Below are 110,263 nucleotides of genomic sequence, written 5' to 3' on the forward strand. Positions count from 1 at the left end.
GAGATTTGTTGTTGTAATATAAACCGCCATTTTTCTTGAAAAACTTATGTTTTAGTCGGATTTGCTGTCTTTTCACAAATTGGGTGTACAACCAGAGACCGATAGCAATCAGAGTTATCAAAGTCAATGCTATACCAATACCTGAAACATGAATCACAAAAACCACCCAAGTATTCATAGAAGGCAATTAGTGTGTCTTCCTGATCTCATAAGCACAATCAATCTTTGATCGATGCCTGTAATGTATATATAATTCGATCTGCAATTTTTTTTAGAGAAACAAAAATACTAGAACCATACCTGAAATTAGCATCACAAAGACGGAAGTCCTTGGTTTATTTCCTTTGCATCCACGATGCAGGTAAGGATTCCCTTGGAAGCCTTCTAAGCAACGACAATGGTATCCTGGGCCATCAACGGAGTCAACACAGTATGCGTTCTTGCCGCATGTATACTCCACAGATTTTCCTTTGCGAGCTTCTTCACATGTGAAGTTTTCTACCACCCAATCGAGCACTACTGGAATACGGTAGCGAGCAGAATTGAGCTCTTCCTGACTACTGGATACGTTAAACTGGTTGAACTAAGAGAAGTCTCTATCTGCAAGGAAAGCTACGCCGCAGGAATTGGATGCTCCAGAGGTGTCCAAGTGTGAGACCTTCACATCAAACAGATTAATAGGTCTGCTTGGAATGGGTTTTTTGCAGCAACTTTCACCTGGACAAGAAGAAATGATAGGATTCATAGTGGCCAAGGTATTGTTGCAAAGCGACCCACACCCGTCTTTGTCCTTGTTGCTATCACGGCTAACAAAGGAGGAGTAGATATCACATCCGACGGCAGTGAAATTGTTGTATGCGGTGGAGAAGCTGAAGGGGAAATCTGCTTTTGTTGATAAATAATCTGTGTTACTACTATGCCCACGGCATTTTGAAGCCACTGAATGATAGGCCACATGCACACTGTAATCAGGCAAGAATTCCAGAACTTCGAGATCTGCTTTTTGCAGGAAGGGCGCCCAAGAATTAGAATTAGAATTGTTGCATACGATCTTGAACATCTTGTTATAGTAACATTCATCTCCGATGCCAAATGGGTAGGGTATGCTGATGTTCCCACATCTCTCCGGGCAACCTTGTTTTGCAATTGATGATGTCGTTGCTATGCCTGGACCTTAATCCAAGAACAACAATGGATCCTAATTAAACATCATTTTCTTAACTAATTTATGATATAATATACTAAACTACAAACACAAGTATCTTAGTGTATAATCTACAACATAGAATGCAAGAGAAACTACTTAGATTTGAAACTCTCATTCTGCAATTTTAAAGGATTACCTCTATTAGCAGGGACAGAGGATGATTTCGGAGACTGCGGTGGTGGTGGTGGTGTTGGTGTTGGTGTTGGAAGAATTTTACTTTTTGTCTCAGTTTTAAGCGGAACCAAAATGGGTGTAAAGGGGAACATCGTTTCGCCAGTTGACAAGTCGTTCGCCTCAATTATGCTCTGTTTATCGATGCCGAACATCTCACCAATGGAAGAAAAAGAGTCACCCCATGTAATCAAATAAGTGAGCAAGAACCTCACACCACTGGAAGTCTGATTCCTCGTGGGACAAGCACATCTCAATGGTACTGACAGTGACAATCCCACCGAAAGGTTTTGACTGTCGTAAGGATTCTTATTCATCAGGGCTTGGCAAGTGGTGAGGCCGTAGAAAGTGTTGTTGGCCACGGAAAAATATGTCTCGACACCATCTTTCAAGATGTAAGAAGTGTTATGCTGATAGAATTCACCTGAACATGAACAAGTTACAGGAACTATGACGAGGGTATCTGTGGGGATCTTGTCGACCTCAGTGATGTTGTTAATTTGAGCGATCTGTGATGCTTCCGCACGCAAGAGGTAGCCGATGGAGATTGAAGTATCGTAGGGAGAGAGTGACCGGAAAGTGAGATAAGAGCTGCAAGATCTTTGAGGCCCGTTACAGAGATTCCCATTTGTTACGGAGTCGTTGGTGTAGTTGTTGCAGTACAACTGTTTGTTATTAAGGTAACTTTGTTGAGCTCCAGAGAAAAGAGCTAGTGACAACAATAACAAGAACAAGTACAAGAAACTAGAGAGTAAAGGGAGTTCCATGGATTTGGAACTTGAGTTTCTGCTGATGGACGAGAATCACGTACTCCGTCTATTGGTTTTAATCTGGGTATATAGAAGAGGATAGCGTTAAGATCTTGAAGTTCTCTCCCAATCATCTGAAATTAAGGAGAAAAGAGAAGAAAGAAAAATCTTCATTTGGCATGCTAACTCAGAACACGTTTTCTTGATTCCTGTGACCCTGTCCGAACCGGACTTTCTATGACATCCAGAACTGAGAAGGGTCGTGGAAGGAAGAAAGGCTGCGATGAGCCGATGAGTCATCTGCATTCATTGTCCGGTCAATGTCATTGTTAGACGTTAAGGGTGTGAAACGGTCCGTTTTCAATTAAACCGTCTTAATTTTAAAATTATAATCGAATCATTTACCAAATAGTTTCATAATTTTGATTTAAACGATTCAATTTGCTTTTTATAAATGGTTTCTATTTAATTTTGACACGGTTGTGTACATATAAGAATGTTAAATGGTCTCAATTTTAAAATCATAATCGAATCATTTATTAAACAATTTCACGATTTTGATTAAACGGTTGATTCGATTTGGTTTTGACGCCTTTATTGTTAGACTATCAAGAGAAACAAAATTGTGTTTTGCTAAGGTCACAAAAGTTCCACCGACACTCTGGATTTTGACGAGTTAGTTGATTCAACACATTTGATTCCAATTTTTTAAAACTTGATCATAACTTTTCAATGTTGAAGTAGCTAAGTCGACAAGAATGGAAGATGTAAGACATCTCAATGTCTTCCTAGTGAGTGAACGCTATTAGGAAATTTTACACATACCTCCCCTGAGACATCATGTAATTACAAAAATATTCATCAATTTTGGATAATTACTCGTGCCCTCTTACTTTTGAAAAAATTAACAAATACACCCATGTCGTTAACTTTGGACTAAAAACGTTAGAATTAAGTAAATGTTGACCAATTTACGCTTGTTGGTAGGATAGAATGAGCATTCAACCATTTAGGGTTTGGAAAAAAAAAACCAATTCATCTCCTCTATGCAAGAACATCTCTAGATGAGATACCTGCAACTCATTTTCCCAATCGTGACCTAGTGGTAAGCTTATCTATAGAAGTTAGTCATCCTCTCGCTTGCCGTAAATTGGTACACTCCTCCACCCTCTTTGATTGCAACTTGGAGCAAGTGGATTGAAGATTTAGCGGCAACGCCTGCCTTTAATCTCAGCTTGCAACTCTTCAATTGAAGCCTCTTTATAAGTGAAAACCCCTAACAATGGCATATTATTTGGTTATGCATTTTTCATTTTTCTACTTATTCTAGACTAGGGAAGGGATGAGTTGTAGGTCGAACAAAGCTTAAAGCCAAGCTTTGAGGAGATGAGTTGCAGGTCGAACAGAGCTTCAAGGAGAAAAGTTATAGGTTGAATAGAGCTGGGAGGAGAGGAGTTGCAAATCTCAGTAGCAAGCTTTACCTTCCAAGTCGCTAGAAGCCATTGGTGGGTTGTTTGAGCTCAGTGGGAATAATGGTGGTCGCCTTTGAGGTTTAGGGTTTCTCATCGTTTTGTTCTACTCAACAATGGTTTGTTCTTGCTAAACAGACGAAGTAAAGGAATATCCCATCAGCAAGGGTAAATTGGTCAACATTTACTTAATTCTAACGTCTTTTTGTCTCAAGTTAACGACATGGGTGCATTTGACGTCTTTTTAAAAAAATAGGGGGCATGAGTAATTATCCAAAGCTGACTGGTGTTTTTTGTAATCACATGATGCCTTAGGGGAGGTACATGTAAATTTCCCATGTTATTATGTTTTTCCAACTGGCACCCCAAAGAAACTTATGATTATTGCTGATGTCTTCTTAATTATTATCCTAACAAAGTTTTTTAGGTCCTATTTTACATATATGCTTTCTTTGTTCCACAAAATAGTCTTGTTTGAGGCTTTTTATTTTTCCAAATGTTTTTTTTTTTAATGGAAAAAGAAAAGTATATAATTAAGAACTGGAAGTTTGTACAAAAGATGAAGTATCACTCCTGTCTCTAATGGCTTGGAGAGCCATTCCTTTTTTCACCCAACAAAAAAAATTTGTAAGATTTTTCAATTATTGTCTGCTATTTATTTTATACGGATATATTTTTTAAATAATTATATAAAATACCTTTATAATCAAAGTTTCAAATATATAACTTCTATCATACGGTTGTGAGAACTATGGATGGACTACATGGAATCTACAATTATATTATATCTGTTGCGTCAAGTACTAGGAGGGAACGTGCCGTTCCTGTAAAGAAGAAGACAACAATAGAGGATCGGGCCGAGCCGATTTGGTCGCTTCGATGCCTAAGTCAGAACTCTCTAGCAACAGATGATAGTAATTGAAATAAGAAGATCATAGAAGGAGGTTATCAAGTTATTTATAGGTGATTGAGAGAGTCCTGCAGGCGGTGACGTGACTTAATAGGAAAGAGAATCGTCCCAGTGTGAGTTTAGGCGATTAGGAGCCTTTTTAGGGCTAGGGAAGCTTTCCAACCCACAGGCTAGAGTGGCGCGTTGATTTAGGGCCGTTAGGGCCATTCTGCGCTATTTTCGGGGCATGATTCCACCTCCTTATCCAGATTTGGCGTCAGGGCGAGGTCGGCCTCTCTTAAGATCGGGTCACTATTTACTCCAGGTTGGTTCTTTCTCGCCTCGTCCTCAGTGGTCAGCCCCCTCTCAGGATTGGGTCACTATCTACTCCAGGTCGGTTCTTCCTTGTCTTGTCCTCGGTGGGACGACCTGATCGCGGGCATGCACCGTCCTCACCCACATGGGGGGGGGGGGGGTTACATGTGTCAGAACCCTATTGGGTGCTGATTTTTATGATGTATCAATACCATGTATGATCTATCCATGGCAACAAATGATGCCCCAAAAATATTCAAAATTTTGTTAAAAAAAAAAAACTAAAAATTTTCAAAGGTAAGATTTTATGCTAAAAGAAATTTGTCAAAACAAAATCCGAAAAATGTGTGATCCCCTCATAAAAATATGGGAAAAAATTGCTACGCTGCTTCCCTTTATGTATTTATTTATACCTTTCTCACATAAAAAAATAGTGGGACCCACACTGACAGCCTTTCTTCTATTTTGATCATGTGAATCCCTGATAAATGATACCAGTTTCTAAATCGTTATTCGTGTAGTGTGCAGATCCGTTCTTACTATGACCTTATAGGATACGCTTACCCTAAAAATATTTACAAATATAGAAACAAACAATATTGCCTAAATTTTTACGAGCATTTGGAAACTTTTATCTTGGAACAATTTCCTAGATATACTCATATACTAGATTAAAACAATAATTACAAATCAACTAGATTTAAAAAATAAAAGAGTAAAACAAAATGAACCCTATATGTTTTGTAATTTATTTTGATCTAAAATTTTGTTTTTTTGGGAGGTGTGGGGGACCTTGGACTTTGGAGGACCCGTTTTTGGGCTGGGCCACCCGCCACCGTACCCACTTCTCATCAGAATAGCGCGTTCGAGAAAAACCAAATTCAAGCAGACCCTGGAAATAGCCTTCGGGTAGCGACTTCTGCATTAGGTCGTGTTCGACGTAGCTCTAAGCGCCAAATCTACATTCATTCTCTATTTCAGCGGTGGTAGGGTCAGTTACTGGAAAAATCGAGCTGCCAAGGTCCTTGAGGGCTTGCGGGTGGGTTTCTTCTTGTCTTCTCAGCAACAGCGACGATGTCTACCCTCGAAATCGAAGCTCGAGAGTACGCTTTCTGCTTAAACCCTGTACCCTATACCCTAGAGTCGTTTCCCATTTTACTTAATTTTTTCATACATAATGTTTATTGCCTTGGAACGTTTATACTAACGAGCCAAATCAATTTTATTTGGTATCATCAAATCGATTGGGAAATACTTTTTTCTCCCCCGTTTAATGAGATATCAGTTACACCCGTGGCTAATGCGTTGGGAAGTTGTTCAGAATTGCATTAAGTTACAGAGCTTTTGCTTGTTATACTAGCGTACTATATTGCAATTGGTTTAATTTCTGCTTGAAGTGAATTGGATTTTGCCAAGTTGCAATAATTGAATCATGGCTATCGTGAATGACATGGATTCAATTCTAAAGAAAACAGAATGAGGAAGAAAAATGCTCTCTTACGCTACCTGTGTTGGTTATATTGTTAGGATTACGATGAATTACATGTTTAGGCTAACATCAAGTTTAAACTCAAAGTGCATATATACACCAAGTTGAAAGTAATGGTGAAACAAAACAGATGTGGGGTGGAGATGTGGTGTCCAGCGGGTCATATCCCCAGCTTTGGTTAACAAGTACTTTCAAGTTACCGGAGAGGATCCATGGCCCGCTAAATCTTCAGTAAGCATATGGTATTGGATGTTTTCTGGTGACATTGAGGTATTATGCATGAAACCAATATTTCTGCGGATAAAAAAAATTCAAAGAAGAAAAGAGAGGTTCTTAAATATTTAAAGAGGCTTGGTTCATTCAGCTGTTGTTGGTTATGCTTCATTGTTTACTATTTCTTTTTGTTTCTGAATTTGCTTATGTGTTCACACATTCAATGAATTCAACTACTCATTGAACCTCTATTTTCATTTCATTGCATCAGACCTTATAACATGGCTTTACAATTCCCCGTATCTAATAATGACTCTGATTATAAATGGTAGTTCTAAGTACTTAGTCATAAACACGCTTTTAGTGTAAGATAATATTTTTACTCTTCTAATGATTGGTTGAGCCCATAGTTGGTTAAAACACAGATAAAACGGTCGTGACGTATTTTTTTTTTCTTTCTCATTTTAAATGTGAAACTCCTGAACTCTTGCCAAACGAATGCTAAAAATTGGGGTTCGACATGGCTTAACGTATAAAACACAAATATGCTTTTTGAGGGAAAAAAGGCCATCTAAATTATGAGATGCAGAGAGCTTCGAGTTTTTCGTTCTCTCGCTGTCGCTCCTTCCCTTCTGAAGTCCGACCTCTTGCTGAAGGCTTGCAACACAGGTGCTTCATCTTCCATTTCTAGCTTGGTTCACTGCTCTATATTTATGGTCTCTATCTTATCAAGTTTCAACCCCTGACAACCTGCAATCAGTTTCCTATAAGAATCAGAAATGAGGAAGTCCCCTTCAATCCCTTTTGATAGTTCCTCATCACATTTGAAGATACAACTACACTGCAGTGACTCTAGGAAGTTTTTGATGGGATAAAAAGCAGAAGCGATCCCCATGGAGAATTGAAGCTCCTCGCTGCTCTGAACGACCTCGGCGGTGTTGACCTAAAAGAGGAGCATTTAACACTGACCAGAGATATATAAGAGTATAAGTGTTTTTCCCCCTTTTTTGGGTCCCATATTTGAAAAATCTAAACTTTTAAAGCGCATACTGTCTGTTTTTGGAATGTTTCACCGTATTTTGGACTGTCCCATTTAATTTCTAAGCCGTTTTTAATGTGCCGTCCTGAACAAAGTTTTTTTTGCCAGTTCCAATTTTAACTAACTATGGTTGAGCTTGGAGCAACAGCAACAACAACATAGCCTTATCCCAACTAATGAGATCTGCTACATGGATCCTTGCTTTCCAATCAGCTCTATTTGAAGTCATACACGATATGATGCCTAAGCTGTGCATGTTTTTCCACACCACTTCTCCTAGGGTTATTTTAGGCCTGCCCTTGGTTCTTTTGGTGCCTTCCATCTGTATCAAATCACTCCTCCGTACTATAGCATCCCAAGATCTCCGTTGAACATGGCCATGCCACCTCAAACGACTTTCCCGAAGCTTATCATGTATCGGAGCTACTCCCAACTCAACTCTAATATGGTCATTCCTCACTTTATCCCTCCTACTTTTGCCACACATCCATCTCAACATCCTCATCTCCGCTACGCTTAGTTTATATATGTGACGTTTCTTAACTGCCCAACATTTCACACCATATATCATAGCCGGTCAAGAATGACAGTCCTATAAAATTTTCCTTTATGCTGTAACGGGATACGCCAATCACATAGTACTCCGAAGGCACCTCTCGACTTCATCCATCCTATTTTAATTTTCTAAGCAACATCATCGTCTATATCACCTTCATTATTTATGATTGAGCCTAGATACCTAAAATAATCGCTTTATGGGATATCCCTCTTATCGATATTCACATCATTAACCATCCTAGTGTAACTAAAGTTACACACCATATACTCTGTCTTTGATTCGCTTATCTTAAAACCTTTTGATTTCAAAGTTGATCTCCATAACTCCAACTTGGCGTTAATCCATGCTTTTGTTTCATCCACCAAGACAATATCATCAGCAAAAAGCATACACCAAAGAACGTCATCTTGTATGTCTCTTGTTATATCATCCATGATAAGCACAAAATAAGGGCTTAAGGCTGATCTTTGTTGTAACCCAATTGTAATTGGGAATTCACTACCTTAATCCCCCACAGTTCTTGCGCTTGTCACCGCACCAACATACATATCTTTAATTATGTCCACTTATTTACTTGAAACCCTTCTCTTCTCTAGTATATGTCAGATTAACTCTCTAGAGACTCCGTCGTAGGCTTTTTCTAGGTCAATAAAGACCATATGGAGATCCTTCTTGTCCTCTCTTTATCTTTCCATGAGCCACCTAAGTAAGAAAATAGCTTCCATCGTGGATCTTGCTGGCATAAAACCAATTTGGTTCTCTGAAATAGTAGTTTCCATTCTCAGGTGGGTTTCAATAACCTTCTCCCAACTCCCATAACTTCATCGTATGACTTATTAAAGTTGAGCCCGTAGCCCATTTTAAAAATTTACATGCTCGTTTAGTTATGAATCATGACTAGGAGCATATACAAGCCTTGATGTTATTAGAGTGATGATAGACATACATTCACTGCCAAGTGGTAAGACATACTTTTTGACTAACCTTGCTCTTATGTTTTCGTGTAGTTGGTCATACACTGCTCGTATATTTTCTTTATAGTAATGTGCCTCCCACTTGCTTTTTAAAAGAAACAGAAATGACAAAGGGTGGTCAATTTTTTGACATCATTGAGTTGGCTTCGTTTATGAATTCTTGTGGGTGGGCGCTGATAGATTTGATGTCCTACCACATATTCTTTATTTATACTGCTGCTAAAATTTAGATGTCTAGATTCACTATGAACTGTATTGATATAGCCATCTGGGAGAAAAAAAAGGTGTCACTTCGAGCGAAATGCTGTTATGAAGAAGCTTATTGTTACTCAATTCGTTTCATCTGCGGATCATCTAGCTGATATATTTACCAAGTCTCTCTTTGGTCTTGCTGTTCGGAAATGTTGGTTCAAGCTAGGCACGGGAGACTTATATGCTCTAGCTTGAGGGAGTGTTGAGATGTGGTCTATAGGGTGTCGTGTGCACTGTGCACCTCTATTGGACCTGATGCTAGCGTTAGTATGGGGCTATCATGTAATCACGATAGGAGTTACCGTGAGGGTGTTTGGATTGCTTTGTGAGTCTCTTAGAAAGGTAGTTTCCTTGTTTGATTGTACTTCTAACATAGGTAGTTCTTAGTTCTATAGGTAAAGTATCTAGGACAAGCAATAGATGACTCCCAAGTCTATCACTGGCTTAGTTCTTCTCTCTCTCTCAGTTGTTCTTCAACCTCTTGGTTGCTGATTATTCTGTTCTCTGAAGTTTCAAAAAGTATCCCCCCCCCCCAACACACACAGAGAGAAAGAGAGAGATTTTTCCCAGTTGCTTTTCTCTTCACTTGAAAACTTTGGAATGATTTATTTACTTCGCTCCAGTGGCACTGATTTCCATAGATTCAACATTCAGCTGGTCATGCATGTAGGAGTTCCTAATTTTCTCTTTATTTTGGGTTGGGGGGGGGGGGGGAAGGGGGGAGGGTTGACCGCTGACAAAATAATTGTAGAGAGTCTTGCTAATCATCATTACGAAGTCAGTTTATTAGCAGTTGATTAACACATGACTATTGATTGTGACCTCATTACGAATACGAACTTCAATAATGGTCGTGAGATTTGTTTTTTCCTTCTCTATACAGTTGACTGTGTTTTACTTCATTCACTTCTGTGGTGTGATTATCTTGTCGATTTGTATCTAAGTTCAACACTGTTGAGATGGCAAAAACATCTTGTCTGATCCATAATATTTTGTTGCAGTGTGATTAAGATTGTGCTTCAGTTTTGCAAAGAAAACTCTCTACACCAAACTTTTCAGACATTACAGAATGAATGCCAGGTTTCTTTGAATACAGTTGACAGCCTAGAAACATTTGTTGCTGACATCAATAGTGGAAGATGGGATGCAATATTGCCTCAAGTGGCACAGCTTAAGCTTCCTAGGAAGAAGCTTGAGGACTTGTATGAGCAGGTACTAACTTTATTGCTCATCAAAATAAAGTAAAATGTTTTGCTGCCATTGAGCGGTTGTTACTTAATCGTTAATGTCCTAATCAGTGTGTCTAGCAGGCAGTATTTTTAATTGCCCAACACATAAATTTGTTGAAAGTAGAAGTATTCGACAGGATATGGCACCATTTTGGAGTTCCCAAATATTGAATTGTTCAAGTCTTTAATTTTTATGATATAGTCTAATTTCTGCAAAGGATTTCGTTGGGATCAATAATTCCATAACTTATATTCCTCTTATTGATTGAACCCCCTTTTTTTTTGGCTTGTTTTGGGCATGTGTACAAATCACATGATTAGAGTAGCAGGAGAGGTGCTTACCCTATCCATGCTTTGGTTGATTTGGACCAAGCATGCAACCATATTTGAATGGTAGCTCGTTTTCATTGTTCTTCATATCTGTTTGTGTGACTGTGTCTATGTGGTGGCTTTGGTACTGTTCATTTCCATGCCTAGAAAAATTAATGGAATCTAAAGTATTTGCAGTCCATAAAACATTATTTTGATAAAATAGACATGATCACCATTTGTGATTTTTGGTCTAAAATTATGCTGCTTCAATCTGTAGAAACTGTTTTGCTTTTGTCCATATATTTGCCTTGATTGGTTCAAAACTTGAGATTCATTTCCACCTTCCTCCATACTTGTATTATATGAATTTTGGTACACTAAAACTCTGAGCTCATTAACCTATCCTGCATAACAATTTTATTTTTTTCCTTGAAGAATTCTGATTGACTACTCAAATAAGAGAAATCTAATTGACTGTAACAAAAACTGAGCAGCTTCGGTCATGTCAAGTTTTAATATTTCAAGCCTTTTTAATTGATCTAGATAATTATAAGTGGTTTACATTGTTCTCATTTCTTAATTATATTTTAAGGATCTTATTAAGTATTTGTAACTCTCCTAACTATCATGGTTAGTTTGGGACCATGTTGATGTTTAGATTGAACACAATTTGAATTCTGACAAAGTTAATTGGGTGCTTGAAAAGCTTGTTGAGTTATGTAATAGATTTTATGCTTTCATATTGGTGGATTTTGAATGATTTATGCTTAAATTTAGAAATTAGTATTACAGAAAATGCCTCTTTGTTCACAAAATGAATTAAATTCCACCCATCCAAAATTTATTATTTTTATTACTTTATAAGTTTTAGAGAAATTATTTGTAGGAATAGGGACATGCATCCTGAATTGATTTTAATGGCTTGTCAGCCTTAAGAATTTCCGGCAAAGGATTATTCTTTTATGTGTGAATCTATATGCCTTCGATTTTCTCCCTTTCTCTTTCCAAGTTCTGTTATTTGGAAAATGAAAAAAGAAAAAAGAAAAGTATAAAAACAAGAAAGTTTTATGGATAGAGTTTTATTTCCTGTGATATTTATCTGGGACGGTCTTTATTTCAACCCTTCTGTTCTGCAGATTGTTTTGGAAATGATTGAGCTTCGGGAGTTGGATACTGCTCGTGCAATATTGAGACAAACTCAGGCAATGGGTGTAATGAAACAGGAGCAGCCTGAAAGATATTTGAGACTTGAGCATCTCTTAGCTCGTACATATTTTGATCCACATGAGGTTGGCGAGCTTATTTCAATTATAAACTGTTTGTATAGTCCATTATTTTAATATATGTTCTTTTTCTTATGAATAACAAAATACTTTTGCTAAAAAAGAAACATTTATGCACGATCCTATGTTTGCAAGTGGGGCACTCACAACTGTGTCTGAAAACAAAAAGAAATACAATGAAGAGAAATAAAAACTAGACTATTGGCAGTCTACAAGGGCATGGAAGTCCCATAATATATTCTCTGTCAAACTGTCATTTTCTATTGAGATTGTTGGCCAACTACTAACTGACCAAGCCATCGAATAACATATTCAAGTTAGAACCCATGGTTGTAATATCCTGTTGAGATATGAGAATTTTCAAGGTTCATTGACCTACCTTTTGATTTATCCAAATACACGGGATGCCTCCCTGTCAACCATTGACCTGATCAAAGCCTCTAGTGGGATTGGGTATCCCACTTGATGATGATAAAAGCTTGGCTCTAGTAGAATCCTCTTTCCTTCTATGCATGAGTGTGCATTCTAATACTTATCCATTTAATTCTCTGTGTCTGTGACTCTGTGCTGCTTGTCTCCAATGACCCTGGGTTACTCAATGAGCATCCATCAAATTGTAACCGTATAAACTAAGGGCCATCTCTTGTGGCAATAGTAAAAACTTGGGCTGTCAACATGAAAATACAGGTTTTGAGTCTGTGGGCAGTCACTTTGTGTACAAAATGTTGAAAAGATTATGAGTGACTCCGGTCCAACCCTCCTGAGTCTGGGAAACTGGGACTTTTACTGGGTTGCAGCCCATCAAGTGGGGGTGGACATAAAATCTTCTGAGCTGTAGGTCATGAGAGACTGGTGCTGGCACTGTGAGTCTTGGATATTTCTTTTGCCATAGTTTTATTAAGGTAAAAACAAAGCATAGCAGAATGCATATTGTGCCAGGCTTAGCGCAATGTGCCTCTTTTTTTTGCCATGTCAAGGGGTCATGTGGCTGATTTGAACAGTTGGTTAGATGAGGCACAACCCCATTTGGTGGTGCTATTCGACCATATGAGCCAATTACTTTTAATTCACCCTTTAGAATTGCATCTAGGGTTAAGGAGTATGTGCTTCCTATTGAAACATATACATTTTGTGACAGGCTTATCAAGATTCAAACAAGGAGAAGCGCCGTGCACAAATTGCTCAAGGTATTCTTACCAGGTCTCTCTGTCGCATTTGCCATTTTCTTTGTCCATGATTGTTGTTTGATGATATGAAATTGTGATAGATTTATTATATTCATAAGGACATGTTTTTGACTGTTGGAATCCGCCACGACTTGCCACATCAGCAAATACTAGTGAGTCCATGTGATAGAGGAACCCATACCCCTCTCATCGGTCAAGTCCCTGCCCAAAACAGGTAGAGGGGCTACCTAAAATGGCAGTTTTGTAATTTTACACTTTGAACTCACATATTAATTATTCCCAGCACCTGTGTTTGTTTCAGGATGAAATTTGACCAGTTAGATGGGTGTGAGCCTCATTTAAATGGACCCTCCCACGTGCATCCAAGTCTGTCACTTGGCAATAAATCATAATCTCGTGACAAAATCAAATGTCACTGATAGGTTTACATTTATATTTAGCCGTTTCTTAAAGTATTAATTCCTAGCATAGATTCCCCCCTTGGAGTTCTAGGTTTAATAGTTAATTTATAATGAGAAGTGCATTTTCTATTCTTATTTTAAAGTTGCAACCAGGTTTTTCTCCCCTCCAGTGGCTCATCTTTACTTTACTTTGTTGAGAACTTTTCCAAACTTTTAGGGTTGTTGCCTATATATATTTTTTTGTTAGTGATAATACAGTGATGAAATTTGTTTTCTGTTCTCTTCTATTTGTTTCCCCTTCTCTCCCCCCCCCCGTTTCTAACTGCAAGATTTCTGTATTAGTTGACATCACTGTGTGTTCTTCACACTGTTGCAAATGCAATGTGGTTGGCCCAAAAGGTTCCACCACTAGATCCCTCATGCCAAATGTTGGCCTGCTTAGATGATGGTAACTGTCTGTTCTGTTGTATATTTTAATAGTCACAAAATGTTTGATAAATAGTAGAGAAAAATATATTTAATTGGATGATTGCAATGACCTCAACTGGTCTACTTATGGTCTGGTACCTGTATCGTGGGGAATCCTAATGATTCACAACACTATTGGACCATGTATTATGTTACTGGATTCAGGGGTCATTTAGGGGATGTGTCTCTCGTAATTTTAGAAATATTTGTCATTTTTTCTTGTACCACTAACCTTAGGGTTGGTGCATTGTTTCAGAGACTGTAAATAATTAAGCATTTAAGCTTAATGATTCTGTTGTATATTGATCATGTCTGATGTTTTTCTATTTATTTTTTTTGTAAATGAATTGTGCTCTTTTGCATTTTCCAGCTCTTGCAGCTGAAGTTACTGTTGTGCCACCTTCCCGATTAATGGCTCTAACCGGTCAGGCTCTCAAGTGGCAGCAGCACCAAGGTTACTGCTTTTTAAGTGGACAGAATATCTGTGGCTGATAGGTGGACAAACACTCTGACACATTTGCTTATATTGATGTATCTTATTATGGTTTTTTCAGGTCTGCTGCCCCCAGGAACGCAGTTTGATTTGTTTCGAGGAACAGCTGCAATGAAACAAGATGAGGATGATATGTACCCAACAACTCTTGGGCACACTATCAAGGCATGTTCTAGATATATCTTGCTTCGACATGAACTTTTATCCTTTTGCATTGCTTCAAAACCATTGCAACTGTCTACCTTGGCATACTAACCCATCAAATGGATGGACTATGTGATCCAAATGTGTTTTCCTATGAAATTTGTTTTTCATTGACCTGATTAGCCAATTTAGATGGTTCCATTCTGGTCCTTGTAATTATATCAGGTAATTTCTTTATTTCAGATTAAACTATTGGTTGGGTGTGTAAAAAAGGATTAAAGGACTGGCAGGAAAGGACAAATTCTTTGGCGCAGTTCCTCATATGAAAACGAAAAAAAAAAAATCAATTTGCATATCTGTCAACTGCAGCTTGCATAGAGTCTTAACATGCACGTTCTCTCTACTTTGTTCATGATATGTGAACCTTGATCTTATATATCTTTGCACTTTTGGATCATATATACTTGGTGATGCTGAGCTTTAATTATATTACATTTTTTTTAATATTTGTTTCCTTTGCAGTTTGGAAAGAAAAGTCATCCAGAATGTGCGCGTTTCTCTCCTGATGGGCAGTGTCTTGTTTCTTGCTCAGTTGATGGATTTATTGAGGTATTGTTGATGGAGCTTATACTCTCCTTTTCTTTGGTTTGGGGATTTGGATTTGGAATTGGGAATTAAAATTCAGAATCAGGTGTTGAAGTTGGAGTTGGAAATTGAAATAAGTGTTTTGAATGCTCCCTTCTTCAGCATGCTTGGAAAGTTTTTGTCTGTTCAGGGCTGATTTATTTGTTTAGACTGTTGGATTGATATGCGTAGGCGCCTTGACGCCTTGACTACTATGGTTACATGGACAATGTGTCCACAAATTTTGAATGCCAACCAAAATAAAGGCAGTTATTCCCACTTGACAAGAAAAAATTCTCAAGTAGTAGTAATAGTAAATAACAGTAATAATTATAATTCAGTTCAAGGTTCTAGAAGGATTCTAGAAGCAAAAACTACTAAGAGTCCAGGATCGATGTGGAATTGATAAGACACATTAGTTGGACGGAATAGAGTTATAATAAGCACTAGAGAAGAAACACAATGATGCATTAGTATCTTAATTCTGTAGTTTGTAATAGTAGTGGGGGCGCATTAGCTATTAGTTAGGAAGTTTTCTTGTTAAATAAAGTTTATCCTATTTGTGGTGCCCAGTTTGGTGGAAATGAGGTTAGTTTTGAGTTAGCTTAGGACTCTTTCCAAAGCATCTGTGTATGAAAGGGTTTCTTGTTCAGTTGGGTCTTTTATTTCTTATGTATAACCTTTAGAAATTCCTAACTAGATACACAAAAATACTCATAATCTCTTTCTTGTTTATGTTGTATTGGGCCTTCATTATAAGCCTATAAAGAGGGGTGAAGTCAGTTCACCCATCCATGGCCCAAAATAAAGTCTTCATTGGCCCAAGTGGGTAGTCTTGACTGCACCAAATAATTAATACTATTAATATAATAATAATAGTAACTTTTTATATGATATTATTATTATTATTATTTTCTTATTATGCTTTTACTAGTTTATAATGTTATTATTAGCTTATACATTTCATTATCGTTATTTGTATCGTTTGCATTTTCAAGCTAAGGAATTCTATAAATGCCTCCCTACATGTTTTTCCTTTTTTGTAATTCGTCATTTTTTTCTTACAATTCAATTCTTGGTATTCTGAAGGAAGTCCAAATCTATTCCATGAATGGCAAACAGAGGAATCTGGGACATGGAATTGCATCTCCCAATTCCATTCCGTAGTTTCACTGAAGCAATTACAGCTTCTTGTCAATTTATTGTTTATTGATTATTATCATTTTATGGCCATTGGTTTTTGTATACATTCCAGGTTTGGGACCCTATTAGTGGGAAGCTCAAGAAGGATCTTCAATACCAGGCTGATGTGAGTCTTCCTTTAAGCTTGCAGTATCCTAGATCAAGATCCCTCACAAGTTAACGTTCTAGAAATTCTCTTTATTGTCAAATTAATGATATCATCACTCATAGTTTTCCTATGCAAACAATTTTACCACTCTGGGCATGAACCCTTTGGATTTTTTGTTTGAAGATAAATTATTATGTAACATTGGAATGTTGCAAAATTGTATGCTTAGTGATGATTTGTTGCTTTATTCATCAGATTGGGAGGATGCTATAATTTCTTTGGGGTTGTGTGTTTTAAGCATTGTCATACCTCTTGGCCAAATTTGATTTGGTGTTCTAAAATCTCCTGTAGTTCTAGTGAAGGAACTTTCCAACCTCATAAACTTGCTAATAGATGTGTATTGTTCTATTTTTATTGAAGTCTACTTTCTCTGGTTTATCTGGTATTTCCCCCTTTTTCAGTTTAGCTAAAAGATTTTCTTCCATATTTGTAATGGTAACTAAGTGACCTAAGGCGTTGGAGGGGCGTCTAGGCAACAAGGCATGTACATATGCCCCTCCCCAGACCCTGCAGTAGGGGGATCCTCGTGCACTGGGTACACCTTTTTTCTATGCTTATCTGCAACATAGAAGCCATATTAATGCAATATTATATAATTTATGTTAGTAATGGCCAAATATGAGAAAACCAATATATAATAAATACACAAAGCATAGGATATAAAATAAGCGTATTCATAAAAAAATAAAGCAATAACATAACTCAATATAAGCTTGTGAAGTGTCAACACGGCGTGCTGTTGCCTTGGGCAGTTGGACCAAGAAAGAGCCTAGACGTCTAGGTGGCACCTAGGCGACGCCTAGACAACTCTTTTATTCTAACATGTATCTCTCATCCCTCTCAATCCAAATGCCTCAAGAGGCTGCCACGTGCATGAGATACAATAGTATCTGATTCCTGTTGAATTTGTGCTCTTTCCAATTCCATGATAACTGGTCACCTGAAGCAGGCATCACCAAATCCAACCCCCCACTAGCAAAAAACCTCAAACTTCGAATGGAAAAGGGCATTGAACCAATAAGTGTTGCCCTGGTTTTGCTACCCCTGATTATAACAGACATTGGAAAGACGCAACCAATTGATATCAAGTGACTTATAGCCAAAATGTTGCCCTTTCTATTGGCCAAGAAAAAGAGCTGATTTCTAATAGGAACTGCATATATATCCATATGCACTTTGAAGGGCAAGTCAGCACACCTGGGCTTTCTAACACCTCAATCATTGGTTTTACATAGAACTTGCCATTAGAAGACTGGTTTGAACCTATTTTCAACACTTTCTAATTTCATTCTCCCTCTCTCCTGCCCTATCCAGCCATCACTTTTCCTCCATCTTTTGAGCACCTTTCCCCTCATCCTAGAGCTCCACTCGATCCCTCTTTCAGCCCTTTCTGACCTATTGATTGGCCTTCACAAGAAACCTCCCCAAAACCCATTAAAGCCCTATTTCCTAGCCTGCTACTCAAATCGGCAGAGAGAAAAAAACCTGCTGCAGATTTGTTTGCTTAACCCCTTGGTTCCTACTGTCCCAGGCGTATCCCTCCAACCTAACCTCACCCTTGAACTGAACCCTACCCTATCAAACCATCCCAGCCTTAACCCATCGAAATTAACCAATCAAGCTGCACTTCCTATGCAACCCAAGGTTTTGCAGTCCTGGAATTGAGTTTGTTTCATACTCTCTTATCCCTGTTTAGAGTATGAATAGGAATATTTTCTGTTTTAACATCATATATGTAACCTCCATCGATGGGATGAGATAGGTTGAGATCGAATAGAAAATTAAGTTTATTTGAGAGTGCTGCTGCGTTTTGGTGCATCGTGTGGATTGGTGGCTGAACCACAATCTTCTTTTCTTCTCACGATGCTGCTCCTGATCCTTCATCTTCCCGGTATGTTCTCTTCCTTTTAATCTTCGTACAAACTACTCTATTCTTTTTCCTTCTTGTTTTTCTGCTATTATTTCCTATTTTCTGGGCTGTACTTGCCATAGTTTTCAGTATCTAGGCAACCCAAGGTGTTGGAGGGGGCCTGGATGCAAGGCGACACTGGCTAGGCAACCAAGGTGCCTGGATGTCTGGGCGACGCCTTGACAACTATGACTACTTGCAGCCCCTAGAGTTTGAGTTCGAGACTTCTCAGATCTAAACCTTTGGATTTGAAATTTTGTAGTTTGAATCACACCCAAGTGCTGAATGGTGCAGTAGGAGGAAATAGAATCAAACGCTTACAGCACCTTATTTCTTTCCCGTTGATTCCCTCCACCAATCAAGCTGCAGTTCCTATGCAACACAAAACCAATAAACTACTAATTAACTACTTCCAACCCTTAGTGGACCAAAAATCCGGGTTGGACCAGTTCTGTCTGGGTTTAGGTTTCCAAAGCCTGTCATGCTGGTCCAACCAGTCAAGTGCTACTGCATCACTAAACCTAACTGGTCAGTTTGGGATCAAACAAACCTCTCTGCTGCGAGATTCAAGTTGCTGAAATTACATCTGGTTCTTTCTTCCACCAGTATCAACATGCAGAGGTTTTTACTGTTTTAATCCTTGATATATGGGTCTGTTATTGGCTACTTCTAAGAGACCTGGGAGTGTAGAATCCAAGTTTGAAATCTCTGGTTGATCAGAGCTCATCTGAGTGAGTTCTCTCACCTGCGATATGGCTGGGTTTATGTTTGTCGTGGCTCGGTTCTGTTTCTAACTTAAGGTAGAAGAAGACCTCAATTTTCTTATTTGCACATCAAGACAAGTTTTCTGAAATTTATGAAAAGGACCTCCTTTCTAATTTCTATTTCAAATTTATTCCCATTCTTGTTTGAAATTCCTGAAAGCCCTTCGCTTCAAATTTTTTTCTTCATTAGCCCCTAAGTCTGGTTATCACCCACAAAGGGTGCTGAACTGTCCAGAATTTTATAAAATCTTCACTATTCCTTTGATTTGAGTTTTTTTTTAATCAGTTAGTGGACCCATAGTGACCTGAATCAGGGTTTGGTCACCCTAGATTGCATTAAGCCCCTCTTTCTCTTCTCCTCTATATAGCTGTCAATATCATCATCATCTTATTCCTTTAGCCAAATGCATCCTTGTATCTTTCCTATACTCGAAGCATTACCCCTATTTCTCATTATCAATATTTCTTGTTTGGAAACCCTCTTCTTTCTTATGATCTGTTATGCTACTGGGAAATCTATCTACTGGATATTCTTGGGTAATTCCTAGGTCGTCCTGCATTTGGTGGCTGAGTTGTGGTATGCTGGACCAAATCAGCTGGTCTATCTGGATCAGACGATCTGCTAGCCTTTTTGGTGGTTCATTATCCTGGTTTAGCTCACAATGGTGGAATACACCCTATTTTAACAGCTTCTACGGTCCACCAACTGTGCCTGTGGAAGAACGTGTTCAATTTCTAGTAGAACGTTTCTTTGGTGCCACAGAAATGCATCCTTGCAATGTTCTTTGCCAGGCACCATTAAATTGTATTCAAATGCTACTCCCCATCCATGGTACCAATGGAAAGGAAAACCAAAAATAAAAAGAAAGGAAACATATTACTGGCACATGACCAAACAGGCTATATGCTATTTATTATTGTAGACCTGGGGAATGAAATGCTTTAAGCCTTTAACTATTTCTTTTGTCAACAATATATAAGCACAAGAACAAGTGAACACCTACAAAAAAATGTCTCATAATTAAGTCCATTTTGTGAATTTTGCTGTCTTATTAGGATTGACTTCTTATGCATGTACTTACATACTACAAACTTATGCAGGATGCTTTTATGATGCATGATGAAGCTGTCCTTTGTGTTGACTTTAGTAGGGATTCGGAAATGCTTGCATCTGGATCACAAGATGGAAAGATAAAGGTAAGTTTTAATTACACAATCTTGATTGTAAAGTAGGTCTTTATCTGTATTTATGCATTAAACCATGATTTTTTTATTGTTGTTATAATACATCCACTTGCCGTTGTCAGAAGTAAATGGTGTGCTAAACTTTCGCATTCTCTCTGTATATCTATCTGAGTGTTTCATGGTGCTCTGTTATCTAATTGTTCACTTGCAGTTCCTATTTTTTAGTCAAATTATCTGATTGTGCGTGTTATGGCTTCCTCATGATGATAATTATCTAGAACAGTGTTGCCAAGTGCCTAGTGACTCTAGTTGATGGATGCTACTCGCTTAGGCTCCTTATTGATCACTGAATGGTCTGTTTATGCTAAAAATTTAAGCGCATAGACATTTTTGGTTCTTTTAAAAGTACTTCAAACTTCACAATTTGATGCTTCTTTCTGGCATAAGCCACAAGTTTGGTGCTTTGAATATTTGCAACATTATATTGGTAGTGATTTATAGAAGAACAAAGGAAAATAAGTAAAGACAATGATGACTATAACATTTTGATCTGGAATTTTTCGGGCCAGCAGAATCATGGACTGGGCTTTGTTAATGTGGTCGACCCCCTGACCAGTTGAAGAGTCAAACTGTGTATAAGTCAGCACGATATTTGAGCCACCTTTTTAGTTGAGGTTGAGAGAGTACATATGTCAACTTAAATAATCCTTATCCCTACCACTTAGGGTGTTTTTTTTTTGTTGAATGAGTCAACCACCTGGGGTATTACTATTATAATACCATAGTTGTCATGGCGTCGCCATGGCACTGCCATGGCATCCTGGCGCTGGAGGTCTGTGCATATCGACCTACGCCATGGCGTCCTGTCCCTCTTTCCCTCTTCGATTTCTTCTTCCTGCCTCTCTTTCCCTCTTCCATTTCTTCTTCTTTAATTTTTTGTTTCTTTCCCAACCTTAGACCCACTCCCTTCTTCCCAAAATCTCCTATTTTAGCCTTGGTTTGGTAACCTGTAACTAAGACATCCGCCAGATCTGATTTCAGATCTCACCATTCGGTTGCCAGTAGAATTTTGGGGCTATTTCTTGTTGGGATCGGCAGACCTTGGTGCTGCGATTTTGTTCCAGAAATTGCAGGGAGAATCATCTTCATAAGGAGTTTCCTCTGCTGGAACTACTCCAGTACACCGCCTCTCTGCCTCTCTTTCTATCGTGTTATTGCAAGGTTGAAGAAGACATAAAGTCTTTCAAATTGCAAGTAAGGACAACTTATATTATTTATATAAAACCCCTTATATTCTCTATTGCTATTCTGTTTAACCCATTCAGTTTTCTCTTTAACTCCATTAAATTACAGTTCTGCCACTCCTTTACAACTTCAGATGAATAACAATTCTGCCATTGCTCTTATCAATCTTGATTTATCTACTAGTTTGCCATTCAACTTTGCCATTCAGCTTTGGATTTAATTACAATTCTGCCATGGTCGACATGGACGTGTCGGTATATCGATTAGACACCCCTCCACCGACTTGGATCGCCACGACGCCGTGACAACTATGTATAATACATATCTTAACTCGTAAGTTCTTATCAATTAAAAGACATAGATCCTGATATTTTTATGTAAACATATTTCATGACTATTATTACAACTAGTGGTTTATAATCAACCAGAGATTCTAAGTCTATGTAAATGATTTTCTCCTCTTTGTATAATGGTATAATGCAAAATTTGGTGCTGTCTAGTTGCTTAGGTATTGTCCTGAAACTCATGCAGATGCCGTAGTTTAATATCACTTGGAATTTGCCTGGTTTGATGCTATACATGTGCAGATCGTAAACAACAACAACAGCAACAAAAAACACAGCCTTATCCCAACTTAATGGGGTCGGCTACGTGGATCCAAATAAAACAAAGAAGGGAAAAGTGAGGTCTAAACAAAGAAGGGGGATGAACAGATGGGGGATGAGATGAGAAATGCAAAAATGGAAAATGACAAATGAAAGATGAAAAATAAAAAGAAATATAAAGAAAAATGGAAGATGTAATCATGTAAGTAAGAGGAATGAGTCATAGCCCAGTACGTCAGGAGAATTTCAACTAAATGGGGTCTGCTACATAGATCGTAAATAAAGGAAATTTGTGTTGTTTTAGTAATTATAAAAAAATTGGAAATTTATGTTGTTCGTGATGCCTAACTTTAATTAAGATTGAAATTTCATGTGTCTAAGCTTTTAATAACTCCAGAGTTGGCTAACTGGAGGATTGTTTATACATATACTAATCTGTGAACATGGCTTGCTGTTAAAACAATGCTAAGATCTTGTCCCTTTTTCTGTTGTACGGCATACCTACTGACCTTCCTTCCCCTCGGGTTTCCTGATAAAATTCCTAAAAGTTCCATTTTGTTTCCGGGTAAAACCCAGTAGAAGGGTAGTTTTTGGGTAAAATCTTAGTTTCTTTATGTGAATTTCACCCCAAAATTTTCCTTTTACATAATTTTTACCTCAAAACAAATGGAGCCTAGTGAAAAAATAAAAAGAAATTATACATGGAATTCAAAACATTTAATTCCTCCTGATCCAAAACTTGTTATTATCCAGGAATAACTAGGTCACTCTGTTACATTCATGCAACTCTGGTCCAACAGACTGCAACTTTCATGGGATAACTGGGTGGCTTTTGTTTTTGCATTCTATTGTGAGCTTAAAATTTTCAGTTTTATTTGAAGGTGCTCTGGCGGTCTGGCCTCTTAAAAAAACCAGTTTCGTTTTGACCAATTCTGAGTTAGTAAGTTTAATGTAATTGGACATTTTGACTGTAACAGGTAGATGTTTTGTAAATCGTGTATGTTGTGTACTCATCTTATAGTAAATAACTAAATATATGTTTGATGTTTCAGGTTTGGCGTTTAAGGACTGGGCAATGCTTGCGCCGCCTAGAACGAGCACATTCTCAGGGTGTAACAAGTCTTGTCTTTTCTCGAGATGGAAGCCAGCTATTAAGTACTTCCTTTGATAGTACTGCAAGGTTTTCGTTGAATCCTTGGGCAATTCTCATCCCACAAATTTTTATTCTTGAAACATAGGCTATAGCGTTCCAAATTGTGGGATACACAATGAGACATTATTTGGTTATTAACTGCTTTCCCTTTCCTGCCTTTTCATCCATTGAACATGATAATCTTATTTGCAGCACATAATTTATGTTGTCTTGATTGCAACAATTTCCACTTAATGTTAATGCTATTGGTAACTGGAAAAACATATACTTCTTATCGAGTGCTAAAATTGAACATAATTATTTGCTGTATTTGATGCAGAATTCATGGCCTCAAGTCTGGGAAGTTGTTGAAAGAATTTCGTGGCCACACGTCTTACGTGAATGATGCGATTTTTACGAGTGATGGAAGCCGTGTTATTACTGCCTCTAGTGATTGCACAGTCAAGGTAACTAGTGCTTCCATTATAAGTTGGGTTATTATATGAGCAGTCGCTTTTTTTTTTTAAAAACAAAAATGAGCTGCCATTTTGTTACTGACTCATTGTCATGAGGTCATGTTTTCTTGTTGTGGTAGACCCAAATGGGCATGGGGGGGGTGTTGTCCATGTGATAGAGGACCCTATGCCCATGTCAGAGGTCAAATTCCAGCCTAAAATGAGCATGGTAAGTGGTTCAAAATTTGGGTGCATGTTTGGCCCAGCAAGCCTGAGTCCGACAGGGCTTGGGCTGGGCTGAAATTTCAGGCACAGTGCCGGGCAGGGGACTGGGCCTGAACCTGAGCTGAGTCCTCGGTCTCCCGGCCCTGTATATATAAATATAAATATAATATATATATAATTATACATAATTACATCATATATGGGGGCTGCCGGGGTCAATTAGGGTCAACCTGGCCCAGTTTGGCCAACCATGATCATTTTTGAATAAGGGGTGAAACTGGGCTTGAGCTGAGTTAAGGGGACCTAGGGTTGGTCTGGGTTTTTAAAAAACTAGACCCAGCCTGGCCCAGTTACACTCCTATTCAAAATTCAGTTTAAAGTTTAGATTACGGAAAAGCCATTTTTTGTAGTGGAATGGACTGGCATTTATGTAATTTTTTTCCACTTTGAACTATCACTTCAAGGTTCTTTCGTACTTGTTTTGGGGTGGGACTTGACCGTTGAGATGGGTGTGTGGTGCTCTATCACATGGATACATCCACGGTTCTGATGGATACAAAATGTCACGAATAATCTTCTCTCATAGAACGACCCTTGTAAACTGCTTGTCCTCTTACTTTGAATGTTTCCAAGGTTTTTTCCTTTCTATGTGTACAATAAATAATCACATTGTGCTTGTTGCAGGTCTGGGACGTGAAGACCTCAGACTGTTTACAGACGTTCAAACCACCACCTCCTTTACGGGTATTTTTCATTTTCTCCATCTGTTCCTTAAAAACTATCCACTTTGGGCTTTCTAACTGTTCCAAAATAATAGTCCACTTCAGGCATTTATTGTATTAATTTGATTGCTTTTCCATTTTCCCCTTTGGCACACTACTCCAAGTAGTTTTACTTCCCACGTAAATGAAGGTCAGCTAGGAAAATAAATTAAGAAAAGTTGGAAGTTAGAGTATCAATTACTATCCCTTCAAATGTGTAATTTTCTGAAATTGAACTAATTTTTTTAGGAATAGGAGTGTAAAGTATGCATTTCCTTGAATTGCTTTTCCTGCCAGATTGCTTGTATTCAATTCTGTCTTGATTGGTTTCTTGCAGCTAACTGTCGTACTTTTTTTTTGATTGTTAGGGAGGTGACGCATCCGTGAATTCTATCCATCTTTTCCCAAAAAATACAGATCACATTATAGTCTGTAACAAGACATCATCAATATACCTCATGACACTACAGGGGCAGGTACCTACTCTCTATTGATAGAATTTAAGGCACTTTGGGCTTCTTCTTCTCTCTCTGTTTTTTTTTCATAAATGTGTTATATTTTACACGGCTTATGTTGCTATGTGCAACATGTGCATGTACACTCCAGATTGTTTAAAGGCCCTTAGTTACATTATCACAATAACTTGCACTTCTAAGGTCCTCATGTTTCTTAAACACATACAATGACAAATAGTATTCTTGCCAGTTGGCGCATAAATTCTGATCTTACATTTATAATAGTTTTCATCTGCATCCTACAGAAGCTGCAGAGGATTTTGTACAATTAACTGATGTCTATGTTTTATGGGTTTTAAATTAATAAATTAATCTATGTACCAAGGATCCGTCGTAAAATTTGTATTTAACTGTTTGGAATTTGATGTAGAGGACCATTTTGTCGACAATACGCCCTTTTTATTGTTAATAGAATTGGGAATGAGTTATCATAGCTTTTGACTAGGAGCAAAATCGAGTTAGGAATTTGATGGAGAGGACCATTTTATTGACAATACACCCTTTTTATTGTTGGTAGAATTGGGAGTTATCTTAGCTTTTGACTAGGAGCAAAATCGAGTTAGCATGACTCTTGGGAGGAGGAAAATTTTATCCTTATGCCTAAACGCAGCATGTTGCTGACAAGATACAGAAAAGATTACTATCATACAGCTTTTGGAAACTTGTGGTACACTGTTTGTTAAGTAGAGTTGTCATCAATTTATACATGGAAGGATGGAAACTTTCATCCTCCCATCCTAGCATATTTTGCATTGGTAATTATTTTGGTTGTGTTATGTTTCACTAGTTAACACTCAACGGTATAATTTTCCTTTTCATCAACCTTTTTATTTCTGTTTTTGGCATGTCCAATCCTCATGATGGTTTTGTGGATGCTTTGGTGCAGGTTGTGAAGAGCTTCTCATCTGGTAAGAGAGAAGGTGGAGATTTTGTTGCAGCCTGTGTTTCACCAAAAGCGGAATGGATTTACTGTGTCGGTGAAGACAGGTATTAACTAGGAAATGCAACTTTTAGACTTTTGTATTACATTTTGTATTTCCTATTTTGTTCAAGGCTTGTGGCAAAATGTCATTGTTACCTTGAGATTGTCAAGATTTGTGCTATACTTGAGGAAATATTTGCAGTGTGGATGCATCACCTTGGATGGTCTAATCCGTCATTGAAGTGGAGCAATATCTGCCACATGCTAGGTCAATTGGGGCTTAAATTTCATTCAGAGTAGGCCGCAGCCTCCCTTGTTCATGTGTAAAATTTGGGACCAGACAGACTTTGTGACATGCTAATGCAGGCCCAATCCAAAAATTGGTCCTATTTTAATATCTATGGGGTATGGGATTTTAATTCTTTGGGAATTATTTGTAATGGGCTGAATTAGAAGGCCCAAAAATAAGAGTTTAAGGGGGTGTACGAAAATAAATATTTAATTAGTAGTTGGTGCATTAGGTAATATATTGGGCTTTACTTTAGTCATTCAAGAGTCCTATTTTGTTTAGTTGTGTGGGGTGCAAGTTATCTAGAAGATTTAGGCTTCATCAGTTTTAATTAGTTAAACATTTTATAGTACTTGTTAGTTAAGTTAGCCTAGTTTCCCAAGAGTTTTAGATTTATGAGTCTTTTTTTTTACCCATAAATGTGTAATTGTCCCCCATTATGATTTTTTAATGTAATAGAATACAGAATTTGGATTTGAACAACCTCCTATTGATGTAGATCCAAGCCTCCATGAGCTGAAGAAGCCCCCCTGATCATAGGGTTTTAGTAGCAGCCTTAGACTAGTTTATACTTAGTTTATTTCAGTTCTATACTTAGTTTTATTTTTATGTCTTTAATTGAACTGGTTCAAATTGGTTGCATCCAATTGGTTCAATTTAAGTTGGTTCAGTTTAAGTGAAGAACTCCTATTGGCTAGTAAGATCTTATATCCTATTGGTTGATGAGGAATCTTCTTAATGTAAGTGTTTTAAAGTGTCTTTAAGTGTTAGGGTTAAATAGGTCTTTTCCCTTTAAGTTGTTTTAAGTTATTTTAAGTTAGTTATACCTTCCACAATTTAGGAAGGAGGAATTTAAATTGTAATAGGATTTTGGCTGGCCGCCCTTAGGCCTTTATTAATAGAAAATGTGGGAGGCTCCCCCACATAATTCAGAGTTTAAAAATTTCGTTTGTTGCTGCCTTTGCTGCTGCTGCCATGGCTCCCCTTGTGTGAGTGTTGCCTTATGGATCTCAAGGTGAAGGACTGGTGGACTCCGGTGACTCCTTGCATTTGTTTATGATAGGGAGGTTCTTCTTTTCTGCTATCAAGCTACATCAAGCTGCTGCTGCCTTTGAAGGAGATCAAACCAGTGAGTTATTTTTAATTCCCTGCAAGTTTCCTTCTTCTATCTCTGTGATCTCTGTGGTTTCTGGAAGGTTCTCTATAACCTTGGGATCTATCTCTGTGGTTTCTGTTTCTGCCCAAGGTTCCATGCACTTCAGATTGGACTTGATACCTTTCCTCTTCAAAGGGAATTTTGCTGTCCCTAAGAACAGTTTGCCTTTGTTCCATAGTCAGTAATCGACCACCAAGTGTCTTCTGATCTGCCAACAGCTTGTGGAGCATCTCCATGATTGCAGTTATAGGATCAGGTGGAGGTGGCAGATTTGTGTTCACCACTGGATTGCCATGTTCGTCCATGGCTTTGATACCACTTAATGTAGTTCTAGATAGGGTAAAGCCCTACTAGAAGCCAATTAAACCAGAACCAATAACAAGGAATTAAGGGGGCTGCTGGTTTAGCAGTAACAATAAGACAGAAGTGTAGTTTTAGGTCAAAATTCTAGGGTTAGGGTAAGGTAATGGAAATATAGTTTATAGGATTAAACTAGGCAGGTGATGTGTTGCATTGATTTTTGCTCTGTATACATCTACATTTTTATTTCCCTTCATAGAGTAGGAAAAATTTGCCATAATTTTCAATATCTGAGACACTAAGTTCGTGGAAAATTCGAGCACTTGCCAAATTATAGTGTGCTTATACTCACCCCTTGATTCGAGGTTATTGTTTTATTGTTTGATTGATAGTACATGATCTAAATGATGTCAAATAATCTTATACATGCTCCTTGTGGACTCATTTGTATATTATTTTGGAAATGTTTAAAACAATTTCGCCATTCTTTTCTGTCACACATGGCTATTGTTTCTTATATGCTGCAGCAGAATCACATATCCTTTCGTATATTACAGGAATATGTATTGCTTCAGCCATCAATCTGGTAAACTGGAGCATCTAATGAAGGTAAGCATCAATAATTAGAGGCAGTGTTATTTTCAAGAGAGAGAAAAATTTAATGAGGCAAGTAGAATGGGATTGATTTTACATCTGATCTTAGCATGATTATACTTGGTCACGAGTTTTCACCAACGAGATCACTATGATTTGATGTTTAAATAGAATATGCAGGGGATTTCCTTGACTGATATCGTTATCATTTCTCAATGAATAAGAGTTGTGTAATATACTTTCAATTTTCGTTATGGCTGTGACTGCCATTACCTTTTGAGTCTTATGATCAGCTTGAGTCATATCTGGTAGATATTAAGCTGTTGCAAAGCTTGTACTTTCTTTTGAGATAGTGTGTGTGGTGTTCTGAGCTGCTTCTCCTATGCCACACATAGAGATAATATTGAAGTAGTTTTGGTATTTAATTTTTTTCTCTCATATCTTGCTATATGTAAAATTTCTGTCACACTTGTCTACATGCTAATGTCACCGTCGATCCTTGTTAAGAACAAGTTATTGAGAAGAATCCTTCTCGTTGTTACAGTGGATGCTCCATTTATCTGCCCTTATGCATGTATACATGGATTTATGAACTTCCCTTTGTCACTAGCCAAGAGAAAGAAATCCCATTAGAAAGACCAAAACCATTTTTTCTTTTTGTTATTTTTTATTTATTTCTGCAGGAAAAAGAGGGGGGGGGGTCTATAAGCTAAAACCATGATCATCAAGCGCTACTTTGTGCACCACAATTGCATCAGCATGTGTGAGCGCATGCATATTGAATGCATGGATCATAACCACTTTGTGCATGACTGATTACATTTGATTCTATTGATTTTTGAGCACAAACCTATTGATTTCATTAAGTTATTGTCTGATTTATTAAAAGGTACACGAAAAGGATGTGATCGGCGTCTCTCACCATCCTCACCGCAATGCTGTTGTTACATACAGTGAAGACTGCTCCATGAAGATGTGGAAACCTTGAATCATTCTTTGCTCACCATTTATGTGTAATCAATCTGTAAAACAGATTCAGTTCTTTGTACTCTTGTCAATTATTAGTATTTAGCTTATCATTCCCGTCATGGATTGAGCTATTTGTTGGTCATCAGTACTGAGTGTGTATCATTGATTTACCCCAATGAGCAGACTGTATCCTTGCTTTTCAATATTCTAGGGAGGGAATTTCATTCCCCAAGTGCAAATATGTCATAACTCATAACAACTGTAACTGTTTTTTTGACCTTCTCTTAAAGAGAAGGATTTGGTCGTGACTCAATCATGACTACAACCAAGCAGAAGGGGGGGGTTGGGACTCGATTGATTCAAAATACCATGATTTGATTAGGTTGCACCAGACAAAGGTGTTATGCAATTTTTTAGGTGTAATGTAGAGTTATTCCGTATTCGTAGAAGGGCTCAACTATGTTTTTGTCCTTCGACGCCTTTTCGAGTCTTCGGATATGAATGCCCAAGAAATCCCTAAGATCTCTCTTTCTGATTTAATTTAAATCAGATGAGCTTGCTCAGGCATGCTATAAATTACGACCCACTGTAACGCTACGAGGCAAATATGTGACAATGACTAGTTCTCACTTCTAACTTCAGTTTGTTACTCATATGGTAGTAGTTGTAGGGCACCAGCTCTAGTGGATTTGGGGATTTCTCTTGTGACAATGTGTTGTGTCTAATGGGGCTCGATCTCTAATAAAAAAAAAATGGGACTTGATTTAGTGTATGTGTGTTACATTGGACCAGCCTAGTATAGAATAGGTCCAATGATTTGATGTAACACATTTCATCATCTTTAGAGCTTTTGGCACATTGATAAAGTACTTAACACAACTTCGGTTTTGAAAGGCTCTAGGTTGAATGATTCACCTGATACCATAAATAATCCACTTGAGTTGGGACTTGGGACACATAGTTATCCCTTATGTAATTTTACTTAATAAAAGCATAACTAATTATAAATATGGTGAAGGGTAAGATTTTTTGATTGGTCTACACTTGGAGATGTGAGGAGATCTATCTCAGGATATTTTTCTATGGTTCTTGAAAGAATATGAAGCAATTGAGACAATCTTCTACTATAGAAGCAGAAGTGGTTGCATACTACAAGTCTCTCTCGGGCATTTTGGTTAAGCTAGTTTGTCCTAGATCAATAACAAACCCCTTCCCTGGGTTTTGAATAACGATAGTGCCCTCTCCTACTTTTGAAATATTCTATCAATCGTATCTTAAGTGAGTAACGGTGTTAAAATAGCAATTCAAAAGACGATATTACCTTTTAATTGGAGTTGATCCCTTGCAATAGGGGAAAGAGAAGGCGGCGGAGAAAGAAAGGTGCCATTGATGACTTGCTAGCATCCTCCGCCATTGACGACCTGCAAGCATCCTCCGCGAATCAAAAGAATTAGTAACTGAGAAGAACATACTTACCTCCTATAGCCGGTGTAGCAGAAGTTGCAGGAACGTTTGCACTCGCCGGAGGTGTCGTGGTTGGGGGAATAGTAACCGTAGCGGCGATAGGAGATGGCAGAGGAACAGCTGGAGAGAAGGCCGGTGGAGGTGGTGTTGCTGATGGAGAGAGACTAGGCGGAGGAGAGATAATTGGTAGTAATTGAGTAGGGCATAAAGGGGTGAGGATTTGTTAATTTAGGTGTTAAAAGCTTTTGGTTTTAAGATCTGGCCACACACTATCCCCTTCCGGTTTCCAATCCAAGAGCCCAAAGTGGAATTCAGGTGGTAAATCATACATGAAAACCTTGACTATCTTACTTGGATTGCATTTCATCAATTCCATAGAAACTGACATGTTGGGTACTGAAGGTTGGATGTTATCCTAATTTTGAGGTTTTGTATTTCCATTGTCAATCACCGCAAAGAGCTTGAAATTGGGTAAGATGCTCTGGTCAATGAAGTGAGGACGGCTAGTGCAATGCAAGACAGAGAACCATGAGAAGATGAAGAGAAAAGAAAGAGGCAATTGCGAACACAAAAAACAGAGATGATCGACAAGTAACGCCACGGCTGTGAGGATTCCTCTCGGCCATTGCAATACTAATACAGAGGAGTCACAAATTGTTGTTAACTGTAACAGTATTCCTAAAAGAAGATAAAATACAGAAGGCACACATGGGGAGAAGAAAAAAACTCATTTACCAGTGATTTGGATGGTTAGTTTCAATTTTCAAAACAGAAATCACCCCTGTTAATGTTTTCCTTTTAAGAGAATAAAAAAGTAATCCATGAACAGAAAGGACAGAGAAACGAAGTTTGAATGAAACACAGAGAAGGTTCTATGCTTTTCCCTTAGCCCCGTTCATCCTGCCTCATTTAATTAGAAGTGAAGAAAAATTAAGAACAAAAATTTACCCACATTCTCTATGGTGTGCAAAAGTAAAATTATAACAGTTCTTTGACCTCCTATCTTGTTTATAATATGGGTCCCATATATTTTTTGTCACTTCACTTCAACTCTACTTCTAACTAATCTTTTCCTTAAAAATTTATTTTTAAAATATTTTTTATATTATTTTATTTTAACATGTTATTTCTTTCACCTCAATCCTAAACATACAAATGAGGCTTAAATTATAATTAATGTTCAATCCCATTCAATTTTAAATATCAATATTTCATTTGAAAAAATAAATTATATTTGAAAAAAAAAAGGTTTAAGGACAAGAAAACTTTCTATAATGCTATGTTAGAGAAAAAGAAAAGAAAAAAATATATAAGAAGACAAAAGCATGACGCTAATTTTTTTTTGGTAAAGAAAGTATGACATTAATTAAGTAGCTATCAAAGGGAAGGTCATAAATATGTTGGTATTTTCTAAGGAAGTATATAATAATATATAAAAAAAAAAAATCGCTATCTAGGTTTCTAGAGGTTGTAGGCGCGTAAGCATCGCCCTTGGTGGGATTTCTAACTTTCCAAGAGGTAGAGCGACTCTATGTTTAGGTGCAAGAGCCACGTAGGCCATACAACCAGATAATGTCCTTTTCTCCATAAAAAAGAAGAAAAAAAATAGAAATAATGAATACAATCTTGAAGGTAGAACCAAGATTTTTAAGCTTGGATTCGTGATCTAGATTGGATCTAGCTGATTATGATTTTGATTCACTCAAAATTAGTTGAAATCGATCATCAATTAGTTGGAATTGATTGAAATCGACATGAACTCTAGAAACCTAACATCGATGGATCACTCCAGAGTAGCCGGAATAGGAATTGAGCTTGGTCGATTCCGATTTAAATTGACTAATTTGATTGATTTATTTTCGATTTTTGGAAATCCCGGGAAGAACACATGAAATGAACATATCAACTAATTCTAACATACATTTATTCTGCTCCCAAAAAGGAAAAAAAAAATCCAATAAAGATTTGAAGGAATCTTTGCTTTATTTTTGGGTAATAAAAGGAATCTTAGGTAAACATTTATTTTTTGGGTGGAATCTTAGCTAAACACAGAACATATGGAACATGCACTCTGTCTTAATCTCAAGTATCCTGCTTTTGATTTCCATAAAAAAAAAAAAAGAAGTATCCTGCTTTTGAAGGTGCACCTGTGACCCTGTGAGTCAACTCATGTATACGCTATAACTGAACCATGGTTTAAAAAATGGGAATCGGATCCGGCGATTGATTTGGATTGGAATTGGCTATGATCGATTTGGTCAATTTTAATCAATTCCAGTCAATTTTGGTCAATTCCAACCAATTTAAACTGATTTGAAACATGGATCGTAATCTCAAGGTTGGATGATCCTAAATATTGACCAATCTGATACCAATCCACTAATAGTCTACTAAGACTCAAGGGCAAAAAAGTAATACAAATAAATTTTTATTAAAAATCAAGGGCAATTCCGTCCAATCAAACCGATTAAAGGAGATCTGAATCGGTATTGAATCAGCATCCGCCGAGACCGATTCCGATTTGGTTTCCGATTCCCATAAACAATGACACGGAAAAGAGGGTTAGGGGGTTTGGAAAAACCGCCGCCAAAGATTATTCTTGTTTTAAACGTTTTAACCCTTTTAGGTGATCCATCAAGAATCGAGATTCTTACTCACCATATTTGTTTTATGTTTAAGTCTTGCCGCCAACTGCGAGCTCACAAAATATTTTTACTTTTTTGGTAAAAGCGAGCTCACAACTGTCCATGACTTTCAAGGCTTCTTAGTAATACAAAATCCAAATTGGCGGGTCCCTTGTGACCCCTCGAATGCGATTCCAACAGCAAGAAAACGAGCTGTCTCCTCCTTCCCTCCATTACCATTCCTCTCCATTACCCTTCTCATCCACACTTTACATTCCCGGCTCCTCCTTAGAGCGAAAACTTTGGGTCGATCCAAAGCATTCCTGTGATGGGTACTTGTCTTATCTTTGGTTCTCCAATCCTTGATTAAAAAAAATTTCGATTCATCGAAGGAAAATTTTTTTTTTTGATAGGTAGAGTTGAACTGAAGACCTCTTAATTGTGAGGTGTGATCCTTACCAGTGTCGAAGAATTTTGATCTGGGTTATTGTTATATCGAAGAATTTTGATATGGATTGTTGTTATGGTGTGTTTCTCTCCTCCTTGAATCCTTTCCTTGGGTTGGATGGTTGGATTTGCGTTTAGGCTTAGCGATGCTGGGTTCAGGTATGAATCTGACTACTATTGTGATCGGGTTTGGGATGAGCGCGACTTTTATTGTGTTTATCTGCACGAGACTGATGTGTGGGAGGATCCGTGCGATGGAGTCCAGACCAGTGTTCGAGCTGGACGCCGTGACTGATCTTGAACAGGTATTTTGGATTCTGCGTCTTGGGTTCGCTTACTTATGGTTGTAATTTTGGTCTCTGATCTGGGTATCTTCTTTTTTAGATGTTAATTTTGTATTTTAGATTCATGTTGTGTGTTCTGTCGGGTTGTGCTTGAGGGAATCCGTTCGATGTGGGTGATTGCGGTGGAGTGGTTTCTTCCGCATACCATGTGTTTGTTAGAGGGATCCAGTGGGAACTTCGGCCCATCTTAATTCTTTTCTTTCAGATTACTTAGCAACTTGAGCTACCAGAGGCGCCTAGCTCCTCTTTAGGTTCTGATGCTTCACTGAAACTTTTTTATGTTTGCCAGAGTTCAAATGTTGTGTTAGTAACTTGAAACAAACTGATGGAATATTGGTACAAACGAAAAGAAAAAGCCAATAAAGTTGAATTGGGACATATACAAATCGAGCGTCCCAACTAAAAAGTGTCCTCAGTCTAATTTTTTTTCTCTGTTTAGAGAATTTTGTTTGCATGCTTTCTTTCTTATACATTTCATTTTATTTGTCACCGAAACGTTTTAATCTACAATGATGACATTGCCTTACCTGAGATAAGCCAACAACCCAAATCCGTCTTGATATTGGTGGAATTTGCTAGAACACCCTCACTGGGGCACTTTAAATGTTTATGTCATGTTGAAATCTTATTGATAGTGGTTGTTATCCCATTACTGTCAGTTTGAGTTTTGCACTATTCTTACTACATTACAGTGAAAGAAGTCATTTGTCATCCAGTATGCAGATATATAGTCAATCGTTGTAAGAATTAAGTTACCATTATTGTTTCCCTGGGTCTCACCAGATTACTAAATCACATCGTTCTCTGTTGTTCTCCTATTGAAATTGTTTATGTTTTGAGGTCCAAGGGTTTTATATTTTGGAATTTGGTGACAGTCGGAACATAGGATGAATGGTCTTGAACCAGTTGTAGTTGCAGCAATTCCCACAATGAAGTTTAATAGTGAGGCTTTCCGCTCAGTTGAAGATGCACAGTAAGTCTAGTTTGTCATCCTCTCTTCCCTCTACCCCCCTCCCCCTGTTCTTTTCTAATCAGAATGTATTAATTATTGCTCCATGGCACTGGGCTGGATGTGCTCATATTTTCTCTCGATCATATCTCAAGCAGCATAGTGAATGAGTTATGATTACATTAGACAATTTCAGTTAAGGTTGGAAAATTTGAAAGTGAAAAAGAGTAATAAAGCTGCAGACATCAATTTTAGCATGTAGCATTGTAGCTAGTGTCCCTTCCATATCCCACCCCCCCCCCCTCTCTTTTCCTGCAAGTTTAAGTGAAGTAACTATACATGCAAGTTTGTCTATGAGAAAACTACAAAAATAAACTTCTGAAAACCATGTTGATCATCATTCATCATGAAGATATAGTAAGGGTATACAACCTAGGCGTTCATTTCATTTTTCTTTTCTAAATTTCCTTTCTAGCCTCTATGAAAATCATTGTCTTTTGGCTTCTGCAGGTGCTCAATATGTTTATGCGAGTACCAAGAAAAAGAAATTCTGCGAATTATGCCCAAATGCAACCACAATTTTCACCTCTCCTGCATTGATGTGTGGCTACAAAAACAATCAACCTGTCCAGTTTGCCGTGTCCCATTACGAGACTCTATTGGAACGAAAAATGTGAGACCACCAATGTTTGGTACTGTCCTACACTCCGTGGATGGCCCAGAGATTGCGAGTGACCAATGGCAGCTATCTGGCACCGTAAGTTCAGAGGGGAATGGAAGTAACCAAGGCCACCATGAATCTGTACCTGGAAACTCAGAAAGTACCATAGCAGAAGAAACAGAAAGGAGTTAATGCAAAACAAGAAGAAAGAGGAAATTAGGCTGGACTTTTTTCAGGAAGCAAAATATACCTTTGCTTCTTGTTAAAAGGTGCTCATGTACAAAAATAGACCATAGCCAGGGTTGTTTTCTGGAGCCTGATCTGTAGGGGACTTGTAGGGACATATGACAGATCTGGGTCTGGAAGTGTGGAAAATTTCCATAGAGAATGTGTGGGTGGTTGAGATCTCTCATGCCCTGTGGGTGCTGTCATCTCCATTCCTTCTGCATTCAGCATTATTTGGAATTCTGAATGTGGTATGTAGCGTTTGTACAAGATATTCTTTTACAATCAAATAGTAATTTACATTGTTGTTTGAAAAACATGGCAAAAGGTTTTTATTCTACACTGTGAACTGGTAGCAGATGTTCACGTTGAAACTCATAGATTTAAAAAATCAAATAAAATCAGCAAAATCGTTTAATGACCCCAAAACCCATTTTGGGATTGGCCATGAACGTATTTGGATTTTTGTTTATGTCCAATATTTTCTTTTAGCCAATAAAATTGCAGAAAATCAATGAAACTTCTCTCTAGTAGCTAGATCTACCAGATTTTTGAATCAAATTAAATAAAAAAAGATTTTTGGAAAAATTTGCTTTTTCCCAGTTCCATTTTCTAAGGTTTTGGTCTATACCTATCAATCTTGTGTCCAATTCCAGATTTTCAAACATTGATTCAATTGTATCGCAGGGTTTTCTCTATTTTCTTAGGCAGAATTTGATTCTTAATTTTTCATGGCTTCATCCCAGTGGCAGATTTTAACATGGAGATTTGATAATTGTGGGGTTCCCAGACCAGATCCGCACCGACAAGTCCGATCGAACCCAATCTAATGAAATAAAAATGATACTGTTTATTTAACATTCGATTCGATTTCCATTATAAAAAAGGAAAGTAGTTCTCATGTGTCTATCTCTCTCCTCCTTAAAACAAAGGGGCAGGGATGTCTTTTCACATGGGGAGGAGAGATAGACTCATGGGAGTGTTGGTGTAGGCCACACTCCCGGACAGAGATCTTTTTCCCAATTAGTAATTTTTAGATTAACTGATTGATCTCTCTCGGTCCAACCGGATTGATCAAATAGACAACATCTAAAGTCTTGAGCTGTGCATGTCTTTCCTCATCACTTCTCTTATGGTTAATTTAGGCCTGTCTACCCCTGATTCTTTCAGTTTCTTGAATATGAATCAAATCACTCATCTGTATTGATGCATTCCCAGGCTTTCAGCTACTCCCAATTCAACTCTACTCTAATATGATCATTCGATATCTTATCCTTCCTAGTTTTGCTATACATCTATCTCAACATCCTCATCTCTAGATGACCTTATCCGAATTCTCAACCTGGGTGAAGATTTTCCGATCGTAATGAAGATCACCCGATTCGGAGAAAATAAGTAAGGAGAGGAGCTTGCTGACAGGCAGGATTTCGTGGAAGAGGCAGAGTCGGAGAAAGTGAGTGCGCTTGCTTGGTTTTCTTCACTGTGGTGCAGTGATTCTTAAGCCAGTCCATTGACAGATGCTTGATCCATTTCGAGGAAGAAGAGACCATCACGCCATTAATACTGAATCATGAACATAGGCTCTCCTTTTATCCTATGATTCTGTAACTGAGGATCCCTATCAGTGCTGTGGCTCCTGCTCATGTTTTTTAAGTTTTAAGGAATTGTGACTAGACTTAACCGAAAGTCGCACACGTGAGGTACGACTTCTGCGAATTTTGGAGGAAAAAAAAAGGCTAAAATAATTGCCAGCTGTTTGGTGTCGTGGAACGCTCAGGAACAATTGCGTCATCAGAGGCAAAGAGCTTGGACTTGGGTGAGGCTGACGGGAGGCGTGGAGGTAGAGAGATAATGGTGCCGCAGGTGGGAGCCCTCTCCTTCTCTTGTTGTTTCCCTTCGATTCATCTTCTTCGTCTCCCTTCCAGCAGACGCCACCCCAATAAACCTTTTACCAGTAAGTAGTAGCGAATTTCACTTGCGAGTCACGTTTCACTTTTTCTTGGCCCCCAATGCTCTTTCTCCTTCCCCCCCTCCCTCTTTCTTTCTTTTTCGAATTGTAAGTCTGCAAAGGAAGCAATTGAAGAGCCCATAAGATGATATCTTTGATGAAATAGAATAATGTTTTGATTTTGTTGACAGTGGCAGCAAAAAGTGATGATCCAGTCCGTGAATGGATTCTTACAGAAGGAAAAGCAATGGAGATTAAAAGGATCAGTCCTATCGGCGGTGGATGCATCAATGTCGCCACCCGTTATGATACTGATGCTGGTTCCTTTTTTGTTAAGACAAACAGGTACTAGCGAGCGTAGTGTACCTAAATGTTCTGAAAGTTGGATACTCGAATTATGTGTTACCGCAAGTTGTTTATGACATCTGATTATTTATTCAGATTTCACTTGTAATGTGTGTTTTGCTTTGTTCCAAATTCCATTAAGATGGACTGAAGTAATAAGAACCGAAAATTGTCATCCTTTGTCATCCTTTGTCATCCTTTGTCATCCAACACTACCAGCATTTAGTTTAGTCTCTACTTACTAGTATGAAACCTAAACAACCTCCTGGATGCATAAAGAACTTGACATGGTTAGTGTGGAATAAGATCTGAAGAGTTTAATCTAATGCACAAGCTTATGGTGTGACAACTTTCCAATAAGTGTTCCAGCTCCCATTTATGTGCGAATGTGTATTTGTTTTATGCTACTATATAGCCTGTGCAGATTGACCCTTTTCATGTAAGCTATATTGTGTTGTTTTCATGCTGCTGAATAATTACAAAAAAAATCATATGGGTTAATAATGCAACTCTTTACAAAATTAATAACCCTTTGTGTTATGACAATGATCCAGGAGTATTGGGCCATCAATGTTTGAAGGAGAAGCTCTTGGTTTAAGGGCTATGTATGAAACCAAAACAATCCGTGTGCCTCAGCCATTTAAGGTTCGGAGCTCCCTAATTCATACCTGCTCTTCCTCTCATTGATAGTAACAATTTGTCCAAGATGACAGCAAATGTAAACTAATATGTTTTCAAGTTTTGTAGGTCGGAGCATTACCACAAGGGGGTTCCTATATCATTATGGAATTCATTGAATTTGGTTCATCCAGAGGCAATCAGGTGATGCTGATGAATTGTCCTCCCCTGGTATAGGTAGTAATGATATGCCATTTAATTTATTCAGACTATCTTTTCTCAGTCACCTTTAGGAAGAAAGCTCGCTGAAATGCATAAAGCTGGGAAACCTGCTACGGGCTTTGGTTTTCCTGTGGATAATACCATTGGCAGGTGATCTTATTGCATCAACCTCAAATTTCTTTTTTCATTTCTCTCTCTCTCTCTCTCTCTCTCTCTCTCTCTCTCTTTGTGTGTGTGTGTTGCTGTTTCCTTCGGCATATTCTCTGCTATAAAAAATTATATGTTACTCAAATCTATTACCCATGACCATCCATTCTATGGAGTTCATTGCAAGGAATGCCAGTAGATGGTCAAAGAGTATCTGTTATTGTTGGTTTTTTTCGGGCGAGGTTTTAAGCATATGATCTTGGCTCCACAGTGCTAATGATTTCAAATGTCTTTCTGAGGCAGTACTCCACAGATAAACACTTGGTCGTCGGATTGGATTGAATTTTATGCAGAGCATAGATTGGGTTATCAGCTAAACTTGGCACTGAAACAATATGGTGACTCCACCATTCATGAAAAAGGTATGCAGGTTCTTGAATGTTTTTTATCCGATGAATTTTCATAATTACTTGTCCATATTCAAGGGGGAAGAAATTATTGAACAAAATTAATGTCAAGAATTCACTGACAAATAGAAATGTGACTGCTTAGGTTTCTTTTGGTTTTTAAATTTTGAACTCATGAATTCATGATGTTATCCACTCTCATTTTTATTGCCTATGAACAATCATAAGGGATAAATGGTTTGTGCATAGTTATGTAAGTGATTTTCCTCGAAGATGGCTTCTATTTCTCCATGGTACATCGAGAGTAAATGTACTTATCTAAGGACCGAATTATCAATGTTGAGCTGGTTATGGTTGTTGATGCATACAAGAAGTGGCAATCATGACAAGCCTGGAAGAAAGGATAAGACACTGATTTTTTGAAGAGTGGACTGATCTTATTGAACTGCTGAACTTTATTCTTTACATATGATGATATGAGTTCATTTTCCTTTTATAATTTATAAAATGATGAACATCCAAATATGTAGAGACAATGATTTATGTCTTGTTGTAAACCATGCCAACATATAGGCAGCAGCACGAAGGTTACATAACATTAAGTTGGAGATTTATTGTTAAGTACGTTGCTCTCCTTTTCAACATGTTGGGAGTTCCTCCAATTTCATAAATCATCTTGCGCCTGCAAAGTAAAGGATTTTGCTTGAAAATATGTTTCTTCAAAATGATATTCTTTTGCTTAATCTCTGGATCTTCTTATTTAACAGGTCAAAGACTGATGAAGAATATGGGACAGTTGTTTGAAGGTGTTGTAATTGAACCTTGCTTGCTACATGGCGACTTATGGAGTGGGAATATCAGCTCTGACAAGAATGGCGAGCCTGTTATACTAGACCCAGCATGTTATTGTATGTTTAAGTTGGTTCAGATTCCTGCATCATTTGGCATTTAGATACATCATCTCAAGTATTTATGTCTTCTAATGTTTTGAGATCTCCCTATGTTTATTAGGGTCACAAGTCTGCTGGTTTTTCTTTGTGATGCAATGCATAAAAAAAAAATTGAGATTCAGGGTGTCTTAGTTCTTTAGTTTCAAAGGGTCAAAGTGGGAATTTTTTAGTTTATTTTGTGGGCATTTTAGTAATGCTGCTCATCTTTACTAGGGAGCATTGATGTTGGGAGCCTTTTATTTAGCCTAGTGTTGGTAATTTTTAACCTTTTGCCCTGGCGTCATTTCTGTGAGAATATTGTAAAAGAAATTCGCTAAGGCCCTGTTTAGTTAGATTTAAAATAAAATAAATTTTTGTAAGGATTACCGAGAAGAATTGTATAACAAAGTCAAAAACATAATATGGAAACTAACGCTGCGTTTGGTATGCATTCTTGGAATACATTCTAGGTCGATAAGGCATTCCAAGAATGCATACCAAACATAGCATAAGTTTTATCATGTCACTAAAAATATTGCAGTGACATTTTGAATGAAAATGAAGTACAATTTAGTTACTATATTTAGTACATTGTTGGGTTACTTTTACAATTATTTTTGGTAATGATTGCAAACTCTTATTTTGGTTTGTTCTAATTTTACTTCACTTCACTATTCACTTCCATTCTAACTGAACTGGACCTAATGGGAGTTAATGTCTTGAGAGGGAAGACATTTTCTGTAGTTCTCTACACAAAACATGGAGAGAAAATTAACTCTTTGCTGGAAATTCTTCTCTGGCAGCTCTAATTAGAATGGGTGGCTAATTTTCAGTTAAATCTAAGAACTAAAATACGAGATTAGAAAAGTTAATATAGCACTTGATGTGCTGAAAATACTTTGATTGTGACGATGGACATAGCATGGAAGTCTCCCAATGGAATATGGAGAACCCCTTCCATCTTTGTGCTTTGCAAGAACTGCCAGAAGAGGGGACTTGGAGACTGAGTGATTAAGTTCTTGAATATGATTGAGACCATAGAATAAGGATCAATGTAGCGAAGTTCCATGGAAACATCTAACTGGCTATCCTATGTTCTGAAGTATGTGGTTCTCTCAAAGATTTTCATCTATCAGGTAAGCAGGGATGGAAAACCGTGACCTCATATTGGCAGAGACAAATTCTTGTTATAGATTCTTGAGTGCATAAATGGGGTTATCTTGAAGCATGCACTTGCAGTACCAATGTATCAAAATGGAAGAAAGGGTAAAGGTGTCGGTTTACAGTTGAGGCATATCTTTAGGATTATAGTTCCAAAGAACACTGTAGTATTGTAAGTAACAATTGATATTGTCTACTGAGATATCTACGTACGAAAAAATGGCAAAGAATGAGATGTTTGATGGAATGACTGGTTTTCGCTTAAATCTGAATCTTGTAACTGGCATTCTTTTGTAATTGGTGGTGGATAACTCAAAGGGTCTTCAGGTTAAATGAACTGTTCTTTGGAATCCATTGGTGAAAAGATCTTTCAAAGCATAATCTTCCTGTTAAAGACTGAAATATTATGTTGTTGTCCCTCCTGTATCCTTGTTACTATTTATTCATTTTAATATTTCAATCACTGAAAAGGCTTAGCTGAGTTGAGTTGTGTTATGCTCTTTATTTGGGAAAACTGGCTTATCCAGATATAGTCGGCCTTGTATCCATTATTGGACATGGGAATTGAGATTATGGTTTGAATGTTTGATTGAATAAAGTGATACTTCTTGTTGGGAGAAAAAGTAGGAGAGTTCTCAGGGTTGGTTTCTGAAATCTGGAAAAGAACTAATGAGGCAACAGAGGAAAGTGATTCTGAGGGGAATATATGGGTAGAGACAACAGGGAGGAGTAGTGAAACATAAGGGGAGTTGCAGATGTATTAATATAAAACTAGTGGAGTTGGCTAGGGATTTGGTACATTCAAGTTTTTTAAGAGATATGTGATAGAGGGAAGCTGAAGACATGCTGGATTTGGGATGTTTATAGGTTGCACACAAAACACATTGTTACTAGGAATTGTTTCTAAACATTTTATTTTGAAGAAACAAAAAGAAGGAATTAATCTAATTACTTTATTACTCCTATTATTTGTCCCCCCTCCCTCCCTAGATGGACATAACGAGGCAGAATTCGGAATGTCATGGTGTGCTGGGTTTGGAGCATCATTCTATAATTCCTATTTTGAGGTATCCTCATTTCTACTTTTCTCTGCTAGTAGAAACTAATGTTAAATGAAGGGAAAACAGGAAGGTGCTCCTTGCTTCCATCTATATTGGTTATCAGTTTATTCCTTGTATGGTCATTTCTTTTTATGCTCTTGTACTTTTAAGTTAAAATTTTCATACATCTTAAGTCAGGAGAGAAAAGTCATAATAGATCTTTTCTAAAGCTTAGGTGATAAACTGCACTTCTTAATTCAGTATTATTTTAGAATTCTAAATTGAATTTCTAGTTAATGCACATGATCAATACAAACCTTGTCCATTGGTTGAATAATTCAGATGAAGGTCATAATCCTCTTCTACTTTCTTCACAGAATGATAAATCTCTTAAAAACGATATTTAAAATAAAAATACTGAAAAGTTAAAAAAGAAAAATTTGAGAACTGATGGAAGTGAGGAGAAGAATCTGAACATGGACTGACAAACCCTAGTAGCAGGTTTTTCTTTCCTACTCTGCATTTTAGTTCTGAGAGCTCCCATTTTTAACTTGTTACTTCTTTCCTCTCACTGTTTTGCAGGTGATGCCAAAGCAACCAGGATTTGAGAAAAGGAGAGACCTTTATATGTTGTATCATTATTTGAACCATTACAATTTATTTGGTTCTGGTTACAGATCATCTGCCATGTCTATAATAGATGACTATTTACGGATTTTAAAATCATAAACGTTGGCATAATATCTGTAGCCTTCTTGTATATGTAAGGTCTCCACAAGCTAAATTTATCCACGTTTGTTTGTGAAGCCTCTGTTTTTTTTTTCTTTTTGGTAAGAGTGAAGCCTCTGTTCAGTATGATCATTTTATGTCTCATGCAGAAACCCAAAAAGAATAAAAAGATATTTTTCTTCTATATTTAATTTCCTGATTGGTTTGTTTTGTAGCTTGAAAGATCCTCCTCTAACTCTTTCCTGATTGGTGGCAACTTGATGAAAATTTAATACTGCTCTGTGACCAATGAAAATCTACATGTTAAATCTGAAAATTTAATATTGCTGAACCAAATAACATTTCAAAACCAGACCAAACCGCTAAAAATTGGGAAAAACGATAAAAACTTGTTTGTCTCCCCTATTACTTTAGATATATATATATATGGGAAACTGAAAACCAGTACCAACCCGATAACGGACTAATAAGAGCTCGTCAAGTCAACCCGATAAAAACAGATAATTGAATCGAATCAAAACTGAATCTCCTTCAGTTTGAGCCGGTGCATGTCAAAAAACCAATTTGGACCAACCCAAACCGACCTCTTGATGGATCTGGCTCCTGTCCAGCCGTGGCGGGAGCTGGACCATCCAGCACCCACCTAAGATTCTTACACCTGGACAGGTTTTCATCAAACGGTCCTAAATTTGAAAGGAAAGTTTTAACCCATATTCACCCATCTTTCTCTCTCACCCTCTCCTTTGACGAAACCCGACCCGACTACTGAACATATTCCATCTTCCTCTCTTGAAAAACCGTTCGTTTCTCTTCATCTTCCCCTATATACCACTCATCTTCTTCAAAGTTGATTTCGGCGATGGCGAGGCTAACCAGGTATTCTTCTCTCTCGTTTTCTATATTCCACTCATCTTCTCCAAGTGCTGTACAGCTTAAAAAGAGTAGTTCCACTGAGATAACATCAATAAAAGTAACTCAAAATAGAAGATAATGAGTCTTGATAAATAGATGTAAGAAGGAAGGAACATTGAGTACAAAATTTCCGACCAATTCTAACTTAACCAGATATTCAGAAGTAAAGAGGCAGTGTGGCAACTTAAGGAACTGTTTCACAGAAATCGAGAGAGAGCTGGTGAACCAAACAAGTAATAGCAGTACATATCCAAGCATTAATGTGATCTAAATCACAGGAGCTACCACATTTGAGACGGAAAGACCGATCAGATACATCAATTCGATCAGCATCGCAGAACAAAATAACGAAAAGAACAAGAAGCAATACCATGGAGCATAGAACTCAACGACAACGAAGTTGTGCTTGTTAACAACATCAGTGAAGTTGGAGTTATCAAGGGTGACCATAAACTCCCCAGCGTTGCCTTCTTCTTCGGCAGCAGAGACTAATCTATGAAACGAAATGAAAAGACAGAAAACAAAAATGCAGAAGCAGATCGGAACCCTTGACGCCATGGCTAGAGCGCTCTCTCTCTCTTGTCTGCAGAAAATGGACTGTTCGCGCCTGTCTCGTCTCTTTCTTCTCTGAAGATGCCTATCCACAAAATTCATGAAATCTGCCACTTTTGCTCTAACTCGCTTCTTCCCTGGTTCAGCATTATACAACCCATCATCACAGTCAAGACTGGTAACAGAACTCCAGATGTACTTCCACCTTATTCTATTCTCTTCCTCATGAGACATAATTCTTTTAGGAAAAGGGTATAAACCAATTGTTTCCATGATTCCAGAGAAGATGAGTAGAAAATGGGGGAAGATGAAGAGAAACGAACGGTTTTTCAGGAGAGGAAGATGGAATATGTTTTGAAGTCGGATCGGGTTTCGTCAAAGGAGAGGCTGAGAGAGGAAGATGGGTGAATATGGGTTAAAACTTTCCTTTCAAATTTAGGACCGTTTGATGTAAACCTGTCCAGGTGTAAGAATCTTAGGTGGGTGCTGGACGGTCCAGCTCCTGCCACGGCTGGACAGGAGCCAGATCCCCTTTTGACACCCCTAGAATAAAACCTCTGTTTCAATGCCAGAATCTATTGTTTGTGAAAAAGGAAATACTGTATAGGACCCAGTTTCCCTCCTCCCATTCGCAGTGGGGTGAGAGAGGACCGGAGTGGGTACCAGAAGGGTATTTTGGAACATACAAAAACTCTAGGAGAGTTTTGTGAACCGTAAGATGGTGGGTGGGTGAACCATCTAAGGTGAGAGTCCCTAACATAATAAGACCCTTATTTCCAACATTCTTTGCTAGAGAGTGAGCTGGATATACTAAAAGTCTCTGCTCACGTAACACAGCATATAATCCTTAATACATCTCAGCAAATTAAAATTATCAAATAAAGATGCAAACTCTGCCCAAGACTAATCATGGTAGTCATCCTTGAGGTTTTCATTTTTATTTTTTGTGAAATCCTTTTTTGAGTACTTGTACAACTTGTACCACTTCCTTACAATATAATGCTAACAAAGAATTCTCCGTGCAAATAAAATTACACTATTACCCCACGCCCCTTTAATCCCTATTTTGGGCTCTTTTCAATTTTACTCTCTACCGACTGCTCGGCTTCGACTGTTTGACGTCAAGGCCAACATAGTGAAGCCGCCTGCCGCCCTCCGCCCTCCGCCCTCCGCCCTCCGCCCTCCGCCCTCGACCCTTCCTTCTGACGACGTTTCAGACTTGCTGCACCGGCGCCGGAGGAGGTAAAACTTCCTCCCTCTTTCTCTGCTTCCTGTCTGCTCTATTTTACTTTACTTGACCAACAAAATTGGGTAACCGCAAAGGCTAAATATATGAACAATGAATGGACAATGAGGATGATCCTCTGTCAGGCTGTTTTGGGGGACAGGTTTATGATACGATCTACACAACTCTAGTGTTATTGGATGGAGATCATAAGCGAATCAAGGAGGGACATAGCAGCAAAAGAAGAGTTGAAGATATTGAAGCTGTAACAGAGACATCAGCAGAATCAACAACACCGGCCAGATCAATTCCACGAGACAAGAGGGCAGAAAGGGTTAGAAAAAGTCCAGACAAAGGATTATTGTATAGCTTAATAAACCATACAATAATCCTTGGTTGTGCAACTTGGTTGTAGAAATAACTCATTCAGTTAGGGTTACCTAGCAAGCTATAAAATAGCTACAAAATTGTATGGTTAGAGGCATTAAAAGAAATAACAATTGTCTCTTCTTCTTCTTTTGGAGCTTTTATAGCTTGTCAAGTAAACCTAACTGAATGATAAGTGGATTAGTTATTTCTACAACCAAGTTGCACAATCAAGTTGCTTCCATAGCTATCAATCATAACCAATTCCTAACTCATCTTTTATTAAACCATACAATAACCTTTTGTTCGCATTGGACTCTTTCTAACCCTCCGGTGTTGTTGAGTTTGCCCCAATTCCTAACTCATCCTTCGTTAAACCATACAATAATCCTTTGTTCATATTGATGCTGTTTTCGCGATCCCTTGTTACGTCGCTCTCTACCATCTCCTCCACCTTCACCTTGATTGCTTCTTCCTTTTCCTACAACCCTCCTATGCTCATTTCCTTCTCTTTTCCAACCATGGTTCTAAGTATTGGTATCGTGTATCGATATCGTTGGTTTCCGATGTTGATCAATATGATATCGATATAGCTCAGACGTATCGTAAAAAATAACTCTTTTTTTTTTTGAATTTATGTTTGGTATGGCCCAATCTGTATTGTATCGGTATCCATATCGACGGTTTCAGATACTACCATTGTTATAATTGATACCTATAACTGTGTTTCCAATTGCTACTGTCGATCAATGAATTGAGACAGATAGGTAGTGTGTCACTAGTTCTATTCCTTTCTTTGTTCAGATGAGACGGCAGTGAGTAATCAATAGAGAGCAAGGGATGCTAGCGCTTTGATCCTAGTATTCCTCACTTTAGTTGGTTCAAGAAGCTTTGGCATTGGGAAGCATTAAGCAAGAGCGACGCAATGGCTTCGTGTTGTGTTTTTTAGAAACACCTACTTTTGCTTGCCCTAAGATCTAAACCAGAGGCGGTCTTGCCTACGCTCCAAGGTTTCAAAATACGGAACTGCGATCGAATCGGTTAATGCCATTTCTGATCCGAATCGGCCGAAACAAAATAGAATTGTGGGGAATTGGTGGACCGGTCATGGCTTATTCACCAATCTGATTTCCGATTTTTGAAAACGCTTCTGTTACTACCACCACCACCTCGTCGTCTTCTTGATTGGGCTTCATGATGATTGGATATAGATTACTTTTTGTCCTCACTTAAATTTGTCTTCATTTAACTGGAATTTCAAAAGAATTATTAAATTATGGGAGAAGGATTTATTCACTAGTCTCATATATTAACATCATATATGTTAGAGAGGAAGACACCCCCCTTTCAATGGGTGTCGAGGTGTACAACAGGGGGACCACGGTATTAATGATGAGAGAAGAGAGAGATTATATGAGAGAGCGTATATTTTGGTGCCCACTTGCCTTTTTTTTCCCTCTTAAATTATTCATAGGAAAAAGATATGCGCCTGCACAATATATGCCCCCTCATAGTTTCTCCCTCCTCCCTCCTCGTTAATAATGTGGGGCCCTTATTGACGAACCGACACCCATCGACTGTCTGTCTCCCTCTCTAGTGTATATGATGCCATTGTATTGCTTGCCCATCCCTCTCCCATTATTCATTTACCCCGTCACTTTTAGAATCAATATTCTTACTTGCATGGGAAAGTAAAAGTGGGTTACAAAGCCTTTTGACATTCTTGAGGTGTCATGGAGATTTTTGAAAAAAGAAAAGGGAAAAGGTTCTCTGAGCCGCTAGGGGAGGTTATGTTAGCATCTTCTCTCTCATATGAAATGACTTCGCTGACCTCCTTTGTGAGAACCTGTTCCATTACAATCCGTTGGTGTGCTCCTCTATGCCGCTTGTTTAGAGAAACCCTTTCTTAAGAAAAAAAATAGAGAAAATCTTCACCTCAACTCAAGGGGTGTCATCACCCACGTCCAGTTTTTCATTCCAAGTAAATTCCATAAGTGACAGGGTAAAATAGTAATTTAATATCTCGTCTGAAATACATGCTAAAAAGTAATCCTCGTCTTGCATCATGAAGCCCAATAGGAGGTGGAGAAGGAGGAAGTTGGTTAGGTGGCAGCGCTGTACTCGTGATATGAAAGAGAGAGAGAGAGAGAGAGAGAGAGAGAGAGAGAGACTGCTTGCTCAGAGAAACTTCTTCTATCTAATAGAAGAGCCGAGGTTCTCTTGTTGGTGGAGCAAAAAGTAGTCCACTGGACTCTTGGGCAGAGACACTTTGGGCACTACAAACAAGAGGGGGAGATTAATGACCCTTGATTACTACCAACCACCTCTACTTTGCCGAGCAAAAAAACTTTTGTTCTTTTGCTTTTTTGTTTTTTTTTTTTTTTTTGACTGGGATACTTCCTAATGATATCTCTTTGTGCTAATGATATTGATGAAGCTTGTTTAGAAACCTTGAGGGTTTCTTTGTTGGCTTGAGATTGAGGAGATGGTAGAGACGAAAATCTCTTTGGGCTTTGATGACTTCATTTGAGAATCTTGTTTCTGTGGGATCCATCGAGATAAAGTCTCATAGACAGACTGTAGTCTACTTGTTCAAACTCTTCCGAGGTGGAGGAATCATCTGAGTCTGATGATGGGTTTTGATCAGAAATTTCAAAGCAATGGCTCGCAGTGCTAAGTTATAGCTTGGTTCTTGTGTGTGAATGATGATGGTGGTGTGTGCCCATTTTTTTTTTTTTCTTTCAAAATGAACCTTCTGAGGAAAATGTGATCCTATAGTAGTCATCTTCATTGCTTTTTGGGTAGTTGGTGGGTTCTTCATTGTCTTTCATTTGCTCTGTATGAGTGCTTTTGCCACTTGTAATTGGTTCATCATCTTTGTCCTCTTCTTTCTCCATTCTCATGAGTGTTTCTTGAAGTTACTGGCGATATTATGACTGTCATTGTTTTTGCAATATTTGCCATGTCTAGAGACGACTTCTTAGCAAGAAAGGTCTTTGACATCATCATTGATTCCTTTGGGGTTCTTGCCTGGATAGTGCTTGAACCAACTCAGGATGGATTTTTTTGTGAGGGTATCTAGCATGAAACAATGCCACCATTTAATTTGAAACCTTCGTACTACTAATGTTGGTGGTAGAGGAGGAATTTTATGAACAAATCCATAATCCTAACATAGGATCCAGGCTATGGAGAGATTGGAAAAAAGAAATGGGGAAAAAGCAGAATCTTGGTCCGAATATTTGAAATAGGTTCTGAAAGTTTGATATCTTTTTCTGAACTATTCCCAAGTGCATAAGTGATTGCATGATGCTTGTGTGTGGGTGGTTTTCCTGCAAGTTCTTTTGATGCAGTGGAAGCACAATTCTTCATATTTTTTGCTAGTTTCAAATTATAAACAGGTTCATCTTACGCCATCTCCGAACCAGATTTTAGTTTTCTGCTTCGCTGATAGACTCTTAAGAGGTTTTCCTTTGTTTTTGTGTTTAATCAGCATTTAGCAAGAAAAATATTGAGATGTTCTACATTCTGTTTAATTAGTTCCAGAGATAATATAGGCCAGTAGACAACTAGTGTCTGATCATTTATACTGGATGTCGTTTCTGCTGTAAATCAGCTCCTGATAATGGCTTATGGAACAATCCATAGTTCAGGGAGAGTAGTAATAAGCTCATCCGAAAATTAAAAGCAAAACAGAGCACATTAACTGAACCTTAGGGTTTCGAGCTGAGCTAACAACTAGTATTAACAGTTTCTGAAATCGTTGTGTCAACCAAAAAAAAAAAAAAAAAAAAAAAAAAAACTCTCTGAAGTGTTAACTGAACCTTGATCCAACCCACAAGCTCAAATGTCAATGTGTAATATCGCTGGTCAGTGGAGCGAATTCCTTTTAAATGGTTCATATGAACAACCACATAATATGTATTTGTAACACAATAACAGCTTCCAAAACTCCAATGTCGTACATAATATCTGAGGAGGAAGTACAATGTATGCAGCCAAGAATTTATTCTCAACTTCTAAAATGAAAAACAGTAAAATTAAAAAAGACGTCGAAATTGTATCTCATTGTTTGAAGTAACCTGAATCTGGGGTACCTGGCTCCGTTCCTAACCTTCATAAAGTTGAGCTGTCTTGCAAACTAAGAAAATTGTATCATGTTTAATTAATTAAAATGGGAAAAATTCTTGTCTGATTTGCTCTTCGTTGTATATTCTAATCCATCCATAGTATCTGGTAACTTTTTGCATCAAATCTTTTTTTTATATGCAATGGTAATGGGAAAATTTTGTCTTATAAAGCATAGCTAGATATGCCAATTAATGTCTCACATGAATGAAAATAAAGACCAATGAAATCCATTGGGTCGACAGAATTGCTGGTTCATCTACTAGTTATTCTAGGATTAAACAATGGGTTTATTTCCTAGATCTACAAGATAAAAAAAGAATTACAAAACAAGAAAGGAAACAAATATTCCAAAATGCCAATTACAAATTAATACAATTACTCTGTCCTACTTGCAAAGCATAAATGTATTTGTTCAAGTGTCAGTCTACATAAAAGGACTTTATGGAAGCCAACTTCAACTAATAAGAATAGAATCTGAATCATGGCGGAGTCTGTACTGGTGGATTATCATTGTCCACTTGATAGTCATTGATATTGAAGTCAAGATCCATTGCTTCTCCACAAACTTCTTGCTGCAAATGAAGATCAATCTTTTAAAATGGTACCATCTTAATCTATACACTCATAATACACAAGATAATTTTTGGAATGAAGTGAGCATTAGAGAGTTACCTGATTAGGTGATTGACCTACTGGCATGAACTCATCAAATGATTGCTCAAATGAGAAGTTTGTGAATGAGGAATTGTTGTTCATTAGCTCTATGTCATTTTGTTGTTGTTGTTGTTGTTGTTTTTGTGGTGGTGGAGGTGGTGGTGGTGGTGGTGACAACAAAGATAGTTGTTGACTTACATTAGTGAGGATAGGTGAAAATGGATTCATGCTTGTGAATCCACTAGAATAAATTGATCCTTGAGGCCCCAACCCACCAGGAGGAGCTAACCCTTGAGGCAATGGATTAGTGCTTGCAAACCCACTCGAAAAAATTGATCCTTGAGGCCCTAACCCATCAGGAGGAGCTAACATTTGAGGCAAATGATTAGTGCTTGCGAATATTGCACTAGAATAAATTGATCCTTGAGGCACCAACCCACCAAGAGGAGCTACTAACCCTTGAGGCATTAAACCAGTAGAAGAAGCTAACCCTTGAGATGAAGTGATTCCAGGAACAAAAGGAGATTTCCCAGTGTCTACTATAGGCCTTTTTCCATTTCTGATCTCATCTATGCCATATGAAGGCCCATGATCAAGTGAGCCACGGGCAAAGTATTGCTCCCTTCTTGCACGAGGTCTCAATGACCTAAGAGCCCTTGGTTCACTCGATCGGCTTGCTTCCTTGGTTCGTGTCAAAATTTTGCGATATTTCTGCACCATATATATACAGATCAATAAAAAAAAATCATTAATTCATATTATGTATAGAAAGCTTCACAGATATATGCAATGGACAGGATTTTAAATATATCAAATTCCAAGTTAATTATTATTAGATTTTTTTTTTCTTTCTAAAGGACAAGGTGGTAATGGAATCCCAAGAACACACACATTCTCTCTCTCTCTAGGGGAGATTGTAGTATGGTCGATAATCCTTTATTTTTTACTAAAAAAAGTAAGATAATATAACTATATATGGCCTTGGTTAGAAATAACCGCAACTATATATGTATCTATTGTCAGGGTTTATAATATCCGCAATCATAGATAGTTATATGGCTGTGGTTATACGTAACCGCGATTATAAATAGCCTTTTCCATATTATAATTTATATGTATATAACCGCGGTTGTTAATAACCGCCGCTAAATATGTTTCCGCTGTTACGTGGGACCTTTGCAGGGGGGAGGGTCTTGGGGTATTCAGTGGTGGTTTTTAATAACCGTGGTTATATAGATATATATACAACGTTGGATCGTAGTAACCACAGTTATATGGTTATTAATGACCATGGTTATAAAAACTATATGCACCCGTAAGCACAATTGGGCGCGATTTTAAATAACCGCGGTTATAGAGCATCTTTCATGGTGCTCTCCCTCTCTCTCTCTCTCTCACACACACAAACACACACACACACACACACACACACACACGCAATTCTTTTGATGTTACATAATGAATCTTGCAATTGGAATAACAATGAGTAGTATACCTGTAAATGGCTGGCAACATTTTCTCTAGTTAATCCAGGGACATTCATTACCTCAAGTATGTTGCTTGGAATAGCCCCTAGAAAAGAAAAACATCACCCCAAAAAAAAGATTAGTGAAAACAAATCCAAAAGCAATATTATATACAACAATGAGTGAGATGCTTTGAACTCTTAAGAAAGAAATTTCTTACTTTGAAGACCTATTTGGTCGATGGCATCCAAGAACCTTTGGTGGAGTCCATTTTTCCAATTCACCCTTGACATCTTTTTTGTAACATTATCTTCTTTATTTCCCCTCTTGTTTTGATTCTTCTTTTTGGAAGGTTTTTTCCTTGATTCTTGTCTCCACTTACTTTCATTATCAAAGGATGAACATTCAATATCTCCCTCTAATACCTTTTCAGGTGTTGGTAATTCCGAATCATTATCTATTTGATCAATTACCATGCTTTCATTCCGTTTCTTCAGGTATACATATTGCCAAAGGTCACTAAGATCACTTCTAGTTAATGGCTTTGCAAGATAAAATGAAGCACCACTTTCCAAATATCTTAATGCAACAACCTCTTTATCATTAGTAGACGTCACTGGATTAAAAGTTAGATATCTTAGTCCTTAAATTAAAAATAATATTAATAATGCAAGTAGAAGATGGTATATGGAAGAAAAAATAACTTACAAACAACGGGTATATTAAATTCAACCTCCAATTGCTCAAGGAAGGCAATTCCATCCATTTCAAGCATGTCAAGATCCGTTAGAATGATATCAAATCCTCCTTGTCTTTCCCGAAGAATGGCGAAAGCATCAGACACACATTCAACAGAGACAACTACAATGGGAATACAATGTGAAATCATTGAGGAGGGAGTTCACAAGAAAGAAAATAAGCATTAATTGTTTCAACTAAAAGGACTACTATTTGTATCATTTCTAATATTGCGCAACTATTTTCAAAACTTGAAGAGAAGATATGTACTTGTTCTTCATGGCAGTTCCTTTTAGCTACCTTAAGATGAAAACTTTACAATCAACATGAAACAATGGAAAACCAACACATGAAAGATATAGAGCTATTTAATCTTTGGGAAAAAGAACTCTGTCTGGGAGTGTGGCCTACGCCAACATTCCCATGAGTCTATCTCTCTCCTCCCCATATGAAAAGACACATCTGTCCCCTTGTTTTTAGGAGGAGAGAGAGACACATGGGAGTGGACAAAAAACTACTTCCTTTAAACTTTACAATCAATTATTTCTTTTTTTTGGGGAAGTAGTTTTCTGTCTGGAGTGTGGCCTACGCCAGCACTCCCATATGTCTATATCTCTCCTCCTTAAAACAGGGGGGCATATGTGTCTTTCCATATGGGGACTGGGGAGGAGAGATATAGACACATGAGAGTGCTGGCGTAGGCTACACTCCTAGACAAAGTTTTTTTTCTCTTCTTTTTTTTGGCGGGGGGGGGGGGGGTGGGTTTAAGCTTAGATCATATGGAAGCTTTGGGTATTTGCTTCTGGGATTCACAAAGAAAAAATTGGGGTGGGGGAGAGAAAAAAACATAGAGGAGGAGGTGTTTCTTTCAAGAATAAAATAGATGTGAAAGCATAGAACACAACTTTGATGACCTTCCACTATTACCTCCCACAATGAAAAAGAAACAGATATATCAAAAAATTAAACAAGGCACTATATTAGGGGGGAAAAAGCATCAAAACTTCACATAATACCTTCATATTGGAGAGATAGTAGCATTTCTTCAACCATCTTAAGACATGTTGGATCATCATCCATAGCCAAGATCCGCATACCAGTAGTAATGGGTTTAGTGCTACTTGATTGGTCTATCAAGGCTCTTTGATCATCCATGTTTGATCTTGAGAGCTACAAGGCTGTGGTGAGGAAGATATCCTTGAACAAACAATGGGGGAGAAATAGAAAGATAACAATACAACACGTAAACTACAAAACTTTTAGAAAGAGAGAGAGAACACTGTTTTTATAGAGAGAGGAAAGGAGAACAGATATGGCTTTTTTGGAGAGAGAGATAGGAAAAGGAGAGCGGGTATGACTTTTTTGGGGAGAGAGAGAGAGTGAGAGCACTGTTTTTATAGAGAGGGGAGGAGGAGAGAGAGAATATGGCTTTTATGGAGAGAGCACATGGTTTTTGTTTGCTTGTTTTATAATTTAATGTCTTACATTTTTGGACAACAGTTACAATTTTTAAGAAGATTCTGGAAAACATAAAATATTGAACACGTGTGTAGAGAGATAAGGATAGTACCCTAAATTTTAGGATGTTATTAATGGAAAGAAAAATTGACAGTTTTTATTTTTAGAAAGTTGGAATATCTTTTATGTCCTTAATTTATTTCCTTTCTTGGTCATGTTCTTTTTCTTGGAAAGTGGTTTACTACTTGGCACAATTATTCAATTTTAATCCAAGTATTATTTTTATTGTTAATTATGTAACTAAACTAATCAGATATTGTTAATTATGATTAGATCAAACTTCATTTAGTGTTAGATTGTGTGTATCTCTAAACCGTGGGAACAAGGGAGTGTAAATTTGGGTTTAGTCTACGGTACTCAAGATTTTCTTTCCCATTGTAACTAGTATTAGTTTAGTTTTTAGTTTACTATTATGTTCCTGTTTTAAGAATTTACGTGGACTATATAATCTTCAACAATTATTATTATAAATAATCAGGCTATGATGATAGTAGAAATATGTTCTATCGCATAACCATTCTTCTTCTAGCTCTCGATTTCTCCCATGTCTCGCTTCTCACTTCTTTTCTTTGGTTTTGGTTTCTCAAGTTCTTAAATAACTACATGGTATCAGAGCTCTTTCATTAAGCAATTTCGACTATCGTTCCTGGTTTTGAAAGTCTGAAAAAGTTCTTATTTCAAAAGTTGCAGCAACCTATGCTGCTTGGTACTTATCATAGGTCCTAGTTGATGGTTATGATGATAAATGAGGTCCCCTTCTTCCTATGGATCCCATTTGGATTCAAATTTTTGCATATTGAAGCTTGCGGCAAGGTCTACTCATGATGGTCTTCTATTTTTTTTATTAAATTTGAGATCTGGTCTGATGTTACATCCATTTGAAAGTTAGAGTTCCAGTTTGGTGTTTGATAAGCCCGTATGCAAAGTATCTTCGATTTTAAGCCAATCCCAGATTTTATTAGGTGTTATTTATCTTATCCAAATAACCTAACAATACTCTGTTTTATTCATTTTCTAGGCAAGTTTGATTCCTCCTTATAAAGAGACCTATCATTCAGAATACAATAGGTTTTTTGGGAGATTAATAGGTCAGCCATATAGGTTTTTTGGATAGCAATTACTATAGGTCAGCCATGCATATAAATCTTCAACTACTATAGGTTTTTTGGAGATCTATCCTTCAGTAGCGGATGCATGAGAATAATAACATCCTTATATGGCTGTGGAACAACATGGATCATGCTTGTTACACCCGTGCCAAAAAAATCCGGGCTAGTTTGAACTTTGGTTGTAAGTCCGAAACCCGAACACTGACCCAAATCCGATTATAGATCTGGAACCCGAAGTCATAGCATCAGGTACGTTATGGAATTTTAGTTGGGTGTTCGATCGGGTAGATGATGAAGAAAGAACTTTTATGGCAATGCGTCACATACCAGTAAAATGACAGATACCTCCCCTGTGTAGTTGCAAGACCCATTGACAGATGTACGCATCGTGGTAGGTTCCACTAACTGACAAGCATAAACCGTGTTTGATATTTTAAACTTAAATATTTTAAGTGAGAATTTGTAAGAGAAAGTGGGAAAGATCCCCAAAGAAGAATCCTAGGATTTCATAAGCAAAAAGCCATAAATAAGGCATCGGATGCAAGAAAGGATGCAAGCAGAGTCTTGGGTCTAGCCTTGAGTCCGGTGTGAGCTGAACAAAGGGGTACGTCGGAGTCACGCACGGATTCACACCCAGGCTTGGATCCGGCTTGTATCCGATGCGGGTCGGATACGAAATTTTAAGAATTGTGTGTAGTACATTATTATATGTTATTTAAATAGAATTATATAATAATAATGTTACTATATATTAAGATGTATTATAATATTATTTTAATATAAGTTTTATACAATATAATAATGTGATGTTTATATATATATATGATTATATATAGTACATGGGTTATGTTGTCTTAATTAAATAGAGAAGTAGGAGGTGGCTTGTTGGACAAATGGAGAAGTAGGAAGTGGCTAGGAAGTATGAGGTGGTTTATTGGTAAAGTAGGAGGTGGTTGAGGGAGAAATAATGGGTTAGTGGACAAAGCCACCTTGCACATGCAAGGTGGAGGTGTCCTTAATGAGATTTGGGTCAATTCTCCTATCTAGACAAAAGACTCAAACGATTGAATCATTCTATACTACTTAAAAAAAATTAAGAAAAGAAAAAGAAAGAAGAAGAAGAAGAAGAAGAAGAAGAGCAAGAACTTGGGAGCTTAATTTCGGTTTTGTAGGTAAGAACCTCACTTTCTCTTCCATTTTTATGTAAAGCCCCATGGCTGATTTGTCAAACTTATTCTCTCATCCAATATTAATCCTTGATAGTTCCTTTAGAAATCTATGGAAATTAAAGCTAAATCATCTCTATGACCACTCTTGATCTTCCATTTAACCTCTCACTTAAATCTAGGAATTTTAATGGCAAACCCTACATTTGAATATTTTTGAATGATTTATTCATTGAACCCAACAAATCCTTTGATAAGAGTAGGGTATTATGACCCTAGATGGTTTAGTGACATTTTTTCCCAAGCCCTTATGACTTAAAATCCAAGTGAAATCAAGTTGGGAGGCTCAAATCTTAGAAATTCAGATTCAGCAGAGGTGGACCCAGAGATGGACTCAGGCCAGAATCCATAATAAGAGCCCGCATCTATTCTATTTTCAGGTGGACTCAGGCCATAATCCATAATAAGAGTCCGCACCTATTCTGTTTCCAGGTGGACTCAAAGGTGGACTCAGACCATAATCCATAATAAGAGTCTATACCTATTCTGTTTTCAGGTAGACCCAGACCAGAATCCAATATAAGAGTCCACACCTATGCTGTTTTCAGGTGGACCCAGAGGTGGACTCAGACCAAAATCCACCCAAGAGTCCAGTTCAGGTTTTTGGGGCATTTTACCCCGGTTGGACTCAAGCACTGTGCCTCCACATAAATGGGCTAAAATACCACTTCAAGTTAGGTAACATGTTCTGTTTTCTATTCTGAGAGATTGATCCCTGTTTAGTAAAATGGTATAACTCCACCATCCAAACTTCATTGGCTTTGATTCTAATTTTGTTAAAAACTAGATTCATAGGGCTTCTTTTGTTAAAATAAACCATTACCCAATTTTGCCCTTATGTGATCCGAAATTTTCATATAAAATTTTCCATTTTTCCTTTAAATTCTTGTAACTACCGTTAAGCCTAAATGTGATTCTAAACCTAATCTAAACTAATCCTAAAGCTACCCTAGGATCCCACCAACACTCAAACATATCCTAATACTTGTGTATAACTTAATAATTATAGAGAATAATCATTTGGTCATCAAAACCTATCGGCAACTATTTCAATCTCGTAAACGCAAGCATAACAAGGTAAGTGGGGGTAGGCTTTGATTTCTTTTGGGAGTGTTTAATTCATTCTTAGTACTATTTGTTAATGAATCATATGCATATTTAAATTCCTGTTTTGCTTATGATACGTATTGATTTCATTATTTATGACTCATGGACGTGAACAATGTAATGTGGAATGATATGCAACATGAATCTTTGTGTTATAATAGATGCTGTAGTCGGCTTGAAAACGAGTGATATGGTGTGCCGTAGTATGGGATGCAGGAGCACTGTACACCTTGTACTATGCCATTTAGACTGCATATGGTTAGGAATGCCATTCCTTGATGCTACAACCCTTACCAGCAAGGGTTCAGGTGTTGGGTGATCATAGCTCCCTGTCACTGAGGAGTGTGAAGGACGCCGGGATGGGGTCCTGGCTATGATTATCAGGGTCTACCCATGGGAAGGTATAAAATACCAACGACCACTGTGGACTCCATACAACAGTTGAGGTTACATCTCGGGGCGGTTAAGAAGGAACCGAGAACGTTTCCCGAGTTATTGTCGTAGCACCGACTTGACTTAAGCATTTGTGCGTTAGGTGGATTTAATATTAAAATTGAACCCATGCATTTAGGATGCATGCTTGTGTGTGTGGTCTATCCTTTACTTGCTGGGCTCAGTGGAGCTCACCCCTGTGAAATTTTCTCTTTTTAGATGATCCTGCAGGTGAATGCGTTTGTGGCAGAAAGGATTATTTGGAGAACAAGAATTGATGATGTGGGGTTACTTTTATTTATTTATTTTCTTTTGTTTAGTACTATCATTTTTTGTGGAAGAATTTCCATTGTTTATATTTTAGAATAGTGGTGTGTTGGTTCGATGGTCGTGAACTCGGGAACATCGAGCTGTTGGAACTTTCAGTGTAAATAATATGTATAAAACTTATAGCACTTTACTTTCCCTGCGCTCTGATCAATGTAACACGTGTTATCTTGAAATTGTGTTGTGCTTGTGACGTGTATTTACTGCATCTGGATCCTGGTGGTCTCCGAATACATCGCGTATTCGGGTCAGCCGTCGAATCCTCCCAGGAGGTGGTTTCGGGGTGTGACAATATTATTGTTGCAAGTGTTATATTCCACCCCACTAGCAAAGGAGTGGATGCGTGAGGATAATACCCACTTTAAGAGAAGAAAGGAAAAATAGTAAACTCAACGATCTAATCAAGCATACACGAGACATAAGATTCTAATTAGTATGAGAGACTAATTAAGAACAAAAAACAAACATAATAAATTTACTAAATAACACTAGAGATGCACAAAGAAGGCTAAAATATATACAAATACAAAACAAAGAATAACACTTATATAAATAAATAAATAAATAAATAAATATATATATATATATATATATATATAGATATATATATTTACTTATTTATGAGAGAAGCATTAGCACTTTTTGCTCTTCAAGGACATGTAATTATTCCTCATAAGAATCCTCAAATGGATTCTTCTCCTCCGCCTCATCTTAGAACCTATTCGGCACGCGAGGCCCAAAGGTTTCTTGGCACCCCATTGTTTGGTTTAAAGATCATACCCCCAATCCTAGCTTTATTGTCTGGCGTTATCTAACTCATTCCCTTCCTACCTGTGCCCTGCCTATCCAAAGACACATCCATGTCCCTCTCCTTTGTTGCCTTCGAGTCATCTTTATGTTTGCGAAAGAATCAGGTTGATCGGAATTTTGGTGAGAGAGACATGGTCAGTTAAGCGAGTTAGTGTGGACGACAAACAATTTTGTATAAAAACAACAAAAAAACAGAAATGTGTTTTAAACATATTTAAAACGAAAAAGGAGGCCGGTTGCCATTTTTTACTGTATGTTTGGGAAACAAACGGGAATACACATTTAAATGGTAAAAAATGGCAACATCGTTTTAAACACGTTTTTGCTAACTAGGATCTGGAGTACCAGTCTCCGTTCCGAACCTTTATAAAGTTGAGTTGTCTTGCAAAACTAAGAAAAATTTATCATATTTAATTAAAATAGAAAAAAATCTTTTCTGATATCTCCTTCATTGCATATTCTAATCCATCTACAATATATGATAATTTATTGCATCAAATCTTTCCTTTTTATTTAGTGAAAATGGAAAAAAAAAAATCTTTTAAACCATAGATTTGCCAATAATATCTACATGTTCGCCATAACCAGAATCTAGAGTGCCCTAGCCTTTATAAAGTTGAGTTGTCTTGCAAAACTAAGAATATTCTATCACGTTTAATTAGAATAGAAAAAAAAAATCTTTTCTAATATCCTCTTCATTGCATATTCTAATCCATCCACAGTATCTCGTAACTTATTGTATAAAATCTTTCCTTTTTATTCAATGAAATTGGAAAATAATCTATCTTTAAAAGCATAGACATGCCAATAATGGCACACATGAATAAAGAAAAGACCAATGGGTCAGGTGAATGCCCCCTCCTCTATGTAGCATGGTGGGGTGGATTGCTCTAGGCCTCCTCACGCCGTGCATCCCTTCATTGGAGTGACACACCCCCCGCCCCCCTCTCCCTCCTCCTCGGCTCTGGTTGCTGTAGGAGTGGATTTTTATTCTCAATCCACTCGTAGGTGGCCTTAGTGCCTGGCGGTTTTTAATTGTCACGACCCCAACCCGGATGGTGGGTAATTGGTCACACCTTGCGATGCCAGTCTTGATATTACAATTTCTTTTACTAATTAAGTGGTGCCAACACTCAAATGTGATTCTAAGTTGTAGCTGGAGTAGAGGGGGATTTTAATCCTGTCCAATTCCTAATGGTGTGCAGTGCGGCAGTGCTAGGTGGAGATGTTAACATCTAGCAACTCAAACATCCAACGGTCCGAGCTCAATAGAAGTCAATGAGCACGGACCGTTGGATGTCCGAGCTCAACAGAAGTCAATGAGCTTGGATCGTTGGATGTCCGAGCTGCCAAGTGTCGACATCCCCACCTAGCACTGTTGCAATGCACACTTTTAGGGAATTTGAGAGGATTATTTTCTAGTCAAGGGTCAAATTTTTTTTCTATTTTTTTGATGAAAGTGTAATCACACAAATGACAAACCACACACCAATACCAAAAGGTAAACTGACTTTTAGGAATTTTTTTTAACTATTTTGAAAGCAGAGAAGCAGATACCAGTAGGAAGTGGCAACTACGCTGATGACAATTATAAAACAACAAAATTAAAGTTATTACATCCCAAATTTTTTATCGTCACAAATTACACATTAAAATCCATTATATTGCAAACCAAAATACTCCTTATCAAATTTACATGCTAAGACAATGGAAACTAGCATAAACATCTATCACTCAAAGTCTAGGATCCCGTTCCTATCTCCAAACACGCACTCGGCGCAATGACACTGCACGTGTGCGGGCATTATAAATGGGGAAGGGTAAAGAGAGGTGAGCTACATAGCACAGTGAGGGAATAAATGATTATGAGGAAAACATACATGTATGCAATTTCAATTTAAATAATCTTTCATATTTTTTTATGAGCATAATCATAACCATAATTTGCATGCATGATTTTCAACCCAAGTATAAATTAATTATTGAGGTTTATCTAAATATAAAATAGGCCCATATAGGAGCCCATGAGATTAAACTCAGCGTTCCCCCCCCCCCCCCCTTTTGCTTCTCTTCTCCTTTCTTTTTTCTTTTTTTTTGGTGTAAAAATATCAGTAGTAAGGAGTTAGTACGTGAACAAAAGGGACTACACTACTAAATCACAAGCCAAGCAATTTATGAGGTGACAATAAATATGAAGGTATATCACCTTATATGTTGAGGATATACGGACATAATCTTAATGAGAATGACAAATATAAAGACTCAAATAATAAGATAATTAAATACGAAGAACTTTGTACCTTAGGAAACTAATAGAAGGACCATAGACATAAGAGGATTTACAAAACTGGAATGAAATCCTTAACTAAAGGGTACGCCTATGTAGGTGGCGTGGACGAAAATTCAAGAAGAATAGCAGGAGGGAATTCTTTTAGTTTCTTTCAGACAAACTGTATTGTGAGTGAAATATTAGTTTACCTATGTTTTACAGATTATTATCATATTTGTTGATGTCGTTGCATATTGTTTATCATCCATTTTTCTGAACGATATGAATGATGTTTGTGTGCAGACTCCGTGCTTCCACAATGCTATTTTTGCACAAGGACAGAAGGGTACCTGAAGTAGGGGTGAGAAATTTCCATGATAGCTACATTTGATGGGAATACATACATGTTTAAATAACCAAAGTTTCATCTGTTCCTACTTCTCACAAAATTTCATTCAAGATCGCTATCCAATGACTACAATCTGTAGACTATAGTCAAGTCAGCTGTTCATATAGTTCCCACAGCAAGATCCCAAATACAGTGTCTCTAACCAAATTCTTGAGAAGGATGCTGACCCAACCATTAGAATTGTTACCATATGCCCTCTTACCAACAAGGTCACGGAACCGCAAGTCCCCCAGATCTGATATTAGTGCATATACGACCCCATTCATGTGGCTCTTACCGATCACTCCAACAACTTGCCTACTGTTTTTCACGGCTTTGCTCCTCTTCAGAGACCATGCCAGATACTGAAAGTACAATGATGCAATCTAGTTGAGTTTGTATGCATGGCTGAAGGTGAGATATCAGGAATAAAGTTAAGAAAGCAGGATGCAGCCATAGGTAGACCCCAAGAAGAGTTGAACTCATGACTAAGTTGCTAAGTAATTTACCATTACTTCTACATGGTTTACACAACTCAACTCAGCCTTATCCCTAATAAATGGGGTTGGCACGTGGACCTTTTTCTCCAATCAACTCTATTCAAAGCCATACTTGTTCAGGAGCAAAAGTTAAAACCTGAAAAGTTTTCTTATATCTGATGACCAGATGACTGATTTTTTCAGTGAAGAACAAAACTATTTTAAGAACTAGTTCTAAGGGTGGGGGGGAAATGAGTGAGTAGTTACTGTGTCACGCTCGTGTATAAGAGGCTGTAGGAGCGATGGGTATGAAACACTCAGCTGCTCATATAGCTGGAAGAAGCTATTTTCTGTTTCTGAGTCCTATAATAGAAAACAAAAGATAAAAGGAACATTAGAATCGAGCAGAAGATTTGTTTAAATGTGATCAGACAATATTTCGATCAATTAAGCAAGTTCTATCTAGTGCAGGAAACACAGGTTATTGTCAAAGTGACTACCTTCCTACTTTATTGATTAAAGAAAAGCAGAACCTAGAAATTGTATTCAATATGTTGCTGCTATTATACATTTCACATGCAGGGTAAGCTATCTTATATTCATTAGCAGTTTGTAGCTTATAATGAAATAGATAAATTTCCAACACCACCACCAACCCCCCCCCCCCAAAAAAAAATTTTAAAAAACATAATAATAATAAAAACACACACAGATAACAATAAAAGAACAAGCACTGGAAATAAATGGCTGGCATACAACCTACATTTCTTGGAACAGATTCCTCAAAATTCATGGCAAGTTACTATTCCCCACATTGGTTTAGAAGTCTCTACCACAGATTTTTGCACCTTTGGAATTGGATTTGCAACTGAAATACAAAAGAGAAGATACGGATTTTTTTTTTTTTTGGGGGTAAACTGAGATTATAAAGAAACCAGGGGATAATATAACAATTTGGATTGGGGATCTATCAGATAAGTTTTTGGCATAGAAGTTTCATTAACTAAATGGCTAATGACTATTTGACAGGAAAACTAATATCTGATCAGGAATCCAATAAAGTGGTTGAACTTCTTGGAAAATATTAATCGTGCGTATACACTTCTCTCAAAAATTGAATGCAAGCCATGACAGTTGTAAGAGAATAACCTTCGAATCGATCCCAGACATATCAGTTGATGAAGTAATTCCACGAAGAACTGAGATTACCAAGTTTAGTTTCTCATTCCATTTGAGAGAATTCCAAGCCCTTTCAAGCTGCAGTAATAAAGCAGCTATAGCTCAATAATTAATCCTACGGAGATCAGAGATAAGGAACAACAACCAACATATAATCTGGTATTGCTCAAGAAAAAGCAAATCAAAGTGACTTGAGAAACGAGCTATTCTGGATGTCCATTTCCAATGGATTGCTAGGCTTCATATTACTCAAGTAAGTAAGAACATACGGTAATTTCAATTGGGCGATCCCCCAATACTATCTGAGCTCCAACTTCTTCAGAGGCTTTTCGAGCAGCACGAAACTGCAAGAGAAAAACAAATGCAGTAAATGTAAACAAGGTATAATAATGCATCTCTTGTTTAATTAAAAAGTAAGCCTACTCCAGTTTTCTTTCTTTCTTCTTTTTCGTTATTTATTTTCCCACTTTCCCCCCTCTAATCTCTACCTCATCACCAAAAGGCCGGTTTGCATCTGAGGAGACTTTTGAAGAGAAAACTGCCAGAAGCAACCGTAATGCAAGAGCAGTTTGACCCCCTGCCAGTTTGAAGACAAAGCACTAGTAACAATGGTACTAACTACTGAGAGGTATTGCATTTTTCTAGCACTCCATTCTAGATACACAAGGGATAAGAAGGATATGGAAAACAGAATCAGATCTATAGACATACCCAAGTTTAGGCTACGGCCAACAGCTCCAAAAAATCCAGCCCCACTCAATGAGAACATATTTGACTTTAACTGAGGGCCAGACTCATCCTCATTGGAAGTGTACATAATTCCAGCTCTGAAAATGAGCTCTGCTACATTTGAAGTTAGGATGTGCAATATAATCCATTGAAAATTTCCAAAAGAGATCCATAGTCTTCACACTAATTATGATCAATACTAAAAGCTAACACAATTACAAATGAGTTCCTTCTGACAAAGATGATTAATCTTTACACAAAATATTGCAGAGTTGTGTTTAAATTTTTTTAAACTTGTTTTTCTTTACATATATGACAACAGACCGGACCAATAATAGTCCAATAGAGATTGTTAAAGAAACAGATAATGGACCAAACCAATCGGACTGATAGCCCTATCAGATTCAATTAAATTTTTGTATACCAAACATCTTATCGGTCCGGTTTGGTTGACATGGTATATGCCCACCCCCACCCCCCCCCCCCCACCCCCACAAAAAAAAAAAAAAGACTGATTAAAAGCGGACCAAACCAACAATTTGATACTCCTAGTCACATTGTTCAAACTTCAAGGTTAATGACAAGCGTTGCCTAATCACCATTCCAAGCATGTTAGTCATGCTAGTGTAGACCTTTGTGACAATAATAATTCACTTTATATATATAAATGTCTTATTATTTTTTCTTGTCTCAGACCGTTGAGACTGTTGGATCAGACAGTTGAACCGTTTCGAATCACCAACCCAACAGGCCAGAACAGTTCGGTATCTGGTTCTTTTTTTTTTCAAAACATTGGTTCAGAGAACATGAGAACTATGAAAGCAAACATAAAATTCTCCGAGCTACACCAGTGCAAGGATGAAATAGTTAAAATGTGTAATATCAGCAACATAATTGTCAAACGAGGGCTTCTTTTTTTTTTTTTTTTTGCCCTTTTTCTATTTTCGGAAGAATACTATAAATAACCCTAATTCTGAAATTAGGGTTTCAATTTTGCATAAATGTTCATGGAATCATCTGATCCTTTCATTGATATCTGCAAGTTAAAAGAGGAAATATAGCTAACTACTCACGAATCACGAGTAAATGGAAAAATTCTTTTGGAGTCGAATTAAGAATCTTGCCTGCTTCTGCAGAGTTCCACCACGACATTGTCCGGTTTCACAGCTCTAACGACGCGCTGGACGTCCATGGCGGATGCTTGCGAGATATGTGTCGTTCCGATCAGCCAAATCCCGTCCGGCTCCACAAACTCTGTTCTCCACATGGGTACAGGACCGAAATTTCTCTTCTGAACGAGGACTAAGCTCCCGTTGTCAACCAAATCCAGCAATTGGGGATACATTTTAGCGACTGTGGATCTCGAATCCTTGAAAAATTCTTCTCTGAAATTGAAATCTGGTGGAGGAGGTTTGATAGAAACCCTAGGGAGGTAGGGGTTACGTAATGTTATGGTTCTGGGAAGATTGAATTTGCAGGGTTGTTGAGAATTGAGGAATGAGAAACTGAAAAGAGAGAAAGGAAGGGTTAGAGTTTCCATGAGGATGAATGAGACTGAGATTTCTTGGTTTTCTGAATTATTGCAATTCGATCACCTTCTGTTAAAGGAAAGAAGACCCACCATTACGTTACGTGCAGAGCGTGTAGGTAAAGTGTCAGTTCGAAGGCTTATGGTCCAGAGTCCAGAGTCCAAAGGGGTAGAGAGAGTGATCAGTTAATGGTCCAGTGATGGACAGAAGAAGCACAACCACTCCACTTACGGCGGGAGGATGGAGTGTGTGTGGTGTGAGGTCAGTGAGTGTGACTTTACGAGGAGTCTCCATGCGCTACTGCGCCCGCGTCTTAGAACAATATCTTCCAACCGTCGCAAATATCGACTGGTCAATGACCGTTACTAAGCCACGACAACGGTTTTAAGGGGAAGAGTGACCCATGTGCATTGTGGTTTTAGTAAAGTTTCTAAACGTCACTTGGTCGAATGATTTTTTAACGCTTCACTAACCTAGCATATTTCAAGACGTGGCTGGATGTGGATCATATATATATATATATATATATATATATATATATATATATATATAATAAAGGTCTTTTGTTGGTATGGATCTTCCCACGTGGGCAAAAATGCATATGTTTTAGTTGAGAAAAGAGAACGCTACTTGTTACCCAAAAAAAAAATAAAAAAAAAAAAAAAAGAAAAAAAGAAAAGAAAAGAGAATGCTGCCTACCTAATCAGGTTGTTCCTACGCCCAGACATAGGAAGTTGTGAACTTTTTTTTGGTAAGAGGAAGATATGAAATTACCAACACATCTTTCTATGAATCGAAAATCTCTTCCATGTTGATGTTTTTGCCTACGTTTTTATTTGCCCCACACTGTTGCAGGAGCTACATGACCAAATCCCTCTCCCACCCACCCCTATTTGAAAATTGTGGATGGAATGAGGTTTCGTGCATGAATCCCCTCTCTGTTTGTTAAATGAAAAAAAAGGTTTAGTTTTTCTGTAGAAACAAAGAAGATGGTTTACTATGATGCCCGAATGATTATCCAAAAAAAAAACTATGATGCCAGAATATAGTTTCTCATTAATGACGGTATGAGAATTGAATTTACTAGGATCCTCTGCAGTACCGGCGGGGCGGCGGTGCACATCCGACAGCACAATAGAGGTTAGGTGGCACACATGGCCTCTGCTGTGCCACCGGATGTACACGGTCGCCCCGTCAGTATTGCAGAGGATTTTAATACAAATTGAATAGTTCAGTAGGGGATTTTAATGAAGAAAGAAAAGGTGGGTCTAGTGTGTCTCCTCTGCTCGATTTTCTAGTTTTGGTTGATGGGAGTCCGACGGGGTTTTTCGGTAGTAGTGTTTGTCTTAGAGAGAGTGTCCTCTATTTCCTATTTGTTCATGCTTTGAAAATTAATGTCATTTTTCCTATACTCGCTACTCAACTTTGTGTTACAATTTACACTTCTCTGTTGGTTTTGGATCCGGTTTCTCTCCAAGAAGCCCAATGCCCAAGGGGCATCCAACGGTTAGGCTTGCTGTACACATCCCAGTGAACGTCAATCAACCTTCAAGATGTGTGCAGCATAACCCAACCATTGGATGCCCCTAGGCACTCCATGGGCACTGGGTTCCCTCTAGCTCGATGTTATGTATTATTTAATTACTGTTTAATTGTAATATGTTACATACATTAATATAGTTATTTAGAAAAGTTATGAAATTGTTTGTACGTGAGAAGTCGGAGATGTTGGAGAAGTTTTAGGAGTTTGTAAGTACTTCTTTTGCTTTGCTTATTTAATAGGCCAATATGAAATTGAAGGAAAAAGATTGAATCTCCTAATTTATCTCTTAGAGCAATAGAAACATCATCAAGCAAGATAAGGAGATCGAAGAAAGAAAAGGTAGCCATAATGGTTTACCCAGCACAGCCAACAAAAAAGATGAAGAAGATATAGGATATTTCATATTAAGATATAGGATTTTGGTGGAATTATTATTTTCTTAATTTCTTAATTTCTTTGTCTTGAGGACAAGGACATTTTCAAGGGAGAAAGAATATTACATATTATTTAATTATTTTTTATCTGTAATATGTTACATACATTAATATAGTTATTTAGGCAAATTATGAAGTTGTACCTGAGGAATGATGAGGTAGGCTTCCTCACTCAAGCCACTCTTGCTTTGTCTGTATAGCATATTCTCTGTCTCTCCCTATTATTTCTCTCTTTTTTATTTGATTTTTTAGATTACTTTGCACGTAACACTTGATGTGATGGGAAAATTATCTCTTCCAGTTCTCTGCCCGGCCCAATTTTCCAATTCTTCTACTAGGGGGGTGGATCCCACCTAAGCAGAGTGTTCAAGCTAGGGTAGGTTGATCATTCCAGCCCCCCATGCTAGAGGAATTGGAGAACTAGGCCAGTCAAGGAATCATAGGAGATAAAGATCCTGATGCGATGGGTTTCCACTAGACATGGGTCCCATACTTTTTATGAGAGCAATTTGACTCCTCTACTCCTGCCTGCCCCTACTACTGTGTGCGCCTCACACCCAAGCAAGGTAGAATGTACTGCCTTACCCTTGTTTGAGCGCCTTGCCTTAGAGGGGTAAGATGGTATTTTTCACCACACTTGTGTGCGAGGACACACAACAGTACCGGGCAAGTGGAAGTAGAGGAGTCGGCACCTTATGAGACCCCACGTAAGGTAAAAACTAAAAACCCACACAAAATTGAATAAAAAAAAGGGACCCTGGACAGGTTTCGACTGTATTTATGCGTGTGGGTAGCAAGCAACGTACAGAGTAAGGACGATGGCGTATGACGGGACCGCATGGGTGTGGTCCATTACTCCCCCACATTAGATTAGATCTACTGAGTACTGACCACTAACTACGCTTCTCGATGGGGATGGAGCCCGTTGTAGACAAAGAAATTAAGAAAAAGGGAATTGGTCTGAAAAGTTGGTTTTTAACCCCACCTATACAGTAAACGATTTGTCTGGGTATTGAAGTGATTGTTGAGTGGAGCAGTGAATGACCTCTACTAATACCCATATTCTATTGAACATTTGAACCACCCCCCTTTGGTTTTGGTATGAAACCTCGTGCCCCTGCCTGCCTTCCTTATTTGTTGTATAAATAGATCAAAGCTTGGTGGGAGAGAGAGAGAGAGTGTGTGAGAGAGTTGAACCACTTTTTAGCAGATTTCGTAATCATGAACACCTTTTCTCTTTTCTCCATCATTCCATGGGTGTTTCTCTTAGTCCAGTAGTCCTCTTTATCTCAGTCCAGTGGGCCGGGGGGAGTTTTTGAAGATCCTAGACTAGCTCCGATCTCGATATATAATTAAAAGTAGAAACTGAGAGAGAGAGATGAAAGCACCCACCACATTAAAATTCAGGGGAGACAAAAAGATAAAGTGGTAGAGTCAGTCACCGATACATAGCAGTGTGTTTGTATGTTATAACCACATTTCTCATCAATGGTGGGGTGGGTGGGTTACCTCTCAACCATAATAAATAATACGTACGTGGTTGTAGGCTTGACCTCGTTGGGCAACTCTTTCTTTTCCTAACAAAACATACCTAAGCAAAGGCAAGCAATGTTTCACTGTTTGCCCCCTTTTTTTTCTGTGTAGGTAATGAAAGTCCTAATTGGATTTTCCTTTTTTCCCCCCTTTGGAAAATCTCTTTCCTCTTATGTCCAAATTCCCTTCATTTATTAGACAACATTTCAACTTGATAGTTAATTTCCTTAACAATAGTCTAGGTGTTGGACTTCTCCTTTTTGAATGGGAAAGGTGGGAGGGAGGGATAAGCTTTTGAACGATCTATATAGGGAAAGATTAAGAAGAATTTTTTTTTTAAAATTTTTTGGCCTATCTTACTCAAGGGCCCATAGGCCAACTACAAGCAATCTACAATTAACGCGAGAGGGGGGGGGGGGAGAGAGGGGTGCCTTTTTGGCACAATATGCAAACCAAGAGAATTGATCCCTTGACTTCCTGAAGGGCATGCACTCAACTTGTAATGCCTCCAACCAACCAACCAACCGAGCTAACGACTATTTGCCAATAGATCAGAATTGGATATAGTCACACTGTTCAAACCATCAACTATAGGGCTCAGAGATAAACCTAGCTAGGTTAACTAGCTATTCTAAATTGCATCTAACTTAAAAACAAAAAATCGAAGTCATAACACTCGGACTTGCATTTTTATTGTTTGTTGATGGAAACTAAGGTAAATAGTTAAGAAGATTAAAAAAAGAGGGAGTTCTACATTCATATTCACAATGAGTGAGAGCCTACTACACACTCAAAACGCGCGCATTATATATAAACGGTTAAACATCATAAAGCAGATTAAAAATATCACAAGGCCATCCCTTGACACTTCCTTGCCTGAGCCAGTTGATCACATCTTGACAGTTCGTCTAGAGTCTAGACTAGTACGTGCGTCCACTCCTACTCCTTTGCTCTTTCTTGTCCCTAGTAAATTCCTCGTAACTCTGCTTCTAATTGCAAACATCTTAAAACCTGTTATTTTTATATACTACAGTAAAACATGAACGGAGATAAACATATTGCAGACCATACTGCGCACATATTACTTTTCCTCTAATAAGGTTTATTATCACTCACCTTATGATCATCAACCTCCATCATAAGGATTATGGATTCAATATTTCCTAAGTTTCATCTAAATATTGATCAAATTTTACCATTTCAAAATGCCACATGGTTTAATGGTTCTGCCCTAAACCATTCCATATGAATCGAGGGTCATATATGAAAGAAATGTCTAAAAAATAAGAGCTTTAAAAGAAGCTACCACTTGATAGATATTATTATTATTATTATTGGTATTAGGTGAGGGGATTCACGCATGGTAGGACACTCATTCTTCAAAGGGGGGCCGGTGGGGTGGAGTTTGGTCATTTCGACCCATGTTGATCTCCATCTAACGGTTATGTGTTCAATTGCGCACATGCACAAACGTGCACAGAATCTTTGGCATTAGTATTATTATTATTAATTATCTGATCACATGGCTCTAGCGTCCATACATAAAAGCACATGAAAGTACCGTACTACCCCCATGAAATAAAACTTTACATCTATGTTAATGATGACCAGACAATGATATCTTGACCTATAAAATTATTTATGAAGATGGAGAAAGAATGCTACTTAATTGTGTGTGATTCACAATTCTTACGTCCAGACATAGGGCTGTGCAAAATGACTACGACATTCCTTTGAAACAACTAAAATCACTTATTAAGGCAGCCCAGTGTGGGCGTCCCACCACACGCGGCCAAGTAGCCTTTTGCTTCCCTTAAAAAAAATTTATTTAAGAAGCATCACGGGCATTGTGACTTGACTTCACGTTCATTCGACACTGGAAGCATACTTGAAAGTTACAACAGAAAAAGCGCGTCTTATATAATTCATGGAGACAGAGGAGAGGGTTCGGTTGTGGTAGACTGAGTAAAATTGCCCGATACTTACTTAGTAGGCCTTCCGCCTTTGATTGTGATAACAGCTATCGCTCACTCACTCGCGCGCCTGATGCGTGTGTGTCCATCTTCCTCATCCTCTTCCTCCACCACTGCCACTACCAAGCCGCCATATTCGTCTTCCTTACTCCAAAAAATCTATTCTTGTTCTGCGCCCCAACTCAGACAATGCAGGAGTCCGCGAATTGCCCACGCTTTCACGTTTTAAACCCTAGTTTCTTCTTCCTCTTCTTCTTCTTCTTCTTATATTTGTTCCAACTTCTCCAACCCTCCTTAAGATACCCCACATGACAGTTTAATGGTACTTCTCTCCTTAATCCCCTTATCCTTAACACTCTTCTTCTTCTCCTTCTTCGATCTTTCACTTCTAATCCTACATGGCCGACCACTCTCCCTCTAACGTGCACCAGGGAGACCAACCCCCTCCTCCTTCTCCCCCCTCTACTCTGCACCTGGGAAGCCAACAACCGTCTCCTTCAATTCCTCAGCAACCTTCCCCTCGTGGATCATCCACCAGTAGGCACCCAATCTACAGAGGAATCCGAAGCCGGAGCGGCAAGTGGGTTTCTGAAATCCGAGAGCCACGTAAGAGCACTCGCATATGGCTTGGTACCTTCCCCACCCCTGAAATGGCAGCTGCCGCCTACGATGTCGCAGCTCTCGCTCTTAAGGGTGCTGATGCCGTTCTCAATTTCCCAGACTCTGTACCCTCTTACCCAATTCCTGCTTCTGCTGCTCCATCTGATATACGTGCAGCGGCAGCAGCAGCTTCCAAGTTGCCAACAGCAATGAGCACGAGTACGCCTGAGACTAAGATCGATTCAACTGCAACTCCTTCTTCGGCTATTCCACCACCGGGAGAAGAAGAATTCATAGATGAGGAAGCACTGTATCACATGCCCAAATTGCTTGTCAATATGGCTGAAGGAATGCTAATGAGCCCGCCAAGAATAAACTCTCCGTCTTCTGATGATGACTCGCCGCCGCCCGGAAGTACTGGTGCAGATAGCCTCTGGAACTACTAATCTTAATTACAAGAGTCAGTTCCTTCTTCACCACCATATCAATCCTAGAAAGAAAAAAAACATAAAATTAAGTTATAATAGTAAAGCATTTTGACATTGGCGTGATCTTTTTCCAACCTTTTTTTTCTTTCTTAGTTGTGGTTTTAAGTAGTCCAATTGGGAGTTACTGATTTATTATGTATGACTGCATGTAAAAATGCTATCCCTTCTTCTGTTTTCTGTCTGTATGGCTCCAATTTTATCTCTTTCTTCTTGTTCTTGATTTTCGCTTTTCTTTTCCCTCAACCCCTTCTGGTTTATGTGGTAAGTTGGATGGCAAAGGACACCAGAGCCATCTGGTCACATTTTGGTACGTACCTCAAAGCTCTCTCTCTCTCTCTCTCTCTCTCTCAAAAAATGATAATAATAATAATAATAATAATAATAATTTGCTGCTGCCGAGGTTTGCAGGATTTTTCCTGGTACTCGGACTCGCAGTCAAAGAAATGGAATAATTCATATCCTTTTTTAGATGAAATTTTACTGCTACTCGAGTTGTAGAAACTTTTCTGAAAGATACTCTCTCATTTTACTATTTTAAGACTTAAGAACTTTGATGGAACTTGGGGAATTGATCCAAATTTTGAGACTTAAGGACTATGATGCCCAAATTGTTTTAACTAACAAATTGATCACAGATACAAGTTTAGTCTTTAGTTACTATTTTTAGACTTACAAGGATTATGAGATAGAATGAACTAAGGGAATGATTGTCAAAGTTTCAACATTCTTCGGATTTGAATTTTTTTCAACTGTAAACACTACAGAAAAAGGATAAATGATTAAGATCTTTCGGCAATTCCCTTCTTTCCCAAAATCATATGTTGTGTTCTTTCTAGGTTTTTGAATTTTGGAGTCTGGTAGGTCCCACAGCACTGGCTTATCTTCCAGTGCACTAATGATTTTGGGAATAAAATACATTCTCTAACTAGATTATACAGTTCAACTACCGCTGATTGGATTTTCATCCTCTCAAAGTGTGGTGGAATGCATTCCATCACACTTGAGAATCCAATCAAAAAATCATGGGCAGCGGAATCGTTTTATCCTTTCAAGTGTTGAGTGGATGATTGAATTCTTGCACCGCAATTAAGAAGATAAATTTCCCCGCTGATCACGATGAGTCTCCCAGTACTACTATGCATTTTCCATTTCACTTGAATCTTAAAAGTTAAAAAGTAGCAGGGAATATGGAATTATGGATGGTCATATATAGAGAAGCTCAGACCCCCTGATTCCTGCTATGTGGTAAACAAAGCTGAATGAGATGTTGAGGGCACCTTATATCTATCAGTCAGATGTCAAATTTTGAGCCCTAATTCAATCATATGACTCAATAGTACTAGAAAGTTTTTCAAATTTAGAGCCCTAATTCAACCGGTTGGAATCTGTTTTTGGTCAGATATTGGGATGTGCATGTGGTGTGGCTCCTCCTTCTTCTTCTTCTTCTCCTTGAGGTATTGGTGCAGGTTTTCTTGGGGTGCCTTTTGTGAGTTGTTTTTGGCTGCCTCAGTGCCATCCAAGTTTAGTTTATATTCCCCCTTCTCTTTTAACCTTTCTAATAAAGTGATTATGTATAAAAAAATAGTGAAAGGTATTTTGGACTCCAAAGTAATAATGACAGTAAACAATTAGAGGTTATCATGCATTATGCCAAAAAACAATGTAGTTAAAAATGGATTATAGAGAAAGGAGAAAGTTTTCCTTCATTAGGTGGTGAAGGTTCATAACACCATCTGAATCTAACTCCTCCCAGGTTCCCTGTCCGGTCAGGTTCGTAGGTTCCTCTCATAGGGGGCCGGAAATGACGGCCTCACTCCCTGCCCAAACACACTGCTCAGGTGGGGTGCGGTCGTCATTTCTGCCCTCCCTATGAGAAGAACCTGCGAACCTGACTGAGTAGGGAGCCTGAGAGGAGAAAAATTCACACCATCCTAGGGTTCACAAACCTCTTTAGGGTTTTAGTATGTTCTCTCTCTTGATATTTACCTTCCCACGTGCATCTAAAGCCCCACAGTGAATAGAGAAAGTTTTCCTTCACCACACCATCTTAGGGTTTACAAACCTCTATAGTGTTTTAGTTTGTTTCCCAAAATACCCTCCTGATACCCCCTCTGACATAAATTTGAACCCCCCTGCAATGAATGGAGAAAGTTTTTGTTCACCAGTGGTGAAGGTTCACCACACTATCATAGGGTTCACAAACCCTATAGGGTTTTAGAATGTTTTCTTAAATACCCTCCCAATACCTTCCTTCACATATCTGAAGCCCTGCGGTCGCATTCACCGTGGCTCAAGAAAAACTCGGTCCGAGAAAACAAAGCATTAAACTTTTTTCATAGAATGATATATATGATCATACCCTATCCTAAGTGAAGCCAAACAGCACTCATTATTGGAATCTCTTCATCATCATAAACTTCAATGTTATATGGTGCCAAAAGGGTATCAAATTGAAGTAACTTCCAATTCATAGTGGAAGCTCTTTAATCATTTTTAGCAAGTTAGCTAAGCAGTCCCTTTACATAATTAGAGAATTAGTCTGTGAGGAGCATTTACAAAATGACCCTTAATTATGTCAAGTCATTAACATCAACTAAAATCACTTTTTTGAGTTTGAAACTTGAAACTTAATGAAGTATTTTTGCAAGAGAACAGGACCCATGCATGCATCATAAAAGGAATGAGCCATAGTTTCAAAGTTGCATTGAGTGAATGATCCAAAATGAAATTGGGTGACAGAAATGAAGGAAGCTAGGGGAAGCTCTTGTAATTATTATCTTATTATCAAGATTCAGGCAATTTGGGCTTTATTTAGGTAAAAGATCACACTCGATCATGAACTGATCAGGTGGAGAGACAAAGTCACAAAAGGTTAAATATATCATATTTGTTTTGAATAGAAGATCGAAAGTGGTTGCCGATGAGATGAAGTCGGCCATGAAAGCCGAAAGGTGTGTTGCAGTTTTTTCTTCGTGGAAAAGAAGTTACAGACAGTGGGAAGGGTCAGAGAGGGAGGCGGTCAGGAGTCAGGGCCACACACACACACAAGGTCAGATTTCGATCTGGAGAAGCCGAAAAGGCAAAATCCTGAAAGTTTGAATGAGAAAAGAGAGAGAGAGAGAGAGAGAGAGAGAGTAAGAAGAGAAAGGTTGACTGCGGTTAGACACAGCATGGCCGACAATGCCCCCACCCCTCTCCCTCTTCCTTCCATTGCCACAGTCGGTAGGTGATACGTCTGCCTCTCTCTTTCTCTCCCTCTGATAGTATGTGTGTTCAGTTTGAAGACTCCATTAAAAGTGGTGAAAAAATGGTTCTTGTGGTTTAGAATACCCCTGAATTTAAGGTCAATGACAGAGAAAGAGGGTGGGGGCCGGGTGAGTGAACCTCTCTGTCCAATGAAACTTAGCTTTTGTTACCCAATTTTATTTTTTAAGACGACGAGGCCAAAGAAAATGGCGACTCTACACACCATACATCTATCTAAGGATGTCAAATTGGAATTTGAATAAAAAAATCGAAATCGGTTTCAGATTGAATAACTGGAATTGAACTGAACTGAATAGATTTTGATTTCATTTCACCAGTTCCTCTATCTGGACACAGGGGTAGTGCACCGCATATGCCTAGATAATGTTCTTTTATCTTTATTAATATATTATAGTTAAAAAGAATGTTACTTGATCACGTGCGGTACACGGTTCCTATGCCCAAACACAGAGCCACGGGGAATGACCGTTGTGCACCCTAGGGATTTTGTTTTCCGTGGGTGTTTAGAGATCATTTCGCATGACACTATGTCTGAACACAGGTCCGCTGGTTATAAACGTTACCTGGAGCTGAACGCGGCATGCGACCAGGTAACGTTCATTCTCCTATATTATAAACTGAATACCAGATTCCAGACCAAATTAGACCCTTACATCCATCTGCATCATCGTCCACACGGTTTTGGATTGAGGTTTTAAACCGCCACCAGTTTCCCTGAATCCAAGTGGTTTATTTGGATACACACGTTCATGGGCAGGGTCATTTTCATTTGCCAGAAGATGGAGAAACTAGGAAGAAATGGTTCGTAACTAATGAAAACCACCCAAACACCTTTATTTATTCTGGTACAAACCGGAATTACCTACGTTTTAATAGCCAGACGAAATCCCACTCCAAACGCTTAAAGATGATTTCAGAGATTTTTCAAAAGCCCTTTCAAGAGGTGTTTCAAACAGTTTATTAATTAGAAGGGAAAAAAAGTCTAGTTTTTTTTCTTTCTTTTTGTATTCCTCTCCAATTCTAGTTTGGCACTTCAGAAATTTGGTGTTCTATTATCACTTTATAAGGTCCATCAACATGGTACCTGACACCTCCTAAAACATTTTAAGAGGTGCAAATATTTGCATGCATATCATTTTATCAATCATCTTTTATAAATTAAAATTTTTATAATTTACTTTAAATTTTAAATATTTTTAAATAACCATGAATTTATAATTTGATGTATTTTATACTTTTAGTACTCGTAAAAAGTAGATCCTTCATTTGTGGCGAACGAAGAATCTCCTCACAATTGATGGTTTGACTTTGTTATTAGACTCATGTGTGATCATAAACACCGACTTTCTATTGTCAAGGGTTGAAAACAACCCTCACTAATCCAATCAGATGGACCCACTGGTATTGGTATAGGGATTCCTCCTTCACCCACAGACCACGGTGAATGAAAACTCTATGCTACTAAAAATGAGTTATTTGATGGCTTTGTTGTTGTCACTAAAATAGTGTAACGAAAAATTGTTGCCTTATTTCGATTGCCCCTTATTGTATGTTCAAAAGTTATTTAAGGTAGGGATAAATAAAAGGATTGAAAGCGCCTTATGATTATGTCATATAAAAAACTATTATTTTCTTGCACTTTTTAGAGTACACATGTCAAACGAAAATATTGATTAACATTGAAGAAAAGTGTGTTATACTAAAAAAGGGACGAAAAAAAAAGTAACATTACAATTTTTTTTTTCACCAATCTTGTTTGCAATAAGATTTCCATTATAAATTAGTAACAGATTCTAATCTACTATTGTCGCTTTTTTTTTTTTTTTAATTATTTAGGGAAATAGTAATTGCGTATTTTTATTTAAATACTAATACTTTTCTTTCATTATTAATAAGAGGTGGTCAATTTTTCTATACCCACAGTGAACCAAAAATCTCTTCATCCGCCACCTTTAGTAATGTTTTTCTTTAATTAAACTTTTTGAGCAATGTCCGTCTTACCCCCTGTTTGGGCAAGGCGCTCAAACAGGGGTACATAAGGTGAAGATTGCGCGCGGCAATATGTCTGGACCGCTATGGCCGCTATAGACAACGTACCGTAGACAATCACAATCCTTGAGGCCGACTCAAGTTCAAGTACAAAAATGTTCTTATACACCTACAAGCCATCCAAATGGATCCAGTATTTTTTTTGTACATGAACCTGAGCTGAGCCGAGTCCTCACAGAGGATGGAGGGAGGCCTTCGCATGGAATTTTAAAATTTACATCAGGGAAAGCCGACAATTCCATGCATTAGTGAGCCTAAGTGAGACCCACCATTCCACCAACACAGTTTAATTAGTTCACTAACCAAAGCTCTATATATAGTCAAAACAAGCTAATTAAGTCCAAGGTACATAGCTCACTAGCTTTGGTTCATTGAGAGCTTTAATTGAACTCTTTCTAGTTAATTAATAGGGTGAATTTTAATATCTACACTTTAACCATTAAGAATCTATATATACCAAACCCTACACTCCAAATGCTTCTGTTTTTAACTGGTCTCTGGAATGCACCTGAGCTAACTGGTGAGGAGGAAAACTTTCGTTTCTTTAACAAAAGTTAAACGAAAAGGCTTGAGACAACTTTGACCTGTCAATTAAGCTTGGAATTCTTCCTGAACCTGCTGGTTCCTTGGGGAGGGAGAGGGGCTGGGAGAATTGCTTTAAGAACTATACCTAGAAGAAGATGAGTCATTGAACGCCCATTGCTTTGTGTACTTAAAGAGGAAATAAAAAACCAAAAGGCAGTGAAAAGGAGGGGACAAGCATCCAATGTGGGAGACACAGACACACAGTATCTACCCCTTTTTTGTCTAAGAATAGTGAAAGTGTGTATTTGTGTGGGTCTTACACAGATTAAGAAAATCTTATCCCCTTTCTTCGAACAATTATCATTCTCTTTAGACAATATTTAATGATGCCATTGCAGATGAGATGATGAATCCAACCGTACACCATTGATGATGAACCTAATCCTTTAATTCATTATGTTTTTTGTTAGCGACTTGGGTAGAACTCATTCTCAAAAGTTAGTCGTCAAGGAAAGAGTATTGGTAGGGATTTGGGCAAAACTCATTCTCGTCATTGAATAGCTTGACCTGACGACTTATAGGTACTTGGGCACCTTCTCCTTAACGGCCAGCTTTTGAAAATGAGTTATACCAAGTCCCCAACGTTTCTTTCATAACGTTATTGATTACAAACCATTCATTTTTTATTGAGTAAATGACTCCCCCCTCCCCTTGATTATACTCGAATGACAAACCCCTCCCCTGGGTATTGCGTAATGACTCTCCCCTCCCCTGCATTAACAAGATTCTATCAACCGTACCCATTCCGTTAAAAATGGTTGTTAAGTGATGACATTACCTTAAATATATTCATTTAAACCCATAAATACCCATATGATTGTGATATCCCAAGATTACCCTCCCTAATGCCCTTCTTCTTCTTCTACCTGCAACGCCATTTGCCCCCAACCCAGATGAACTATACGAATAAGAAACCTAAAAACAAAATGATTTGAATAATCAAACAACACCAACTGGTTTCCACCCAAGCTTTTGTTTTTTACATCGACACCATACTTGATCGCCACGCCTGTAAGGGTATCAAATTTAGAAACATGATGTTCAATATAATTAAAGCCACCGTCGGAGAAGAAGATGACATAGGGAAAAAAAGCAAATTATTGGACATTGTCGTCTGATTGTTCTCCCTGCTATCACACATTCGATCTAACGCAAACTGGTGATTTCCATTTCCACTGCCCCCACTTTTATCTAACTACATCACTAATAATTTTCCTCAATCCAAGAAAACCCTAAATCCTTCCAATCCTAAAGAACTCTCATCATACCCTCACCTGTAACCCTTCGAAAACCAAGGATTCTCAAAAGGCCCACAAAATTTTCTCTCATTTTGCACAGATCAGGAAATGCCGCACCAAAATCTTAACAGAATTCACAAAACAAATAAAAAAAAACCACTGTTAAAATCGCAGGAAATAAGGAATTTACAGTTATTCGTAACCTTTTGGTACGACAAATCATGAGGAAAGGGATTAAAAGAACGAAAACCCATAAAAGACCAGAGATGGAGCGAAATGGGTTTCTTAGATATCGGCGCACCGTTATCAGATTTGGATTTAGTCTTGTGTTCCAGTGTAGAATTTTGCTTTGACGATTCTTCCTCTGTTCCAGCCTTTAGGATGCTATTAGGAGGGTCTTTGGCATTTTCTGCATCCAGCAGTAGCCAATTTTGCCGTTGTTCATGGTGGTTTTGGGTTTTCAAATCGGGTTGACAAAGGGACAAAGGGATTATTCAGGTCGTTTTTACCGACAATGATGGCCTGCATTTGGATCACCGTCAATAGGCCGTCTTTTGCCAGGATTGCTCTGATTCATCAAGGGCGATACCGGTCCAAGCCGAGATGGGAGTTGCAGGTCCAAGAGATTTGAGTTGCAGGCGGTTTCAACTCCTCATCTTCGAGTTTCTCCTTTCCAATGGTTGAAGACGATAGGGAAAGGAGAAAGAAGTAGAATGTCTTAAGACACTAGGGTAATATGCTCTTTTTGCAAGACTTAACTCTCAGAGGGTAATATGGTCTCTTTCTAACACTTGATTTTCAAAGGGTAATATGGTCTTTTACTAACAAGTAACAACCATTTTTAACGGAATAGGTATGGTTGATAGAATCTTATTAATGCAGGGGAGGGGAGAGTCATTACGCAATACCCAAGAGAGGGGTTTGTCATTTGACCATAATCGAGGGGAGGGGGGAGTAATTTACTCTTTTTTAATTTTTTTTACTAATGAATGCAAACCAATCATTTTGTATATATTGACTCATCAACAACAAAGGAAACCTAAAGTTGCATCTATGTACGCAAAGATTTTCTTTGCCAACAGCAAGATTTTATGAGAAAGACACAACACTATAAAGCAAACTATGTTGTGTTTTCAATTGATATATAATACTTCTACAACAGTAGATGTCATCATCGTCTCTATCATACTGCCCAAACCTGTTACTACAAGGACCAACCACATCTTTTCCGCCATCCTATCACTCACCCGCCTACCCCATCTCATCGGCCATATGTCCCCACCAACCAGCCTGCTCTGCCTATATTACCCAACCACCCCTTCCATTGTTTTAACCTGGTATCCAGATACTGGTGCTACCCATCACGTTGGTTCTCTTTCTACTTATGATGGCTATATTGGCACCGATCAACTTCATTTTGGCAATGATAAGGGTTTACTCTATTGTTTATATTGGTGATGCTTCTCTTCCCTCTCCCCATAAAGAGCTTTTTTTTTCGTCTCTCTGACACCATATTAGATTTCAATATTCTTCATTACTTTACTCGGCTATTACATTGGTTTATATATAAAAGAAGTGGTGAGGAGATTCTCACGCTAGGGTATATAATAACTCTAGAGTTAAAATCTCTCTAGAAGTCTCACTTGCGATAATGCTCTTACTCATACAAGGTAAGTGGTGAAGATACAATAGGTAATAGGTGATTGAATCCGAGTAGGACTCAATATGGGTTGATAGAGGCTATGCCATACATCATTTTTTTTTCTTTCTTTTTAGAATTCTGTTGCGGGGTAGAGTAGGGGTGTCAATCCGTTACTTTGGACCCGTTTTCATTCCGCTTCACAGGTTTAAGCGTGAGAATGAGTGACTCCGAAACATGATCCAATAAGGGTGCACTGGATTCATTTCAATTTGGTTTCATTTCATATCGGTTTGCTATCGGTTCAAGTTCATTTTTTCCAATATAAATCTATTCACGAGTTTGGAAAAAATTTATTAATTGCGTAGTAGCTAGTATCTGTTTCTTATCGGGTTATATTAGTTTGAGTTTCATTTCGTTTCGTTTTCTAAGATCAGTTTGGTGTCTTATCGGTTTCTGTGCAACCCGCTTTGAATAAACATGATTCAATAAGCTCATATCGGTTTCGATTTGGACCAACTTTTGACACCCCTAGGTAGAGGGGTAGTTCAGTTCCAACTTCCAATAACATCCGATGACTGCTCCACTTGAAAGCTATAATATTGAATATCTAATTTGATAAAATAATGACAACTAACCCACAACTAAAAACCTTCAAAAATAATCTGCAGATTTAATAGTCATAATATTTAATTCTTTGTTTGGAAAGCAATGATACACCCCACAAATTAAAGTGGTTACATTACTTAAGAACTCATTTACTGTTTAAGTGGAGCTGGGGCTGGAAACAATTAACTAAGAAAATCTGAAATAAGTGAAGAAGAGAAGAGAGAATAGGAGATAGATTTTTCTTGGAAGAGTGAGGAATTTAAGAAAAATTAGAGTGGAGAAGAGATCATTCATGCGTAAGTTTTTCTTCTCTTATTTCTTTACGGACCAAGTTTCCTTCGACCCACAGTGAAATTCATTGAGGGGATTGGAGAGGACGGGAATAGATATCGGGAGGGTATTTTGGAACATACTAAAATCCTAGGAGGGGTTTGTGAACCCTAAGATGATGGATGAACCATCCTCTATTGATGGAGAAAAACTTTGCCCTTTTTTTATTATCTGAGTGAGAGAGAGAGAGAGAGAGAGGCTTTGCCGTGAGTTTACCTACAGGAAACTAATTAAGTTTGAATTGAAGTCTTTAACTCATATAAATTAAAGGGATACAATTAGGAGTTATAATTTCTTACATGACCTTGCAATTTAAATCAGTTCATTTAAATTTTGTGAAAAACTACTTTCATCGGTCTAAAAAATAAGTGTCCAACTCAGCTTTTTGTAACTTAAAAAAATGGGAAAATTTTTTAGATCTACTAGATAAAAAAATTAATTACAAGATAAGTAGATCTAAATTTTATTTTACATCCTTTAGTTTCCATTTTGAAAAGATTTACTTAATCCCCAAAGTTAGTTATTGCTTATGAAAAACAAAATTGTACTTCCTAAAATACCCCCACATCATTTCATCTTCTCTCCATGTATTTTTTTTTATATTTTTATTCAATAATTTCATTTTTAATCATATTATGTGGGACCCATCACCTCCTCTCATCTTCCTCCTCAGAAGCCACATCATCCCTCACCATAAATCCTCTCACATTGCCCTACACCGCCTCCCTCTCCCTTCCCCTGCAACCCCATCCCATCGCGCTCTCATCAACTCCATCTCCATCGTCGGCTTCTTTGCCCTCCCCAACCCTACCCCATGTGTTCAATCCCTTTCCCCTCCATCCGAGTCCCCATCACCCCCACCTCAACCACTCTTCTCTACCCTCCCCCGCTACTTGTCATCCCAACAATTGCTACAACCTTCTCATAATTTAGCTTATCTTTCTCATTTAGTTCTGATTGTACGCTCATATAACATAGAGAAGTGATAGAAACACCAAATTCTCTTTGACCTCCTCCTTCCTCTCTCTCTTTTCAGTTTTCGTGTTCTTTTGGTTGATGAAAATCATTTTTTGAACAAATTTCATCTTTGTTAACACTGGCGGATCACTTCCGGTAATGGGTCTCAAACGATGTATAAATTTCTAAGCTCTTTCAATTTTGATACATTTAGTTGTTGTTCTTTTTCTCTTCGTCGCATCGGTTAGGTAGATAGTCGCTTGTGTCTCACAGGTTTGTCTCATCAATGAAGATCCAATGAATGGCAATTCGATTCCTGTTGGTCGTCAGAGTCAAGATGGAATCCACAATGTTGAAATTGGTGTGGGTTTCAAAGTTTCCGTTTTCTGTTGTTTCACGGTTCTGATTCAATAAGTTGTGGTTTTAGGGTTTGATGGCACCAACTAATTAGAGATAGAGCAAATGGGAAGAATAGGGATTGGTCCCTTCTTTATTTTCTTGCAGTTCAAGCTTTAGCTTGGTTCGTATTGAGCTCTTCAGTTTTTTATTCTGTGTAAATTCAAGGCTCTGGAGAAATTCTCTTTCTTGTTGGGGATATGGTGATTTGCGTCCTTTTCATTTGCTGTTTGGAGGAAGAGGAGGAGGTGGTGGGTCCCATATAATGTAATAAAAAAAAAATAAAAAAAAGATGAGAGAAGAAATAATGTTGGGGTATTTTAGGAAATGCAGTTTTGTTTTGAAGGAGCAATAACTAACTTTGGGGATTATGTAAATCTTTTTAAAATAGAAACCAATGGATGTAAAATAAATTTTAAACCTACTTATCTTGTAATTAATTTTCTTATCTAGTGGATCTAGGAAATTTCCCCTAAAAAAATTAGAGTGATATGGTTGACATAGGCTGTATTTGGTTATGTTTGTATAATTCAAATATAAATCAACCCTAATATGATCTAATTTTTATTTTTTTGTGGGTACAACCCTAATATGACCTATTCAGTCGTGTATGATTTGAGTGATGTTGTGTGGAAGTTGTGAACGTCCACCTCTTGTAAAGTCTCTTTCGCTATTATTGAAACCAACCCACTGGCCATGAAATTATGTAAAATTAAAATTCTTTAATTAAAATGGAAAACAACAACCCAAAAGGGTCACAAATTAAGGAAAATTAAGATGAGGAAAGAATTTATAGAGAATTACTCAAAACAAGCACCAATTAACATCAAGTACTCACACACTTCATTAATGTTAAAAAAAGATATACGTTGATCCAGGGCTTGCCCTGTTGATTCGCCATTCTCTTGGGAGACTTGCATCAAAAGCTTGATTAGTGGTTCAAGTTTCTTTAACAATACTTAATACATATTTATTTGTTTCTCAAAAAACGGAGCTTATGGGTCCCATATTTGATTCCCTTTGTGGGTCCTCTTCTTGTCACCTTGTGGGGTCAAGTTGATAACCGGTTGACCCTTTAATTACAACAACAAAAAATAAAATAAAATAAAATAAAATTTAATTTAATTTGAGATGTAGCTGAAACAATTGATGTCATGTCATGTCAGCTTTTGGGTTGGGGCGGGTCTTAATAATATCAATATCCCCGAAATCCCCAATCCAAACAAAGTATGTTGTCAATTTCGCGGTATTTTCGTGTCATACAGTTCCTTTCATGTTGGAAATCACCAGCTCCACTTGGATTATTTAAAAAGAGTAGGAATTTCCTGGCCACACTTTTAGGTATGGTCGTGGTATTCAGGATTTCAGGTTGAGCTAGCCTAGCTAGCTAGCTAGCTAGCTCTAGCTAGGCTGAAACTTGAAGTTGATTGGAAACAACCGCAGCACTTTACGCGCGCGGCCCATTACAACGTGCACTCTTTCGGTTATCGATCGTTGGTTACAAACTGTTCTTTTGTCGTGTCTATCAATCACGTGCCCATATAAATTATGGACCAAACAGGGGTGTGCTTCCTTATCTTTTTGTCCCTCCAAATTAATAATTAATGTTCATTTTAAGAATGTATGTAAATTTTGCATTTAACAGACCTTTAGGGAGCCTTGGGCAGTCTCAACTCTCAAGTATTTTAAGAAACACAAATAGAGGAGAGGGATGCTAGCCCACAAGCCCAGTGAAGAAGGAGCCGGGTCCTGGGTTGAGATATAGGCCCACTTATGTACCAAACAAAAAAAAAAAAACACAAAAGATATAGGCCCACTTAGCAAGACTCTTTGTTGGTTCATTCTTTTTGGCCCCGATGGCAGAACCCAAAAATAAAATTCTCAAACTACTCTTTTAGAAAGAAAAAAAAATGGGAAAAGGTTTTTTGAGCTGCCAGGTAAAGGTGTAAATTTGGCCCTGTCAGTCCGAACAGGACTTGGTCTGGATGTTTCAACCCCTTAGGGCTGGTTAGGATTGAAATTTTCAGGTCCTGGGTCAGGGTTGAGGCCTCAAGCTAAACCCAGCCAAGCCTTGTATTTGATTATGCTTTACAAATTATTGTTTACATTTTACAACTTTTGTTTAGTATCTAATTATCTATTGATTTACCGAAAATATATATATATATATTAATTATCTATTGAACGAAAGTATTTACAATTTTAAGATTGGGCTAAGTTTTTTAAGCCAAAGAAAAGTCTTGGGGCTGTTATGTAACTCAAAATATATCCACCCGCAAGTATTAAAAGGGTTAACTTAACGTGTTCCATCAGCTCTAGAGTTTTTGACGTATCGGTCAAGTAACTAACATTAAATATCAAAGCCGAACACCATGTCACAGATTCGAGTCAAAGAAAGGGTTACTCAGAAAATCGAAGATTACCTACCGCCAGAGTGAGAGTCATTGAGGACGACGGATGCGGAAGTATGGTGATTTGTAATGTGCCTAATAAGGCTCCATCTATTGTATGAGCACTAAATTGAGCCAACCTAGTATGAAATATGTTAGGGTTTAATTTAACGCGTTTGCTTTTGATGTATCAGTCAAATACCTAACATCGGCCATTCGGCCTTATATGGATCCACTCACGAAGAAGGAACCCTCTTTTTTTTTTTTTTAATGAGAAAAATATCTCACATCCAGAAGTGGCCGTGGGGATGCTTTCTCACATCCTAATAATGTGGAATCTCTCTCCTTCCTAATCATGTGAACCCCTTATTGACGAAATCATTTTTTTGCACTGTAATTGCTATAACGTGGGAGATTCTCTTAATACCAACCTTATCTTTTTTTTATTTAATAAGAAAAACACTTTAAAAACATGTTTTAATAAACTGGATCAAATAACAAACAAGCCATAAAGCTGGTTGAGTGGCTGGTGTGATCCAATTTCTAAAACCCAGGTTTAAGGAAACCAAATTAAAAAAGAGCACATGTCAATTTTTTGCGGCTCAAATGAACTATTCATTCATATGAGCTGGATCTAGTCTAATTGATCATCAACATGGACCACATAAAAATTTGTGTTTTTCTTTAAAAAAGGAAGTAGACCTTGAAACTTCATTAATCCTTCAAGAGTCCAAGAGTAGGCCCACATACCCAACCCAACCCTGATTAAACTAAGGCAGTCTTATCAGGGTCTGAACTGGGGACTCTCATGTCAAGCTGATTCCCAACAGAGTCCATGGGCCATTGAACCCATTGAAGACTAAAGAAGTAAGAAAAGAGGAGGTGTAGATTTTTTGACATTTGACATTTGACATTTGACATTTTATGGCTCATTCGTCCATGGTTATAATACACGGATCCGCTGCATCGCACAAATTTGCTCCTCAATTTCCTTTTTTTGATCATTTTACTTTTTGTCTTTATCGACATGGTATTGAGATCAGTTACTTGCGAAACCAATACGGAAGATATGATATTGATACCTCAAGCACTTGTGAACATGAGTTGAGTGTATGTATTGGATTGGATATCGGTGTTTTGGAATCAACATGGTTCAGCCTGTATTAGACAATTTTACCCTTGATTATTTTTAAAAAAATTAAGTTTTTTACAAGTTTATCCTTGATTGTACCATTCCACCGATATAGAATCAATCGTATTTCAATATCAATACGAATCGATCACCTGATCAATATTGATACAACTGATCCCTATCCGATAAAACCACGTTTGCGATTGTAACCACTAACTGGTGTTTATTTCCTTCCGACCATTGAAAGACAAACACTCACTATATGGAGAATTGACGATTGACGATTGACGATTGACGATTGACGAAGACATCTGAAGAAATGTTAAGTTTTTTGAGTTTCCTTTCCTTTCCTGTGGAATTTGATGGTATTTAATTTGTCAAAGTTTCGGAGTTGGGGAAAGATAACTTGGAAGGAATTAGAGCACGTGGAGAACGCGTTTACGCGTAAATACAGAGTCAGCCAGCCACACCACACCCACAAGTATTGGTGACTGGGTAGATTATCAACTGTCATAACCGTGATTTGGGATTAGGTTGAACGGCCTAAAACATATTCTTTGGAAAGATTCCAAGGTGAAAGGGCGGCGTAATCTCCTCATTGGCTGAATCATTCACCGCCCCAAAAAGTTGTTTCTTGTCTGTATATGCCACGTCATATCTTGTGCCTGTCATCATCATTAAGTTTATCCATTTCGTACAAGTGGCAGTGGAAAGTGGACAGTGGACTTTCCTGGGACTTTCTTCGCTCTCTCTTCCTTCTTGCCTTTATTTTCCAGTTTTGGTCTTCTACTTTGAATTTTTTTTGCTTAGGGCTGTTATGACGGTGGACAGGTGCGGAGCATTGTATTACTCGGCGATTAATCGTATAAAACGTACCTTTTGGATTCTAAAAGGTTGGTTTAATTAAATAAGGAGACAAGACTCGTGCACACAAGATTCCCCCATTGTAGAGTAGATTCCTTCTAATTATATTCAATCCAGGCCGTGCATGTGCACCGTTGTACTTAAAATACGTTGCCATTAAATAATAATAATAAATTAATGTTAAAATACCTAATTTGAGCTTTTCTTGTAATCAAGCATGGCTAAATGGGTTTTATTTATGTGGAGCATGGTAGGCTAGTAGGTTTTCCTAAGCTTGGGGACAGGCCCTTTTTTTTTAAGAAGTAAAAATGTTATAGTGGTGATTATGTAATTGTTTTAAATTCTTATTAGATATGGTAATCATGCTTTTCAAATTTAATATTTATTTTATTTCCTAAAACCAAGGTATTAAATTTCATTAAAGAGGGATTTGGAATATTTTGGAGTTCGTTACACAATAGTTAAGGTATTGATTTTATTTTATTTTCTTTCTCTTTATTTTCCTTGCAATCAAATAACAATAAAAATCCTCCGTCGTATTGGAGGGTTTGTGGATGCACCAAATAAAGTCTATGTGTAAAGCTCGTACAAAAAGAGGGGAAAAAAAAAGTAATGGTAACCCAATGCAAGGAATCCGGCTCAGCTACCCACATGGGGACTGGTGGGGATAGATCTGACCCCTCCATGGGGCATGGGTCCCACACCCCCATGGAGGGTTCATATTTGTCCCCACCCGTCCCTATGTGGGTAGCAGATCTGAACTCCAATGCAAAGGATGGACTCCTTTACTCCATGGGATCCATCGTTTGAAATGGCGTAATCAATAGTCATAAGTTGCATTGCCAGTATTGTTGGTATTTTAATTTATTTATTTTTAATAAAATGAGAAAATTTTCAAATTCAATAAATAGAATACACTATTTTTCTAGTAGAAAAATGAAACACATCATCTGGCGCAATAGATCCTTATACCATATGACATAATAGATATAATTATATCATGCTAAAATTACGATATGTTGGCCTTGATAGTCATATGTTGCATTGACGTAGTGTTGGTTTTTATCTTTTTCACTTCTTTCTGAATAGATGTATTGGTATTTTTTTTACTAAAAATAAATAATATGATCATTTTAAATTCAATAAATAGAATATATCGTTTTCCATAATTGAATTTTACATCATGTGACAAATGGATATAATAAATCATTATACAAAAATCTAATAATTATTTTAATTAAAAAATAATGTGAAATTTTTCATTTTTTTTTTTTTTTTTTGGTGAAAAAAAAATTCTCAAATCCAATAGATAGAATACAACATGTGCCACAACAAGAATACAACAAAAAAATAAGTGACAATTTTCAATTCAAATAAATGGAATACATCATGTGGCACAATTGAATTTTACGTCATGTGACAAAATGGATATAATAAATCATTAAACTAAAAATATAATAATTTGTTTACATCACGTGACAAAATAGATAATAGTACATCAACAACAAAACAACAAACTCAACCTTATCCCAACTTATTGGGGTCAACTACATGGATCTAAGCAGACAATATAGATATAATACATCAATATAATAAAAATAAAATATGTGGTATTTTATGCAATTAAGTTGGAGGATCACCATCAAAACTAGACAAGTGCCCAACCCAAAAGATAATTTTATCCCATTGGATGATTGGAATGATCAAGAGTATATGAACATAGTCAAATTTGATTGCACTGATCATCGGAAAAAACAAAAAACTTAAAAAAGAATTTAATATTTTGGTCGGATATCCTTCTCATGGCTTCACGATGTCGGTTCTTAGCATAGCAAAAACAAAAAAGAGACAAATCCAAAACTAGAATATATACATATGTTGCATTGGCGTAATGTTGGTATTTTCAATTAAAAAAAATAAGATAATATTACATTATGCTAAAATTGCAATATATGATGGCCGCCATGGTCATATGTTGTTGCACTGACATAGTGTTGGTAGTTCCATTGAAACAAATGGGCAAATATGTGTTAAGTTTAAATTTGAATAAATAAAATAAACCATGTGTAACAATTAGATTTTTCGTCATGTGACAAAATAGATATAATACATCATTATATTATAAAATAAAATATGTGGTATATTATGCAATTAATTTGGAGGATCTCTATCAATCAAATTAGACATGTGACACAAGAAAAAATAGATACAATACAACATTATACTAAAAAATTAATATATTATGCAATTACGTACATTAAAGTACTACCACCAAATTAGACATGTGATCAACCCAAAAAGATTATTTTATCTACTGAATGATTGGAATGATCAGGATTAGATGAACTTGTTCAAATTTGAATGTGTTGACCATCTAAAAAATAGACTTAAACGAATAGAATCATTTCGTGAAGAGAACATCCTCATCATTGCTTCACGATGTTCGTTCTCCGCATAGGAAAAAAAAAACACCAAAATACATATGTTGCATTGACTTAGCAATAATATTTTCATAAAAATAGATTGTAATAAATTTCAAATCCAATAAATAAAATATATCAAGTGGGGTAAAAAAAATTAACAAAGATCAAATTAAATCAATAAAATACATCATATGATAGAATTGAATTTTACGTCACGTGACAAAATTGATATAATACATCATTATTATTATACTAAAAATACAATATACATTCTATATTATGCAATTAAGTTGGAGCAGCTCCATCAAAATTAGACATCTAGCCAACCCAAAAACTCATTTTTATCCATTGGACGGTCCCAAATGGTCAAAATTTTATTGCATTGACCATTAAAAAACATTTTAAAAAAATTGGAATCTTTCGACACAAGTAAATCTTCTGATCCACCTCCATATGACCTTAAGGCATCAACGACGTCAATTCTCCGCATAGTCTAAAAAGAGACAAAATCGGCGAGGAGGAATTATATAAAACTCGGTCAGAGACTCAGAAATCAAGAATCGTCCACTTTTAAAAAAGACCTTAAACGTTCTGGGAACTGAAAAGTCACTCATCAGTTGTTCCTTTCCTGTTAAGTTATAGGAATTACAAAATCCCACTACTAACCTTCCTTTTAATGACTTATTAAAGCTGTCGCACTTGCCCACGTCACGTCATATCCATCTTAAGACACGCGTTGCGAATCCAAGCCTTTCTGTACCTGGGTAAGGAAACAGCTGGCTGTTTAAATATCTTCCCTCTCTCACTTCCCATGGAAACACAGCTCACTCAATTCCGTGTTCGCGTCACAGTCTCCCTCTCTCTCCCCTCCTTAAATACTCTTTCACAACCCTCGAAGAATAACTTCAAAGCAAGCTAAGCAATCAAAGCGAAGCAAGTTCAGTAATTGAACACTCTCCAATTTCACTTTCAATGGCTATCATGTCATGTAGTTCATATTCTCGATCACTGGAATTGAAAAGCGGCGCCACCACAGTCTCCGACGAAGAGGTTTTATTAGCTTCACATCGACCCAAAAGACGTGCTGGGAGGAAGAAGTTTCGGGAGACAAGACACCCTGTTTACAGAGGTGTTCGACAGAGGAACTCTGATAAATGGGTTTGTGAAGTGAGAGAGCCTAATAAGAAATCTAGAATTTGGCTTGGTACTTTTCCTACTGCGGAAATGGCTGCAAGGGCTCATGATGTTGCAGCAATGACACTCAGGGGTCGATCTGCTTGTCTCAATTTTGCTGATTCTTCGTGGAGGTTACGGTTGCCGGAATCTGCTGATGCTAAGGATATACAGAGAGCTGCCGCTGAAGCTGCGGAAGCGTTTAGACCTTCGGAAACTGAGGAAATGTGTAGAAATGAAATGAGAGCAGAGGAGAAAGCGTTTAGACCTTCGGAAACTGAGGAAATGTGTAGAAATGAAATGAGAGCAGAGGAGAATGAGATTGTCTTGACTTCACCAGACACTACTACTACTACTACTCCAATTTTTTTCATGGATGAAGTAGAAGAAGAAGCAGAAGCAGAGTCGGCGTATGGAATGCCTACTAGACTTAAAGAAATGGCATTACTCTCTCCAACTCATCTGGGTGGTGGCTTCCATTGGGATGACGTAGAATCTGATGCTGACATGGCTTTATGGAGTCACTCCTTTTAAATTTTTTTTTCCCAATTCTTTAATTCTTGTCAAAGTAAGAGAGAGAAAAAAAAAAAAAAAAAACAGAGTCAAAATTTTTTTTTTCTTCTTTTTGGTGAGGGGATCCAATTTTTGCTACAGATCCCATCACCGAATTAGTTCGATTAGTTCATTTGATTCAGGATTTATTTATTTACTGTCAATAGATTAATAGTGTTTGACGATAAACCCTTTTGTTTGAGCAGCTTTGTACATATGTTATATATAGTCGATTAATACAATTTTTTTGCTTCCAACAATTTCTGTGAATTCTGTCTCTGATGGTTTGTTTAAGTTTTTTCTGCAACTTATCTCCCTAATTGTGATCACTTGTTGCACCCAAACACATTATCTGCAGTTGAATTTGTATAAAAAACACAGGTTAAAAAGGAAAGATACATTGTCTGAGTTAGAATTGGAGTGTGAATAATGCTGTTTTATACGTTTAATGGAAACTGTATCACAAGAACCTTGTGTCATCAAACAGATAGGTCAGTAACTCGATAGATTGTGGTTTGCCCAATCTCTAGTGAGTGGACGATGGAGTGGGTTGATCAATCAAGAACAATACCCAACAACCATGTTTGAGTCTTTTTAAGTACTCCAATCTAAAAAGGGCGTACCCAGTGCACAAGGCTCCCGCTATTGCAGTATCTAGAAAGGGTCATAATGTATGCAGCTTTACCCGTACTTTCGCAAAGAGACTGTTTCCAAACTTGAACCCGTGACCACTTGGTCACAATGGAGCAACCTTTACTGTTTCACCAAGGTCCACCCTCTTAAGTACTCCAATATCCAAGCAAAATATATATTTATACCTTGCAAATGATAAACAGCAGAAACACCACAGAGCTAACTCCATTCGACAAAATGGATTAAACAGTGTCTTCTGCATCTGGTAGATTCCTTCTCAGTTAATTACAAAACAACCCATCTCATAAATTCTCATAAACTTACCCTTCATTAATTACAAAACATTCCCTCCAATGTAAACTAGGATTCTAGGCCAGAAAAATATACACTTTACATTCAATACTATCCCCCTAACATTCTCGATTACAAAAGGGACGGAGATGTGAAAAAATGTTGGCTACATATATTAAGGGTCATGACCTATAAGAGCAGGCGACGCCTTACTGCCTTCGATAAGTTAGGGCTACGCATATTTCTCTTCCCTTCAAAAATTTCTGCCCTGTTTTCGGAATTCTTCGATGGATCTTCCCCTTGTTTTGATTGGACTTGCACTTTTGCTGAACGGTAAAACTCAGTAATACTGAGCTGAACACCACTTGCTTTTGATTCACCTTTTCCCTTAGTTCCACCAGAATTCAAGCTGGATTTCTTCTTCTGTGATTTTGACTCTTTCACTGCCTATAAAAGTAATAAAGGAAAACACCAAAAACAAAAAAATCACTATGTAATACATTAGTCATGGTTAGAAAACATCCACATCATGACAACATTAGCAATAGGACAACATTAGCAATAGCACTGGAAATACTCCAATAGTGTGAATACTGCTACTTTAACACTATTAAAGGTTACTCACAATAGGGGGACTGTCCCTATCTTGAGTTATGTTGAGTTGTAGAGTCTAGATATACTTATGTTTCTGTTTTAGTTTCCTCATTGATTTATGACTTGAGTTGTACTCTAAATAGGAGTTCTACTTGGACTCTATTTGTTATAACTAAACATTCTAAATAAAGGTTGCTTGTCCAAGATAGAGAAAATTTGAATCTATTGTAGTTCAACAAATCTCTCCTTTCTCTTCTACTTGGCAGGTACTGGTTTCAGATCCTTGTTTGTCACAAACACTAGAGCATATGTTAATGGCAATGAAGATAAGGATCCATTAGCTAAAAGTAGACTTTATCTCTTTTCAAGCCAAAGACATGGAACCTGTGCACAACTGAGAAACATCTAGCATATCTCAAACTAGGACGAAGTTGCAAAATCAAATACTCATGACACTGGAACTTTCTCCACATCAGAGAAACAAACATACAGATTGATAAAAAAAAAAACATGGTCAAATGCTTTGGTAAATTTCTGTGAATTGTGAGCTAATTTAATAAATTAAGTCGTCAAATTAAGTTAACTTCCCTTATTTTCATTAAAGAGATGTACCAGTGGTGGGCCACTTGGTTTGAAGTTGGACCAAACTCTGCAACAGGTAAGTAGTAATCACACTTCTCCGCGTACCACAATCCCAAAGATGGACCCAGCCAGAAACTTGAATTTCTTTTAGTGCTCTTTGACTAAATGGTAAAATATGAACACTTAAAATGGTCCAAAAATACATAAACCACCAGTACCCAACATCAGATGGCTCGGATAATTGGTAAATTTTTGAGTTGCTACGCATATAAGGACTAATAAATGCTGGTACAGTACTACAGTGACTATACATGTGTACAGTCCTAATGTTCCAGAGTAATACTTCCTGGAAATGGTTCTATTAATTTTTCAGAATAGGTTAATCCTTTCGTGAGTTGGTTTTTACTGAGTAGAAAACAGAGTGATGGCTCAAAATGAAGGGCACTATATCTTAGCCTGGCCTGTTCAATCCACCGGCCATAGTTGTCAGCGTGTCTAGGCAACCCAAGTCGTTGGAGCCTCTAAGCCAGAAGGAGCACTACATAAGACAGACCAACAGAAGGACCAGAGCCTCTAAGCCAGAAGGAGCACTACATAATCAGGAACTGCACTACATAAATAGACCAGGTTTTTTCGGTCAACAGGATGAGGAAATACTGACTTGCGAAGTTAGCACAAGAATGAACCAGTGGCAGGACAAGGAGGTCAACATGACATGTTTAATTTACAGTGACTACTAACCAAAAGTAGAAAGCAGTAAAGAAGATTGAGTAGCATTACCTTTTCCAGCAAAAAATTATCAACTTTTTCTGGAAATGCTGCCTGAACAAGCTCCATATTTTCATCAGTCAACAGAAACCAGCAGTCATCAGCAACCAGGATCTCTGGGACATCAGGCTCATCCTCAACAGACTCACTCACTCCAACCAACTCTCTTGTCTGTAGAAAAGACTGTTCAGTTGGGACCATATGGATACCACTACCCACATCAGTGTTGGCTTTCTTCCATTTGACCACATAAAATAGTTGGCCATATCTTCTCTTCTCACGTTGAATAGAATTGAATTCATATTGTCCATACAACAAGCAGCCTTCTGTTGGATTTGATGCCATTTCTCTCAAGAAAATAGTGGATAGCATTGGAAGCATCCTCTGCCGTATGTAGGACGGCTTCCACTGTTGGTGGTAAACTAGGAAATCAACTAGTGTCTCTGTCCTGGGGTTTTCCCACAATAGAGAAAAGCCATCATTATCTGCAGAACAAACAGAAGATGTGAACTGGAAAAAAAAAATTATTATGATTTATAGCTACTATTTGAGTTAATATTGATAGCAGAACCTCCAAGAAATCTTCTAAAAGTTGTCATATCTGAAAACCACTCATGGTGATTTGATCTGCATTACTTCATGTCTTTCAGTTTGACACACTGTTCATTCACTCATTTATGGCACCAATGGTGACACTAAAGTGATACTATGTAGACTTTTTAAAACCATGATATATCCTATCTCCCTTCCTACGTGCTATGCTTCAAACTGGCTTAGCTTAAGCCTCAACATGAGGTGAAAAAGAAAAAGGTCTTTCAGCATAGGATTCACCTAAGAAGAGCCATAGATCTCTACCTTAAGCCATAAACAAACAAAAGGTGTAACCTTCACTGTCTAATAGAAAAGTGGCTCTAGAAATCTTCTTCTTTATTAAGTGATGCGGAACTATCATCAAATGTCACCTTAAAAAATTAGGCCTTAGGCCTTTCTCAAACATTGGCACACAAGTCTGTCTTCTTATTTTTCAGCTTTCTCAGAAGATCAACGAAATATGAATTCATAACTTTTGGATCGAACTTATATTAAGGTGAATGGACTTGATGGGAAAGGAGTAATGCTTACGATAAGCTTGACGTAACTCATTCTCCCAGTATTTAACAGCCCATTCCTCTTCTTCTATCTCATAATTGCTGTCTCCTCACATATAGGTATGATTGTGGGGAAAATGGCATGAAGAATAAATCAAGAAGGATATGGAGGGTTATAGGTGGTCATCCAGAAGTAGGGGAAAGACACTGAAGGACCAAAATCAAAACAACATATAACTACACTTGAAACAAGTACTGTCATCCGAACGTTACTGGATTTGTCTGTAGATGATCTTGCAGCATTCATGCTTTACCCCATTTCTCTTTTCCCCACATTGTACTTTGTCTCCTCTATATTTTAATGATTATATTATTTAAGCTTTCAAGGCTTATGGCGTCAGGTGTCACTTATTCAGGCCTAGTCAACTGAACTATCCCTTTAATCTTGAAAGATACTTCCTATTAGCTTTGGAGATAATGCGCCCTCCACTTTTTCATGGAGGCATCAGCTACACATCAATAAAAAACGACATATTCCCTCCCCCCCCCCCCCCCCATGCAGGTTGGGCAGGACCAACGATCAATTTTGATAGGAGTTACAGAAAATTCTCTTTCATCATCCAAGAAAGTAGGGGTCAATGAGCAACTAAAAGTTAATCGGGTGGTCAAGATTGTACACCAAACCACAGCTGGAGCACTGGTCGGAAACTCTGAGCCAACAATCGCAGAGACATGCTGACAAGAAGTAGAATAAAGAATATGATTCTCACGTTACTTGGTATAGGGGCTATCGATTTGTCATACATTTCAAAAGATGGCAAGCTAAAATAATACAGCACAAGAACAATTGCAAGTTACCAAGTGGACTAGGATATTTAGTATTTTCCAGAACCCAGTCCATAGTTTTAAAACAGAAACATTATCCATTTACAGAGAAATGTATGCAAGTATCCATCAGAAATATTTTGGCGAAAATCTGACTTCTTACTTCTAATCCGACATATACCTGTGAAACTTCCATGCTGGTCACTTAAATACATTTCAATCATCTCATTGTTAGGAAAATTCTGCTTCATGGCAATTTTTCTACAAACTTTGATTTGCCAATTTTCATGTTTCTTCAGTTCCTTACTTTCCCGACCCTGAAATTCAAAAATCAAAAGCTGTATTCAGAGGGAGGTGATTAAGAAACTTAAGTTTGCAAATGCAATGTTGATTGTCCCATCACAAACAAGACCCGGAAGTATTGGGACATGCAACCAGCTGAAGCAATTTAGAAGTGCCAAGCCCCAGAACTAAGCAAACCATAAATTTTAGGAATATAGTAATATCAGAGAAAAGAAGTACCATATCACAAGAAGAGCATTCACATTTGAACCCCACTGGCTTTTGCATGCAATTTATATTACCAGCAGCACTGCAATACTCACAAGCAAGCTTGAGATGAGCTCTTTTGCTGCCTGGGTGCCCACACAATGAACAATGAGGAGAATTCATCTTACGAGAGCTCCCATTCATACTTGATCCAGAGCAATCACCAGTAGATTTATCACCATCCTGAAACAATGGTATCTCCCCATTGCCTATTTCATAGAGCCTGCACTAGATATAGAAGTGTTTCTTACTAAAATAAGCTAAATAAAGCTGAGTCACTATTGCTAACACATGAACATGAAAGTAATGCTACATTTCATACATTAAAAAATCATACCTGCTCAAAATCTCATCCTCTGGAAACATCCGGACAAAGCGTAGAGCTGTGTCAAGCCCAATTCCTTGCACCCCATTTAGATCATGGTCATTTCCAACCAAAAGAGATATGGCTACCAAGTGTTTCCTCTTCAACCCAAGACTAGCTTCAATGTCTGACATGTAGTAGCATTCAAACGGTTCCTGCATAAAACGTGATGATCATACTTGCTAGGGGAGGGGTGAGAAACTAATTGAACAGCAATTCTATCAGTGCATGATCATCACGGAAGAAAATGGAAAGAGTAAAAAGGAGGCTCTTGTGGACCGAAGTAAATATATAACAATTCCAGAAAGATGAGACTCGCCAGCTGTGTGGAAGCATTCCCATCATTCTTGAAGTTCCATGTGTGGGACCCTCCATTGCCGAATGCTCCAAGAATCTCAAGAATGCATCAGAATGTTCCAAAACTATCAGACAAGATTATCAGTTTCTATCCTTGAGAGGGGGGGGGGGGGAGAGAGAGAGAGAGAGAGAGAGGATTGAAGTGTAGGCAAGTTTGTTTTATTTGTTTAGTTTCCTTTTTCCGTGGATTAAAGAATTACACTAATTTTTAGATGGGGAAAGTTTTCATACACGGCTGTGTAAGCCGTGTATGTGAGAGGGTCTCTCACAAAGAATTGGAAAAGTCATAAATCTCCACCCATTAATTAATGCTTTGAAACTCCCACCCTCTCACATACACGTTTACACGACCGTGTATGAAAACTTTCCCCTTTTTAGATCTTTTAATTGTTTATCTACTCACCTGTTAACTTTAGAACAAATACCAGTGCTTATCTATCATAAGTTAACTAATTCTAGTGCTTGTGTGCCTATATGTTTGACTAAATCTGATGGATCTTTTAGAAAGTTAACACATTTCAATTCCTCAAGGTAATAAATTTGTGCCTGTTTGTGGCCATACTGTGTCTCCACGAAAAAATTGTGTCCCACTAATGCAGTATTCCTTCCAGATCTTTTCAAATTATATGTAGCCTCAATTTCCAGGTATCAGTCCATCATCTATTCCAGTTTGTTCTTTAATTGAATGTAACATAGGACGAAAACCAAAAAAAGGTTCCCTAGTCCAGAAAAAACAAGCTAGCTCATTCATGCCACCATCATGAGATCAGATATAATTTTCTCCAGTGGTTTATGCTATGAAGACAACACATTCACCCTATTGCGGTTTCTGGAGGCCACACGTCTCAGTACACTAAGTCATGCTCTGCTGTATAAGGTCTTGGTTAAATCCTAGGGATAGGACAAGAATTTGTCATGTACTACAGAGTAAGACCTTTTCTTTTCCTACAATAAATTTTGAGAAGATTCATTTACAACACTATAACCTATTTAAATCCATCAAACATTACATGGAAGAGCACTGGCGGGAAAGTGGTGGCACAGGCAGTGCTGATGGTCAGTGCCGAGCCATGGGTCATGGAGCTTGCAAGTTGACGTGGCAGAGCACTCTACTGGGAGAGACAGATTGTCAATGTATCTTACATAGAAAGTCTGTCCCACAGGGATAAAACCGTGATTCATAATGCCTCCAACTGTTGGATCATGAGTGGATCACCTCCAGTTCAGTTGCCAATATATTAGGGAAGCAATGCTGGTACTAGCAACTGTTGTAATGACAACTTCTAACATCATTTCAAGGGAAAATTGGTCATTAAAAAAAAAAAAAAAAAATATTTCTTGTTGAGATAGCATTTTTTTTTGGGATGAATAAAAAATTCTATTACCAAAAGGAGAAAGAGGGGGGGGGGGGAAGGATACAAGCAAAGCCGACACAAATCCCTACCAAGAGCAAGGACAATACAAAGGACCAAAGCCCAACCCAAATAAAAACTCAAAAGACAAGACAGGCAACCAAAGAACCAAGCCTGGTTCGCAAAGTGCAATAGCCAAGCAAACCAAGCAATCCCAAGCACTAGCTAACCCGGGTCAATCGGCTCACCACTTAGAACAAAATTTCTGAAATCTTAATTGAGCGGCGAATGCAACTCCGGGGCGGGCAGGGAGTAAGAAAGGTAGGGACGCTTCCTAGGGAAAGGAGGGGAGCTGGGGTTACGACGATGGAAAACGAGGGGATAAGGGGAGACGGCAAGGAGAGGAGGCCGGGTAGAAATAATGGTTGACAGAGGAAGGGAGACTGTCCCATTAGAACTAGATGGGCCAGGGAGAGAGGAGCAAGGGATTGGCTGGGTCGGAGAGGAAAAGGGAATGGGAGAGGGGGCTGGCCCATTAGCACCAAATGGACCAGCCAGGGACCAGTGGTGGGATGGGCTATAGAGGGGATCAAAACTGGGGGGCCCACCACGATGGAGGGGGGAATCGAGGAGAGAGAAGGTGAAAGGGGGGTAAAACTCTTAGTTACCGATTTGAGAAAAGAGGATATCCCGAGGTGAGAGGGGAGCGATTTTAAGGAAGGGTGCAGAGGAGCGATAGGCTGAGGCATAGCATGCGCAACAGAAGCAGGGACAGTGGAGACTGACACAGGAAGAGAGGCCAGCTCATCGGAGGAGGGAAAAGATACATCATCGCATAGGAGAAAGAAACGGTTGGAACAAGCGATGTCAGGGGGGACCATTTACTCAGCGTGGGAAGGACAACGGGGAGATGTCGATGCCGGGAGATCCCTTTGGCAATTTCTCGAATGGCGGTTTCTTCTCCGGCCACGACTGGGGCTCCTTAGCTCAGAGGCTGCCTGAAGAGAAACGGCGGCTTCGATTGGATAGCGATGATCAGAGACTTCGGGTAGGTTGCACTGCTTAGGGACTTCCGTAAGAGAGACGGGGGCTTTGACTGGGTTGCGCTGATCAGGGGCTGCCGTAGGAGAAACATGGACTTCAACTGGGGGGTTTCTTAGATCCAAATTAGGGCTGAGACCTTCAATGGAAGGTGGCTCAGAGGAAACATCATCTAAGGCTTCTCTCCCAGTAGCAGGTCAATCTTTGGTCAAATGGCCAAAGACCTTGCAAGAAAAGCACTGAGGGGCGGTCCAATCGTAGCGGACAGCCTGGTTAAAGGAGAATCCTTCGTTATCAACAACAAGAATGGAAGCTGGCAGGGGAGAATCCGCCGGAACTTCCATGCATATTTTGGCGAAGGCGAGACGATCTAAGACCTTTGTTCTGCCATCAGAGTAGAGTGGATTTCCAAGAACCGAGCCAATCACACTCAGACCTTCCTTACACCAGAAATGCAGGGGGGGAGCCCAGGGAAAGAGATCCAAAGAGGAAGAGAACTGAGATCGAGCCTATGCATCTGAAGATATTGGTTCCAATGCCGTAAAAAGAGAGGTTTTCTTCCAACATTCCAGGGGCCACCAGCCAAAACTCTACCTCTGTCTTCGACTTCATCAAACTTAAAGATAAAGAAGCCATTGTCGAGCAGGTAAGTTTCGAAGCAGCCCTTTGTTTTCCTTTGCTTGGTAAGAGAGGCTTTCACAAGGGGGAAGGGGGGCCGAGTTCCCATAAAGTGCCCCACTAAGCAGTTGTCCCATTTCTTAGCTTCATGGAGAAGGAGGTCAGCTTCGTAATGCACTGCCTTGGAGCCACTAATGAAGGTGGGAGGGACAAAATGTAGGGGGAAGCCATCGTGAGATTGGGGGTTTTGGGAAGGGAAGAGAGAGGTCCAAGGTCGAGGTTCAGCGGTAGGGAGAAGGGAATCCTTGGGTGGTGACTGCACCACCCCAGGAAGGTCGGACATGGAGGTTCTCTTAAGACTCAAGGAATCAAAGGTGTTGAGATAGCGTTATTTATATCCATCCTCCAATCAAGAGAAGTTTTACTAGATAAGGAGATATGGTTCTTCATTGATGTTTTGAATTATATGCAAAACTAAATTTTAATTAGTTTTAGAAATACATGAAGGGGAGGAGTGATGTAGGAAAGTCACGCACTAAAGTTTTCATACCAATTTGATGCTTGACAACCACTGGACATCCCACATCGCATATAGAACTATGGTCCTACAAAGAATCAGCCTTTTAATCCATTGAGTAAAAACAATCCTAAAATAACCAGAATAGCAATTAGGTGAGCGTGGGCAAATTTAGGTGAAGGAAAAGTCACTGTTTGGGTGGGAAAAGGATTAAAACTAAAGTAAAAACTACAGTTTGCAGAAAAACTAGGGGGTTAGATTTTGGTATGATGATTGTTAACTAGGGCTTAAGGAAAGTTTGAGTTAATGGACAGTTTTTTCTTGCACTGTAATCCATTAAAAGTAACAGAAGATAGAAAGTATGAAGAGAACACCCATATATGCGTACAACAAAGGGATTTGAAATGGACTAATTAGGATTGTAATGGCAGCTTACAAGGTGTAAGCTGTTAATAGTTACACATAACCCCAAATTTCAACCAGGCCCCCAAGGCTCATCAAACAACTTATATTTAATTAATCATGAAGGTGCCACTAAATCACAAAACAACTTTACGTAACCAATAATAGAACTATCAAAACGCTCTACGTAATTTACCAAACCCTATTTAGTGACAACAGATACCAACCCTGAAATACTGCTTGTGTGGAGCTGATCCATATGCTCCAAAATTACCTGCTGCAAGTCTGCAACATTTGTAAAGAATATGAAATCAATATTATCTGTTCTTCTTTCCTTGATTTGTGGCCAGCTTTAGATGCCCATATCACAACCCTACAGGTCTTGCTCCACATCAAAAGGAACGGGTGTTCTAAAAAATACCGACCTACCATTCACTGCTAAGTGCTAATAATCCCAAATATTCTGCAAATCTGAGTCCCTATAGGAGAGATAAGAGCCCAGCTCCGAGTTAATCCCCCACATCATTTGACCAAAATAAATGAATAAGATAAGAACTGCCCTATGCTTTAAAAAATAAAAATAAAAAGACTAAACTGACCACTGCATGTTTTTCTGTAAAGATTTTTGGAGTGACTTATGGATACTATTGTAACTAATTTATTCTCTCTCTCTCTCTCTCTCTCTCTCTCTCTCACGTTTTCAGAGCCTAAATAAACAGCCTTTCTTCTTCAATCCATGTTTTGATTATCTAATAGGGTTCTTCTGTTGTGGTTTGCAGCAACGATGCTGCCGTATCTATTCTATAAAACCCTAGTAGATGCCTATAGGAAAATAAACTAGAGTTTCGTTCGTATATGTTATCCTTTGTTTCCCCCTTTGCATGGATCACCGTAGAAGATGAATTTACATGGAAGTTATCAAGCACATGAAGGAAATTACCTGCAGCAGTGATTACTTGGAGTTACCTATCCACCAGTATTGATTTAACTCAAGTTTATTGCTGTTTTTCTTTCCTGGGAGTAGCCGGTTTTATGGGCTTTTTTGACAGAATCGAGATTGGTCAGTACCGAGTATCTAGCCATCAAATATTCCTGATTTTTCAGGACATTACATTTTATTTTAGTAAGGTCTTTCAATCCAATTTTAATGCTGATCCAAGCCTCTGTTCTACTTTGTCACTTAGCAATACCCTGTTTTGGGGGATTTTCTGGCAGAATCGAGATCTGCCACCATACTGGATTTGGCGATCAGATTTCCTTGAGATTTAGGACATTGTTGGCCCCCTTTGTAAGGTCCTCTGACCTTAGACTGAGACTGACCCAAGCCTCTGTTATGCTGTGACATTAAATCTCCCAAAAACCAGGTTTGAATCTCAGACTGTGGTTTTTTAGTTTCTGATTATCATCTAACAGTTGGATTCTTATCATATTGTGGGGTTTTGATATTCTATTGGCCTACAACTATGTCCTCCGTCATGGTACTCAAGAATCGGAACTTACTCTGATACCTAATTGATGTGGCTCAAACAAAAAATGCAAAATCAGGTAGAAAATGAGGAGACTTTTATGACAAAATAAGGAACCAAGTACAAGATAACAAGGGTCAGAGAGGATCACTTAACTTTGGGGGCTCTTGGGGACCTACTCACCTTAGTGTGGGACTCACTCGCCACCATAGTACTATATCTCGCGATATATCGGTATCTCGGGCCTACCGAGATATCCGAAATATCCGAAATTCGGCGAAATTTCGTCGAAATATTGCATTTTTTCTGCAATATTTCGGGAGTCCATCTCGGTGGGTATTTGGCCATATCTAGGCCTGATACTTCATGGACACCCTTATTTAAGCTAAATAAACACATTTAAACTTTCATATTGCAAAAAAAATGAACTCAAAGTGGTGTTTTGGGTTTGCACCCTTGATTGACTGTATACGGTCGGACCCTGTTGTCTAAAATAGTTAAATACATATTGTTTAAGTACTAAAAGACATAATAAGAAATTTAAACAAAGTAATGAAACAAAAATAAAGTCAAATGTAGCCTTTAGTTTAAACTTTAAAGTTTAAACTCATAAAGTCATAAGTGCATAAGTCATAACTCATAAACTTCATAATAGTCAATAGTTCAATACTCAATACACAAAGTATTTCTACGAAATTTACCGAAATATACTGCTCAATACACAGTACTTCTACGAAATATACCAAAATTTCGTCGAAATTTGAACTTTTTTCATTTCGGAAGCCCATCTCGTCTCAGTAGTGTCGAAATTGCCGAAATTTCGACGATATATCGCGAAATTTTGTACCATGCTCACCAATAGAGGACCTCAAACTCACAATGGGGCTCACCATGGCACACACATAAGTTCCAAAAATACAAATTATTAACTCTATATATAGGGGAGGGAAAAAAAAGCCATTGGAATATAGCCTTTGGAAAAGAGCTATTAGAAAATAGCCTTTGGAAACGTCTTGGAAAGAGTCCATTTGAAAAAAGAACCGTTGCTTGAGAAAGACGTTCAAAGAGGGGAAGAAAATGGAGTGGGCATTAAATGCTCATCATCATGACTACATCATATTAGAACATTATTTACCATAACCTGATTTAACTATTCAACAATGTCATCAAAATTCCCGAATTGATCACGTTTAGTGAATAGACCAATTGTGATTTGTGTCACAGAAAAACATAATTATTCGCAGGTAAGCTAACTGCACTCAATGATTTTTATTTACACAGAATCATGGTTAAAAGGCATGGGAAAATAAAAACAAAACATTTCATCAATCAGTTTCACCCCAAGACAAGGATGTATTAGGGAAGAGGCAACAAGCTATTGTTAGAGATGCATATGTTCCAGGAAAATCAACATTACCTACAGCAAAGTTATAATGCAGTTAGTGGAAGAAAAATTGATGATAAATTTGCAGTTTTAACACCAGACCGTAGTGATTTTCATCCAATATATGCGGTGGCACAACCAATTTCACAGGATGATCACAGCTAAGGAGGGTAAGGAAATTACTTTTTCCTATTCTCTGATATTTGGATTTAAAAAAAAAAAATTTAAGGTATACAGCCCTTCCTAAGACATTATCTCTCTTATTTGCTAAGTAAAGAAAAGGTACAGACTCCTGTAATAGTTAAAATTATCGATCACCTCTCTTACTAGAAGTGTAATACATATGAGAGAAGTGAAGATCAAGCGTGACATGTGGAAAGAGAGTGGACTGATGAAAATAAACACTCTAAAACACTACCACTTACTGTGGAGTTTGGTCGCACGCTTTTTATCACACATTTGGCCCCAAAGAGGAAAGCATCACTGTCAGCCGTGATACAAGCATCTACATGACCAGCACCATTTAATTGAGCACAAAGTGCTTCAGCTTCAGATTTTGCTGTTAGCACCGGCATTCCAAAGAGTTCAAGTAGTTCCTAAAACACCAAGAACCAGTACTGGGAGATTGTTAGACTACATATTTCAAAATGTTCAATGAAATAGAGATAATTAAACTAGTTTCCTCTGCTCAGTATTAATTTAACCAACAATTCTATCCTACATTTGGTACTCCATGAACATATGTGCACATATACTTGTATGACTTTGTGAAGCCAACTTAGTCATTTCATACAAAGGAAACTAAATTGGCTAGAAAGACCAACATTTTTAGTGTGTTAAAGTCGAAAAGAAACTGAAACGCATAAGAAGAGGGAGTAAAAGGAACTTTTGGTGGAATTGCTCACCGCGCATTCCCGAACGCATTTCGTGAAAGCCCGATTCCTTTCAACAGAAACGCCTTCGTTTGAATTCAAAGTACCCGTTACATCAACACCAGATGAACGGTAGAAGCGCTCGATCCTCGCCCGTGACTTCAAAGGAGAAGGAATCCCGTCAACAACAAAGACCGGAAACGCTCCAAGCTGCAAACCCCACCCCACCCACAGAAAAATAAAGATATTTAGCAATTGAAAACAACAATGGAAGAAAGAATAGATGACTAAGAAACAAAATGGGAAGCAGAAAACCTTGGAAAATAGATTAATGGTTCTGAAGAAAGTCACTCTGAGATGGGGATTTCTAGCATTATGTCCAATGGCAGTCTCGTGTTGAACGATCCAGAAAGAGAGATCAACCGCTACCCTCTTGTTCCTCAGGAAATCAAAACCTTCGTTTCGCGCGTAGGGTTTAAATAAATCCCAAAAGTTTCCACCAACGCCCATATCTGCTATTATACGCAGCACATAAGAGTGTAAAGGTACAACCACGACTACCACCAAAACGTCGAACCAGAGCTCCACAGTGGCGCATTAGCTTCCAAGGGTCCTACGGCAATTGATGAGTGATATCTTGCGCGTTAGGGTGAATAGTACCGCGGCTTGTACCCTCAAACCCTTCGAAATATCGAATAACGTTACAGTTATTTAAATTACGGTTATTCTATAGGCGATCACCGGGCATGCAGTCCTCTGTGATTGCCAGATCCGACCCAATAAGATGAAGGTAAAAGGCATCCAACTAACAAAGCGTGTTTTGCAAAAGTTAGCTTTGACTAAAGATTATATAGAGATGCTTTACCCTAGCATCTGGTTGGTTTCAAAATGCTTCTATCAGTGACTGAGTCGTAGAGGATCGTTAGTCTCCAGCGAGCACGACAAACAAATGGGCTGGAATTGGGCTTTAAGTTTCTCTTCGTTCTCTACTTAGTCCATTAAATTGATTAATGGCTTTCACTGGCTGGGCTTGGCCTCCAGATTTCTCTTGGGAAACCTAAGCCCAGTGACCGGAGAGGAGCCACACTTCAAGTCTTCAACACACTTGTACGTAGAACCAGTTCTTACGTGCATCCAGTGGAAATTTCTCGGTTTGGTCCGATTTCGATAAAGTTGAATCGGTTTCGGACTATTAAATGATCAAATCGAAACCAAACCATTAAGACAAAGGTCGGGATTAGTTTCGACTTTGGTCTGGTTTAGATCGATTTTCCATCTGTTTGACTTAACAGACTCTTATCGGGCAGCTATCAATTCTGTTATGATTTTTCAAAAATATGCATTAATAATGGTTTTATCGGTTTCGATCAATCCAATTTGATTTCAATTTCTATTATTTTGATAAAACGTCAAACCGATTAAGGTTCAGTTCGGCTTGGTTCGATTTGAAACAATCAGTTTCGGTTGATCCAATCGGTTCCCTGAAAATCGACACCCCTGTTGTTACATATAGGTTTGAAAAGGTACAAGAAGTGATCCATGTGAACTCAATAGAAATGGTAGAAAAAGATTAAGAGGGGGGGGGGGGGGGGTGAGAACACCATATAATCAATTTTAATATGTATGCGTTTGGGCCCCGGGTGATTAGCATAAGAAGCTCACCTGCTTGTCAATGCTCTTGTGTCAAAGAAGTTAGTTGGCCCAACCTAGTAATGAGAATGAGGAACTCCTTAGACCTAACCAAACTTATCCCCAAATGGGGCAGGTATGATATGACCAAATATTATTTATGGATTTGAAACAAAAGAGGCTCTCGCAGGCCCGGCCACAGGTATGCGAAAAGACCGGCACACCCCTGAATCTTTCAACCTTCCGACGGGGTGCATTGATGGCATCTAGTGGTTGAGGGCCCTACCTTACGGCTATAAATGGAGCTGATGATATGGCCCTTGATTAGGAGAATTTCTTATTTTCCCTTAAATTATACCTATGATTACAAAATCTCCATTATATCCTTATAGTTTTGGTAACTGTACCCTTCCCGCCTCAATACCCTTTTTGTATGGCAGGGGAAAACGACAATAACCTATGTCAAAGTGGAGAATCTCATTGCCTGGTCGTTAGCCCCGCACTAGTGCGAACGCCAATGAGAGGGCATGCACAGAAGCATCAATATGAATGAAATTTTTTATTTCATAGAGGTGAGGTGATACTTTTACGTGTTGCAATGTTTAGGCACAGAGGTCATGTGACAAGGCAGTATTCTTTTTCACCCAAAAAAAAATTTAAAAGAGGGATCATAAGGGTGTCAAACTGTCAGTTCCTAACATTTCTGTGTCATGACTTATGATATTCTTGATATTGGTCTGTTACTCAGAGCCGATCATCGTCTCCGTCAACTACCACCTCTGGCAAGAGCACCACTTCCTCTCAAAGTATGACAACGGCTTTCCTCTAATCACAAATTTTGCTTGTAACCTTCTTAGTTACAAAAGAGATGCACCCTATTATTTAAGAGATATATGTTTTACTATTTCAACAAAAAATTAAAAAAAAAAAAATATATGAGTTTTTAGAAAAAGGAAAAGCTACAATGACATTTGCAATTTATACATCCTACAATAACTTAAAAGTTACCACCCACATGTCCAGAAATAAATGATAATTAATGAATGGATGGGTCTAATATTAAATGAATTTTAAAAAAAAAATCTCTTTAAAAAGCTTAGTAATATAAGTTATAATTAATAAAAAAACTACAACTAACTGTATGGACAATATGTTTCGATTTAATTTTGAGTGTTGATAGCAACAAACAAACCATGTGGACAGTAGTATCTTTCCATTTAACTTTGGGGGGTTGAAGGACCACTTTTGTTGGCTAATTGGTACCTTTTATGGATTAATTCTGGTTGAGATGTCCCACCCCAAGCTTTTAGGTTACAGTAAAAGTTTTTCCTTTCTATTTCCATTCTAGTGTTTAAGGCATATGCCACCTATTTGACTTAGACAGATAATTAGTCCATTATTACTAGATTCCAAATGTATAAAGGTAGGTTATGTGGGAGAGGCAATCTGCCTATACTTCAATTAGATTTTATTTAGATCAATAACAAGGTTTTAGGAATCGGTATC

General features: G+C 38.0%; 8 protein-coding genes and 2 long non-coding RNA genes across 12 annotated transcripts in view; 6 read left to right on the forward strand and 4 right to left on the reverse strand.

The window, feature by feature from the left end:
• LOC122666009 (putative wall-associated receptor kinase-like 11) overlaps positions 1-784 on the reverse strand; it is a 1,838-nt gene extending 1,054 nt beyond the window's left edge. Inside the window, 3 exon segments of the mRNA XM_043862125.1 lie at positions 1-19; positions 22-141; positions 301-784. The exon segment at positions 1-19 is cut by the window's left edge and continues 1,054 nt beyond it. Coding sequence (XP_043718060.1) covers positions 1-19; positions 22-141; positions 301-313 — 152 coding nt within the window. The 5' untranslated portion in view covers positions 314-784.
• A 4,945-nt stretch (positions 785-5,729) lies between these two features.
• LOC122665155 (suppressor of mec-8 and unc-52 protein homolog 1) lies at positions 5,730-29,969 on the forward strand. 3 transcript variants are annotated; one of them, XM_043861231.1, is made up of 17 exons: positions 5,731-5,903; positions 10,328-10,538; positions 12,004-12,156; positions 13,289-13,337; positions 14,577-14,660; positions 14,761-14,777; positions 14,856-14,864; positions 15,366-15,452; positions 16,723-16,776; positions 20,593-20,688; positions 23,579-23,706; positions 23,999-24,125; positions 25,023-25,082; positions 25,468-25,575; positions 26,501-26,601; positions 28,839-28,890; positions 29,765-29,969. In XM_043861231.1, exons 1-17 carry the CDS (start codon positions 5,875-5,877, stop codon positions 29,861-29,863), a joined length of 1,464 nt encoding a protein of 487 aa, XP_043717166.1. In that variant the 5' UTR covers positions 5,731-5,874; the 3' UTR covers positions 29,864-29,969. The 3 variants fall into 3 exon arrangements, with proteins under 3 accessions (XP_043717164.1, XP_043717165.1, XP_043717166.1); XM_043861229.1 differs by having other exon boundaries at positions 5,730-5,903; positions 14,761-14,864; XM_043861230.1 differs by having other exon boundaries at positions 5,730-5,903; positions 14,761-14,864; positions 23,999-24,083.
• Positions 29,970-34,430: 4,461 nt separating this feature from the next.
• Positions 34,431-36,532, forward strand: LOC122663766 (RING-H2 finger protein ATL5-like). Its single transcript, XM_043859407.1, has 3 exons — positions 34,431-34,684; positions 35,599-35,696; positions 36,183-36,532. Exons 1-3 carry the CDS (start codon positions 34,526-34,528, stop codon positions 36,523-36,525), a joined length of 600 nt encoding a protein of 199 aa, XP_043715342.1. The 5' UTR covers positions 34,431-34,525; the 3' UTR covers positions 36,526-36,532.
• A 1,786-nt stretch (positions 36,533-38,318) lies between these two features.
• On the forward strand, positions 38,319-44,159 carry LOC122666171 (protein-ribulosamine 3-kinase, chloroplastic). Its single transcript, XM_043862303.1, has 9 exons — positions 38,319-38,512; positions 38,698-38,851; positions 39,406-39,496; positions 39,599-39,673; positions 39,753-39,841; positions 40,142-40,260; positions 41,013-41,153; positions 43,326-43,402; positions 43,958-44,159. Exons 1-9 carry the CDS (start codon positions 38,410-38,412, stop codon positions 44,102-44,104), a joined length of 996 nt encoding a protein of 331 aa, XP_043718238.1. The 5' UTR covers positions 38,319-38,409; the 3' UTR covers positions 44,105-44,159.
• Positions 44,160-52,079: 7,920 nt separating this feature from the next.
• On the reverse strand, positions 52,080-52,434 carry LOC122663819. Its single transcript, XR_006333228.1, has 2 exons — positions 52,402-52,434; positions 52,080-52,234 (listed from the first exon to the last, which is right to left on the reverse strand). It is a non-coding gene; the product is annotated as an uncharacterized LOC122663819 (long non-coding RNA).
• Positions 52,435-55,231: 2,797 nt separating this feature from the next.
• LOC122665039 lies at positions 55,232-74,300 on the forward strand. Its single transcript, XR_006333422.1, has 3 exons — positions 55,232-55,391; positions 63,123-63,129; positions 74,291-74,300. It is a non-coding gene; the product is annotated as an uncharacterized LOC122665039 (long non-coding RNA).
• LOC122665036 lies at positions 63,357-67,008 on the reverse strand. The gene is made up of 7 exons (XM_043861093.1): positions 66,846-67,008; positions 65,704-65,832; positions 65,481-65,569; positions 65,262-65,336; positions 64,963-65,070; positions 64,081-64,176; positions 63,357-63,699 (listed from the first exon to the last, which is right to left on the reverse strand). The coding sequence occupies exons 1-7, from the start codon at positions 66,871-66,873 to the stop codon at positions 63,442-63,444; spliced, it is 783 nt and encodes a 260-aa protein (XP_043717028.1). The 5' UTR covers positions 66,874-67,008; the 3' UTR covers positions 63,357-63,441.
• Positions 72,882-73,793, forward strand: LOC122665038 (ethylene-responsive transcription factor ERF027-like). The gene has a single exon (XM_043861094.1). It carries the CDS (start codon positions 73,132-73,134, stop codon positions 73,777-73,779), a length of 648 nt encoding a protein of 215 aa, XP_043717029.1. The 5' UTR covers positions 72,882-73,131; the 3' UTR covers positions 73,780-73,793.
• Positions 74,301-92,672: 18,372 nt separating the features above from the next.
• LOC122666010 (dehydration-responsive element-binding protein 1D-like) lies at positions 92,673-93,407 on the forward strand. The gene has a single exon (XM_043862126.1). It carries the CDS (start codon positions 92,673-92,675, stop codon positions 93,405-93,407), a length of 735 nt encoding a protein of 244 aa, XP_043718061.1.
• A 1,093-nt stretch (positions 93,408-94,500) lies between these two features.
• On the reverse strand, positions 94,501-107,647 carry LOC122666337 (flap endonuclease GEN-like 1). The gene is made up of 8 exons (XM_043862540.1): positions 107,444-107,647; positions 107,162-107,338; positions 106,682-106,852; positions 99,093-99,274; positions 98,729-98,978; positions 98,388-98,523; positions 96,306-96,778; positions 94,501-94,796 (listed from the first exon to the last, which is right to left on the reverse strand). The coding sequence occupies exons 1-8, from the start codon at positions 107,636-107,638 to the stop codon at positions 94,539-94,541; spliced, it is 1,842 nt and encodes a 613-aa protein (XP_043718475.1). The 5' UTR covers positions 107,639-107,647; the 3' UTR covers positions 94,501-94,538.
• Between the last annotated feature and the right edge of the window lie 2,616 nt (positions 107,648-110,263).

The sequence above is a fragment of the Telopea speciosissima genome, chromosome 6, assembly GCF_018873765.1.
Source record: "Telopea speciosissima isolate NSW1024214 ecotype Mountain lineage chromosome 6, Tspe_v1, whole genome shotgun sequence".
NCBI lineage: Eukaryota > Viridiplantae > Streptophyta > Magnoliopsida > Proteales > Proteaceae > Telopea > Telopea speciosissima.

What these genes read in the sequence shown, in the direction of transcription:
- LOC122665155 (XM_043861229.1), top strand. Translation starts at nt 5,875, where the DNA reads ATGTCTACCCTCGAAATCGAAGCTCGAGA. An exon ending in CAAGTGGCAGCAGCACCAAG is followed by an intron (nt 14,661 to 14,760) that starts GTTACTGCTTTT and finishes TGGTTTTTTCAG; the next exon opens with GTCTGCTGCCCCCAGGAACG. An exon ending in AACCACCACCTCCTTTACGG is followed by an intron (nt 25,083 to 25,467) that starts GTATTTTTCATT and finishes TTTGATTGTTAG; the next exon opens with GGAGGTGACGCATCCGTGAA.
- LOC122663766 (XM_043859407.1), top strand. Translation starts at nt 34,526, where the DNA reads ATGCTGGGTTCAGGTATGAATCTGACTACTATTGTGATCGGGTTTGGG. An exon ending in CCGTGACTGATCTTGAACAG is followed by an intron (nt 34,685 to 35,598) that starts GTATTTTGGATT and finishes ATTTGGTGACAG; the next exon opens with TCGGAACATAGGATGAATGG. An exon ending in CGCTCAGTTGAAGATGCACA is followed by an intron (nt 35,697 to 36,182) that starts GTAAGTCTAGTT and finishes TGGCTTCTGCAG; the next exon opens with GTGCTCAATATGTTTATGCG.
- LOC122666171 (XM_043862303.1), top strand. Translation starts at nt 38,410, where the DNA reads ATGGTGCCGCAGGTGGGAGCCCTCTCCTTCTCTTGTTGTTTCCCTTCG. An exon ending in CCCCAATAAACCTTTTACCA is followed by an intron (nt 38,513 to 38,697) that starts GTAAGTAGTAGC and finishes TTTTGTTGACAG; the next exon opens with TGGCAGCAAAAAGTGATGAT. An exon ending in GTTCATCCAGAGGCAATCAG is followed by an intron (nt 39,674 to 39,752) that starts GTGATGCTGATG and finishes ATCTTTTCTCAG; the next exon opens with TCACCTTTAGGAAGAAAGCT.
- LOC122665036 (XM_043861093.1), bottom strand. Translation starts at nt 66,873, where the DNA reads ATGTCGTGGTGGAACTCTGCAGAAGCAG. An exon ending in TGTCTGGGATCGATTCGAAG is followed by an intron (nt 64,177 to 64,962) that starts GTTATTCTCTTA and finishes TTTCTATTATAG; the next exon opens with GACTCAGAAACAGAAAATAG. An exon ending in TTATACACGAGCGTGACACA is followed by an intron (nt 63,700 to 64,080) that starts GTAACTACTCAC and finishes TTGTACTTTCAG; the next exon opens with TATCTGGCATGGTCTCTGAA.
- LOC122665038 (XM_043861094.1), top strand. Translation starts at nt 73,132, where the DNA reads ATGGCCGACCACTCTCCCTCTAACGTGCACCAGGGAGACCAACCCCCT.
- LOC122666010 (XM_043862126.1), top strand. Translation starts at nt 92,673, where the DNA reads ATGGCTATCATGTCATGTAGTTCATATTCTCGATCACTGGAATTGAAA.
- LOC122666337 (XM_043862540.1), bottom strand. Translation starts at nt 107,638, where the DNA reads ATGGGCGTTGGTGGAAACTTTTGGGATTTATTTAAACCCTACGCGCGA. An exon ending in CCATTAATCTATTTTCCAAG is followed by an intron (nt 107,339 to 107,443) that starts GTTTTCTGCTTC and finishes TGGGGTTTGCAG; the next exon opens with CTTGGAGCGTTTCCGGTCTT. An exon ending in CCAGCATGGAAGTTTCACAG is followed by an intron (nt 96,779 to 98,387) that starts GTATATGTCGGA and finishes TTTGTTCTGCAG; the next exon opens with ATAATGATGGCTTTTCTCTA.